The sequence below is a fragment of the Equus przewalskii genome, chromosome 12 (genome assembly GCF_037783145.1).
Source record: "Equus przewalskii isolate Varuska chromosome 12, EquPr2, whole genome shotgun sequence".
NCBI classification, from domain to species: Eukaryota; Metazoa; Chordata; class Mammalia; order Perissodactyla; family Equidae; genus Equus; species Equus przewalskii.
In genome coordinates, this window is record NC_091842.1 from 20,311,126 (window position 1) to 20,447,680 (window position 136,555).

General features: G+C 48.5%; 9 protein-coding genes and 1 pseudogene across 43 annotated transcripts; 6 read left to right on the forward strand and 4 right to left on the reverse strand.

Annotated features, from left to right (window-relative positions):
• Window positions 1–3,052: 3,052 nt before the first annotated feature.
• On the reverse strand, window positions 3,053–9,610 carry LOC103547260 (calcium-binding protein 39 pseudogene; annotated as a pseudogene).
• A 5,927-nt stretch (window positions 9,611–15,537) lies between these two features.
• Window positions 15,538–21,934, forward strand: CORO1A (coronin 1A). The gene is made up of 11 exons (XM_008514236.2): window positions 15,538–16,372; window positions 17,967–18,165; window positions 19,404–19,526; window positions 19,618–19,747; window positions 19,835–20,019; window positions 20,180–20,299; window positions 20,510–20,614; window positions 20,728–20,873; window positions 20,990–21,047; window positions 21,160–21,375; window positions 21,703–21,934. Exons 2-11 carry the CDS (start codon window positions 17,968–17,970, stop codon window positions 21,805–21,807), a joined length of 1,386 nt encoding a protein of 461 aa, XP_008512458.1. The 5' UTR covers window positions 15,538–16,372; window position 17,967; the 3' UTR covers window positions 21,808–21,934.
• A 2,105-nt stretch (window positions 21,935–24,039) lies between these two features.
• BOLA2B (bolA family member 2B) lies at window positions 24,040–24,811 on the reverse strand. Of its 2 annotated transcripts, none has more exons than XM_008514237.2 (3): window positions 24,672–24,811; window positions 24,485–24,582; window positions 24,040–24,182 (listed from the first exon to the last, which is right to left on the reverse strand). In XM_008514237.2, exons 1-3 carry the CDS (start codon window positions 24,732–24,734, stop codon window positions 24,083–24,085), a joined length of 261 nt encoding a protein of 86 aa, XP_008512459.2. In that variant the 5' UTR covers window positions 24,735–24,811; the 3' UTR covers window positions 24,040–24,082. The 2 variants fall into 2 exon arrangements, with proteins under 2 accessions (XP_008512459.2, XP_070424242.1); XM_070568141.1 differs by having other exon boundaries at window positions 24,485–24,544; window positions 24,672–24,734.
• Window positions 24,812–24,865: 54 nt separating this feature from the next.
• Window positions 24,866–29,653, forward strand: SLX1A (SLX1 homolog A, structure-specific endonuclease subunit). Of its 13 annotated transcripts, none has more exons than XR_011524781.1 (8): window positions 25,199–25,386; window positions 25,940–25,991; window positions 26,082–26,420; window positions 26,725–26,852; window positions 26,964–27,114; window positions 27,195–27,269; window positions 28,657–28,746; window positions 29,471–29,653. XR_011524781.1 is itself a non-coding variant. In XM_070568138.1 (7 exons), the coding sequence occupies exons 1-6, from the start codon at window positions 25,199–25,201 to the stop codon at window positions 27,222–27,224; spliced, it is 825 nt and encodes a 274-aa protein (XP_070424239.1). In that variant the 3' UTR covers window positions 27,225–27,269; window positions 27,696–28,354. The 13 variants fall into 13 exon arrangements, 4 of the variants coding, with proteins under 4 accessions (XP_070424238.1, XP_070424239.1, XP_070424237.1 ...); XR_011524778.1 differs by having other exon boundaries at window positions 27,027–27,114; XR_011524777.1 differs by having other exon boundaries at window positions 25,940–26,420; window positions 27,027–27,114.
• LOC103547177 (sulfotransferase 1A1) lies at window positions 29,599–32,011 on the forward strand. The gene is made up of 7 exons (XM_008514239.2): window positions 29,599–29,746; window positions 29,857–29,982; window positions 30,069–30,166; window positions 30,690–30,816; window positions 30,916–31,010; window positions 31,500–31,680; window positions 31,810–32,011. Exons 1-7 carry the CDS (start codon window positions 29,599–29,601, stop codon window positions 31,920–31,922), a joined length of 888 nt encoding a protein of 295 aa, XP_008512461.1. The 3' UTR covers window positions 31,923–32,011.
• A 148-nt stretch (window positions 32,012–32,159) lies between these two features.
• On the reverse strand, window positions 32,160–68,992 carry SGF29 (SAGA complex associated factor 29). 10 transcript variants are annotated; one of them, XM_070568131.1, is made up of 12 exons: window positions 68,757–68,901; window positions 68,275–68,380; window positions 45,564–45,761; window positions 44,643–44,732; window positions 42,315–42,390; window positions 41,544–41,616; window positions 34,853–34,917; window positions 33,913–34,042; window positions 33,695–33,841; window positions 33,418–33,453; window positions 33,150–33,312; window positions 32,160–32,365 (listed from the first exon to the last, which is right to left on the reverse strand). In XM_070568131.1, exons 4-12 carry the CDS (start codon window positions 44,715–44,717, stop codon window positions 32,249–32,251), a joined length of 882 nt encoding a protein of 293 aa, XP_070424232.1. In that variant the 5' UTR covers window positions 44,718–44,732; window positions 45,564–45,761; window positions 68,275–68,380; window positions 68,757–68,901; the 3' UTR covers window positions 32,160–32,248. The 10 variants fall into 10 exon arrangements, with proteins under 10 accessions (XP_070424232.1, XP_070424231.1, XP_070424233.1 ...); XM_070568130.1 differs by having other exon boundaries at window positions 45,564–45,788; window positions 68,757–68,894; XM_070568132.1 differs by lacking the exon at window positions 68,757–68,901 and adding an exon at window positions 68,474–68,570 and having other exon boundaries at window positions 45,564–45,788.
• NUPR1 (nuclear protein 1, transcriptional regulator) lies at window positions 68,567–81,537 on the forward strand. Of its 7 annotated transcripts, none has more exons than XM_070568142.1 (6): window positions 68,567–68,810; window positions 77,389–77,446; window positions 78,182–78,491; window positions 79,271–80,334; window positions 80,755–80,904; window positions 81,241–81,537. In XM_070568142.1, exons 4-5 carry the CDS (start codon window positions 80,223–80,225, stop codon window positions 80,889–80,891), a joined length of 249 nt encoding a protein of 82 aa, XP_070424243.1. In that variant the 5' UTR covers window positions 68,567–68,810; window positions 77,389–77,446; window positions 78,182–78,491; window positions 79,271–80,222; the 3' UTR covers window positions 80,892–80,904; window positions 81,241–81,537. The 7 variants fall into 7 exon arrangements, with proteins under 7 accessions (XP_070424243.1, XP_070424244.1, XP_070424245.1 ...); XM_070568143.1 differs by having other exon boundaries at window positions 78,182–78,280; XM_070568144.1 differs by having other exon boundaries at window positions 78,182–78,222.
• A 21,740-nt stretch (window positions 81,538–103,277) lies between these two features.
• IL27 (interleukin 27) lies at window positions 103,278–108,131 on the forward strand. Its single transcript, XM_008537890.2, has 5 exons — window positions 103,278–103,431; window positions 105,494–105,666; window positions 105,750–105,848; window positions 106,726–106,884; window positions 107,592–108,131. Exons 1-5 carry the CDS (start codon window positions 103,401–103,403, stop codon window positions 107,841–107,843), a joined length of 714 nt encoding a protein of 237 aa, XP_008536112.1. The 5' UTR covers window positions 103,278–103,400; the 3' UTR covers window positions 107,844–108,131.
• Window positions 108,008–112,678, reverse strand: APOBR (apolipoprotein B receptor). The gene is made up of 4 exons (XM_070568149.1): window positions 112,550–112,678; window positions 109,559–112,210; window positions 109,208–109,473; window positions 108,008–109,119 (listed from the first exon to the last, which is right to left on the reverse strand). Exons 1-4 carry the CDS (start codon window positions 112,604–112,606, stop codon window positions 109,050–109,052), a joined length of 3,045 nt encoding a protein of 1,014 aa, XP_070424250.1. The 5' UTR covers window positions 112,607–112,678; the 3' UTR covers window positions 108,008–109,049.
• CLN3 (CLN3 lysosomal/endosomal transmembrane protein, battenin) lies at window positions 111,826–124,455 on the forward strand. Of its 7 annotated transcripts, none has more exons than XM_070568152.1 (17): window positions 111,826–111,965; window positions 114,464–114,661; window positions 114,846–114,968; window positions 115,122–115,197; window positions 116,379–116,475; window positions 117,532–117,603; window positions 118,020–118,099; window positions 118,238–118,323; window positions 118,804–118,876; window positions 118,962–119,105; window positions 119,949–120,061; window positions 120,840–120,886; window positions 120,968–121,036; window positions 121,128–121,183; window positions 121,322–121,415; window positions 123,839–123,979; window positions 124,080–124,455. In XM_070568152.1, the coding sequence occupies exons 3-17, from the start codon at window positions 114,923–114,925 to the stop codon at window positions 124,197–124,199; spliced, it is 1,314 nt and encodes a 437-aa protein (XP_070424253.1). In that variant the 5' UTR covers window positions 111,826–111,965; window positions 114,464–114,661; window positions 114,846–114,922; the 3' UTR covers window positions 124,200–124,455. The 7 variants fall into 7 exon arrangements, with proteins under 7 accessions (XP_070424253.1, XP_008536111.2, XP_070424254.1 ...); XM_070568153.1 differs by lacking the exon at window positions 111,826–111,965 and adding an exon at window positions 113,234–113,496; XM_070568156.1 differs by lacking the exon at window positions 111,826–111,965 and adding an exon at window positions 115,364–115,425 and having other exon boundaries at window positions 114,613–114,661.
• Window positions 124,456–136,555: the final 12,100 nt, after the last annotated feature.

The following is a 136,555-nucleotide window of genomic DNA, read 5'->3' on the forward strand; positions in this document are numbered from 1 at the left end:
AGGAGGAGATCAGTGAGAGAAAGAATAGAAAACTAAATACTTAGTTCATGGTTTATCATTCTCAACAATTTATGGAAGCTAACGGTGAACATTTGCCTCTAAATATGTGTGTTATAATATTATAACATAATTTTAATTTCAAGTCAAAACACAACATTTTCTCTACTCTTCAACTTATAAACCTTTATAGGAAAAGTCAAGCTGTACCCGAGAAAAAGCAAGTACCAGCTCTGCTCGAACCAACAGATGGAATCAGTGGTTGTGTGTGATCATTTTAGCATTAGTCAGCGTCAGCATTATCCCTTCATCTTTGGTATGTTTCCTGGGTTTGTGCTTGGCTTCAAGGTGCTTTGCAAACATTGTTAACCCTGCCACACCTCATCAGTGTTAAAAGCACTGATTGTAAGTCATAAGAAAATGGTGAATGGTCATGCATATAATGGGATGATTTTTCCCAAGTAGAAATCCATTGTAGGGGCTGACCTGGTGGCACAGTGGTTAGGTTCCCTATGGTCCACTTTGGCGGCCCGGGGTTCACTGGTTGGAATCCTGGGTGCAGACATGGCACCGCTTGTCAAGCCATGCTATGGTAGGTGTCCCACATAAAATAGAGGAAGATGGGCACAGATGTTAGCTCAGGGCCAGTCTTCCTCAGCAAAAAGAGCAGGATTGGCAGCAGATGTTAGCTCAGGGCTGATCTTCCTTAAAAAAAAAAAAAAAGAAATCCATTCTGAAGAACAAAGATCTAATTATGTAACCTACAAAAATTGTGTCATTGACATTAATCATCAAGAGGAGAGGAAAAGTGATTGGCAAATGCCTCCAATGCCTGTTGGCTTGATACTAGTTAGGAAAACTTCCAGGCTAAGCTGGTGAACGCACTGTGTGGAAGCTTTAGTCACCCGGCTCTGGCAGTTTCACATGTCTAGGCCCTTCCGACATAGACAACATCCAAATGAGTAACCAGGTGGCGAGTGTGCACATGGTAGCTGCGAGGAGTTCCCATTGACACTGAGATATCCAGGAAGGAGGATTCTTTCTGCCACAGGCGTCAACAGCAGTGTTCTGTGAAACATTATCTACAAGGAGGGTAAGAGGAGCAGTGTGGAGTTTGAGGACTGACACACAGTCCTGTGTCATGGAAATATATCCAGGAAACTACTCCTTCCTTACTAATGAGTGCACATGTGAATGGCTCCTCAGGATCTAAGCTCTTCGTAGACTAATGAGCTTCTTCATTAGTTACAAAACCTTTTTCTTCCTAATGGGACATGTAAATAATATTTATTGAGTATCCACTGTGTATAGGGAACTAGGGAAGCAAAAATGAATAAGATTTGATCCTGCCCTGAAGGCAATTACAGCCTAAGCAGGGAATACATGCACATAATGGCTCATTGTACTACATTATAAGTGTAATTGTACACTATATTATTATTATATTGTGTTTTAATGATGGAACTATACAGAGGGTGCTATAGATCACAGACAGGAGAGCCTGTTGCCTGACTAAGTCCAAAAGAATGAAAAAGGCTTCCTAGGAGAGGGAGGGAGGTAAGAGCAGAGCGCATGCAGGCGGGGAAACAGCCTTTGGCTGATGAGTGAGTCAAGGGTGGGGTCATGGAAGGTCACACTGCTGCTTAGAGGAGTTTACACTCTGTTTGGTTTTAGGCAATAAAAAGTCGTTGAAAGGTTTGAGGTGGGGTCTGACATCAGATGCCTAGTATAGGTACTGTATTAATTTTCTATTGCTGCCCTAACAAGTTACTACAAACTTAGAGACTTCAAACAATGCAAATTTACTGCCTCACAGTTCTGTAGTTCGGAAGTCCAATTTGGCTCAACTGGTTTCTCTGCTCTGGAAGCCACCAGGCTGAAATCAAGGTGTCAGCTGACTCACTCTGACGCGGAGGCTCTGTGAAGAATCCACTTATTCAGGTTGTTGGTGGAACCTAGTTGCTTGTGGTCGTAGGTAAGACCAAGGCCCCACTTCCTTGCCGCTGTCAGCCGGAGGCCATGCTCAGCTCCCAGAGGCCTCACTCCTGTGCGTGCACACAGCCCCTACCTCCCAGAGCTAGCAAGGGCGGGGAGAATCTCTGACTTCTGCCACGTCGCTCTCGCTTCCAGCTGGAGAAAGTTCTCTGCTTTTAAAAGCTTATGTGATTAGACTGGGCTTACCTGAATAATCCAGGATAATCTCCCTCTTTTAAGGTCCGTAAACTTAATTAAATCTGCAAAGTCCTCTTATCTATGTAAGGTAACATATTCAGAGGTTCCAGAGACCAGGTGTGGACCTCCTTAAGGGGGCCTGTTCTGCCCACCACGGGTGTCTAGGAAGCTTCGACAGAGTCGAGTGTGCCCCTGGCACCTGATTTTCCTCCTATCTCCCTGGCTGTTTTTTTTTCTCTTTTAAATGATTTTATTGAGGTATAACTTACATTCACTCATTTTATGTGCACAATTTAATGACTTTTAGTAACTTTATGGAGTTACGCAACCATGACCGCAATCTGGTTTTAGAACATTTCCGTCACCCCAAAAAGATTTTTCTAGCCTGTTTGCAGTCCATTGGCTGTTCCTTTTTTTCTCCTTTTAAGGTTCATCTCCTTTTTCCCTTTTTTTTAAAAAAATTTTCAGTATTGATTCATTCACGTGTCAACTTTATCTGCCTTGGATACAGTTCCCCTCCCATTTCAAACCTTCCTTTAGTGAAGGCAGCAATCTCACCAAGGAACTTCGCTTAGATCCTCAGCAAAGATAAAGGCAAATATGTAGGTGTCTCTGGTAATACCGAGGTCCTCCTTCCCTAAACCGCTGCCACCTGTGCGTTTGCCTTCATGATCCCAGCCATGTTCAGAACTCCTACAGCTGACGGAGTCTTTGAATTCTGGAATGACGCTAAGATCAAGAGAAAGTCCACACGTGCAAGAAAGCAGCAGCTACGTTCTCCAACTTGGACCAAAAAAAACAAAAAAGGTAAAAATGAAAAACCATTCACTTAACAGCAGGTTAGCAGTAATGTTCCTCATGACTCGATAAGAGTGCCTGGTGCTGAATAGCTAACAGCAGGTGCTGAATTTGGATTTAATATTTTAGATGTTGACTAGAAATTAGGCTTCCTGCTGAGCTGGTCTCTTCGAATCCCTGATCTGTTGAACTAGATGGGTCTTCTCATCATTAAATTGTTCGTCCTCAGTTCTGTCATTCTGACACTTGCTGGGGAACTCTGAGTTTGGTCTGGTTCTAGAGGAGGATGTTGAGGATGGGCTGTGTCTTGTTAGGATTGGCTACAAACACCTTAAAAATGTGAAAGGCCTCAAATTGGATGTTACAACTTTTGTCTCGCAGAAGGTTCATCATTAATTTGAGGTTCTCAGGTTTACTGATGGATTTTGTCATAATCGTGAAGTTGTGTCTGTCTAATAGTAACTCACCGAGAAGCTTGGGTGACTGTCTTTTTGTCACCTAATTTTCTGAATGAAGTAACTTCTCATGTTCACTGAAGAATCTATCATAATGCTGTTCCAAAAATTCTGCACTGAGCAATTTATGTCTTGTAAGTAAATCCTTGAATGTGGCGAATGCATCTGAAGCTACGTCAAATATTGACATTTCGACACATCTGAAGAAATCATAAAATTGTTCTGACCAAAAATGATTTTTGCAAGTGGTTCGTGTCTGATGCATACTCTCAACATTATTCCACAATTTAGAGCTATTTCTGGAGATTCATACCCTTTCAATAACACGAACAAAATATTCTGTTGGGTGCAGATGTATTCAACAGTGGGAGTTCTTGTACCAATTTGTCTTCTGAGAATATTGTTGAAAATTTGAGCCACATCTTTTTTTGCCCTCAAAGTCAATGAGCTGTAAGTCAGCTACCAGGGTGCTAAGGAGCCCACTGTTACAGAGTTCTTGAGCGAGTTGGCCGCCGCTTCTGTCTGTGGTTCTTTTTCATTTGTACCATACGGAATTTCCTTCAAAGGCTCATCTCCTTTTAATGCTTATGTTACCCAGGACTTTTCTTTGGCTTTCTGGAAAATACCCACATTTAGGATATTCTTTACCAGGTGTGTAGGAATATACAAGTTGTTGACATTGGTTACCTCAGGGCAATGGGAATGGAGGGTTAGTGTGAAATTATCAACTTTTTCTTTATGTATCTTTCAGGATTTAATAAATGATGAACATGTATTACTTTTGAGATTAAAATTCTTAATTATGAAAACATTTAAAAAATCATTCTTGGGGCTGGCCTGGTGGCTGAGTGGTTAAGTTCGTGCATTCTGCTTCAGGGACCCAGGGTTTCGCCGGTTCAGATCCTGGGCATGGACATGGCCCCACTCATCAAGCCATGCTGAGGTGGCATCCCACATGCCACAACTAGAAGGACCCACATCTAAATATACACAACTATATACCAGGGGGCTTTGGGGAAAAAAAAGGAAAAATAAAATCTTTAAAATAAATAAGTAAATGTAAGGGACAACTGTAGGCCCTTAGTGTTAAAAAAAAAAAAAAGCCTTCATAAAAATTAAAAACTTTTATGCTTCAAAGGACACCATCAAGAAAGTGGAAAAACAACCCACAGAATAGGAGAAAATATTTGCAAATTGTATATCTTATGTAAGACTTATATCCGAAATATATAAAGAGCTCTTACAATTCAATATTAAAAAAGACAACCCAACTGAAAGTGGACAAAAGATCTGAATAGATGTTCCTTCAGAGAAAATATACCAATGGCCAATAAGCACGTGAAAAGATGCTCAACATCATTAGTCATTAGGGAGATGCAAATTAAAAGCACAATGAGATTTCATTTCATACCAACTAGGGTGGCTATAATAAAAGAGTTAAATAAGTTTTTGAAGGAAGTGATCACCAGTGTATCTTTTTTTATTTTATTGAGGTCGTAATAGTTTATAACATTGTAAAATTTCAGTTGTACACAGTGTATCTCTTTTTTTCTGCTTTTTCTCCCCAAATCCCCCCAGTACATAGTTGTATATTTTAGTTGTGGGCCCTTCTAGTTGTGGCATGTGGGATGCTGCCTCACTGTGGCCTGACGAGCAGTGCCATGTCCGCACCCGGGATCCGAACCAGCAAAACCCTGGGCCGCCGAAGCAGAGCTCATGAAGTTAACCACTCAGCCACGGGGCGGGCCCCAACACAGTGTATCTTTTTATGAGCAAGGAAAACTTTACATGAAGCACCCCCAATGACTTCTTTTGGCCTCATTGGCCAGTTTGAGGCAAACGACCATTCTTGAACCAATCACTGGCACCAGGAATAGGATTTCCATGATTGAGTTAGACTAGTCATTTGGAGTGAAATAGAGGTTAGGTAGGCAACTATCATATTACCGTACAGACTTCCAAAGTAAATTCTAGTCCCTATTACTAGAGTAGAGACTAGATGACAAGCAGGCAAAAACAAGAGATGTCTACTACAGCATCAGAAACAGCTGGAATGTGGTGAGAAAAATCATTAACTTGGATACTGGACTCTGCCACTAACTTACTGGTTGATTCTGGAGGTCGCTTCACTCATTAGCCCTCAGTTTCTTCAAATGAAATGGTTCCTTCCAGCTTTGAAATACTATGATTATACATATTGCCTTCCAGCAATGGAAAATGGCTCACATGCTTTTCTGTGTCTCAGATAAGAACATAAAAGAACTTTTGTATCTACCAATCGAAATCTTATCACCCTAATATTTATGCACCATAAGACTCCTATATCTTCAGAAACATAGATGATTCAGTGACAATAGCTGCCTAAATCATGCAATTTAGTTGGGTTTTTTGCCCGCCAACCACTATTCTTTCTTACACCCTGATTTTACTTTGTGGAACTGTAGTGGTCATGATATTTGCCTCCCAAAATTCATTCTATTTTAACTGACTGGTCTAAGCCCCTATTCTTAGTCCTAGTGGTTTGGACGTGGTTGACTCCACCCTCCCGACTTGAGGAGTGGGCACTTGAATGAGGCTTGGCCACTCTATCTATTCCATCCCTCTGGCCACAAGGCTTGGTTCAAAGATGGGCAAGTGACCCAAGCTGGTCCTATGAGAGTCAGCCTATGACTTTTGCTGGGAAAGAGAAGCTCTCTTTTTCTCGGGGTTGATCATCTGGTAGGCTGTAAGCTGGAGCTTCTGGTGGTCATCTTTGCCACCAATGGAGAGAGAGAATCTGCCTGAGAATTAAACACATAAGAAAGAAGAAAGAGAATCCTGATGATCTTGATATCATCATTTGAGCAACTGGCTCCAGTCTCTGGACTTATCAGTTATGTGATCCCTTAAATTCCTTTTGTTATTTTTTGCTTTAATTGATTTAAGCTGGGTTTCTGAAATTTGCAACTCAAAGAGACCTGACTAATAAAGATGAGTTCTTTCCTTATAGTTTGGATTAAATGCACTGATGCTGTGTAAATATGAGAGTACAAGCTGGATATGGATAAAAGAAAGATGGTTCAGAAACAGCCACGGAGAAAGTGAAAAAATATTTGTATTTATTTTACTCAAGTTACTGCATCCCCTTTTCTTTCCCTGTTTGGTTTTATTTTCCATAAGGAAGGAAGCGGGACACCTTATGCATCTTTGAAAACTCCTGAAGTCTTGGTGTCTGTTTTGTGTCTAAGCTGCAGTTGGGTGTGAAGAAGAGACAGGGATCTTGTCTCAAACTTGGTAATGTGGTTCCATGGGAGTTCAGACCCCAGATTTTGTTCAGACTCTGTGTAACTAACTGTGGTCTCTGGGTCTTGGTTTCACCGCGGGTAAAAAGAGGTAGCCATACTAAGATCCCTTCTGGTATTAATGTCTCAAGATCCTATTGCAGAGCTCCCAAGGGCGGCTAGAGGAGGGATTTGTGCTACTTGGAGAGACCCCAGCTGGGGCTGACAAGGCTTCGGGACAAAATTCTCCCTAGAGGTCACATGTGGTGAGCTTGGTTTGTCAGTTCCAAAGTGGAAGTTTATCAGTGGGGGATCTGGTTCTTAGAAAATGCAGCATGGTACAAGCTGGGGCCTTCTTTGCTGAATGTCCTTTGCTTTATGTGCATATCAATTCTACTTTTCATATCAGTCAAACCAGGCCCCTGAGACTAGCCGGTGGGCTGTTGATCTTACCTTGACTTTGAGAACTGGAAAAGCCTGGGAAGTACCCAGCTTCAAACAAAACTAGATCAAGGGGCTCAATAAGGTCATCATATCAATCTCTCTCTCCTCGCTCTCTCTCTCTTCTTCCCCACTCCTTACTCCTACTTGGTGTTTTGTTTTTTTTTTCCTGAGGAAGATTAGCCCTGAGCTAACTGCTGCCAATTCTCCTCTTTTCGCTGAGGAAGACTGGCCCTGAGCTAACATCAATTCCCATCTTCCTCTACTTTATGTGTGGGATGGCTACCACAGCATGGCATGCCAAGCAGTGCCATGTCCGCACCCAGGATCTGAACCCGTGAACCCTGGGCTGCCAAAGCAGAACGTGCACACTTAACCTCTGCACCACCCGGCTGGCCCTCCTACTTGGTTTTTGCCTGTTGGCTTCATTCTCAGGAAGGCTTTCCCCACATAGTGACAGAAATGGCAACCAGCAGTTCCAGAAAAAGACCCAAGGCTGACATTGATTGGCCCGGCTTCCACCCCTGTACCGGCCGTGCTGGACAGGCACAAAACCTGCATCTGCTAACCCGGTTCATGGAGTTTGGATTTTATTGTGAGGAATAAAGGAGGAATCTTAAAAATCTGAGTACATGATTGACATGGTCAGATCTGTGCGTTAGGGAGAAAGAGTCTGGCTGAGGGACAGGGATTGGGGGCAATGGAGCAGATGAGTTAGGGAGGCTTGTTGGCAGTTCTTGGAATCATTCTGGGAAAAGTGAGGAGGGGTTGAACTAGAGTAATTGCAGTAGGGATGGAGGATGGATTGGCCAGGAAAGAAAATAGTGAAAATAGAGTATACAAGAGTTGGTGGTTGATTAGCAGTGTTGGGAAAGAAGAAGAATTTATATTTATTGAATGCTGACCACGTGTTGGGCCCTGTGCTGGGCAAATAAAACTCAGTCTCGTGTAGGATCTGGACCTGTAAACAATTACTGTCTGACGTATTATCCAATTACCATGATAGAGTGATGCACCAGGGGACATTAGCACAGGGGAGAAAAGAAACCATTTGAGGAGTGGCTGTATCAGGGAAGGCTTCACAGAGAAGGAAATTTTGACCTGCGTCTTAAAGGATAAGTAGGGTACATAAAAGTTTGGCAGCAAACAAGGAGTAAGAGATTTCAGGCCTGTGCCAAAGGCAAAGGACAGAGTCCAAGAAATTGTTGGCCAGAAAAAGCACATCCAAACCAAAGATATATTTAGTTTTGCTCATATAACATTTTTAGAAATTTTTGAATTAGGTCCCAACATTGAAAGATCTGGAGGTTTCACATAAAAATCCATATTTCTAACTCATCTTGAAAAATCAGAAAGTTTAGCTACACATGGCCTGTGACAAAGGGCTGGCACAGCCACAGTCCATCCACTCCCTATTGTAATTCACCTGGCCCCCATCAATTAGTATTCATGTTACCTGCCCAGTCCTCTGCAGTGGACTAAAGATGGCTACAAATTCCCTGTAGCTCTCCACATCAAAAATTTCCCCTCCCCTGGAATCTGGGCTGGTCCTGTGACTGCTTAACCAACAGAATGTGGGAGAAGTGACCCTGTGCCAATTACAGGCCTATTATCTTGGAGCACTCTCTCTCTCGACACTCCCTATCAAAACCCAAAACTTATGAGAGATAAAGAAGTGGTTGTCATTTTGAGTCACAAAGTTTTGGAGTGATTTTCTCTGTAACAGCTAACCAAAACACGCACCTCCACTCCTTCCCGTAGAGGCGTCTGAAGGCTCAGCCTCTGGACCAGAGGAAGGAGGGAGCACATTGAGCTTGGGTAACGATGAGCAGCAAGGCCAGAAAGGTGGATGGGGGAAGATCACGAAGGGCTTTGTATGCCATGCTGAGGGACCTTCAGCTTTTCCCTAAAGGTGCTGAGGAGCTGACAGAGTTTTGTAAGGTAGGCATAGTATGACCAGGAAGGTGACTCTAGCAATGCTGTGAAAGATGAATCAGAGGAAGGAGATTAGTCCGGGAGCCAACACAATGGTCCAAGCAACACAACTCAGGCAGTGTTGGTGGGCATGGAGCAAAAGGGGGTGATTCAAGGTCAAGACTTCCTCCTCTGCGAGGTTTTCCCTGAGGTGCTAAGAGAACACACAGGTCAAGCCATATACAGATCTTCCTTGACTTAAGATGGGATTACAGCCTGGTAAACCCATCGTAAGTTGAAAATATTGTTAAGTCGAAAATCCATTTAATACACCTAACCTACTGAACATCATGGCTTAGCCTAGCGTCCTTTAAATGTGCTCAAACACTTCCATCAGCCTGCGGTTGGGCAAAATCATCTAACACAAAGCCTATTTTACAATAAAGTGTTGAATATCTCATGTAATTTATTGAATACTGTACTGAAAGTGAAAACAGAATGGCTGTCTGGGTGCAGAATGGTTGTAAGTGTATTTACCCTCGTGATCGTGGGGCTGATGGGGAGCTGCGGCATCACGAGAGAGTATGGCATATTGCTAGCCTGGAAAAAGATCAAAATTGAGAATTCAAAGTATGGCTTCTACTCAATGTGTATTGCTTTTGCACCACTGTAAAGTTGAAAAATCATTAAGTCGAACCATTCAAAGTCAGAGAAGTCTGCAGTTGGCAGTCAGAACTGGGGAGCGCGCGCAGGAGTAGGTTTGGGCTGCAGAGACAGATTGGGGGTTGTCAGAGTTTGTAGCTAAGCTGCAGATGTGCGTGAGATAGTGTGGGGAGTTTGGGTGCAACAGATGAGGCGGAGTCCTGGGCAGCAGCCTGCAGATAAGCAAAGGCAGAGGCACTCTGCAGGGGCTTGTAAGAGGAAGCTGCAGAGAAGGAAGAGAAGCAGGAGAGAGCAGGTCCCCCGGTGCCAAAGACAGGAAGAATTCCAGAGGGAGGGAGGAGCCCATAGCATCAGATGCTCACCAAGCTGTGCTTGTTTAAGCTAGAGATCAGAAGGTTATTGATGGCCTTGGAGAGGGCAGGTCCATGTGGAATGGTGGGAGCAGAAGCCAGACTCATGTGGATGGAAAGTAAGTAGGAAGCGAGGGAGTGGAGACACCGAGTGTGAGCAGCTCTTTCAAGAAACTTGACCGTGAATGGTAAGAGAGAGATAGGGAAGTGCTTTGAGGTCACCAAGTTGAGAACAGTTCCCCCAAAGACACAGGGGACTTAAGCTTGTTTTTATGTACTTAAGAGAGAGGGTCTGTGGAGAGGAGAACTTAGCAGAGCAGGAGAAAGAGAGTCAATGATGGAGTGAGGTCACTGAGGAAATGGGAAGAAATGTGTCCCAAGAGGGAGAAATCAGCCTTGGGCCCAAGGAGGACACCTGCTCTGTCATAACAGTCTGTGGCTGTTGATAGGAGCTGGGGATACTGTTGCTGGTGGAAGCAGGGGAGTTGAAAGAGTTCTCTCTCTTTTCTCCACAAAATAGTAGCATTAGTCATCTCATGAAGGTGAGGAAGGCAGCCTGAGCAGATGGCTAGTGAGAAGTGGCTGGCAAGCTTGACTTAGGCCTGAGCCTGTGGACATGGCATCCTTATATGCCTCCTGCTTAAGGCCAGGATTGGTTCTTGAATGTGGGTCAGGGCTGAGCCTGCAGGTGGGTGGAAGACCACAGCTGTGAGAAGACCTGGAATGAGACCCTGTCACTTCTCGGAGACTTGTGTGGGCTTCTCCTTGCCTATAAAAGCAAATTCCTTGAGAAGACACAGGTTGAGGACCCTCATGACCTGCCTCCTGCTGATCTTGCCAGCTTTACCGCTTTCCTCTTCATCCCAAGCACCTGAGGCTCCAGTCATGGGGAAGAGCTCACCCTTCCCCAAAATGTCATTGTCTTTTCCTTGCCTTTATCGGAATTGCTTTTCTCCCTCTCCGCTCCCTTCTCCGCTTGGCAAACTCTTATTCAAGACTCAGTTCAAACGTAATGTCATTCATCTATTCCACCAATATCTATGGAGTGTCTGCCATGCTTCATTCCGGGTGTGCCCTCCCAACTCCACTGCTCACCACCGCTTTGAGAGGCCACCTGGACAGTTTGAATGGACTCATGGGTTTTAGAGTCAGGCAGATTTGTATTTGGATCTCAGTTTGTGTGACCTTGGGTAGGTCATTTATCTCCTCTGAGCCTTGATTTCATCATCTGTAAAAGAGGGACAATAACATACCTCATAGGGCTCTTGAGATCCGTCAGTGATGGAATGGCAGTTCAGTGCTGAGGACCTGGCGCTGCTTGGAGCAGTCAGGACTCTTTTGGTTGTAAGTGACAGAACCTAATTTTAAACATCTCCTCTTACAGTTGATTTGTTTGAATCAGGATCCAAAGAAAGTCCACATATTACAGTTGGTTGATATATTTCTTTCTTTCTTTTTTTTTTTCAAGGAAAGATTTGCCCTGAGCTAATATCTGTTCCCAATCTTCCTCTTTTTTTTTCTCCCCAAAGCCCCGGTGTATGGTTGTATGTCTTAGTTGTAAGTCATTCTAGTTCTTCTGTGTGAGCTGCTGCCACAGCATGGCAACTGACAGATAGGTGGTGTGGTTCCAAGACCAGGAAGCGAACCCAGGCCACCAAAGGGGTGAGTGCTCAACTTTAACCACTAGGCCATCAGGGCTGGCTCAGTTGAGATAGATATATATATATATATATATATTTTTTTTTTATTTTTATTTTTTTGAGGAAGATTAGCCCTGAGCTAACATCTGCTGCCAATCCTCTTTTTGCTGAGGAAGCCTGGCCCTGAGCTAACATCCATGCCCATCTTCCTCTACTTTATATGTGGGACGCCTACGACAGCATGGCGTGCCAAGAGGTGCCATGTCTGTACCCGGGATCCGAACCGGCGAACGCTGGGCCGCTGAATCGGAACGTGCGCACTTAACTGTTGCGCCACTGGGCTGGCCCCTCAGTTGATAGTTTTCTTAAGACTGTTTTAATATATTTCCCCTCCTTTTCTTTTAATGCCATTTACTTATTGAAGCCAGGTCATTTGTCCTGCAGAATTTTCCACCTTCTAAATTTAGATGATTGCTTCCTCAAGGTGTTATTTACCCTGTTCTTCTACACCTTTACTTCCTATGAACTGGTAGTTAGATGTGGAGGCTTGATTAGAGTCAAGATGATGGGGATGATGATGATGGTGATGATGATGATGATGATGATGATGATTTTGGTAAGAACACTACATAGGTGCTGCTACATACTTACTGCATCATCTTCTAGGAGGCACACAATGTCTGGTTGTCCTGACTGCTGGGTTCTTTTTTAGGCAGTCATGGAAATTTGGTCACAACTTGGGTATTAGATGATGTTAAGAAATTATTGCTGAAATTTTTAGATGTAATTGTGTCTTATATAATGGTATTGTGCTTAGGTAAAATAAAAATCCTTATCTGAAATACAATAACATGGATGAATCCAAAAAAAAAATTATGCTGAATGAAGAAACTCAGACCCATACTGTATGATTTCATTTGGATGGAACATTCTAGAACAGGCAAAACTAATCTATGCTGACAAAACCCAGATCAGTGGTTGCCTGGGGCTGAGGGTAGGGATTGATTATAGAATGGCATGAGGGAACTTTTAGGGGGGATGGAAATATTTCATATCTTGGTAATGGTGGTGATTACATGGGGATATACATTTGTCAAAACTAATTGAGCCATGCACTTAAAATGAGTGTGTTTTACTTTACGGAAATAAAGGTGTATTTTATTGTATGTAAAGAAAGTTGATTTTAAAATAAAATAAAACAAGGTTACAACTAGAATAAAAAGAATCCATTCAAAATACCCACAGAACTGTAACATACCTGGGGAAAAAATATCTAATGATATACAAGACATTTACAGAGAAAATTGAAAATTATATGAAAGGACATAAAAGAAGACAAAATATATGGAGAAATACACTACATTCATGGATGGAAGTCTTAATATCCTTCCCAAATTGATCTATAAAGTGAATGCAATTGTATTAGAAACTCTAAGAGGTTTTAAAAAAGTTTTTACCTGTTAGAAGTAAATATGAAGTATTTAAGTTGAAAGCTATGATGTCTGGGATTTGTTTTATTAGATTCCAAGAAAATAATGTGAAAGAAGAAATAAATCCATATTGGCCACATCTTGATAATTGTTGAGGCTGGGTGGTGGGTGCACACTCTAGAAAGTGAGCAGTGCTGTGCACCTTTTACAGGTGAGGGAACATCGCTACAGCGGGGCAGCAGATGGTGAAGCTGCGGTTCTCCGGGCCTGTCTGACTCCAGCATGCTCTACAGCTCCACTCCTTAGGGTGGGACAGACCAGTGAAGTCTTGCTGGTCTTCTAAGGAGTTTGGACGTAATCCCTTGTTCAGCTGTTCAGTCCCTCTTTACTGAATGTATCTGGCACCTTGGAAGGGCCTCTGGTTCTGTCTCTCTTCATGGTGGGTGTTGCAGTCAGAACTCTTTCAGTTCTAAGTGCCAGAAATTCAACTCAAACTTACTGGCTTATGTAGAAAAAAGGCACTTATGCTTTATGTGACAGAGAGGTTAAAGGGTTCAGGCACAGCTTGATCCAGATACTCAAATGATGTCAAGAATATATCTGTCTTCATATCTTGCCTCTGCAGTCCTGTGTGTGCACTCATTCTGGCCAGCTTTTCCTGCATAGTGACAAGGTGGTCATTACTAGTGCTGGGCTTAGAACCTATCAGTCTACTAACTCCCAGTGGAAAGAGGGCTCTTTTTCCTAGCAGCTCCTTGGTGCTTCTGATCATAGACTTGAATAAGTGCCTGTCCCTGAACCAATCAAAAAAGGTTGCTTTGACTGGGGAAGGGTAGGCCACTTGCCTACCCTGGACCCCCCTCTTGAACCTCAGAGACTGCCAGTGAGAAAAGTTGGTTCCCCAAGGGAAAATCCAGATGTGGCCACCAGTAAAGAGGAGATGGTAAGATGCCGGGCCAGCAGCACCTCGCAGGAACCCCCTCCCAACACCCCTCTTAGGGAGGCCTCAGCCCCTTCTCAAACACATGAAGCGCCTCATGGCAGGGCCTTCACCACCCACCACTGAACTAATTCTCACTGTTTTTCTTTTTTTTTTTGAAAGATTGGCCCTGAACTAACATCTGTTGCCAATCTTTTTCTTCTTCTTCTTCTTCTTCTCTGTAGTTGTATATCCTAGTTGTAGATCCTTCTGGTTGTGCTGTGTGGGACGCTGCCTCAGCATGGTCTGATCAGCAGGGTCATGTCCGTGCTCAGGATCCAAACTGGCGAAAACCTAGGGCGCTAAAACAGAGCGCACGAACTTAACCGCTCAGCCACAGGGCCGGCCCCCTCTCACTCTTGTGTTCCACCACTGGCCTTGCATCCGTCCTCTGCAGCAGCCCCAGACCTGTCTGCTCCCATCCCGCACTGCAGACCAACTGGAATGTGGAAGCAGCGTCTGTGCTTCCCGACCTCTCCCTCTCAAGGCCTGTCAGCCTCTTGCCTTTGGGGGCGTGGTTTTCAGGTCCCTCATCAATGTGCCTGTCTTTTGATTGGAATGAGATGCTCCAGGGCTGAAGGCAATGTGTGCCTCAGTTTCTTCTCTGTAAAATGGAGGTAGTGTCTGCCACCCAGGAGTGTTGTGAGGATTAAACGAGTGTAGCATATTTATAGTGTTCAGAACAGTGCCCAGCACATAGTAGGCACTCCGGAGACGCCTCCCATCATTCTTACCACTTCAGCTGGAGACCGTACATCACAGTCCCTGCTCATCCTTGGCCAGGCCAGGCCAGCAGCAGGCGCTCAGCTACAGTGCAACCCACAGGTTTCTACAATTGAATAATGTGTAGAACATTTTGACATACCTTGTCTCATTTGAGCCTCATAACTTTGTGAGGAGAGCAGAACAAACCACATTTCCCCATTTACAGATGAAGAAACTGAAGCTCAGAGGAGTTAGACCTGTTGCCCAAGGTCACCCAGCCAATCTGTAGTGGAGCTAGGATTTGAACCAGTCCCTTGAAGGCCCACGTTACTCGGCCTTTGTTCAGGCTGCCCCTCAGCCTACAAGACCTCCTCCAGTCATGCCTGCAGGTGCTTTCTCATCCTTTCAGGTCCAGCTCAGATACTCTGTAACAGTAACAATAACAAGAACTAACATTTAGTAAGCACTTGCTACATTCCAGATGAGGCACAAAAGGCTATCCTTTCTCCATAACCTCATGAGGTAGGTGTGACTTTGTTATAGACGGAGAAACTGAGGCTGAGAGAGGTTAAGTAACCTGCCCAAGGTCACTCAGTAGGTGTGACAGCTAGGAGTCAAACTCAGAAGGAAGTCAGTTTCTAGAATAGGTCTTTCTCGCACTCTGCGTTGCTATGTCCATGACGTGGTCTATGAATCCAGGGATGAGAACAAACTCCTCCTTCCTCTTGAGTCTGAAGTGTAGGCTGCTGCCTCTGCTTAGCTCCCTGAAAGCTGTTATTCGCGCCCCTCCTTCCATTAGGCTGAGAGCTCCTTGGGGGCAGGAACCTGACTCCTTCACCTCTACAGACCAGGCACAAAGAGGCGCTCCGGAAGGCCAAATTATTTCATTTGTTCCTTGTGAGGAAGAAGGGCAGAGCTGCTCCTAGATGAAGACATGAGACCCAAGAGGTGAAGTGCCTCTCCCAAGGCCACCCATCTGTAGATGTAGGAGCCTGGACAAGTCCCCAGGTCTCCCGGGGGCAGGTCGGCGCAGGGCTCTCTCGCGGAGCCCCTTCCTGACCTCCATTCCCTGACTGTGGGGGGAGAAAGGGAACACAGCCTTAGCTGGGGTGGGCGTGGGGCCCGAAGAGCGGGCCTGATGGGCGCTTTTATGAACGCCAGGGAAAGGATGGTGAGTGGGCTGGGGATGGACTGAAGGAGGGAAGAAGGAACAGGGTATTTTTGCATTTTGACATTAAAAAAGGTGCAGATTAGATTGTCAGTGACTGGCCAGCAGCATCTGTTTTGATTCGGAATTGGCAGCGTAAGGCGCTGAGCTCCTCCGCGGAGGAAGGGGAAGGCAGGCAGCCGGCTTGGAGAGAGGCGGCGCTTTCGCGGAGGGAAAGGCCATCCCTCTCAAGAGCTCCGCCCAAAGGGGCGCTGCCACCCCTAAGGAGGCCGGCGGCTGCTGCTTCTCATTCATTGTCTTGACAAGAGCATCCTCAGCGGGCAGTCTCTGGCTCCTCCAGCTCCTTCCTTATCCTTCTGCTCTCCCTCCTCCATTTGGGGGTCACTCATCTCAGCAGCAGGTAAGCCTGGGGTGCCCGGAGAAGGGTCTAGGCATGGCTGCCCTGGGCCACCTGTGAGGCAGGCGTGAGCTTGGCTCTGGGGGCGGACAGATTGTCAGGTCGAGCTGGTTCTGAGATAGGGACAGAGCCCATCCACGCCCCGCGTGGAGAGGACTCGCCTGAGGGTGTGGGTGCGCGTCGGAGGGTCCATGTGTGTGTGGGAGAGCGCTGTGAAGAGGCGCGGGGGAGGGACCAGCGCAGCCAAGATGGAGGTGGGGGAGCCGGGGGTCAGGACATGAGCCGGCGGTGACTCTCCCCAGAATGGGACTCTTTGGTATGGGGGTTCGGGGCAGGCTGGGATGAGCCTAGCAGCTGCCCTGAGCTTGGAGACAGGAAGGGGTTGAGAGCAAAACAAGAAAAGACCAAGTTCCCCTTTCCGTGGTTTCCGGACCTAGTACCTGCGGTGGGGGAGGAGGCAGGGTGGGGCGATGACTTCCTGTCCCCCAACCTCCAGTTTGGGGCTCCCCTCTCCCCAGACCCAGGCTTCTCACCTGGGCCTGATGCCCTGCCCCAGACTGCTGTTTCTCACACATGCTCCTCGCTTGCTTCTGGGCGGGCAGACCCAGGAGCCTCCTGGAGAGTCACAGGGTGGGTGAGGGTGGCTGGAGCCCCCAGTGAGAAGGGCCAGGCCCAAAGACAGGGCAGATGGGTGAAGCTGGGGAGGTAGAGTAGAGGCCCTGGGGAGGTTGCCCTCCGAGAGGGAAGCAGAGGCCCCTACACTGGACAGAAGGCGATGCTGTTGGGTACTGAGATGGGGCCTGGAGCCTGGGGGACCAGAGGCAGTCCCCTTGGCTTTGCTTGCTCTCTGCCCAGCCACCGCAGGGGAAAACCATCCTAGCTGGACCTCAGAGAAGTCAGTGTCAGCTTCCCCCTTGCTGTGTATAGTTCCAGTGTGGGTGGAGATGGCACTTAGGGCACCTGCTTGAGCAGAGGCGAGATGCAGAGGAATGGGGAGGAGGATACTAGGACCCGAGCCATCCGCCTATTTCTGATGCCCAGAGACCTACTAGGGAGGCCATCCTGCCTCTGAGGACATGCCTCCTGGGCAGGCCACTTCCTTCTGTGTCTAGCCCTGTGCCAGGAGGCAAAGCCAGTGCTGCCCCTGCCTATAGAAGCTCCCCATGTGGGTATGAGGGATGTGAGGTCTGGATGCTGAGACTGAGAGAACGCACCCTCCAAGCTGTCTGTACTGAAGCCCCCGGAGTGTGAATCATCAGAAGGGAAGGGCTCTGTGTCCATCAGCCAGTCAGTTGACAGATCAGCACTAGGTGCTACCCCACCTGAGGCTCTGCTGTAGAGGCCAAGGGTACACAAGTGGGGCCTGGGGTGGGTGGAGAAGGTTAGATGGGTGTGGGGAGGCAGGCGGAAGGCAAGCATGAGGGTAGCAGGATGTCAGTTACAGAGGACAGGGGTAGGGAGCCCAGGGAGGTGATGCTGGGGAAATTAGCTGAGACCTTAAACTCTAAGCTGAGGGGTGTCCTGGAAGAAACGGGGACCACTGTAAGGTCAGAGTTGACCTGAAGGGGAAAAAGCTCTCAACCCATGTGCTCCCCAGGATGAGCCGACAAGTGGTCCGCTCCAGCAAGTTCCGCCATGTGTTTGGGCAGCCAGCCAAGGCCGACCAGTGTTATGAGGATGTGCGCGTCTCGCAGACCACCTGGGACAGTGGCTTCTGTGCTGTCAACCCCAAGTTCGTGGCCCTCATATGTGAGGCCAGCGGGGGAGGGGCCTTCCTGGTGCTGCCCCTGGGCAAGGTGAGCCCCAGGAGCCCTGGGATCAGCAGTCCTCCACCTAAGGGGGCCTCTGGCTGTCCCATGGCCCCCTGGAGGTCCTGATTAGGTGATTGTCACCAAGCTTTCCTGGGCTGCAGCACTGTCATCTGTAAAACTGAGCTAGGCCAGATGGGCCTTAAGCTTCCTCCAGTTCCTACATGCAGTAGTCATATGGAAACTGAAGCTCAGAGGGAGATGACACGAGAAGGGTCGTGCAGTGAGTTCTTCAGACCCAGGGCCAGGTCTTCCAAGTCTCAGCCTGGGGCTTTTTCCCCCTGGGAGCACAGAGAGGGCTGGGTTGGGGTCTGGGCAGGCCCAGCAGTGCTCTCAGGGTTGGGAGGGACGTCAGGTCTAGGCTTGTCTGAGCCCTTGGAAACCCAGCAAGCAGCGGCCCCCAGTTCACAGGCAGGGATGATGTAAGAGGCCCTCTCCCCTTCCCAGCCCTGCCCTCCCTCTAGTCCTGCTCCCTTTTCCCCCTACTGTCCGCTGACTCCACCCCCAGCACACTCCTGTGCTCTTGGGGGGTGAGACAGGAAGGGGAGACGGGCCCTAAGTTGTTACCTTAAAAGGGCCGATGGAAGCAAATAGAAGAGGAAGTGGTTGTCGGGGTGAGAGCTGGGCCCACGCCCCGCACTCCTCTTCACACAGGAAGCCCTGCTGCAGCAGCTGTCCCCAGAAGTGGCCATTTCCAAACCTCTGCCCCTGCCTGGGGGCCAGCTATGGCAGACTTCCCCACGTCCCTGCCCTTTTGGAAGGACCCAGCCCCACCATTCACACACTTCCCTGGGGAACCCCAACCCCAATACAACCTAGCCCCCCGCTACCTGTCCCAGGCCCAGGGCCTTTGCTTATCATCCCATGGAAGCTTCACTCAGGGAAGCTGGGGTGGGGGTGGGGGTGCCAGCCCTCAGGGCGTGGATGAGAAACTGAGATAAAGACAGGAACTTGGCCAGGGTCTGACAGTAAGCAGGACCAGGGCTCAGCATGGCCCCGGTGCTCAACCCTGCAGCCCATCCTGCACTACTTGTGCCCAGCCCTCCTGAGCTGCCCAGACAACTCTGGGACTGGGGCACAGGACAAACCCTCCCACCCTAGGCCTGCTCTGCCTTCCAGGGACCCCATAGCCTTCCTCTCTGTGCCTCTCTGAAGGGGTGTGGGGAGGTTAGATTGGGTTCAGAGGGCAAAAGCGCCTCCCTCAGAGGCTCTGCTGTGCCCTCTAGACTGGACGTGTGGACAAGAATGCGCCCACGGTCTGTGGCCACACAGCCCCTGTGCTGGACATCGCCTGGTGCCCGCACAATGATAACGTCATTGCCAGTGGCTCCGAGGATTGCACAGTCATGGTGAGTGGTGGGGGGACACGGGCTAGGAGGGGGTTCCAGCATTGGATCTGACATGTGGAATCCCTAAGACTCACTCACTCCTTCTCTCCAGGTGTGGGAGATCCCTGACGGGGGCCTGGTGCTGCCCCTGAGGGAAGCTGTCGTCACCCTGGAGGGCCACACCAAGCGCGTGGGCATCGTAGCCTGGCACCCCACAGCCCAGAATGTGCTGCTCAGTGCAGGTACCTGGGGAGAGAGGAGGGGTCGGCTGGTCACCTGGCAATGAAAGTGGGAGGCTCATGGCTTCTGACACTGGGGCCATCATCCAGGTTGTGACAACGTGATCCTGGTGTGGGATGTGGGCACTGGGGCCACCATGCTGATGCTGGGCACGGACGTGCACCCGGATACAATCTACAGTGTGGACTGGAGCCGAGACGGTGCCCTCATCTGCACCTCCTGCCGCGACAAGCGTGTGCGCATCATCGAGCCCCGCAAAGGCACTGTTGTAGCTGTGAGTTGCTATGAACCGTGACCCCTGACCGTGGGACCTTTACTCCTCCTACCCACCACCAACCAGGCCCCTAAATGCTGCCCTCTCTCGCCTCCAGCAGAGGTCTGGCCCTTAGAGTGTGTGTGTATGTGCCTGACTGACCACCTCCCTTTCCTTCCAGGAGAAGGACCGCCCCCACGAGGGGACCAGGCCTGTGCGCGCTGTGTTTGTATCAGATGGAAAGATCCTGACCACAGGCTTCAACCGAATGAGTGAGCGGCAGGTGGCGCTGTGGGACATGGTGAGTGCTTGGTGGGAGCAGAGTCAGAAGATAGGAGGCCTAGGCCTTGCCCTGCCACTTGCCTGGCTATAAGGCCACGAGCCTCAGTTTACCCACCATGAGATGGAGTTTCTGCCGGTTGGTCTTTCCTGGGTCACTGCTCAGTGAAGAGCACCATCCCTGGGGCCTGACACGGCCCAGCTCATTGTTGCCTCCCACCTGACTTTACAGAAGCACCTGGAGGAGCCACTGTCCCTGCAGGAGCTGGACACTAGCAGTGGCGTCTTACTGCCCTTCTTTGACCCCGACACCAACATTGTCTACCTCTGTGGCAAGGTGGCCCAGTTGGGAAGGGCATCAGGGGAGGGAGGTGGGCAGTGGGGCTTCGAAAGGACCACAGCTGGAGGCATCTGTCAGTATTGATCGTCCCTTGCACCCACCACCTGCAGGGTGACAGCTCTATCCGGTACTTCGAGATCACTTCTGAGGCCCCATTCCTGCACTATCTCTCCATGTTCAGTTCTAAGGAGTCCCAGCGTGGCATGGGCTACATGCCCAAACGTGGCCTGGAGGTGAACAAGTGTGAGATTGCCAGGTGATTCGCCCCTGACTCTGACCTGAGCATGCTCCTTGGGCAGTGCTGACCCCACGCTGACCTTCAGTCCCAGCCCAACCATGCTGTGGGCATTGCTCACCTTCCTGTTTCCACAGATTCTACAAGCTGCACGAGCGGAGGTGTGAGCCCATTGCCATGACAGTGCCTAGAAAGGTGATGTTCCCATGTCCCTCCCTGGGCTCTGGGTGGGGCACTGACCTCATGGAGTTGCAGGGTGGTGCTGTGGCTGAAGCACTCTCTTAACCAGCCTTGGCCTTGCCCACAGTCGGACCTGTTCCAGGAGGACCTGTACCCACCCACTGCAGGGCCGGATGCTGCCCTCACAGCTGAGGAGTGGCTGGGGGGTCGGAATGCCGGGCCCCTCCTCATTTCCCTCAAGGATGGCTACGTGCCCCCAAAGAGCCGGGAGCTGAGGGTCAACCGGGGCCTGGATACTGGGCGCAGGAAGACAGCACCAGAGGCCAGTGGCACTCCTAGCTCGGTGAGAGGTTGATGGGAACCTGGGAATCAAGATGGGAAGACAGGGTAGGGCAGGGGCTGCTACACTACTGATGTGGTCATTGACCCAGTGGAAAGAGGCTGGCATTTGGGGCATCCTAAACTCACAATGTTGGGGATCCCTTGGGGGCCGGGAGTGGGTAATCCTGAGGCCTCAGAAAACAGGTTTCAGGTTTATAGGCCTCCAGCTCTCTGGGCAGCAACTGGCTGAGAGAGGGAAGGGCTTGAGCCCTGGGGCTCTTGGGAGGGGGCTGAGGGGATGGCAGGGTAAGGGGAACCCAGGGAAGCTAATGCAGCACTGGACCCCCAGGATGCTGTATCCCGGCTGGAGGAAGAGATGAGGAAGCTCCAGGCCACTGTGCAGGAGCTACAGAAGCGCTTGGATAGGCTGGAGGAGACAGTCCAGGCCAAGTAGAGGACCCCAGGGCCTTCAGCTGGGACCCATGGCATCACCACCTTCCCTTCCATTCATACTCCCTACTCCTCAGGCCACAATGGCACATAAAAGAAAAATAATAATAAAATGGCTTTATTTTCTGATATCTCTCAGACTCTGATGCCTGGTCACCTAGATGCTGAGTCTGCTGAACTGACCTGCCCTTGAGCTTCCCTCTCGGTAGCCTTGATGGGACTGTTCCATGGCAGGGGCTGGGGGATGCCCTAGACCACAGGAAAAGGCCTTGGTGGGTGGGAGCCACTCCGTGCTGATGTGGGTTGGAAGCCTGCTCTGTTTCCCAGCTCCTTCTCAGAGATAGCAGGTCTGAGATACTCAGGGCCCTAGCCTGGAGTCTCAGTAACTCCTATGTTTACCCCAAACCTGTCCTTCCTAGTCAACCAAAACAGCAGGTTGCACGCAACTGTACCAACACTGTTGCTTATGGAGAAATGAAACAAGTAGCACTTACATGACATCTTTCAAACTACAGGCCCAAGGGATCAAAGTAAGGGGACCTTTTGTAAGGAAAAAGCTTAAAACCAAAGCAATGGCTCAACTCTAGTTTACAGGTGAGGAAACTGAGGCACAGAGCAGGAGAGGGGCTTGCCAAAGGGCAGATCCTGAGCCGTGACTTGAGTCTCCCCTTCTGGTTCAGAACCTTCCCCACAGTGCTGCTGCTTCTTGAGCCCTTACTGTGGCCTCCACCTGGCCTGGCCTTTGTGACAGGGACTTGAATAGATCTGTCAGGCGCTATCAGTACGGGGCTTGAAGTCGCTTTCTGATGCCCAACTTAGCAGGTGACCCCCTGAGCTGGGAGACATTAGGGATGGGTGTCCTGGCCACAGCAGGGTTGGTTCATCCACGCAGGGACCACAGCGAGGACTAAACGCCCCACTCTCAGCCCCCTCCCCCGTCTTCAGTGTGCTATAGGAACTACCTGGGTAGAGAGCTGCGCAAGGCAGCCATACAAACATCCCTGTCTGCCCATTTTGGTCTCAACCTCTATTCAAGCGACATACCCTGGGCAAGTCACTTCTCTCCAGGCCTCAGCTGCCCATCTACAAAACGGGGAGGGATACCACTACAGCTCTGTGAACACAGTGCGTGGATCCAATGAGGGACGTGGTAAAGACAGAATCAGAAGATCTGGAGCCTGGGCCTCTTAAAGAGGTGAGGTTTCTTATCTGAGCCTCTCTGGGCATAATGGGCCCTTCTGAGTAGATTCAGTCACTCCTCCTGGCCCAGGGAAACTGAAAAAAAAAGTTCAGAAACGATTCCTGGACCCAAAAGGAACCTGTCATCACCATGACTTCCAGCTTTACCAGCCCATTCTCCCTGATAGGAGCGAGAGGGAGGTAGGGGGTGGAGGTAACTTAGGGGCCAAGAAACTGGCCTTGAAAACAGGGGAACAGGGTGGGTGGGATGGTTGAAACCTGCCATTTCTCACTCCGCAAGAGCCCTGCCCCCAACTGGGTCACTTGCTATCCCTCCTGGGTCTTAGGGACCTCATCTGTACAAGGCCTTATCAACCCTGGCACCTGTGTTTAAGACTGATCATAGGGGCATCACCTGCCCCAATTCTGCGTCTCAGGTCAGCTTTATATTCCTTCTCTAACCCTATTCCCTGCCCACACCTCCATTCTTGCAAACCTCATGGTCTCCCCGGGGCAGCTGTGGCCACATCAAGCCCAGGGCTAACGGGTCACTGGGCCCTCTCCAGCGGGCCAGAAAACATCAGCATTCCAGGTGTTGGGGAGCTGCTGCTGGAGTACTACGTCCCTGAGGCTGTGAGGGGCTGGGGGAACTTGCGGGGGAAGTGTGGAAGTATCATGCCTCTGACACTGCAATGATGCTGGGGAGAGGGAGAGATTTGTTAAATTGGCCAGGGTCCTGAAACTCTAAGCACCTTCTCATCTGTGCATCTTGAATGCAGGCAGAGCAAGAATCTCCAGCAATGGTCAATGAATGGATGGGTAGGGTGGGTAGTGGCAGTACCCCTAAGGGTCTACCAGAAATTACAGAGAAGGCCTGTGAGGCCTGCCCTGGAAGGGACCTTAAGAATACAATGTGTTATAAGTGGGGACACAGGCCTACCTGTGGAGAGGGACTTGCCCATGGTAAAACCATGGACTGTGGCAGGGCAGGGAGAAGCTAGGCTCTAGACTCAGCACCCCTCTCACCCTCCCAAACACAACACACTGACACAGAAGCTGGCCCTGATTCATAATTTAATGGCTGTGCTGGTCCAGGTCCCTTATTTCTGCCGCTCACGGGCCCACTGCTCTGGGGTTAGGGTTTTCTGCTCAAAGGCATGGATGTGCGGGAGTTCTTCTGCTAAGCACGTGTTCACCAGCCTGGAGAGAGAGACGGCGTTAGGAAAATGCAGGCTGGGACCTGGGACACAGTCCCTGAAGGTAGGGTGACCAGGGAGGCTGGAGGTGTCTCCCAGGTCGTAGTCCCCGGGAGCTGGGAACAAGCTGGGAGAGGGCCAAAGTCACAATACTTGAAGCAGGAGCCACGAAGGCGGGATCCTTGGGGTCGTGGTCCACGGTGCTGGGCCGAGTTGGCCCGGGTGAGGGAGTTAAGCTGCAGGGAGTGGCCGGGGTATCGTCCCGGAGCTGGGACCGCGCTGAGCGAGGTGCTCCCAGGGCCTCACCGGTGTCTCTGAAGCAGCGGCTTCCCCTGAAACTTGGCCGACACCACCAGGACTCGGAAACTGGACGCGCAACGGTTGGGAGTCGTGTCCTCCACTTCCTATGGGGCAGAATGGTGTGGATGGTGCTAAACCCTGCCCCCAGCAGCCCTTTTCCCCTCGTCGGGCGAGTCCAGGCCGCTCAACTCACCACGTGCTCTGCCTCCAGGTCCCGCTGCAGCTTCTCCCGGAGGTATTCGGCGCTGAGCTCCATCGCGGCAGCCCAGCGAGGGCAGCAGCCCGGCGGGGACGCACGACCAGCTCAGACCCCGGCCACACTGCTTCCGCCCTTCCTGACGCCACTTCCGCCGAGGCCTCTACTTCCGCCCTTACTAAGGCGTCTGTAAACCAAGCACTTCCGCCCTCTCGCAAGCCCAGCTTTCCAACGGTCATGGGTGTCCGCGCTTACCATCAGTAAGCCAATCAGACTCTGCATAAGCACGGCCTCGGCCCGAGCGGACGCTAATTGGTGCCCGCCGCCTGCATAGCAGCCGGTTGTGTGGGCCGGTTTAAACAACCTAGCTCCAGCTAGGGTAGGGGCACGAACCTGCGTTACCGTGGTCTCTAAGGTAGCTCGGGATCGCCCCCAAGCGCTTTTTCCCAGACAAGCATCTTGCGGCCCAGGCCACGCAGCCCTCCCCGAGGCCATTGGCCACAGCAATCAACCCAGAAGTCTAGATGGGCCCTGCGGGGGGCACGGCGAGGCCCGGGTGCTTCTTCGGCGTCTACCTGCTCTACTGCCTCAACCCTCGGCACCCGGGTCGCGTCTACGTCGGGTTCACAGTCAACCCTGCTCGTCGGGTCCAGCAGCACAACGGGGGCCGCAAAAAAGGCGGGGCCTGGCGCACTAGCGGGCGCGGGCCTTGGTAAGAGGGGACGGATCATGGTCAACGGGAGGGCTTCAAGGAGGAGGAGGGCCCGGCGGAGGAGAGGCCTGCTGAGAGGGGCGGGGCCCCTGTGGGGCTGAGAAACAGGACCGCGGTGGGGAGGCTAGTGACGAGGGCCGGCCTACCACAGGGGAGGAGCCTGGTGGAGAGGCGGAGCCCTGTGAAACAGGGCAGTGGGACACAGAGGCGGGGGTTGGGTAGAAGGGGACTGATGATCCAGGCTTGGTCCAGCGACAGCGGGGCTGGTGAACAAGGCTGGGGCTGCAATAGAGAGAACCTGGAGGCAAGAGAAACTGAGGATAGCAACTGAGTACCTGTGCTGGAGGCAGGGCCTGAGGTTGGCAGGTGCGAGGGTATGTACCTTCCCGAAGGCGGCCGGGCCTCGTGGGCTGGGCTTGAAAACAGGTGTGAGGACTCCACTCTCGGGTAGGACTAGAGGCTAACCCTGCCGAGGGGATTCAGCTTGACTCGGGATGGGGTGGGGTAGGTGAGGTGGGGGGCTCACAGGTCGCGCCTTCGTTCTCTTCCCCAGGGAGATGGTGCTCATCGTGCACGGCTTCCCTTCCGCTGTGGCCGCCCTTCGGGTAAGGAAGGAGATGGGGATGCGGGGAGGACGGGCTGGGGCTTGGGCCCTTCCCCGGGCGGCCCTGAAGCCGGGTACTCCCTGCCTGCAGTTCGAGTGGGCCTGGCAGCACCCTCACGCCTCGCGCCGCCTGGCACACGTGGGTCCGCGCCTGCGCGGCGAGGCGGCCTTCGCGTTCCACCTGCGCGTGCTGGCGCACATGCTGCGCGCGCCGCCCTGGGCGCGCCTCCCGCTCACCGTGCGCTGGCTGCGCGCCGACTTCCGCCGTGATCTCTGCCCGCCGCCGCCGCCGCACGTGCCGCTGGCCTTCGGGCCTCCGCCGCCGCGGGCCCCTGCCCCTAGGCACCGCGCCGTTCCCTTTGCCGACTCCGAGCCCACGCAGGACCAGGACGCCAAGGCCCGCTGCACCCTGTGCACGCGTGCACTCCAGGTGAGAGGCGCTCCAGGGGAGACGCTTCACCTGGTCTCCAGGGATGGGCGGGTCTAGGGTTCAGACGACTGAGGACGGAACTGTTTATTGAGGGACCAGGCAGCTTACTGACACCCCTTGTCCGCTCTGCCCCTCTTCCTTCACACCGGTACCCTCTTGCTGAAAGGGCCTTTGCCGTTCACCTTTGACTGGAAAGTTTTATGTAAAGCCCCTGGAACAGGGTCTGGTCCACAGAACTTTTCATGACTATTAGCGACATCATTCTACCTTGTTTTTTCTCTCAACCTGCTGCCACTTCTGACAGGATGAAGAGCACCCTCTGTGTTGCCCCCACCCTGTCTGCCCCCTAAGGGCCCATGTGATCTGCCTTGCAGAGGAGTTCCTGCAGGAGGAGCCAGAGCAGCTTCTGCCCCTAGAGGGCCAGTGCCCTGCGTGAGTCCAGCACCCCTCCCCTAAACCCTACCCTGGTTTAGCTCTAGGAAGATGGTGCCCAGTTGTTCAGGTCCAGGCCCGAGGCAGCTGAATCCTCATCTTGGCACCCAGGGCCTAGCCTGGAAGCTTGTGATGCCTGACTCTGTGTCTTCTACCAACTGCCCGCCTTGGTAGCTGTAAGAACTCACTGCTGTGGGGAGATCTGATCTGGCTGGGTCGGATGGGCACCGAGGAGGAGGACGACGACTTGGAATCAGAAGAGGTGAGAAGTGCCTTTGGCCCCAGCCTCCTACCCTACTCCGTCCCCTAGGCTTCCTTTGACCAACCCTTTTGTCCCCACAGGAGCACTGGACAGACATGCTGGAGATCTGAAGCTCAGCATCCCCAACCCACTCCTTTTCTGTGCCATCCCTGCAGGTCTGGGCAGTTTTTACTTGAGTACAATAAAAAGTCTGAGTTAAGCGTACCTTCTAGTGTGTTTGCTGGGGGGTGGAGCTAGGAGCAGACACCCTGCCAGTCACTGGGGTCTGAGGAGAACAGAGGATGGGGGAGGGGCTGCTGGCCCCAGCGTGGACCAGCCTCTCCTCTGCCTGGAGGTTCCCCTGCCTCAGCTTTCCCCAGCAAGCTTTTTCTGAGGTCACACATTTTTTGAGGGCTTGGGAGACTTGGACCCTTGACTCAGATCCCATCCACTTACAGTACCCAGCTTGACTTTAGACTTTAAAACAAATAGTAAGGACGAAGGCTGAGGAGGGCAGGGGGGATGCTCCCCTCAGATGGGGACCTGTGGCTCTCTAAGTCCCAGCTCCTTGTCTCTGTCTGTGGACCCCTCTTCAAACCCAGGGAAAGAAAAGCACCTTCCAGGGACCACTGTTCTTCCAGCAACCATGAATCAGGCTCCAGGAGGTCCCATGGCAGCCGTGGAGCTGGACTCACTCTGAGGGTTGTTAGATTCCAGCGTTCTTGCTCTTTCCTATCTTATGCTGCCTCAGAAACAGCTTGCCCTACCTTGCTCTGCCCCTAGCCCCATCACCCTGCCTACCCACAGCACTCTGGACTGGCCTTGTGGTCAGAGCCAGCAGTTCCTGGAATACCAGGGCTGCCGGGGGCCTGTGGGCCACCCCCGGCCTGAATCCTTGGCGTCTTTAAGACTGGCCTGGAACCAGCAGCCTACCTTGACACTTCATGCCTACCTTGAAGTGTCCACTTTTCCTCTCCACTCCTCTGCCATCTCTAGACCGGGTCAATTAGAAAAAGCTGTCTGGGGGCTGGCCCCGTGGCCGAGTGGTTAAGTTCTCACGCTCCGGTGCAGGCGGCCCAGTGTTTCGTCAGTTCGAATCCTGGGCGCGGACATGGCACCGCTCATCAAACCACGCTGAGGCAGCGTCCCACATGCCACAACTAGAAGGACCCACAACTAAGAATATACAACTATGTACCAGGGGCTTTGGGGAGAAAAAGGAAAAAAAATAAAATCTTTAAAAAAAAGAAAAAAAGAAAAAGCTGTCTATTGGCCTACCCTGCAGGGGTGGAGTTTAGAGGGGAGCTCAGGAGCCAGGATTACACAAAAATCCAGAAAGAAAACTAGTGGGCCCTTTGTCTAGTTTCCGTCTTTTGTTTTCTACATGCTAAACCCACATCTTGGGTTTTCTAGCCAGTCTAAGCTTGGCCCCAGCTGGGGTGTTAAGGAGGGTAGCACAGAGGGTTCCTCCCATCCCAGACTCTGCCCTTTGCTTCCTGGAGGACAGCCAAGTCCCAGTGCTAACTCCAGATCCCTCCCACTTTGGCCCTATAAAACCTTCAGCCCAGTGACAAGTTCTGCATTCACCACACTGCACCCGCGCCAAGCCACAGCACAGCGAGCTGGTCACAAGGCCACAATCAGAGAGATCAGGTGAGTGCCAAGGTGGGGACCAGCTGGGTCAGATCTCCCTCACTCTGCACTGTTAGCTCCTATTCTATCACTTGATCACTCTGCCCCTGCCTCTAACGTCCCTGTCGTTTCCCCATGGACAGCCAACTCAGTCCGCCAGCTCCAGCCCCCACCTGGCCGCTTCCGCTGAGTTACCACAGTTTTGCTCATTCACATACCACACCCTCACTGTGTATAACTGCTCAACTGGCTGTGTTATCCCCAAGCCAAGATGGAGTGTGGCTGCGCACATGGGATCACAGACCGGGCTGGCCTTTGGGAGGTTTCCATACGTGAGGGGCCCGGGGGCTCTAGGAGGGGATGTCAGGGAGAGGAGCCTCTTGGGAGTAGGCCAGGAGCCATGGCAGGAAGGAGTAAGAGAGAAAACTGGCTGGCACGGAGTTAGGACTGGTAGGTCCTAGAGGAGTAGTTTTTTCTAGTGCACGTTGGAATCTCCTGGAGAGATTCCAAAAAAACTGATATCTGGGTCTCATACCCAGAGAGTGATTTAATTGGCTTGGGGTATGTCCCGGCAGGCACTGGGATTTTTCAAAACTCTGCTGGTAAGTCAAAGGTACAGCCAGCTGACCCATTGCACAAGCGTTAGAGCTGGCTTTAAATCCAGCTTCGCCCCTCACCAGCTTTGTGGGTATGGGCAAGTCACTCAGCCTCAGCCTCCCTCAGCCTCAATTTCCTCATCTTAAAGCAAGAATTCAACAGACGGTGCCTCAGCCTCAATTTCCTCATCTTAAAACAAAGCAAGAATTCAACAGACGGTGGTGTTGTAATATTGTTGAGGGAAGTAGGCCACATTCTGGTCCCTGACACGGCAGCATGGAGCTGATCCAGGACACCTCCCGCCCACCACTGAAGTATGTGAAAGGGGTCCCTCTCATCAAGTACTTTGCAGAGGCACTGGGGCCACTGCAGAGCTTCCAAGCCCGGCCTGATGACCTGCTCATCAGCACCTACCCCAAATCTGGTAGGTGATCCTCATTACCACCCACCCCTCTCCTGGGCTGCAGTCCCCACCTTGGGCCAGCAAGGGCATGCCCTCAGCCCTGCTCACTTCCTGTTTCCCTCCCTCTCCAGGCACCACGTGGGTGAGCGAGATCCTGGACATGATCTACCATGGTGGTGACCTTGAAAAGTGTCGCAGGGCCCCTATCTTCATCCGAGTGCCCTTCCTTGAGTTTAAGGCCCCAGAGATTCCCTCAGGTGTGTGGTGGGGTGCTGGGGGCAAGTGGAGCAGAGGGAGGTAAGATCAGGGCTCCAGCTCAGACCTTTCCCTACCCATGGCTTAGGTGTCGAGGTTCTGAAAGATACACCAGCCCCACGGCTCCTCAAGACACACTTGCCCCTGTCCCTGCTCCCCCAAACCTTGCTGGATCAGAAGGTCAAGGTGAGTGGCAAAGGAAGCCTGGGAAGGAGGCTGCTTGGGCCATTCTAGCTTTGCCCTTGTCTTCTGGAAAGGTCTCCTTACTGCCTCCACTGGTCTCACCTTAAGCAGGGGAGGCCATCTGCCTCACACTCTGGTGGGGTCACAACCAGTGAAAGTGAGCGCCCTCTGTGCAGAGCTGAGAAAAGCAGTCTGGGTGCCCACAGGCCCGTAGAGGAGGGGGCTGGTGGGCATCTGGCACGCCTTGCTCCAAATCTGGGTATGGTGGCATTGAGGGGATTAGATTAGTATAAAATATGGTTCCAGGGACCAGCTAGGACTTTGGCATCAGAGCAGGGTTCAAAGTATCAGCTCAGTTGCTCCCATACCACAGGAGCATGAGCAAGTCAGCCTCTAAGCCTGTTTCCCCCATGGCCAAACCAGGAGAGAACCTCCCTCACAGGGATGCCATGAAGGGTAGAACACCTAGTGCCCGGTGTGCTGTGTGGTAATGACATGGGGGATGGGGGGTCATCCACTCCTCCAGGTGGTGTACCTTGCCCGCAATGCAAAGGATGTGGCCGTCTCCTATTACCACTTCTACCGCATGGCCAAAGTGCACCCTGACCCTGGCACCTGGGACAGCTTCCTGGAGAAGTTCATGGCTGGGGAAGGTGGGCCTGACTCTGGAGGAAGGAGGGGGTGGAACTGAGGGACAGCCAGCTCAAACTAATACCAACCTCTGTGTCTGTGTCCCCTGCCCTTTTCCCCAGTGTCCTACGGGTCTTGGTACAAGCACGTGCAGGAGTGGTGGGAGCTGAGTCACACCCACCCCGTCCTCTATCTCTTCTATGAGGACATGAAAGAGGTGAGACCACTTGCTACCACTTCCCTCCACGTCACACATGGGGAGGCAGGAACCTCACGGGCACTGGCCAAAGCCCCCCAAATTCCCTTCCCTATGGCAGTCCCCACCCCGCCTTCCCTGCCCAGGACTCAGAGCTGCAGTGCCATCTTGGTGGCAGCACTTTGCACAGCTCTTAACCTCCTAGCGCCTGGGTCAGCAACACGTGCAACTCTCCATCAGCCGTTTACTGCCATTGCTTCTCCCTGGGGCCAGTCAGGAAAAGAGGACTGTCCTGCCCTCACCCCTAAGGAATCAGAGCTCATTCCAAGATCACAGGGCATAAGGCAATTAAATTTGCCCCAGGGAAAGAGGAGCAGACAGTCAAGGTGCTGGGTCTGAGAGGTCTCTAAGCAGCAGTAGGAGATCCCAGAGAGGTTAGAGAGGGGCCTCCCTTTTGTTTGCTCAATGAGCAATCCAAACCTCCACTGAAGAGCTCTTCTGCTGCTCCAGAACCCCAAAAAGGAGATTCAGAAGATCCTGGAGTTTGTGGGGCGTTCCCTGCCAGAGGAGACCTTAGATCGCATTGTCCAGCACACATCTTTCAAGGAGATGAAGAAGAACCCCATGGCTAACTACAGCACCATCCCCTGTGACATCATGGACCACAACATTTCTGCCTTCATGAGGAAAGGTGGGTGCCCGCCCAGGATGGGCATTTGGGGAGGCGAGGGTGGAGGCGGCAGCCAGAGCCAGCCCTGAACCACACAGGGCCTCCTCTGTGGCCGGGACCCCCAGCTTCCCTCCTTCCTTCCTTCCACAGGCATCGCGGGGGACTGGAAAAACACCTTCACCGTGGCCCAGAACGAGCACTTTGACACCGACTATGCTGAGAAGATGGCAGGCTGCAAACTCAGCTTCCGCTCAGAGGTGTGAGTGGTGTTCATCAGGCCTTCTCCAAAGGGAGTGGTGTGAAACAAGCCCGATCACAGCCTCAAGAATAAAATAAATTTGTGTCACACGGAGAGGCTCTGTTGGAAGCTAAGAGCAAACCTGAGCTAAAACAGTAAATGCCCACTGGGACCAAACGAAGCCATTTCCTCTATGGCCTCCAACTTGCCCTACACGGGGAGGGGAAGAAGGGTCTGGAAAAGTAAAACCAGGAGACATGGGCAAGGGGGAAGAATATTTATTTGATCACAAAATCTTTTGTTGCATTCCCCCTTGAAGGTGGCAGGAGATTGCGAATCTGCCACCCTGCTTCACTTTTTCTTGGGCTCCTTACAAGCCACCACGTACCTCTGGGCCACATTGAGGGGAGGGGAGTAACCATCTGCATAGGAGGTGTCTTCAAACAGGACCGAATAGTCATCCTGGGGCTGTGGCAGGGGGCAGACAGGAGGGGCTGGTCAGAGGCCACCAGGTGAGGCACCCCCAGGCCTTGACCAACAGGAACCTCTGGTGCATGGGCTCCCAGCCGCCTTTCCTCATCTTCACTCATGAAGTCTAGATGTTTGAACCCAGTCCCTGCCACTACAGAGCTCTTTTCTCAGCAACAGAAGGCCAAGGGCAGGGGATAAAGAGTGGGGAGAATGGAGACTACCTACATGGGCGGGTCATAACTGGAGGCTCTGGTGCTTTTTGGGGACTCTGCTTAAGGGGATCAAGGACAACCCAGAGGGTAGCAGCCAGGGATCCTGGAGAGAGGGGAGAACTGCCATTGGGTGATGGGTGACCAGGGTGCCAGCAATGTCACAGGAGCACAAGAGAGCCTCAGGCCAAGGAAGGGCAGTGGTGCAGGAGTCAAGGGTGGGAAGACAGGCCCTGGGCATGGCGCTTCCTGTTTCAGGGCTCAGGCTGCTCATCTCAGTGCAAAAGTGAGGTTAGCTCAGAGGCCACACCAGGTCCACTCCACTCAGGGCTGGCTAAGGCTCTGAAGGTTCAAAAGAGGTCAGCTGGTGCTGCCCTGGAGGACAGGGCAGGAGGGGAGTTACAGGGCAGAGTGTAAGCAGAAGAGGGAGGGCAACTCGCAGGACCCTCCCAGCCCAGAGAGGCCATAAGATGAGGACAACAGGGGAAGGCAGTGAGAAGATGATCCCATGACCCATCTGGTCAGCCCCGTCCTGGTGTCAAGCAGGGTCTCTCCCATGGGGGCTGCCTTACCCGTTGTGGGGGTGTGTGGATCAGAGCACGATAGAAGCAGGTGGTTTGGGGATACAGGGCCAGCACGAGCTGCTCCTTCTGGAATAAGGCTTCAGGGTCCGTCTCAGGGTTGGCTTTCCACTGGGGCAGTGGGATGATACGCCGCCGGCTCAGGGTGTGTCTCCTGGAGGGGGAGCTTAGGTCAACCCATAGCCAGGTGAGGGGCTCCTTCCCAGCAGCTCAGCTGTCCCCAAGGCTTCCGCGGCCCCTCCCTGGCCAGCACACTCACTCTTTGCCTTCTTCATCAATGTCATCTACCTCATACCTACGGGTGAACAAAAGGAAAATGGTGGATGCAGGGAGACGCAGAGTCCAAGTTGGGGAGCCGTGAGGAGGGGAAGGAGGAGGGCGGGGAAGAGAAGTAGCCCAAGGAGACGGCTGCCTCCCCTGCCATCTCCGTCCCTGCAGGCACCCTCGGGGAAGCTTTTCTCCCATCCTGCAGATGGGTGAAAGAGGGGCAAGTGTGATGACAGGAGAACAGCCCACAGGGCTGGGTGTCCACTCACTTGTTGGTGGCATGGCTGTAACTGACCACTTCGGCCAGGATCCACTGCTCATCCCCATCCACAGCCTTGACTCGGGCAGCCACCTTGTCTCCAGGTTTGGCCACGTAGTCCCCAGAGGCCGGAATGGCCCCACAGAGGGGTGGAGGCCTGAGGGTGGAATAAAGTGTTAGTCCCAGCCCCTCCCTTGCCAGCTCCCCCCACCATGGACCCGCCCTCACTTGTCACCAGGCTTCCCGATCCACAGGGGCAGGGTCATGGCTGACTGCTGCAGCAGGGTCATCAGCACCCCCCTGCGCATGGTCTTCCGAGGGGGCTCCGAGTCATTATACAGGCCCGCAATCTTGGCCGCTGTGGGAAGGAAGTGAGCCCCTGAGGCAACAGGGACAGGGTGCCTGTCCCCAGACCCACCCTAGCATGCCCGCACTGAGCTGTCAAAGGAGCTCAACCTGGAGCCCCACCTCCTGAGTTAGCACCGAGGGCTTAGATGTGATCCCTGCCCCTTCCACTAGATGCCCCGGTGAGGGAGACTGCCAGGCTACACTAACAGATGGTTGAGACGTCAGCTTAGTGGATTTGCTTGGGGGGAAGGAACTAGAAGCGGGTAAAAGGGGGGCTTCTGAGGTGCTGGTCATGTTCTGTCTCTTGATCTGGGTGCTGGTTACGTCCATTTGTTCAGTGAGCGACGCTGTCACTCAGCTGTACATACACTCACGTGCTTCAGCAAGAGAAGTGGGAAAGCCTCGACCATCTGGAAGGATTTGGACCACACCCTGGGTAAACTCCACCTGAAAGGCCGGCTTCAAGACACCCAGGATGTGGCTCTCAAAAAACAGTGAGGTTCTCACCACTGCGAGGAATGGAAGTCGGGGAAGGAGGAGGCTGACTGCGCCCGGCAGTAGAGGATGTGAGAGGAACATGAGGGCGCGGGGCACATCGTCCTGGTCTGCAGAGGGGGAACCGGGGAGGCCCTGCCTGAGCACTCGGCACCATCTCCATTCCCTTTCCAGCCCCAGGGCCCAGGTGCGCCTCTCGGTCAGAAGCCCATGGGATGATCACACCAGGCTGAGGTTACAGGCTCCCCTGCAGGGAGACATACTGCTGCTCTCAGGAACCCGCACTCCACCTGGTTAGGGAACGCCAAACTTGTCTCTAACTCACCAATCCGCCTCTCTTCCAACAGAGACTTGATTTCCGCAATCTTATCTAGGGCTTTCCGGAGGATGCTGAGGTTGGGGAGAAGGGAGAGAAGAGCGATGGATGAAGCACGAAGCATAGACTTCCTTTTCTGGTTACGGCAGGCTGGGTAACTCAGGCCAACCCTACTGCCAAAAACTGGAAACCCTACATCTGTTTTTTAATCTGAAAAGTATAAAAGAACTGATGAGACAGTAAAAAGTAGCAGGCCAAAACATCTAAGGATCCTAGAGACATAAGCAAAGCAGAGAGAGCTGCCATTGCCTGAGTTTGACAAATCCTGAAGAAGTGTTGCTGAGTGCCGGCAGCCTCGAACAAGCTCCCGAGATAGGGAGGACAGAAGTTCAAACTCGGGGTCTGCCCAAGGTGGGACATGTACTAGGAGACACTCCAGAGGACTATGGGGAGTTGTCTCGACTCAGAGCAGGGCCAGGTGGAGGGAACGTGTCCCTGAAAGGCTGCAGCCCCAGAAAAATCTCTGGAGTTAGTTTACAGGGGCTCAAGAGTGGCTGGGATCCAAGCAACCTGGCAGATGTGAACACAAATCCTTGCCAGAGGAAGGCTTCTTTATCCTAGACCTCGGGGAATGTCCCCCAAAGAATAGTTCAACAGCAGTTAGCAGCACAGACTCCACTTTGTGTCATTTACTCTCCAGTCCATTCCTCTAGCAAACGTTTAGTAAACGCCCCCATGGTTCTGAGGCCTTTGTTCATCAGGGGGGAGACACATAAGAACACAGCCCAATACAGTGTCACAGAAGGTGTCCCAGTGCACGTCCCAGAGGGCATGACTCGTGTGGAGCTCATCAGGCAGAGGCCAGAATAGGGGCAGCTTTGGCAGAGGGAACTGGGCAAATCAAAGCAGGGAGGGTGAACACTTTGCCCCATGTGCTCAGGTAGTCGCAGTTCACCATGGCTGGGGCAGGATGCATGGAGGGCTCAGCTAGTGCGCCCACAGGCTTGTGAGCCCTGGGACACAGGGCTGTCAGCATCCAGGACAGCAGAGACAGAGTAAAACCCAGGAGGCCAAAGGGGACTTTGGAAGTCTGGTCATTGCTGCTGGGCCTGCTTGGAGGACAGTTTTATGTAGCATGTCCTAAGCTGTATTCTGTGAGATATTAATGCAGTGGTTCTCAGCTCTAGCTGGACATCAGAATCCCCTGGAAAGTTTTAAAAAAATCCCAAATGTTTTAAGCAAGAATCATAAAGATACCAAATCTACTGGGTCTGATGTGAAATGGGACATTTACATAGTCTCAAAGTACCTCCCTTAAGACACTTACTAAGTATACAATGGAAAAGAGCAATAACTGGACATGGGAGAAACCAGGAAGAGAACGCCTTATTGCATGGGACAGTGTCTTGTGCCTTCTGATATGAGGCACCAAGGACAACATCATTCCTGTGCTATTACTGCCGAGAGTGTAAAACCTGAATCTAATCGTGAGGAACGTCAGACAAACCCAACTGAGGAGCAGTGTACAAGATCACTGGCCTATCATCTTCAAAATGTCAAGGTCATGAAAGGCAGAGACAGCCTGGGAACTGTTCCAGATTGAAGGAGACTAAAGAGACATGATAAATGCTGTGTTGATCTGTACTAGAAAGATGTTCTTTTCTTTTGCTATAAAGGACATGAGTGGACAGTGATAAAATCTGAATAAGATCTGTAAGTGAATAGTTTTATATCAGTGTTAATTTCCTGACTTTGAGAAATGTACCGTGGTTGTATACGAGTGTCATTGTTTTTAGGAAATACTGACTGATGTATTTGGAGGTCAAGGGGCATCATGTCTGCAACATAAACAATTCAGGAAAAAAAAACAGCGTGTGTATATATAGAGAATGATAAAGCAAATGTGGTAAAATATTACATTTATGTAAGTCTGAAATTACACAAAAATAAAAGGTTAAATCAGTATCAACGTCTGAGCTCCACCCCAATTAAATCAGAAGCTTGGGGCATTGCCAGACTTGAGAGCCAGTGTGTAAATGTATTCCAGGGCCAAGCAACTTGGTGAAATACTGAGTGAAAGAAATTGTTATTGCAGAGCTTGGCAGAGCCTTCAATGCCTTAATTTATGCTGTGAGTCTCTAGGAGAGGAATGCAATACTCCATTTCGTCAAGTTAGTGCCGTTCCACAGCAGAGATTCGAGGAAACAATGTTTTAAGATCACTTACTACATAAAAAGCAATTTTCTGGAACTGAAACTTCTCCATCTCAGAACCATAAAAGCTTCAGTTCATTGAGTATTACCTCCCAGGCAAAGTGTGGGACCCTCCCTTCTGACAGGCAGCCAGCCAGCCTGGCAGCAACCCTTGGGGATGAGGCTACCCCAAGAGTCCCACTTCACCTGGAACAACTGAGAAGGGCTTCTTTCTGGCTGACATTCCTTCGAATGCAACCAAGAGCCCAGAGCCCTAACCTCTCTCCCCCACCCCCAGCACCTCCTCCCTGACCGTTAGCAAGCAGCTAACACAGTGTGGGCCCTTCAAAATAATCCAATACTGCTGCATACAAATGCACAGCATAATCATTTGATTAGGGAAACATTTTAAAAAGAAAAAAGGTAGGGGCCGGCCCCGTGGCTGAGTGGTTGAGTTCGCGCGCTCTGCTGCAGTGGCCCAGGGTTTCGCCAGTTCGGATCCTGGGCGCGGACATGGCACTGCTCATCAGGCCATGCTGAGGCAGCATCCCACATGCCACAGCTAGAGGGACCCACACCTAAAAATATACAGCTATGTAGCGGGGGGCTTTAGGGGGAGAAAAGGGAAAAGTAAAATCTTTAAAAAAAAAATTAAAATTTTTTTTAAAAAAAGAAAAAAGGTAAAAAATATTTCCTTTTGGGCCTTCTCCCTGGCTGAGATAGTTGGAGGTGTGCTTGCAGAGTGTCTTAGAAGAAAAGCAGCTGATGACAGGGGCGCTGGACAGATGGAGCCCTCCTCGCTTCCTCCCACCGAAAGCAGAAGGAACCCGCGGCCACACTGCTGGCTTCTTAGCAGTCCTTGGCCCCAGACTGCAGTAGGGGAGGTGGCTGCAATAGGGGGATAAGGTAATAGGTGGTAGCTTCTCAGGCACATGGCTTTTTTGCCCACCTCTAAGTGGTCTCTGCTTGAGTGTGGTCCGTGTCACGGGTGAGGAGGGAGAAATATCTTCCCCTGGCCTCCGAGCTGACACATCCTGTGACATGTCTGGACTAGAGCATGACATCTGGTCAGCAACATGGAACAATATCCATGCCGCAGGTGCCCACCAGCAGACGGTCTGCTTCCAGGCCCCAGTGCCTGCCTCAGAAAGACAGTCCTGGCACTATGGCCTTCATTCTCTCCTCCAGGCCTGTGAGTCATTCAGGCCCTTGGAAAGCGAAGCTGTACCTCTGCTGGTACTAGCTTAGCTACTCCTAAAACTACCTTCCCTAGCTGGAACTCTGAGTGACTGAGGCTGTTCAAAGAGAGACGCCCATTGTCTGTGGCCAAAGTGTCACTGAGGACACCATCCCTTACGCTGTGCACTGCCCTTTTAGAGCTGCATCACTCGTTCCCACCCACGAATGGCTGCCTATCCTCCACTACAATATGGAGAGGGAGACCTTTGCCTTTGTTTCCCTTTGACCCCTGCTGCCAGTGTGCCACCTCAAGGCCTTTTAAAAAAAAAAGATGAGGGGCTGGCCCCGTGGCCGGGTGGTTAAGTTGGTGCGCTCCGCTGCAGGCAGCCCAGTGTTTCGTTGGTTCGAATCCTGGGGACGGACATGGCACTGCTCATCAAACCAGGCTGAGGCAGCGTCCCACATGCCACGACTAGAAGGACCCACAACTGAGAATATACAACTATGTACTGGGAGGCTTTGGGGAGAAAAAGGAAAAAGATAAAATCTTTAAAAAAAGAGATGATTGGGGGCCAACCCGGTGGCGCAGTGGTTAGGTTCACCCATTCCATTTTGGTGGCCCTGGGTTTGCCAGTTTGGATCCTGGCTGCGGACGTACGCACCACTTGGCAAGCCATGCTGTGGCAGCATCCCATATATAAAGTAGAAGAAAATGGGCATGGATGTTAGCTCAGGGCCAATCTTCCTCAGCAAAAAGAGGAGGATTGGCAGCAGATGTTAGCTCAGGGCTAATCTGCCTCAACAACAAAAAAAAGAGAGACAATTGTTAAATGAAGACACAGGGGCTACTTTCCAGTTAAAGGAAGACACAGGGGCTACTTTCTAGGTAAATGAAGACACAGGGACTACTTTCCAGTTCCTGCAAAACAGGAGGAAAACCAGCTGGGAGGCAGCTGTGGTGCACACAGTAGAAAGCACAGCAACACCTCAGAGGACTCGGGCTAGTTCCTGAAGTGGGCTCTTGGCGTCTCTTCAGTTTCCTGAGAGTTTTAATTAATCCCTTTAGAAAATGGGCTGATGCGTGTTACAGCACTTGGATCAGTGCTACAGGAACATACAGTAACAGGTATTTTTCCCCCCTAGACTCGGAGCTTGCTGTGGGCAGGGGGCGTCTTAGCCATCTCACCTGCTCTCCTGTTCCCAGCATGGCATTTGAAAGTGAGGAGGCCTCACTTAGGGTTTAGTGAATGAATGTTTAAGAGTCTGAAAAGTGAAATGGCAGCAGAATTGCAGGAAGCTGGGAGCTGCAGTTATGAAACAAGCTCATAAATGTTTAATTCTGGTTATGTCAATGCCAGAGAAAGCCCAGGCCAGACTGGTCTCAGAAGCAGTCTCCTTGCTTTGTCAGCAGATGAGCGGGGAAGGGACAGTGCTTTTTACTCTCAAGTGAGCCTGCGTCACTCTGACTTATGCAAGCCAAACTCCAGCCAGCTGAGTGGGAAAGGGCCCAACTATAGCCAGATGATAAACCTGCAAATCAGGGAGAACCTGGGGTGGGGAAGGGTGGGCTGGAGAGCCAAGAAGGCAACATGTCCAATCGGAATTCACCATCTTTTCCCCACCCCGAGTCAGCCCCACCCCTTTGTTCTGCTCTTCAACCTGGCAAAGCGAGCCCCATCAGATCCCTTTGTCCCAGCTAAAAACGTTGGAATCCTCAACTTGTCTATTCCCAACTGGTCCCCCAATTTGATCTCAGAAATTGTCCTTGAAGGCACCCTTGCTTCTCCATCCCCACTGCCACTGTCTCAGCTCAACTCCATTACCATCTCTTGTCTCCTGACTAGCCTTGCATCTTACCCAGTGTACTCTCCATGGTGCAGCCAGGGGTTTCTCTCCTGCTTTTACACCTTCATTGGCTCCTTGGGGCCTCCAGGATAAAGTCCAGGCCCCCACGTCCTGCCCTCTCCTTCCCCAGCCATACAGGACTACTTCTCACTCCCCAGATGCACTGCCCTGCAGGTACTCCTCCATGACTTTTGCACACTCTGTCCCCTCTGCCTGGGCTCTCTGTCTTGCTTACTGACCCCCAGCTTGAGTCTCTCCTCCTCCCTGAGGCTGTCCCAGATCCCTAGCCACAGTGAGCCCTATCTCTGCTAGCCCACCAACTACACTGTCCTATAACTGTTTTTTTTTTTTTTAGGGTATCTCTCCTTTCTGGACTGCTTGCCCTTAAAGGCAGGATCCTCACTATCCTTGTGGCTCTATAAGGAGAGTGCCTAGTGCCAGGTGCAGGGTAAGCACCAGCAAAGGTTTGCACAATGGCTGACAGCAGGCAAAGAAAATATGAGACTATGAGCACAGGACAGAGGCTGTGAAGAGCCAGATGCGAGGAAAAGAAGAGCCTTGGAGGCACCAGTAATGCTTAGGGTGTTCACTCTGGTGCATGGCTGTCACCGCCACCGGGCTCTGCATGTGCCATCACCTACGTGTGCAAGGCAATTATTTAAACTGCAGGCTGAGACTCATTAGTGAGGCATGAAATTAATTTCTTGAGTAACAACTGTCATTTAAAAAGTACAACGGAAATAGACTATACGTAGTAACAGTAAAAACTGTAATTCTTATTCCAATTCTGTGATATATAAACATATAAAATAAATGTGTATGCTGTGGGAAGCAAAAGAACATGGACTTCGAGTTTAAAATTGGGCTCCTCCACTGACTAGCTGCATGACTTTTGGCAGATTACGTATCCTCTCTGTGTCTCAGTGTCCTCATTTGATGGTAACCCCCATTTAGGGTTGCTCTGAGGATTCAATGAGGTAAATATATAAAGCACTTGGAATAGTACCTGGCACACAGTAAGGCCACATAGGAGTTTTTATTATTATTATTATTATTTATTATTATTGTTATGAGGCTCCTACATTGAGTTATGGTCAAAGGAATTTGAAAAACACTGGTATTAGGCACTTTATATGCATTATCCCATTTTATGTTGACAATTCTGTAGGTAATTATTATCCCTATTTTAATGACAGAGTAACTGAGTCACAGCTAAAGTGACAGCCCAAGGCCACAGGACTAGTAACTGGCAGCGCTGGGATTTCACCTCCACCTTGCTGCCATCTATACAACAGTAGGGCTAGAGATATGAGGGGGCCTAGAAGTGGGCTCTAGGGAAGGTGGGCCCCAAGGGAGAGGCTGGGGGCTAGGAATCTGCTAATTCATGGCAGGAAAGGTAGGCTGGGGCTCTGGTCTGTAGGCTCCTGCAGCCCAGCGCCCGGGCAAGGAAGGGGAAGTGCCGCAGGGCAGTGGGCGGTACTCACTTGCACTCAGCCTCCGCATCAGCCTTGGCAGTCGTGTAAAGACCACGCAGCTTTGTCCGGTAGTAGGGAGAGACTGCAGAGTAAAGACAGGGAGAAAGACATGGGTGAGGGGCAGCCGGCAGTAATGTGGCACTGCTTCTAGGACACCGGAATCAGACGTTGGGAGGCGCAGAGAGGCCATGGACCAAGATATGAGATTTAATGGCTCAGAAGTGCTCCCCAAGGCCGACACTCCAAGTTCAACAAGTTTATATTTACATAGGGTACAAATGCTCTTGCTGCATCTAGGAGAGGACTTTCTAACCTTTGCCACAGCATGACACATGCAGAAAATATTTCTCAGCATGGGAGAAAACAGAAAACAATTCTCAAAGTTTCTCACAGCTGGAAAGCACCAGCCCAGGAGCCTGACTGTCTGAGGGCCTAGGGACACATGCAGGGCACTCGGGAGGGAACACTCTCCAGAAAACACCAGCCACCTGGGACGCCCGTGCACCCCAAGAGAGTTCCTGGATGCCTCATAACATTTCATTGACTTTCCAGTCCCTTGAGTTGGGGGATTCTAAGGTCCCTTAGTACTAGGCAGTCTGTCATCTGTCTCCTGGGTCACCTTAGGTCACCCAGCCTAAAAGAAAACTGTCCCTCTGGCCTAAGGAGCAGTTCATTTTGGATTACGCAGATAAATGCAAAAGTCCCTTTTGGAAATGCCAGCCATCTTCCCAGGCCTGGCCCACTCCTTTAGCCCCTTCTGTCCTGAGCCCAGCTACTCACTCTTGTTCTCTGTCTGCATCCGCTCGTGGGTCTTCTGGATATTCACTAAGTTGTGTTCGCTCCGCGAACGCTCTTCCTGCAAGGACAAGGTCAAGAGGACATGAGGGAGGCCCTCCATCCTGCTGTGACACCCTGTATTCCAGGCCAGAGGTCCCATAAATATGGCCCTCATTTTCTAAATCCAAATGCAGGATAAGTTCAAAAGGATTTTGTTCCCTGAGTAATACAAAAGCATTACAGAAGGCATTAAAGTTAAATCATAAGTTACACATTTAATGACTCTCCTTTATCAAAAAGAGGCAAACTGATCTACAGTCTCTACCTAAATTACAGCTGAATTCTCTGCAGAAATTGACAAGCGCATCCTAAAATTCATACGGAAATCCAAGGGACCCAGAATAGCTAAAAGAATCCTGAAAAAGAAAAGCAATGTTGGAAGACTCACATTTCCCGATTTCAAAATTTACTACAAAGCTACAGTAATCAAATAGTGTGGTACTGGCATATAGATCAATGGAATAGAACTGAGAGTCTGGAACTTAACACACATACCTATGATCAATCCATCTTGGGAAGAGGGAATGGGGAAGGATGCTGGTCAATTGTTCCCCACAACAGAGGTCCTGGGACTAGGGCTGCAACTAAAGATGCCAGAGGCAGGAATGATTCCTAAGGAAGAAATTGTAACTATACCTTTTAACCTTTATATCAGAACTTCTAAGTGCCTGAGGGGACGGGTTGTGCCTTCACTCCATCTGGAAAAATGGGGTCAAGAGTGAACACAGCGGTACTGCCTAGTGGTCAAAAGAGCCCACCAGTTCTGCACCTGTGTGACCCAAGTCTACCTGACTGGGAGTGGACTTGCTAGACCAGCGTGGCCGCCAGCATCAGGACCAGCACGGTATGGCCAAACCTATCGTCCTTCCAAAGGGAGAAAAGTTGGGGTAAAAATCAATGACAAATAGAAGGAGAAATAGTAGCTGAGGGTAAAAGAATGAATAAATGGATTATGCGATGAGGGAAATTAAATATTAATTACTATCTCAAGAGAGGTCAGAGCAAGGGAATAATATTGGCTCTTGGCTCAGTTCTACCAGATGACCAAAAGGGTGAAGCCACACGTTTGCCAAGACCACTCCTGCTTTTGGAACCTGACAAAGTCAAACAGATGCCTACAAACCTGAGTGGCATCCCTCTGAGAGACATTTTAGTTATGGTATACTGATAAACTAGACTAATGGTTGATGACTGAATGGAATTCTAGTAATGTGCCAGTATCTTTTTTCTTTATCTTTTAAATTTCATTAATAAAATATTTTTAGAGCAGTTCTAAGTTTACAGAAAAACTGAGCAGATAATAGAGAGTTCCCATATACTGCACCTGCTTTCCCCTGCACAAGTTTCACCAAATGAGTATAAAAATATGAAGATCTACCCCTACCCCACACTGGCTCCTCCAAACGTTAAGCATATTCATACTGATCCACTTGCTGTATCTGTTATATAAATGCTACACTAAATGTAGATAATCAGACAAATATGATTGTTTTGCTGTAAGAGGGCCAAGGTCGAGGGCCAGGGACGTGGTCTGTGCAATAAAAGATTAACTCAGCAGGCTTGGGTTTTCAAACCCTGCACCTTCCAAAAAAAGATTTGGCCCTTGACCAGCTCCTGGGAGATAAGCTCTAAACCCTTGGAATAGCTCGCCTGATAAGAGTATCTTTGTTTATCTGGGCCGAGGAGGGGAGGAGAAGGGGAGTGAACTGCTATGGCATACCAGGCATTTTTGTGAGGTGATGAAAATGTTCCGAAACTGATGATGGTGATGGTTGCATAACTCTTGGAATATACTAAAAACCAGTGAATTGTACGTTTTAAATGGGTGAATTGTGGGTATGTGAATTATGCCTCAATATAGTTGTTATTAAACAAAAAGAATCATGAAATCCTACACAGGACAGAAAATCAAACAGGAATGGTAGTTCAGATTACATCATCTTGGTTCCTGCACGTCTAACCTCTCTGAACACAACACCCCCACCCCACCCCCTCTGCACTTCCGGGTCACAGCCCATGTTCCCCTCTAGGAGAGCAGGGCTGTGGCTTTTTTTTTGTTCCTTCTCCCCAAAGTCGCTCAGTACATAGTTGTATATTCCAGCTGTAGGTCCTTCTGGTTGTGCTATATGGGATGCCGCCTCAGCATGGCTTAATGAGCAGTGCCATGTCTGTGCCCAGGATCTGGACCGGTGAAACCCTGGGCCGTGGAAGCAGAGGGTGCGAACCCAGACACTTGGCCACAGGGCCAGCCCCAGGGCTGTGGCTTTTTACCTGGGTTTGCTTGATCAGCTGATGGAGCTCTGTGAGAAGTTCTGCAATTCGGGAATCAGCAGACACAAGGGCCATGGCATATGGGGTCACCTGGGGTGGAGGAGGAAGAGAAGAGAACTTCATTAGTGACTCTGGCAGGTTAAATTGTACCCTCCAGAAAGATACGTTGAAGTTCCAACCCCTGGTACCTGTGAATGTGCCCTTATTTGAAAAGAGGGTCTTTGCAGATGTAACAAAGATGTACGTTAAGATGAGGTCATACTGGAGTAGGGTGGGCCCTTAATCCAATATGACTGGGCTCCTTATGAGAAAAGGAGAAGAGACACAGAGACAGACACACAGAGAACACCAGGTGGAGAGACGGACACACACAGAGGGAGGTCAGCCATGTGACAGAGGCAGAATCAGAGTTACGCAGCTGCAAGCCTAGGAATGCCAAGGGTTGGAAGCAACCGCTGGAGGCTAGGAGAGGCATGCAACATTTTCTCCTTCTGAGCACCCAAGAAGGAACCCATCCTTGGGTTTGGAACCAAGTCGACCCCTCGGTTTTGGAATCCAGTCTCCAGAACTGAGAGAGAATATATTTCTGTTGTTTTAAGCTGCCCAGTTGGTGGTAATTTGTTACAGCGGCCCTAGAAAAACCAACGCAGTGGCAAGTTGTCCTGGAATTCTACCCCAATCCAAGGATGTCTGTATTTAATGTGTTCAACCAAGTCAAGGAGTACTTATGCAGTACCTTTCAAAAGCAGCATGCCCTAGGAGAAGGGGCAGAGCAAAATGGTGGGGTGAGCTGACCCGGGATTCTCTCCCCTCCAAAATACAACAAAGGATTGGAAAAACTGAATTTCAGAGACTAAATGTAATGCCAATACGTTAGAGACCTACAATACCAAGAAGGCGGAGATCATAAACCCTACTTACGGCCTCGGAGGCGCTGGAATGGTAGGAGAGAACGTTGCTCCCTCCCCTAGAGTCTGCGATCGCTGCGGCGCGGGTCGGGAAGGAGCGGGGGAGGGGCCGCGCGACCGGGGGATCCTCCAGGACTCCTGCCGCTGGTTCAGTGGAGACCCGCTGACGGGGGGAAAGCTTCCGTCCACGGGGACCCCATAAACCCAGGGCCTCGGGAGACCAGAGAACAGAACTGATCTGAACCCAGACTGGCGCGTGTGAGTAACAGCCCCCGCCCCCCCCCCCCCCCCCCCCCCCCCCCCCCCCCCCGGCAAAGCCAGTGGGCGCAGCCATCTTGCCCCAAGGCGGAGCGCTCATGACACGCCACTCTCGAACCCCATCTAGTGGCGACAGGCTGTAACTGCAACTGAATTCTACCACCATGCGAAAAAAACGCTCCTCTACCATCCAGCAATTTATAAAAGCCCCAGACCAGAAGGAAAACAATAAAAACACAGAATTAAGTCCTGAGGACTTGGAATTAGGTAAACTAAATGATAATGAGTTCAGAGCAGCTATAATCAAAAAACTCAATGACGTAGAGAGAAAGATAGAGAAACAAGCCGAGTTCTGGAGTTATTTCACAAAAGAGATTGAAATCATAAAGAAGAATCAAACAGAATTACTAGAGATGAAAAACACAATGGCCCAGACAAAAGAGAATATGGATTCCCTGAATGCCCGTGTAGACACCATAGAAGAGCAAATTAACATAATTGAAGATAGACAGGCTGAATGGCTCCAGACAGAGGAAGAAAGAGAACTAAGAATTAAAAAAAATGAGGAAAATCTCCGAGACATAGTGGATTCAATGAGGAGTAAGAACATAAGGATCATAGGAATTCCCGAGAACGTGGAAAAGGAAAATGGAGTAGAAAGTGTGCTTAACGAAATTACTGAAGAGAACTTCCCAAATCTAGGGATTGACAGAGAAATGCGTGTAGAGGAAGGTTTCAGATCTCCTAGATTTGTCAATGTAAAAGGACCTACTGCAAGGCACATAGTATTAAAATTGGCAAAAAGGAAAGATAAGGAAAGAATACTCAGGGAAGTAAGAAAAAAGAAGAGAATAACCTATAAAGGAGCCCCTATCAGACTGTCAGCGGATTTGTCTACAGAAACCTTACGGGCTAGGAGAGAATGGAGTGACATATTCAAAGCTTTAAAAGATAAAAATCTTCAGCCAAGAATACTCTATCCAGCAAGAATTTCCTTCAGATATGAGGGAGAAATTAAATCTTTTCCAGACAAACAAAAGTTAAGGGAATTTGTAACTAAAAGCCCTCCACTACAAGAAATCCTCAAGAAGGCTCTCATACCTGAAAAAAGAAAAAAGGGAGAAAGGGGTCACAGTCCACAGACTAGGGAGACCGATGGATAGAACCAGAACAGGATAGCAAATATTCAACTATAGCATTAGGGTAAAGGTAAGGAAACTACCAAAGCAAGGACGATCTTATCACTCTAACTACATATTCATAACATGAGTTGGAATAAGAAATGAAAATAATTATTTAGGAGGGGAAGAGCAAAGGGTCTAAATCAGTATTGGTCAAGTAAGTAAGAGACCACCAGAGAACAGACTATATTATACACGAGATTCTAAATACAAACTTCAAGGTAGACACTAAAATAAAGTAGAGAACAGAGTCACAAATCAAAAATAAGGAAAAATCTAAGAAAGCCAGCATAAGAAATTGCAGTATTAAATGGGTAGGCTAAAGCACACAGGAAAAGAAACACAGGAAAACAAGATAATGAGGGACAGATTGACAGCATTAAGTCCACATGCATCAATAATCACTCTCAATGTGAACGGATTGAACTCTCCAATAAAAAGACACAGAGTGGCAAAATGGATTAAAGAACAAGATCCAACAATTTGTTGCCTCCAGGAAACACACCTCAGCCCCAAGGACAAACACAGGCTCAGAGTGAAGGGGTGGAGGACAATACTTCAAGCTAATAGCAAGGGAAAAAAGGCAGGTGTTGCAATTCTTATATCAGACAAAGTGGATTTCAAAATAAGACAAGTAATGAGAGAGACAGAGGGACAATATATAATGATCAAAGGGACACTTCATCAAGAAGAAATAGCGCTTATAAATATCTATGCACCCAACACAGGAGCACCAAGATTCATAAAGCAACTATTAACAGACCTAAAGGAAGATGTTAAAAACAACACAATAATAGGAGGGGACCTCAACACCCCACTCACATCAATGGACAGATCATCCAGACAGAAAATCAACAAGGAAATAGTGGAGCTGAATGAAAAACTAAAACAATTGGACTTAATAGACATATATAGATCACTTCACCCTAAAAGAGCTGAATACACATTCTTCTCAAGTGCACATGGAACATTCTCAAGGATAGACCATATGTTGGGAAACAAGGCAAGCCTCTACAAATTTGAAAAAATTGAAATAATAACAAGCATCTTCTCCAATCATAGTGCCATAAGGCTAGAAATTAATTACAAGAAAAAAGCTGAGAAAGGCACAAAGATGTGGAGATTAAACAACACACTACTGAACAAGAAATGGATCATTGAAGAAATTAAAGAAGAAATCAAAAAATACCTGGAAACAAATGAAAATGATAGCATGCCATGCCAACTCATATGGGATACAGCAAAAGCTGTATTAAGAGGAAAGTTCATTGCAATACAGGCACATCTTAACAAACAAGAAAAATCCCAAATAAGCAACCTTAAAGTACACCTAACTGAACTAGAGAAAAAAGAACAAATAAAGCCCAAAGCCAGCAGAAGGAGAGAAATAATAAAAATCAGAGCAGAAATAAATACTATTGAAACAAAAAAGGCAGTAGAAAGGATCAATGAAACAAAGAGCTGGTTTTCTGAGAAAATAAATAAAATTGACAAACCTCTAGCCAGACTTACAAAGAAATAAAGGGAGAAAGCTCAAATAAACAAAATCAGAAATGAAAGAGGAGAAATAACAACAGACTCTGCAGAAATACAAGGGATTATGAGAGAATACTACAAAAAACTATATGCCAACAGAATGGATAATCTAGAGGAAATGGATAAATTCTTGGACTCCTACAATCTCCCAAAGCTCACTCAAGAAGAGGCAGACAATTTGAACAGACCAATCACAAGGAAAGAGATTGAAACAGCAATCAAAAACATCCCAAAGAATAAAACCCCAGGACCAGATGGCTTTCCTGGGGAATTCTACCAAACTTTCAGAGAGGATTTAAGACCTATCCTTTTCAAGCTATTCCAAAAAATTAGGGAAGATGGAACACTTCCTAACACATTCTATGAGGCCAACATCACGCTGATACCAAAACCAGACAAGGACACCACGAAAAAAGAGAACTAAAGGCCAATATCACTGATGAACATAGATGTAAAAATTCTCAACAAAATTTTGGCAACCAGAATTCAGCAATTCATCAAAAGGATCATACATCATGATCAGGTGGGATTCACACCAGGGACACAGGGATGGTTCAACATCTGCAAATCAATCAACGTGATACACCACATCAACAAACTGAGGAATAAAAACCACATGATCATCTCAATAGATGCAGAGAAAGCATTTGATAAGATCCAACAGCCATTTATGATAAAAACTCTGAACAAAATGGGCATAGAAGGAAACTACCTCAACATCATAAAGGCCATATATGACAGACCCATAGCCAACATCATACTCAATGGGCAAAAACTGAGCGCCATCCCCCTGAGAATAGGAACGAGACAAGGAAGCCCTCTATCACCACTCTTATTCAACATAGTACTGGAGGTCCTGGCCAGAGCAATCAGGCAAGAAAAAGGAATGAAAGGAATCCAAATAGGGAGGGAAGAAGTGAAACTCTCGCTGTTTGCAGACAGCATGATCTTATATATAGAAAACCCCAAAGAATCCATTGGAAAACTCTTAGAAGTAATCAACAACTACAGCAAAGTTGCAGGGTATAAAATCAATTTGCATAAATCAGTAGCATTTCTATACTCCAATAATGAACTAACAGAAAAAGAACTCAAGAACACAATACCATTCACAATTGCAACAAAAAGAATAAAATACCTTGGGGTAAATTTAACCAAGGAAGTGAAGGACCTATATAATGAAAATTACAAGGCCTGTCTGAGAGAATTGGATGACGACATAAGGAGATGGAAAGACATTCCATGTACATGGATTGGAAGAATAAACATAGTTAAAATGTCCGTTCTACCTAAAGCAATCTACAGATTCAACCCCATCCCAATCAGAATCCCAATGACATTCTTTACAGAATTAGAACAAAGAATCCTAAAATTCATATGGGGCAACAAAAGACCCCGAATTGCTAAAGCAATCCTGAGAAAAAAGAACAAAACGGGAGGCATCACAATCCCTGACTTCAAAACATACTACAAAGCTACAGTAATCAAAACAGCATGGTACTGGTACAAAAACAGGTGCACAGATCAATGGAACAGAATTGAAAGCCCAGAAATAAAACCACACATCTATGGACAGCTTATCTTTGACAAAGGAGCTGAGGGCATACAATGGAGAAAAGAAAGTCTCTTCAACAAATGGTGCTGGGAAAACTGGAAAGCCATATGTAAAAGAATGAAAATTGACCATTCTTTTTCACCATTCACCAAAATAAACTCAAAATGGATCAAAGACCTAAAGCTGAGACCTGAAACCATAAGGCTTCTGGAAGAAAACGTAGGCAGTACACTCTTTGACATCAGTATTAAAAGGATCTTTTCGGACACCATGCCTTCTCAGAGAAGGGAAACAATAGAAAGAATAAACAAATGGGACTTCATCAGACTAAAGAGCTTCTTCAAGGCAAATGAAAACAGGATTGAAACAAAAAAACAACCCACTAACTGGGAAAAAATATTTGCAAGTCATATAGCTGACAAAGGCTTAATATCCATAATATATAAAGAACTCTCGCAACTCAACAATAAAACATCAAACAACCCAATCAAAAAATGGGCTGGAGACATGAACAGACATTTCTCCAAAGAAGATATACTGATGGCCAATAGGCACATGAAAAGATGCTCATCATCGCTGATCATCAGGGAAATGCAAATCAAAACTACACTAAGATATCACCTTACACCCGTTAGAATGACAAAAATATCTAAAACAGCAACAAATGTTGGAGAGGTTGTGGAGAAAAAGGAACCCTCATATACTGCTGGTGGGAATGCAAACTGGTGCAGCCACTATGGAAAACAGTATGGAGAGTCCTCAAAAAACTAAAAATAGAACTACCATACGATCCAGCCATCCCACTACTGGGTATTTATCCAAAGAGCTTGAAGTCAGCAATCCCAAAAGTCCTATGCACCCCAATGTTTACTGCAGCACTGTTTACAATAGCCAAGACGTGGAAGAAACCTAAGTGCCCATCAACAGACGAATGGATAAAGAAGATGTGGTACATATATACAATGGAATACTACTCAGCTGCAAAACAGAACAAAATCATTCCATTTGCAATAACATGGATGGACCTTGAGAGAATTATGTTAAGTGAAATAAGCCAGCGAGAGAAGGATAATCTGTGTATGACTCCACTCATGCGAGGAATTTAAAATTATGGACTAAGAACAGTTTAGTGGATACCAGGGGAAAGGTGGGGTGTGGGGTGGGCACAAAGGGTGAAGTGGTGCACCTACAACACGACTGACAAACATTAATGTACAACTGAAATTTCACAAGATTGTAACCTATCATTAACTCAATAAAAAAAAAAAAAAAAAAAAGCAGCATGCTCTGGCCCCAGCTCTGCTGCTACTATCCTGACCAATGATTCAAGCATTCTGGTCTCCATTTTTTTTTTCTTGAGAATTAACCCTAAGCTAACATCCACTGCCAATCCTCCTCTTTTTGCTGAGGAAGACTAGCCCTGAGCTAACATCTGTGCCCATCTTCCTCTACTTTATATGTGGGACACCTGCCACAGCATGGCTTGACAAGCGGTGTGTAGGTCCACATCCAGGATCCAAAATAGCGAACCGCAGGCCACCAAAGCAGAGCATGTGAACTTACCCACTGCGCCACCAGGCCGGCCCCTGGTCCCCATTTTTTTTAACCAGCAAAATGGGGACTCAAAAGACAATTTCCTAGTGATAAAACTGTAGCCACCCCTGACGCAGGAAGGGTTAATAATCACTGGAAAAGGCTTGCCAACAAACTGTGACCCGGAGGTGAGAAGGCCGGTTAGCCAATGACGGGTAAGACCTCCAGGAGGAGGCAACCTAAGCCAGGCATCGGTTGCCCGGGGGCACAGGTGGAGACACAATATCGATATCGGGAGCAGGAGGAGCTGTTGCCTAGGAGGCCTTGCCTGCTCCGAGATAAAAATATACGAGCACAGCAAAAACATGATAATATCAAACAGAGGCCGAGGGACGGCTCCTTGAGAAATCACTAAGAATTCTTGGCATTCGCTAATTACTTCATCCAGAACACCTGTGTACGTTTAACAGATGTAAGCTATGTATATATTGAAACGCTGGTTATAATAAACTCAGAGTGGCCATCAGCCCTCTCCGCATCTATCCTGATGTGTACATTGGACTGCGACACCGACAAAAACAGTTACTTTCTTACCGTAAATGGGAGAATTATTGACTACTAAAAAATATCTGACTTCAGGTAAGATGAATGTATACTGATGAAAATAAAATACAACAAAAAGTAATTAGAAAAAGAATAAATGACAATAAAAGGTAATAAAAGGAGGAGTTATCCTTGCCTAGTTATTTTAACTAGGTAAAAATGGACATATGCCTAAAGATAAAGGTAGATTAGAAAAAAAACAAGAGGAAACTTTTTAGGGTGCTGAAATTTTCCATGATACCCTGCCTTTTTAGAAAGATTGTTCAATTAATACATATCTCTATACCTACACAGATCAGATTCACACTGAACAGAATAAACTCTTCCCCCACTAATAAATTGTGAACTCCATGTATTTAAATATTCATATTTTCTTAAATTCTATGCTTCTGTTTATCAAAAAAGTAATATACAACCTAGGAATAGTGGAGGAGCTTCCTCAACCTGATAAAGGGCATCTATGAAAATCCACAGCCAACATCATACTTACTGGTTAAAGACTGAAAGCTTTCCTTCCTAAGGTCAGGAACAAGTCAACAGTGTTCTGGAGGTTCCAGTGAGGGCAAGTCGGCAATGAAAATGAAATAAAAGAAGCCAAATTGGAGAGAAAGAAGGAAAACTATCTCTATTTGCAGTTGACATGACCTGTATACAGAAAATCCTGAAGAATTCACTAAACAACTATTAGAACTAATAAAAAGGTTACAACTAGTTGCAAGGTCACAGGACACAAGATCAACAGACAAAAGTCAATTGTGGGGCTGACCCCGTGGCCAAGCGGTTAAGTTCGTGCGCTCTGCTTTGGCTGCCCAGGGTTTCACTGGTTCAGATCCTGGGCGCGGACATGGCACCACTCGTCAGGCCATGCTGAAGCAGCATCCCACATGCCACAGCTAGAAGGACCCACAATTAAAAAAATACACAACTATGTGCTAGGGGGATTTGGGGAGAAAAAGCAGGGGAAAAAAAAGAAGATTGGCAACAGCTGTTAGCTCAGGTGCCAATCTTTAAAAAAAAAAGTCAACTGTATTTCTATACAGCTGTGAACAACAATCCACAAATGAAATTAGGGACCAGCCCCATGGCCGAGTGGTTAAGTTTGTGCGCTCCGCTTCGGTGTCCCAGCGTTTTGCCGGTTCGCATCCTGGGTGCGGACATGGCACCGCTCATAAAGCCATACTGAGGTGGCATCCCACATGCCACAACTAGAAGGACCCACAACTAAAAATACACAACTGTGTACCGGGGGGACTTTGGGAAGAAAAAGGAAAAATAAAAAAATCTTAAAAAAAAAGAAATTAAGAAAACAATTCCATTTACAATAGCATCAAAAAATAAAATACTCAGGAATAAATTTAACCAGAGAGGTGCAAAATTTTCACTCTGAAAACTACAAAACACTGTTAAAAAAATTAACAAGACCTAAATAAATGGAAAGTTATCTCACGTTCATGGATCAGAAGACTTAACAATGTTAAGATACCAATACTCCTCAAACTGATCTATAGTTTCAATGCAATCCCTAGCAAAATCCCAGCTGGCTTCTTCGCAGAAATTAATAAGCTCATCTGAAAATTCATATGGAAATTCAAGGGATCCAGAACAGTGAAAACAATCTTAAATGAAAAACAGTTTTCCCAATTACAAAGTGTACTACAAAGGTACAGTAATCAAGACGGTGTGGCACTGGCATAAGGATGAACATAAAGATCAACGGAGCAGAACTGAGAGACCAGAAATAAACCCTTACATCTACAGACAATTGATTTTCAACAAGAGTGCCAAGACAACTTCATGGAGAAAGAACAGGTTTTTTTTGATAAATAGTGCTAAGACAATTGCATATCCCCATGTAAAAGAATGAATTTGGACCCCTACCTCAAACCATACACAAAAATGATCTAAAGATTTCTTTTTTTCCTCCCCAAAGCCCCCTGGTACATAGTTGTATATTTTTAGATGTAGGTCCTTCTAGTTGTGGCACGTGGGATGCTACCTCAGCATGGCTTGATGAGCAGTGCCATGTCTGCACCCAGGATCCGAACCGGCGAAACCCTAGACCGCTAAAGCGGAGCGTGCGAACTTAACCACCTGGCCACCGGGCTGGCCCCCAGGCAAAAATGATCTAAATAGACACTTCTCTAAAGAAGTTATACAAGTGGCCAATAAGCACATGAAAAGATGCTCAATATCATTAGCCATCAACAAAATGCAAATCAAAACTATGAGGAGTTATCATTTCACACTCACTAGGACGGCTATAATCAAAGAGGCATAATTAGTTTTGGCAAGGATGTGGAAAAATTGTACGAATGGATAAGGTATGGTATTATCTATACAATGGAGTATATTACTTGACAATAAAAAGATATGAAGTACTGATACATGCTACAACACGGATGAACCTTGAAAACATTACGCTCAGTGAAAGAAGCCAGACACAACGGACCACACTGTATGATCCCATCTATACCAAATAGCCGCAACAGGCAAATCACAGAAATGGGACAGGGAGGACGTTGAGGGAGAAAGGAGAGTGACTGTTAATGAGTAGGGGCCCTTCTGGCCAGGTGATGAAAATGTTCTGAAATTGATTGTATGGATGGCTGCACAACTGTAAATATACGAAAAACCACTGAATTGTACATTTTAAATAGATGTAAATCCCCAGCACCCCCAGCCCTGGGCAAACACTAATCTACTTCCTACCTCTATAGATTTGCCTATTCTGCACTTCATTTCTTTTTATTGCTGAATAATATTCCATTGTTTGGATAGACCACATTTTGTACATCAATTAATCAACTGATAGACATTTGGGTTGTGTTCACTTTTTGGCTATTATGAATAATGCTGCTACGAATACTTGTGTACAAGTCTTTGTGGACATATTTTCATCCTCTGGGTATATACCTAGGACGGGAATTACTGGATCACATGGTCACTTTATGTTTAATCTTTTGAGGAACTGTCAAACTGTTTCCAAGGTGGGTGTGCCATTTTTACATTCCCATCAGCAATATATGAGGGTTCCGATATCTCTGCATCTGCACCAACATGTATTATTGTCTATCTTTTTGATTACAGCCATCCTAGTAGGTGTGAAATGGTAACCAGTAGTTTTGATTCCCATTTCCCTGATGGTTAATGATAATGAACATCTTTTCATGTGTTTATGGGCCATTTGTGTATCTTCTTTGGAGAACCGCCCTTTTTCCCATTTTATTGGGTTATCTTTTTTGAATTGTGTCTTATGAAGCATGTTTCTAATTTTATGAAGCCAAATTTATCTATTTTTTGATTGCTTGTGAAATTGATCTGTTTTTTTCTCACATGTGCATCACTATTTTTATACCACAGCTTTATAGAATGCATTTTAATATAGAGAAGAATGTGTCCCTTAAAAAAAAAAAAGTCTAGGGGCCCCGTGGCTGAGTGGTTAAGTTCGCACTCTGCTTTGGCAGCTGGGGGTTTGCCAGTTCAGATCCTGGGCACCGAGCTACACACCACTGGTCAGGCCATGCTGTGGCAGCAACCCCACAGAAGAACTAGAATATACAACTATGGATATACAACTATGTGCTGGGGCTTTGGGGAGGAAAAAAAGAGGAAGATTGGCAACAGATGTTAGCTCAGGGCCAATCTAAAAAAAAAAAGTCTAGTTGCATTAACTAGAACCACACAAAATAATGGATCTGGAGTTTAGAGATTGGAAGTGGATAAATTTGAGAATGATCAGCAGACAGGTCATTACTAAAGTCTTGGGAACTGATGACGCTAGGGATTGTCTGCTGAGTGAGAAAAGAGGGAGGCGGAAAGAGCCCCACTGAGCTACAAAGGTGAAGGCGGGGACCGAAGATGAGAGTTCAGGGAAAGGTCCTGGGAAGGAATGAATTAGTATGGAAAAGGGTTGTTCTCTCCGCTAAATAAAGCAGGAATCCCGGTCAGAACCACCTGCCTTCTCCATGCCCACACCTGTGCATGTTAAAATTGGGGGCGGTCCCACAACTGGGCAGCTGGGTTTTACTTTATCCTGCACCATCACAACACAGACAGCAGGCACTCCCACTGTGCTGCGGGCGATCCAGTTACCCTTCCCTGATGATTCTGTCTGACATTTCAAACCTTCTCTCTCCTCGCTACCTTTGCTCCTGCCCTTGGATCTGGGTCTGGGGCCCCTTACCTGATGTCTGAGGTTCCTACTTTACTCAGAAGAGAAGCCAAGAGACTTGATTCCCATTATCAAAATGAGGAGCTACTATGAAAAGGAGCAGCACCTGTCAGCTGTGCCTTGCCCTGCAGAGGGAAAAACTGTCTATGTACTTACTGAAGACCAGCCCCTCCTCTGTGCTCTTGGACTATCTGATACTCCTTCCCTAAGCTTTAGGAACAAACAAGCATACTTCAGGAGAGCCCATCTTCAAAAAGAAGAGGAACTTCTGAAGCCCACACTCACCTCCAGCTCCCCACCCATCTCTGTTCTTCTTCAGGGCAAAACTTCTTGTCCAAGCATATGCCTCTACATCCTCGCCCCCATTTTACTTTTCAACCCACTTCAATTTAGCTCATGTCCTCATCAGTCCAGTGAAAATTCTCTCAAGGGAAGGAATAACCCCCTACAGATCAAGGCATTAGATCCTTTCCCGCTTTATCTGACCTGACCTGTTAGCATCTTGACACAGGTGCCCACTGCCTCCTCCTCGGACTTCAGGGCCTCCCTCCTGAGGGGTTTGCCCCCACCTCCCCTGCGCTCCTCCTCAGTCTCCTGGGCTGGCCTCTCTCCTGCCTGTCCTCCAAATGCTGGCACTCCTCAGGGCTCGAGGTTGGCCACCATCCCACGCACTCCTAGGTCTCTCCAGCCACCGCCTTCCCACCCCCGATCTGTGTGATTACATCTCCACCAAAGCAGGACAGTGTACACGAGGGGATGATTAACAATACCAAATGCCACAGAAAAGGGCTCAGAGCTGTCTCCTGAACCTGACAGGACGTTACTGAGGACCTCAGGGAAAACACTTTCAGTGGGAGACAGAAGCCACCATGCAGGAGGGGTGTGGTGCGAGGAGCAAATGTAGATGCTACCTCCTGTTAGCAGGGCTGTGACACCAGAGAGAGGTGGGGGAGGCTTGAGGCGGAGACACAGTGGCTGGAGGGGTTTACAGGTGGAGGAAATATGAGTGTGTTGGCTGAGGGGCGGGAGCACGCCAAGTCCAAGGGAGAGGAGGCTGAGGGATGGGACCTAGCCCTGAGACACATCCAGTGTCATCTCTCATTTGCTACATTCCTTCTGGCCTGTCTTACCTACATACAAACACAGATGTCCTGTCCCACGCCATCCCACTCTTCAAAGAGGCTGAATGGCATGCCCCTTCTCCTCCTTGCCAAGGATACAAACGTTACACTTTTTTCAAGGACCAGTTTAAGACTGGTCTTGCCTGAGTAAGCCTAACTAAGCCAATTTTTCTCTCGTTTGACTCTTCCTGGAATGTACCTCAACTTTCCAACCTACCTTTATAAACTGGCTTTCTAGCCAGTTGATGTAGGTAGATCTTTTCTTGTCCAACCAGAGTGGAAGCTCCTCAGGCAAGAACAGCCATCTCTGCTTTCATCAGCAATCCCCCTTCTTCAATAAGCCCACTGATAAGTAGTGTCAGGCACTTGGTAAGAACTTCATCATTTTTTCTACTTCACACACCACCTCTCTCCTGCCCTGACCACCAGCCCGGAAGTTAGCTCCATTCTGAATTTCCTGTATCACCTAATCCAAACTTCTTTTTCCAGTGTAGGCTTTTTCCTTGGCTCCTGCAAGCTACCGCATTATCAACAATGAACCACAGGGTACTGACTCCTGAATCTATCCAGACGGCTTCCCCAAGATTCAGAATCTTACATTCTCATGCCAGCTGGACATCTTGACCAGAGAAGACCCCAAATCACTATTGCCAACAGACATTCCTGACACGAGTCTCTCTACTTCTGTATGCCAGAAATTTTCTATAATAAAAAAAGTTTTTAAATTAATGCTCCAGAAAATATTCTAAAATTAGATTATGGCAATGGTTGTACAATTCTGTGAATGTACTAAAAAAAAGCCACCCCAATGAATTATACACTTTGAATGGGTGAACTGTCTGGTATGTGAATTGTATCTCAATAAAACTGTTAAAAATCAGCATGTCCAAAACCAAACTCATCATCTCCCTACCCACCCCACCCTCAAAACTCCTATGTGGAGCCTGCTCCTTCTCTGCTGATGTTACCATAACCCATTCAGCCACCTATGCTGGAAACTGAGTTATTTTCAAATCCCCCTTCTCCCTCAATCCCCATGTCCAATCATCACCACTCCTGTCAGTTTATTGCCCCAATAAATCTGCCCACTTTTTTTTGTTTTGGAGGAAGATTAGCCTGAGCTAACATCTGCTGCCAATCCTCCTCTTTTTTGCTGAGGAAGACTGGCCCTGAGCTAACATCCATGTCCATCTTCCTCTATTTTATGGGAGACGCCTGTCAGAGCATAGCTTAACAAGCAGTGCGTGTGTCCGCACCCAGGATCCGAACCGGTGAACCCCAGGCTGCCGAAGCAGAGATGCAAACTTAACTGCTGCGCCACCAGACCAGCCCCAATCTGTCTGCTTTTTATCCTTCACTCATTGTTTCAGGCCATATTAGGTTGGTCTCCCTGTAGCCTATGCAGCAGTGGTCCTAACCGGTCTTCCTTCCAGCATTCGCATCTCCATCACATCCACCCTCTACACAGCCCCAGAACCATGCATCTATAAGACTAGTGTGGTCATATTCCCCGACCAAAGCTTTCAACCCCCTGCCTCCAGGATAAGCCAAGCCCTTGACACAGGACACAGGACTCCACAGAGAGGCTTCCATCTCCACCTCCTCCCAACTTATTACTGTCTGCCTCACATTTTGTGTTCCAGCAATACTGACATGTTCCACTTTTGACCAAACACCAGGTAATTTCTTATCCCCATGCTCTATGTTTATGTTGTTCCCTCTATCTGGGATGTCCTCCCTGTAACCAGATCACCCCCAATCCTCTGCCTGATTATTCTCTAAGACCTGGCTTACTACCAAGTCAGCTCCTCCACTAATCACAGACAGAACCCCCAGTCTCCTAGGCGAGTTAAGTTACCTTTCTCTGTGTTCCCATTGTACCCTGTGCATCTCTCTACCACTGTGCCTACCAATCACATCCAAATTCTCTTTGCATTTGTCTCCTCCCCTAGCTTGTCCAATCTCTTGAGGGTGGGCATCACTTTATCCTCTGCACCTAGCACAGAGCTGGCACACAGTACTCACCATCCTCACTTCTACTCCCATCCACTCCTCAACCCACTGAAGTCTGGCTCTCCCCGAGTCCCCAAAGAGCTTCTGGACCTTTCTGCTGTACTGAACACCTGACCACACGCTGCTTCTCAAGGCTCTGCTTCAGGCCTCCAATCTCCCCTATTTCTCTAACCGCCTCACATGGTCTTTCTGCTGCCCTCCTCCTCCACCCCAGTGGAAGATCACCTCAGGATCATCTTCTCATTCTTTACGCCCTTCCTGAGCCTTCTCATTGGCTGCAAGGCCCCATATTCTGAAACTTCCAAATCGGTATCAGCCCTGACCTCTCTCCAAGACTCCCAACTCAGACTTCTAGCTGCCACTTGAATAACTCAAACAAGATGCCCCTGAGACACCTCACATTTTCTGTCCTGCAAGGCTCTGCCTTCCAGATGTTGGTTAATGGAGTCTGTCACTGTCCAGCCAGCTTCCCAAGCTGGAAATCCTATAGTCATCAATTCCTCCTTTTTGCTCATCTCCAATCCCCCACCTCCTGGATCAACCTTCATGTCAGATTCCATTGATTTTGCCTCAGAAATTTCTCTCAAATCCGCCCCCCTCTTTTCCACCACACCTGTTACTGTTTTAGCTTAGGCCCCCATCACATTCCACAACATCACCCCATCTCTGTCTCATTATGGTTAGACACAAAGCCTGTTTCTATTGAGGAGAAAAAACCTAACTTTGAGTAGATAATATATGCACACAGTAAAAGAATTCAAATGATTCAAGAAGTACAATGAGGGGCTGGCCCCGTGGCCGAGTGGTTAAGTTCTCGAGCTCCGCTTCAGTGGCCCAGGGTTTCGCTGGTTCGGATCCTGGGCACAGACATGGCACCACTCATCAAGCCATGCTGAGGCGGCATCCCACATGCCACAACTAGAAGGACCCACAACTAAAAATATATACAACTATGTACCAGGGGGCTTTGGGGAGAAAAAGCAAAAATAAAATCTTTAAAAAAAAAAAAGAAGTACAACGAAATCTCCCACCCCCAGAAGCAGCCACTATTGTTTCTTGGGTATTTCTCCAGAGACATCCCATGATTATACAAGAAAAAAAGTTATGTATCTCATAAAAACTTTTGCGAATGGCAGATGCAGAGACAGACAGACACACACACACACGAGATGGAGGTTGAGACTTTCAGCAAACCCAAGTGAAAAAGCTGACCCACGTGGTCTGGAGGGGAAGGAGTAGGTCAAATACCAAACAGGGAGGGCCTCCTCCTGCCACCAGCAGGCAGCAACGGGAGAGGAGGGCCCCGTTTTTGAAGAGAGACCTGTTGAAGGCCTCCGACACTCGGCCCCTACACCACTTATCAGAATCCCCTCACATACAAACGGTGACTTGTGATTTTTAAAAAGCTTTTGTCTCACTTCATTTTTATCTAGTGTGAAATAATTTTGAAGTGCTGAGATGACTGACAGGATTCTGGAGGATCACTGTGCCTGCTGGGTAATGCCCTGCCTAGAACAACCTCATTTTATGATTTGACAACACACTCCTGCCATCTCCAGATCCTGTCAGCGGTCAACTCTCAAAGTGACCAGCAAGCTGTTTCCACTACTCTGATGACCCTTCTGCCGGGACCTAACCAACAAACGGCAGCACAGTCTCACTACTCAAACGCCCTCTCCTCTCTGGGGCACCCACCCAGGCAGTCAGCGGCTCCCCAGAGCACTCTAGCCACCCCGCTTTTTCCAATATTTCCTAATTTAGGTGGAAAAAATAGTACAACATTAAAGAACATCTTAAAGCAAATCTCAGCAATCTAAAATGATTTTCATTTCGGATGCCACCTTCTGTATATGCAGTATAATTGCAATCACAGTGTATGCGCTCTGTTAAGACTGCTTTCTCATTGTGTTGGAGTCCACTTCTCAGACTTCTAGCCCCTTAAGTACACGTCTTAATCATCTTTCTATCTTAGCACCCAAAATAGAGCCTGAAACATAGGAAGGTTTTGGGAACCATTTATCAGAACCTACTCTGGTGAACAGAGAAAGAGGCAGACCGCATGCCCAGCGGCGACAGAGGCATAAAGTCACTTAAAGAAGTGACGTATGCCACCTACACTAAAGCCATCAGGGAAATGAACTCATGTGTATTTTAAGAGTGTTCCAAGGAGGGGAATGGGGACGGAACAGCTGTAAGGTTCTCAGAAAGCCATGTGCTCACCCTGCGGGAGTTCTTTAACCTTTCTGAGTCTCAATAAAAACCAGAGCTCTCACCCGCAGATCAGCTACGTAAGGTCGGTCCCAGGCAGTTCCTGGCACAGCGCACACTTAGTGAATACAAGCTGCTGAGATGGGGATCAGGGGACTGCCAGGAAAGAAGACAGGGACTGCAGTGAGTTGAGCAAAGCAGTCAAAAGCACAAGCAAAAGAAAACACTGATGCATCCCAAGCCAGGGGAGCACCCTGAGATGCTGGACTGTCTCAAGACCACGCCATTTAAGGGGGCTCTCCTGTTTGAGCTTTGCCTCCTGGGTAGCGCCCTGCCTAGGAGAACTCCCTCCTTTTATGATTTCATAACAAACTACTGCTATCTCTGGATCCAGTCATGAACCGGAATTTACTCAGAAAATACCCCCAACAGAAGCAAAGGTTTCTGCGGCTCTCCACTCTGAGAACGCCACGCCTGCTGGTGCAAAGCAAGTGGCAGCGAGGCACTGGGGACTGGAGCCATATCTGACCCAAAGGCCAGGCAGCTCCCAGGTTGGGGAAAACAGCTTCCAGCCCAAGCTGCCCGTCAGCAGAGTCCAAGGGTCCCAGCTGATCTCAGCACTATTCTCAAACCACGGAATTAGGTTAGGAATTAAGCAATTCCTGCAAAGTTTCAGGCATTCTTATGAATTTTGAGGCAAGGTCCAGGACTCTAAACTCTTTTGGGTCCCAACACTCTCTTCCTTCCACTGACGCAGAAGGCCACACCCTCTATTTCTACCCACAGAGAGAACTACTGTTCTGGTATTTTCCACCGTAGATTAGTTATGCCCGTTCTAGAACTCCACAGAAATGTAATCATGCCATCCACATTCTTTAATGTTTGCATTCTTTCCCTTAACGTGTTTTTGAGATTCTCCAGTGTTGCTGTGTAGCAGGAGTTTGTTCCTTTCTACTGCAGAATAGCATTCTGCTATAGGAACAAACCAGTTCTATTGTGATGGCACGTGGGCTATTTCCAGGTTTTGGCCATTATGAATAAAACTGCTCTGAGCAGTCATATCTCTTTTTTTAGACATATGTTCATTTCTTTTGAATAAATACTCAGGTCTGAGGTGGATATTTTATAGGAAACTGCCAGACCAGACCCTTTTCCTGAGTAGCTGTCCCAGTTTCCACTCCTACCAATAATGTATGGACGTTCCAGTTGCTCTATATCCTTGCCAACATACAGTGTTGTCATTTTTACTTTAAAAATTTTAGTCATGCTAGGGACTGGCCCGGCGGCGCAGTGGTTAAGTGCGCACGTTCCGCTTCTCGGTGGCCAGGGGTTCGCCGCTTCGGATCCTGGGTGCAGACATGATACTGCTTGGCATGCCATGCTGTGGTCGGCGTCCCACATATAAAGTGGAGGAAGACGGGCACGGATGTTAGCTCAGGGCCAGGCTTCCTTGGCGAAAAAAAAAGAGGAGGACTGGCAGCAGTTAGCTCAGGGCTAATCTTCCTCAAAAAAAAAAAAAAAAACTTTAGTCATCCTAGCCAGTGTGAAGTGCTATTTCACAGTGGTTTTAATTTATACCTCTCTGGTGACTAATGACATTGAGAACCTTCTCAAGTGCTTATTTGACTTCCTTTATTTTCAATTCAGTGGCTTTTTAGTGTACTGACAAAGTTGTGCAACTATCACCACTATGTAATTTTAGAATCTTTTCATCACCCCAAAAAGAAACCTTGTGCCCATCAGCAGTCACTCCCCATTCCCTCCTCGGCTCAGCCACTGGTAACTATTATTCTACTTCCTGTTTCTACGGATTTGCCTATTCTGAACATGTCATATAAACAGAAACATACAATATGTGGCCTTCTGTGACTGGCTTCTATCACTTAGCATAATGTTTTCAAGGTTCCTCCATGTGGTAGCACGTATCAGTACTTCATTCCTTTTATGGCTGAATAATATCCCACTGCATAGATAATATCACATTCTGTTTTTCCATTCATCAGTTGATGGACATTTGGGTAAAATAATTTTTTTTTTAAAGATTTTATTTTTCCTTTTTCTCCCAAAGCCCCCCGGTACATAATTGTGCATTTTTAGTCGTGGGTCCTTCTAGTTGTGGCATGTGGGACGCTGCCTCAGCATGGCCTGATGCGCGGTGCCATTTCCATGCCCAGGATTCGAACTGGTGAAACCCTGGGCTGCCGCAGCAGAGCGCACAAACTTAACCACTCGGCCACGGGGCTGGCCCAATAAAATAACTTTTATATAAAGAATTTGGAACTCCTTCTCTGTGGTTATCTTCTTTCCAAGATGGGCCTTTATCATGTGACAAGGCATTAAAAAAAACGACAAACAAATGAGAGACTTGCCAGTGCCAATCCCTTCTTCTGGGTGTCAACTCCTCTGCAGTTAGTTACTGCCTGCTTTCGCTTGCTCTCCAGTACCTTCAGATAGCAAGCAGTCTTTTATATTTTGTGCAGAGTTTATAATCATTATTTACATAAAGGTTGGCCTGATATGAGCTACTCCACCATTACCGGAAGCAACCTCTGAGTACACTGCCCAGCACCTTTTCTCCATTTTGGTAACAGTACTCCAACTTCCCTTTGGGAAACGATCCCCCACTTTCGTTCTAAGGATGGGTCTATGACCTGGGCCCATGAAAATATTACATTCTCCCTGACCACAACGACTGGTTCAGGCAGAGACAAGTGACCCAGGTCTGGCCAAAATCAATTTCAGATCTTTTGCTGGAGCTATCTGCAAAGGATACCCTCTTTCAGTTGGTTGTTAAGAGAGTAGCATAGAAGCCTGGAACTTATGGAGGCTTTTGCCTGCTAGAGAGTGAAACCAACATGGAGGAGAGCACAGCTGAAAGACAGAAAATACTGGTGACGTAATTTAGGATTCTGGATATAACCATGCCTGAAGCTGGTATACCCAGGACTCCAGTTAAGAGTCAGTAGACACTCCTTTTCTGCTTAGGTTAGTTTGGGTTAGTTTTTTGTTATCTGCAACTGAGAAGTCTGACTAATAGATAATTCTTAGGGATCCAGGTTGCAAGATGGAAGCACATATTGATTGCTAAACATTCAGCCTAAAACTGTTCTCTGGCCCCTCTACTAGCAGCCGAGGCCTCATACAAGCAAATTCAAACATCCTATATTTATGCCACTCTAAGATTAATCCCTCGGGGCTTAAGACAATAAGGGCTTTGTTCTGAGTCAAAGGGAAGCAAGGCATCTAAGACTCTCCACTCAGATTCCATACCTTCAATGCAGTTACCATAAATAAGAATCTACAATTGTCAACTGGTTTAAAAAAAAATTAAGGAGAAGCGATGACTTCTTTTTTTTCTCCTAGTATCTACCATGCTTCTGTACTGAAGCTTACACAAGTGATTCTCGTGGAAACCTTACAGCAATCCGAAAAGGACACCCTCCTCACAGCTGGCGAAACTGAAGTTCAGACAGGTTAAGTTACACCAGGGAACCCAGGAAATACAAGTAGCTGAGCTGGGGCTGCAAGACTGCAAACTCTAAAATCTACAGTCTTCCTCCAACTTCCAAATTTTGTCACAACTGCGGCATATTCAATAGCAAAAGAGATCATGGAAGTAGAAGCATTTTGTCTACTGTAAACTGCCAATCAACTGTTAGGTTATTATGATTACCCTGAAAGTGTCACCAGTAAGATGGTGTCTCACTATGGCATCTGAAAAAAAGAGCAGGAAAATAAAGGTAATAATGACAGCTATTCCTTACAGAGTACCTACCTCGTGCTGAGCAGTTTTATGTAGATTATCCTATTTAACAGTCCTAACAATCCTGCAAAGTAAGTACTATTCATTTAGCACTGTGTAAACTTGAATCTTGGAGAAATAAACAACTTCACCAAGGTTACAAAAGGAACAGCGGCAAAGGTGGGCTTCAAATCCAGATACATCTGACTGCACAACCTAAGCTTTAAGGGCTCAGAAAGCCCTTAGTATCATCAACATCCAACTCCCATTAGTTCAGTGTCCACCAAACTACCATCCACACCACTGATATAGTGACCACATATCCTGAAGTGACATAAATTGGGTATTTTTTCCAATGCAGATGATTCATCCAAAGCCTAAATGAGATTGATTTTTAAAACCTTTGTAAGAATCTTTCTATTAAAATTTAGAATTCAGAAAAAAAGGCCTGCAACTTACCGCATGTCCCAACTTCCAGCTCCACAAAGTCGGTGGCTAAAACTATGGACCCTAATGGATCTACCAACTGAGAACAGAGGGCCTCATGCTTGGGCCAGGTATTTCTAAAATGGACACTCTGGTTTACGAAACACTTTCAAGGCACTGCTTCAGATCCTGGACAGCGCCTCTCAAACAGCCCTCTCCTACGGACCCTACCCTCCAATAAGACCGGCGAACAATTCCAGTGCCCCAACTCAAACAGGTAAACTTTCATCCTTCTGTCGTGCCTGCCCAAGCTGCTATGCCTGCCTGGAATGCCCTTTCATCCTTCCTCCACTTCCCCCCAGAGTCTCTCAAATTTACTCATCATCCAGGGTCCAAACCAAACGGCAGCAAAGTTGATGCTTTTACAGCAGTACTCGCCAACCTTTCTCACACCACGGCACACAGAGAACATGGTAATATCTGTATGGCATGCTGCGGTAAAAGGGAAAAGTTGCTCACAGCCATAAAAGCCTGGCAGGGTGATCCAGCTGCCCCAGGCTCCTCTCATCTGCCCTGATGCCAAGGGCAATCAAAACTTCCAAAGCAGGGGGCCGGCCCCATGGCCGAATGGTTAAGTTCGTGTGCTCTGCTTCAGCGGCCCAGGGTTTCACCTGTTCGAGTCCTGGGCGGGGACATGGCACCGCTCATCAAGCCATGCTGAGGCGGCGTCCCACGTGCCACAGCTAGAAGTGATCCACAACTAAAATAAAAATACACAACTACGTACTAGGGGGCTTTGGGGAGAAAAAGGAAAAATAGAAAAATCTTTAAAAAAAAAAGTCCAAAACACTGTACAGAAACTTCCATTCTTGCACTTGTCATACATACACCGAGACACTAATTGTTTCATTTACTTGTCTCTCCTGCCAGACCACAACTTCTCAGAAGACAGGGATACAGTTTTATGCATTTTATATTCTCAGAAACTAGCACAGGGCCTGGCACCTACTTAAAGTTCTCAGAACAGACTGCTGAACTGAGCTGAATCCTGGAAACCTCTTAAAACAGTCTTTTGTCTTAGAAACACTGCAACAATTCTGAAGCTGGACCATTCGATATCTTCTCCTCCCCGATCACAGAAAAAAAAAATTGGCTGCTATCAACACGTTCTAAGAGGGATTGTCTACCTCCCATCTATGGAGAAGAGGTACTTCCCCTTTATAAATTCACTCATTCAATAATATTTATCAAGTACCTACTCTGTGACAGGCATGATGGATATACAGCAGTGAATGAGACAGTCTCTGCCTTGCTATAGTCCAGAAAGGAACAAAGATATTAAACAAATAGTTCCATACACTTTTTTGTGGGTGAAATAACACTCTAATAGAGACACAGAACAGATAAATGGATAAATCTAAAGAAATAATGACAGAGAACACCAAAAACTGAAAACAAATTTTCAGGCAGAATGGACCCACCAAGTGCCAGAGAGAATACTTACAATTAGACACCCAGCAGTGAAACTTCAAAGCCTCAAGGATAAATACGTGCTAACAGAAGGATAGAGAAGGAAGGGGGGGAAGCAAAAGATGCCAAGAATAACTCAAGCGTCTGGCTTAAGCAACTGAAAGAATGGGAGGACTGGGGAAGGTGTGTGGCGGGTAAAACTCAAAATTTCAGTTTTGGACATGTTTGAGATGCTGATTAAACATTAAGAGGAGATGTCATGCAAGAACAGAATATAAGAGACTTGCCCCTGGCCGAGTGGTTAAGTTCATGCACTCTGCTTCGGCGGCCCAGGGTTTCGACGGTTTTGGATCCTGGGTGCGGACATGGCACCACTGATCAAGCCATGCTGAGGCGGCATCTCACATGCCACAACTAGAAGGACCCACAACTAAAAAAATATATACAACTATGTACCGGGGGTGCTTTGGGGAGAAAAAGGCGGCGGGTGGGGGGGGTGGGGGTAAGAGCTGAATATAAGACTGTGGAGTTCAAGGCAGAGCATTGGTTGAAGATGGAAATTCGAGAGTTAGCACAATACATGGTATTAATATTTAAAGCCTTGAAATGGATAACTCCCAGCAAGTGAACACAGAGAACGGATCCAGGATGAGGCCTTGGGGCAGTGCCACCATTAATGATAAGGAAGAGGAGCAAGAATCAGCAGAGAGGCCAGAGAAGAGCTGACGCTAAAGACGAGAATGTTCTGCAAGCCCAGTGAAGAACACGTTTCAAGAAGGAGCAGTGATAAACTGCATCAGACACTGCTGTGGGACTAAGAACTAAATACCGAATCTGGCGACCTAGAGATCATTGGTGACTTTGACAAAGAGCTGTTGCAGCAGCGTGGTGGGGACCAATGCCTTACTGGAGTGGGTTCAGAACAGACTCGGAGGAGAAAAGGTGCCAGTGAGTAGAGACTGAAGCTTTGGCTGCAAACCGAGCGAGAGAGACGAGAAGGCACCTGCAGGAATCTGGAGGGAGAATGAGGTTATTTTGTTAAAATGGGCACATCTCGAGCATATAATAAAAAACGCCAGTGTTCGAGGCTCATCCTCAGCCCTCACCTTCTCGCGCTACAGCTGGGTAGCCCGTCCCTGCCCGCCTCTGCGCCAAGCTCGGCCAGCCGCCGCTTCCCACCCTAGCAGGGCCGGCGGCGCAGGCGCAGATCTCAAAGCCCGGCGCGGGCCTTCCCTCCCCGAGCCCCGCCTCGCCCGGCCAAGGGCGCGTGCGCATCGCCCCTCCAGAGCCGCCTCAGCGAGGCCGGGAAGTGGGGACGCAGTGGGGGTCTCAGGTCCTCCGCTCCCGCCATTCTCTGGGGATCCCAGACCACGACCCATCCCTACCCACCGAGCCACGGGCGGAACAGGCACCTCACGCTGGAAACTGCGGCGGTGAGAGCAGGTGCGTCCCTCGAATGCTTTTCAAAGTCCGCGGACAATACCGCGCTCGCGTTCAAAGATTCGTGGCACGTTGAGAACCGCATAGGCTTTTTCCCTTTTATGAGTCGCGTCCTGGAGGACCACTCTGCGCATGTGCGGTCCTTCCTCTGTGACGTGCCGCGTTGCCCTTTGGGAAATGGAGTCTTTCCTTTGACACACTGTTCGGGTTCTTCAGCTGAATCTTGTTTTTTAACAAACTAGGGTTCCTGTGTGTTTTCAGTCTCTTCTCCCATTACCCAAAGCCGCTTCAAAATAATAATAAAATAATAATAACTTTTTTAAAACCTAAAAAAGAGTAGCTTGTTGATCGAGGGGGGAGCAGTGGGTATATGAGCAGTCTATACTTTCTGCCCCAATTTTGCTGTGAGCCTAAAGCCGTTCCAAAAAATAAACTGTTTTTAAAAATTTTTAAATAAATAAAAACAACAGATTTGTAGACGCAGAAATCGTGCTTTTAGGGAATCTTTCCAGGAACGTATTAAGGATGTGAGCAAATATTTAGCTACAATGGTTTACATCCTAGTGTCTTATTATTTCTTACATACCCCCTACCAAAGTTTATAATTACATATTTATTTGTCTGATTATTTGGTACATTTCCCAGCTCCATGAGGTCAGGATCATCTTTTTTGTTCACCTGTATATTCCCAGTACATAGCACAGTGTCTGCCACGTAATAGGCCCTCAGTATTTTTGTATTCTTTAGAAGAATCTCAGACTTCAACACAAACTGTTTCAGTCCAAAACTTAACGCATCATTTTCTTCCATCAAACTTGCTTTTCTTTCTGTGGTCTCTACCTCAGTGAAGAGCATGACCACCCACCCAGTCTCAGCTCTATCCTGCGTTTTAGGAGGCTTATGCCAGCAAGGATACAAATTTTGCATTTGCAAAGGTCTTAGGAGCTAGTTCTCATGAATGTCAAATATCAACCTTACTTATTCCACAAGAGAAAACTGGAGCTCGCTATGGTTTGTTTGAATTTTCTTTAATTTCTGATGTTTCTACAATAAACATGTATTACTTGATTAATTTTTTTTTTAAGATTTTATTTTTTTCCTTTTTCTCCCCAAAGCCCCCCAGTACATAGTTGTATATTCTTCGTTGTGGGTCCTTCTAGTTGTGGCATGTGGGACGCTGCCTCAGCGTGGTTTGATGAGCAGTGCCATGTCCGCGCCCAGGATTCGAACCAACAAAACACTGGGCCGCCTGCAGCGGAGCACGCAAACTTAACCACTCGGCCACGGGGCCAGCCCCCCGCTTGATTAATTTTTTAAAAGTGTTTTCAAGAGTTGCCCATGTGTAAGGGATAGCTCTTTCTTCCCCTTCATATCTAAATTCCTCAAAAGAATCATCTGTCCTCTCATTTCATTTTCTCACCTCCCTGTCTGCAACAAGGGAGCCCCTGGGAGTTATCCTTGACATCACCTTTTCCCTCCCCTCCCGTTTTCAGTCCATCCCTAAGTATTTGCAGTATAAACATAAGAACAGCTCACATTTGGTGCGCACTTAGTATGTATTAGGCACCATTGAAATGCTTTACATGGGTTCTTTCATATAAGAGAGTCCATCTACTCTTCATCTCCACTCTTCATGCTAGTCCAAGCTGCCTCTGCTCTTGCCTAAACAGCTACAAAAGCATTTTATTGTTTTCAATCCTGGATGCAGAGGTTGCGTTACTCATTTCTCACTTTACAGCACACTGTCCTCATGGGGCTCTGCATGGCCTCTCTCTTGTTTTATGTATTTATGGCCTTCTGTCTCTCTTCTTCATTCCTCCTGTCTTCCCCAATGGTGTGTGGGAGTCTTTGTAAAACATTTGCGTTGTTTAGTGTGCCTGTATCTTTAATTCAGCTAAATGGTATTGTCCTATAAACCTCATTCTCTTTCTTACAGTTTCCACTCAGCAGCATGCTTTGAAGACCCGTCCTTGTTGTGTGTACGCCTAGCCTGTTACTTAGAATAACCATGCAGTATTTCATAGTGGGCACCCAAATTTTAGTTATGCGGACCCACATGGTGGGCCTCTAAATTGCCTCCAACTACTGGCTACCACAAACAATGCCACAGTGAACAGACTCATGCATGTCCCCTTGTGGCCTATGTGAAGATTTTTCTGGGATGTATATCCACTAGTGGCAGTAAACAAAGCTTCTTAAATTGTCTCCCCTAACCTGCTCTGGCCAGAATGATCTTCTTAAAATTCAAGTGTGTATGGGTCCGGCCTGGTGGCTCATCGGTTAAGTTCACATGTCCTGCTTCGGCGGCCCGGGGTTCACCAGTTCGAATCCTGGATGCGGACATGGCACCACTTGGCAAGCCATGCTGTGGTGGGCGTCCCACATATAAAGTAGAGGAAGATAGGCATAGATTTTAGCTCAGGGCCAGGCTTCCTCAGTAAAAAGAGGAAGATTGGCAGCAGATGTTATCTCAGGGCTAATCTTCCTCAAAAAAGGAAACAAAATCCAAGTGTGTTCATGTCCTCGCACCCCTGGTCTCCTGCCCCACTGCCTCCTCTCCCAAACCACTCTACCTTCCTCTCCACTTCAGCCTGCCCAGTCTTCAGATCTTTCAGACCTGTCCTGTCTCCTCTCCCACAGGACCTCTGCAAAGGCTGCCTAGAGCACATTCCCTCCCCTCTTTCCCTCCTTATCTCCTGCTCATCTTCACATCTCCCTGACTGAGCCAGATCCCTCTCTTATAATCTCTCAAAGCAAGTGTAGACCTGATGTAATTGTGATAGTAACACAAATGTCACAATTTTCTATTTGTTTGTAACCTATCTGTCCTACTCCTCACCCTTTAGATTATAGACTCCATGAAGTCTGGGTTCATATCCATTTATGCTCATCACTGTATTTTTAGCACTTAGCCTTGTACCTGGCACATAATATAAATATTTCTTAGATAAAAGAGAAAATGAAATGCCCAGGGAGAGCCATTGAGGGGGCAGCATTTTGGTGGGATGACTGTGATAGATTTTGGTGCTCAGTTCTGCAGCACCAGAAAGTCCATTTTGTCAGCAACCTCTCAGGATAGACTCACTCTGACACAACTCACAAGAGACTGAGGTATAAACCAGGCATTCACTGAGTCATGTGGGGAGATTTAGAATGGTGGAACTGACCAGAACACTCCCTTTGCCTGAGCAGCATGGTCCCTTCCTGTGAGAAAACCACAGCATGGCAAAGAAATCTAGGCCTTTCTGGTCTATCATTTAGTTTCATCGCTTCAGAGCATCACATCTGAAATCCTTTCCAAAGAACCTTCAAAAATCACAGGGACTGCGGCTAGCCCGGTGGCGCAGTGGTTAAGTTCGCACGTTCCACTTCGTGGTGGCCCAGGGTTCGTGGGTTCGGATCCCGGGTGCGGACATGGCACCACTTGGCAAAAGCCATGCTGTGTTAGGCATCCCACGTATAAAGCAGAGGAAGATGGGCATGGATGTTAGCTCAGGGCCGTTCCTCCTCAGTGAAAAGAGGAGGGTTGGCAGCAGATGTTAGCTCAGGGCTAATCTTTCTCCAAAAAGAAAAAAAAAAATCACAGGGATCTTTACTGAAGGTCTCTTGAGGCCATGAGGCGGGAGTGACATAGTATGCCTCCCCCTCAATCCCTTTACAGTCCCCCCCTTCACACGGAGTTCCACGGCTGAGGACAGTGCTCATGTCTCTCCCTCCTCTTTGCTTTCTCCCCCATCAGAACAGGCTTTTTGCGTGGGGATTTCAGGCACCTGCTGTGTAGAGCCAGTTGCCTGTCCCTGGGCTTGTCCCTCTTCATGCCCACCCATCCCCCTCCTGAGCAAAACAAAAGAGGCTCCCACCTCCCGAGGCAGGCAGGTGAGGGAAATTGTAACTATTCACATTTGATGGGTTTTGTCCCCAACACATGCAGAAGCAGCCACCTCACTGCCAGAAGGTGGCATAGTATGCAGGGAGCTCAATGGAGGAAGAGGATGAGACAAATTAACTCTTAAAAGTTATTTTTTTCTCCTCTTTGTAAAATAGGTATACACTGAAAAGTCAAACATCGCAGAGGTCTAGAATCTATAATGGAGAAAGGAAAAGTTCTCCGTAACCAGGTCTAGGATTTAACCACTCTGGAGAGTTTGGGACACATCCCGTTGCCCCTCCACTTTTTTTTCAATCATTAAAATAATTTTTTGTACAGAAATAGGATTGAAGCCGCGCAGCAACCCCTTGGGCTCAGGCTCCTTGTGGGGGTGGAGGCGGCGGGCGGAGGACTCCCCGGGACAGTGGTGGGCAGGGCGCTAGGTTCTGCCCCCACAGAGTAGGGGGCTCCACAGCCTGGTCCCGCTCTCCCACCACCCCCTCAACTTGCAAGCCACTGGTCATCCCCAGCAAGAGATTATTTGAACAGATTTTCCTCTTGACAAATAGAAATGGCAAGCAATAGGATATATGAGAGTCTATGAGGAAGCCATTTAGTGTAAACCTAATTCGGCCTGACTTTGTTTTTCCAAAAGGGCCTGACATGGCCATTGAGCACGCATGGTATATCTGCTTTAAACATTTACTATGGGAAGAACAAATGGCCTTAAATAAACGTGCAGCTTCCCCTCACACTGGCATTTCCTTAAGGATAAGCATCTCTCCCTAGGCTAGGAACTGATTCCTGCACCCACCCTGTGACCACCCAGCTCGAGACAACAAACCTGCCACCCCACTGTGTCCACCGAGACAGCAGACCTACTACCTGCCGTGTTCATCAATTGCTGTGCCGACAGAGCAGTCTCGTGACTGTTGTAAAAGGGACATTTCAATCCTACGTAAAACATGCTCTTTGAGGGTATATAACCACTCTGTACACCCCACATTTTTGGTGTCCTTCCTTCCTTGGGGAAGGAAGGCCCTGGGCTATGGCCCTCACATTTTGGCTCAGAATAAACTCACCCAAATTTTCATTTATAGATTGGTTATGGATTATTTTCATCAACACTCTGTAAGGATGGAGTTATGTTCCAGATGGAACAAGCCACCAAGCAACACTCAAAGATCACCCTTACCGACCCGCGGGATCCCCTTGACATTCCTCAGAACAACACCTTGAAGACCCTCACACCACACGGGGCCCCAGGGGCACATCCCATCCAGGAGTGGTCCATCAGCTAGCCTGTATGAAACCTGGATTGGCATTTACACAGTCAAGGATTGTTAATCTGTCCAGGAAACCACCAAAAATTACACTGTGATATTGTCCACCCAGTTTTTCAACATACAGCTGGACAGTAAAGACCTCTTGGCGTTTACTCCACCGAGCACGTGCCAGACTGCCCAGTAGAGAGGGTGAGTGAGGACTGCTCTGGATGAGCCTGTGAACACAGAAGTGACAGCATTGGACATCAGACGCCAGTAGCCCCAGCTAGAAATGGAGTTGAGACTTAAAGAGATGAGACTCTTCATTGGAGCTAACTATCATAATTTTAGGAAGATAAACATTGTTCTGAGTTTTTTGTCTTTATGTATTTTTGACTACTCAAGCTATGTTTACAAAATGAAGTTGAATGGAGAATATATGGTAATAGCGGAATAGATGGCTAATATGGGTACTTCAGGTATTTCTAAAATCTGTTTGGTTCTGTTCTTTATTTGTGTGCAGGTGTATACTAAGTGTCTTACTGTACTAAGGGGCGAGGTGTCTGTAGGAGCAGGGAAAGCATATTTTGTTGCTGACATTGAGAATTGATGGTGATAATAGAAAGCAGGTGATTTCGGTCAGTTGACAGACAATGACCCTTTCTTGCCTGCACCGGAGTATCAGACTGCGCCCAGTCCCTCTCCTGCCACTGTCAAAATAACCCCTTAAAATTCCTTCCTGGGGCTGGCCCCGTGGCCGAGTGGTTAAGTTCGCTCGCTCCGCTGCAGGCGGCCCAGTGTTTCGTTGGTTCGAATCCTGGGCGCGGACATGGCACTGCTCGTCAGACCATGCTGAGGCAGCGTCCCACATGCCACAACTAGAAGAACCCACAACGAAGAATACACAACTATGTACCGGGGGGCTTTGGGGAGAAAAAGGAAAAAAATAAAATCTTAAAAAAAAAAAAAAAAAATTTCCTTCCAGATTTAAGAGCTCTATGGCATGACCCAATGGATAGAAAAATTTTAGCTTAAATGGAAGTCTATACTATGAAGTGATTATTCCTCTAGAGAGACATTTTAAGCAACAGGGTTTGGAAAATCTTAATGTCTACAGCTGGGTAAGCATGAGCCATGCATTGTATGCTGCTTTTTTTCTATGCCATGATTGATACATGTGCTGAATCATCACATATTTGTCATTAGACCTAGAGAGACAGGTCATTTTAAAAACAGCACTGAACTGGGAGACAGGAGACTAGTGTCTCCTAAACCCAGGATTAGAATTGCCTTGTACTCCAGCTCCTTTGGTTAACTAAATGAGCTCTGCTTTCCCCTACTTTGGCCTTTCTGGGACACTGTCCATGACCTCCTGGTCTATCTGACTTCTGCTCATCCTTCCCAGGGCAGCTCACACATGACCTTCTCTGGGAGTTGCTCACAAGCCTGAATTAGGTGCACCTTGCAGCTTGAATGTGCTTTTCTCACATGTTACACTGTGTGATAAACATCCTACATATTGGGTGTCATCATCCAACAGCCTCTCGATGACCCACACCTTGAGTGTGGTACTGCGTTCTGCTTACTTTCATATCCAGCACCAAGCAAGTGCCTGGTATGTGGTTAGTGCCCTCAACATTCGTAGAGGGGAGAATGCTACTCTCTCTCGTCCTTATTTCCTCATCTATTAAATGGGGTTGGATTTGCTGATCTCTCGGGAGACTTTCAGTAATAGAATTTATCATTCTAGATCCTTCTACTGTTGTTTTATCTGGCCATCTATCTTCTTTAGTTACCAGGAGAAATATGTGACACCTATATTATGCTGAAAAAAACGTACTACAGTTATCTATATTATTTCAATAAGTTTAATGCAAAAATTAGGATTATAGTATACCTAGTGTTCTGCAAGCTGCTTTTCATTCAACTATATGTTATGGACAACTTTCTCTTCAGAGCTAGAGACATAGCTTATTCTTTCTAATGGCCACAGGCTATTTCACAGAAGGGTGTTACTTCATCTACTGAAGGACACTTGGGTCGTTTCTGTTTTTCACTGCTACAAACAAAACTGAGAGCATTTCTGGAGGAGATGCTTGTAAGTAGAACCGCAACATCGGGGGATGTGCATTTAACATTCTTAGCAATTTTCCCAAATCCCTCATGGAAAGATTGCATCCATTTATATTCACGGGGATGATGTCACACAGCCAAGAACTGCAAGCACAGATGCCAGGTTTGAGGGTTTCTCTGTCCTGGGGTAGAAGGTCATACACATACGTCTTGGTTCACCTCATTTAGGCTTCTTGAGTCTCCTTGGTAAGCAGCGATGTCACCAGCCACCTTGATTACATATCCTGCCTCTGGTCTGGGAAGCTCCTGATCCTTCCATCCAAAGACTCCTGCACATCCCTCAGTCTGTCCAGGCTTCCCTGAGCTGGATGGTTTAAGTCCTGGAGTTGGGCATGTCTTGCTGTCTTCCTCACAGTCATTCTTGTTCAGGCTTTACTACCCCCAGGAAGTCTGCCCTGGTCCTCTGCCCGACCCAACCCCCACTGGCCCCATGCTGGATTAGGCGCCCTCCTGAGACCTCCTCCAGCCCGTGTTTACTCCAGGCTGATCACACTGGGTTGTAATAGGTGTGCCTGGCAATCTAGAATGTCACGAAGGTATAGTCATAAGCAGCAAGAAAATTAGCTTCCTGGGGCAGGCCCGGTGGCGCAGCGCTTAGGTTCGCACATTCTGCTTCTTGGCGGCCTGGGGTTTGCTGGTTCGGATCCCGGGTGTGGACATGGCACCACTTGGCAAAAGCCATGCTGTGGTAGGTGTTCCACGTATAGGGTGGAGGAAGATGGGCATGGATGTTAGTTCAGGGCCAGTCTTCCTCAGCAAAAGGAGGATTGGCAGTAGTTAGCTCAGGGCTAATCTTCCTCAAAAGAAAGAAAGAAAGAAAGAAAATTAACTTCCTTGTAGCTGATTATACACGCACCCGGAGGCTAGAGGATGGGAAAACACACCTTGACTTTTCCCATTGGGTCATTTTTGGGGCCCTACAGGTCCAAGCCAGTGGGCTCCCAAAAGTCCCTTCTCTCTTGGCCACCCTCCCTCTGCCCACTCCTCCCCGAAAGGTCTAGGCTTTGTTCTTCCAGCACCCACACAATCAAGGCCAAGGAGACCCTCCCTAGCTCCATGGAGGGTGGCCACAGTGTCTTCACAGTCCTTTGTGGGACTAAGATTGGCTCCCTCACTTCCCTTAGAGCAGAGCATCTGGAAGCTGAGAAAGCAGTATGATCTTAGCATAGCTTCATGTTTTCAACTAGTCATTTACCGAGTGCCCATTGTGTGCCAGCAGCGGGGCTACAACAATGATCAGATACACAGGATTCCCGCCCTCATGAATAATGATAATAATAATAGCTAACATTTATGGAAACTTACTCCATTCTAGGCACTGTGCTGAGCCTTTACAAGAATTGGCCTTTTAATCCTCACAACAATCCCACTAGGTAGGTACTATTATTAATCCAATTTTACAAATGAGGAAACTGAGACGCAGCGAGATTAAATAACTTGTCTCAGGGCACGCAGCTAACAAGCAGTAGAAGCAAGCTTCGGACCCAGGAAGTCCGGCGGCAGAGCCTACTCCTTTAACCACGAACTGAACTTAACCAACGATGGCCTTCTAGTGGGGACAAATCATGGAGAAGCAAACAAAAAAGATAGTTTGATTAGCAATAACTAACTGCTGTGGAGAAAGTAAAGTGAGGGTGATGGGGTGAAGAGTAACTGGGGTGCGTGTGTATTTTGGGGCGGGAGGTGCACTAATCTGCTCTTGACCCGCCTCCTGCATCACACAGAGCATCCAGAGGTGCCACCAGGTGTGGTTCTGTGTGTCCTCAGTGCTTAGCCTGGTCTGACGCAGGCACTCACTGGGAGGCAGGGAGGAGGGGACAGGGAGTCAGGGAGAGAGGGAGGAATCTCTGGCAGGTGCCTCCACACACGCAGCTACCCAGCCTTTGCCAGTGTTTGGCCAGCTGGGCAGACTTAGCACCAGCCCTGGAGCTGGGGTCAGGTAGACTGTGGGAGGAATCCTCCTCACCCCATCTGTGTGACCTTGAGCAAGTGGCTCTCTGAGCCTCAGTTTTCCTTGTTGGAAGAATGGGGGAAATAGTACGCCATGTGCCCGGCTGTAGCCAAAACCCTTTCACACATCGGGTGCTGTCTCTGTCTTCCCTTTACAGTTGAACAGATGGAAACTCAGAAGTGAGCCCAAGATCTCGCGGCGAGTAACCCGTGGTCCTGGTGGCAGACGTGATGAGTGAAAGTCCGCCCCCTAGGGGGTAGCTCGGGAATCTGTGAGGGCGTTCTTGGTGGTCACAATGACAGGGAGGCGGAGCCAGACAGTTGCACACGGAATTGTCCCATGTCCTGCATGACGTTTGACTGTCCTGCTAGACATTCATGAAGCTAAAAAAACTTATTTACGATGATCTGAGCCTACTCCTTACCCCCTCCCATCTCATGATAGAGGGAATTATTTTGCTACTACAGGTAGTGATAAAGCCCACCACTTTGCAAGAACATCCTATTTCCTGATTGTCTCCACCTTAATGTGCCGTGGTGTGTTATCTTTGTTTAAGTTAAGGTGACTTTCGTCTTTCTCTTCTCATCTGGTCTGTCATTATTATCCCAATTCTGTTTTTATTCAAGTGTCCTCCTGTCTTCACTTTCATTTCCTGGGTATTAAAGAACTCGCAAATCAACCAAATCTAGAAAACAAAAGCTAAATTGAATTCTGGCTCAGGCTAGGGAAGGACACAAGCAGAAGTGTTGCTTCTTGTTCAACAGAGGACAAGACTGGGTTATTCTAGGGTTTGGGGAAGGATGGAGTTTAGGTAACATTGAGTTGGAACGTGTTTCACTAGCCTCACAGCAAAGTGGGAGTGTGAGCAGAGAATAACACCAAGCGTGTCCTGCAGCGCTGGAACCAGAGTTTAAAAAAAAAGGTAGACTGTTGTGTCTGCCCCCTTGCCTGCCCTGGACAGCAGGGCTGGGAGCTGGTGCACAACAAGCCTGAGCTAAAGCAGGAGTGGGCACCCAAGGGTGTGGCCTCTCTGGGTCAACTCGACCCACATGGTCAGATCCTTGGGCAAGAGTGGAAAATTCCAGTTTCACATGTTTGTTATCTAAACCTCTTCCTTTAATTCACATTAAATAGGTACAAACACCTGTTTACTTCATAATGTCTTCTACCTCAGTATGTCCATGTTTTGAAATATGTATTATTTTATTATAAATTAATTTCCTTCTGTGTCTTCTTTACATTGCAGTGAGGGCATCATACGGAGTGTTTGGGAACTGTGTGACTAACTCTTAGATAGTGCAGCTTACGCTGGACCGGGCATGGATTACCTCCTTTGATCCTCTCACCAACTCTATGCAGTGGATACAATTATTATCATCCTCATTTTTACAGAGGAGAAAACTGAGGCACAGAGAGGGAAAGTGACTTGCCCAGGGTCACACAGGCAGTAGTAGATCGGGGGTTTGAACCTAGGGCATCTGGCTCCAGAATCTGCACTCTTAACCACACTGCTAGCCTTCCTCTCAGGTGAGGAAATTACCTAGGGAGCCCAGTTCAGGATATTAAGGGGCTTTCCAGATGTTTCTTATAAAAAAGGGGGATTGGGTGTGACAGGGCTAAGAACTACTGACCTAGCACAGTGTGTTGATATCCTCTCCCCCCTCCTTTTTCACTCCGTGTTCTGCCACCACAGTCCTGAATCTGAGCCAGAATTGGGGTGGGGGGCCGTGAGATGTGTGGCCCTCACCCCAAGCCCAAGAGGGGCGTGTGGCAGAGGGCAGGAGATAGACAGGAAGGAGTTGGCCAGGTGAGGCCTTCAGTTCCCTGCTGGCCGTGGTCCCGGGGACTGTTTATGCCCAGACCCTGCCTCTTTCCTCCTCCTCCCTGAGGGGCGGGGATCTCCTCTGTGGAAAAACACCCAGCTGGGCGAGCCCCGAGCCCCAGTGCGAGGGAGGAGGCGAGGGGGGCTGGGACTCACGGAGGACTCTTCCCCTCTCGTGACTGGTGTTTAGTGGGCTGGGTTCTGGGAAAGGGCCTGATTGCATCAGACAGGGCCTGAGGGGCTGGAGCCAGACTGCGGGCTGAGGAGGAGACGTGGCCTTATAAATTGGGGCCAGTGAACTGAGAGGTGTCAGGAAACTAGACACAAACAAAGCTTTAGAAGACGAGAGAGAGACAGCGAGAGTGAGCCAGACATCATGGCCACCTTCCCACGAGCAGCCAACCCGTCCCAGCAGCCCTCGGACCCAGAGGACGAAGACCTGAGTCTGGATGAGTACGACCTTTACGGCCTGGCTCATTCTTACCAGGGTAAGACCTGGCCCTGCCTCCCTCCTGGTCCTTCCCCTTCCAATCCCCACCCCTACCCCCAAACTAGGCTCCCTCCTTGGACTTCTCCCCACACTTCACCCTTATCCAGCCAAGGTGTTCTTTATCCCTCGAGTCACCCCCTTCTAACCCCACTTCCACTGAGTGCTGTCCTACTTGGCCCTGGGGCCTCACACACTCCTAGAATACTGGAGGCAACAACAGATCATTCTGGAGGTCCCTCCTTCCTCAGATGGGGAACAGGGATTATGACTGCCCCAAAGCTATGTGCTGACGACCCCCCCAGTCTCCCTACTCCAACCCAGGCTCTTCCCCCGACCCCTACACTCCCGACTCCCTGCCTCTCCTTTGAGGCATCATGCCTCTGCCCACCTCACCTTGGCCTCTTGCCTGGGTTCCCAGGAGTGGGAGGCCGGAAAGGTCGCACCAAGAGAGAAGCTGCTGCCAACACCAACCACCCCAGCCCTGGTGGGCATGAGAGGAAGCTGGTGACCAAGCTCCAGAATACCGAGCGGAAAAAGCGAGGGGCACGGCCCTGAAACAGAGCTGGAGGTGAGGAGTCGGGGGGCGCCCAGAGCACCAGTGGAGGTCCCTCTACCTTGAAAGGGCAGGCCTGAATGTGCTGACTGGGTGGGGAGGAGGGATCAAAGGACTTGTTTCAACATAGAATAAAATGAGGCATACGTTTGACTTTGAGCTTCTTAGTGACCAGAGCAAAGGGGGAAACATAGAAGCTTTCCAGTTGGAGGGAAATTTGGTTTACAGAGAGGAAAACTGAGACCCAGAGAGGGTAGGATCCTTCTCTGGAGTCACACAGCAAGTGAGTAGGAGAGGCAGAATCAGAACCCAGGCCTCTGTCCCTTTGGTCACGTGCTTTCCTTCCTCCAGATGAGGCCAAAGCACAGACACTACACAGCAATGGAGACAGAACCATGGAAGAATCAGCACCTGGACCGGATCCAGGCCTGCTTGCCCTCCGCCCCACCCCCAGGACTTACCCCACCTGACTGAGGCTCCCAGGGGCCACTAAGGAAGCGCCCCAAGCCCCAGAAAAAGGACACGATGGGGAGCAAGAGGCAGGGAATAGAAAGGCAGAGTCATGAAGTTACTCCCCAAAAGAAAGACGCTGAAGACCTGGGAGCTCCCCAGGGTGGCAGTGACAATAAACAAAATTCAGCAGCTGCAGCCTGTGTGAGTTTTCGTCCTCTCTCTGTTCCTGCCTGCGTGTGTCTGTATTTGCATGAGCCAGTGAGAGCCTTTCTTGTTAGTGTTGTGTCTGGCTATGTGCCTGGGAGGATGTGCTCCTGACTTTGTAGGGGCGTGCAGAGCTAAGTATGCATTTTTTTGTATGGATGTGCTTTGGTGCGTACATTTCTGTGGTCTCTTTTGGGGTGCAGGGGGATTTCCTGTTTCTTGGTAATGCTGCCCATGAAACAAGCCCCCTCCCCAGCTGCTCTTCATTTTCGGAATAACAATCTTGTTGATCATGTCATATTCGTATAACGTCACCTTTTGAAGTGAAGGTTATTTCTTGGTGCCATCTGCAAAATGGAGAAAACTCAGATTTAAAACGTTGAGGGACTTGCCCCAAGTTACTCAAATTAAAGGATTCTTGGTGTCCTCAAGTGTCAGGTGGGTCCCTCTGCCCAGGGGGCTACCAGGACAGCATTCTGGGAGGTCAGCAGGAGGAGGAAGTTCTTACCTAGCGTTATCAGTCTGGGGCCACACTTGGAGAAGAGCACAGGGCAAATAAGAGGTGAGATTGAAGCTAAGAGGATATATTGATTGAGATGCAGATTTGGGCTGCTGTAATGAAGAGCCAGACAAAACAGGATAGAAAGTCCTCTCTCTGTCACATAACAGCTCCAAGGGTAAGCACTCCTGGGCCTAAAATGGCAACTCCATTGTGTCAGGGATTCCAGCTCATTCTAGCTCATTGTTCTGCCACTCTCAGAACATGGCTTCGACTTTGAGGTTCAAGCTAGCTGGTCCAGTACCTGCCATCGCATCTGTATCTCAGCCTGTGGAAAGAGAGCGGGACAGGAACCAGGGGAGCCCACACCAATTCATTTCTAAGGCCATAACCTAAAAGTAGAACATACTACATCTGCTCAAAATTTAGTCACGTGGCCACACCCAACTACAGGAGAGATTGGGAAATGTAGTATTTCACTGCTTAGCCATGTGCTAGCCCAAACTTGGGGAAGGGCAGGGTTTTGTTATTAAACAGAGAGAATGAACACTCAAAAAAACTAGCAAGAAATATTTTCCACAGACTCAACATCAGTGGCGGGGCGAGGCGCGGGGGGGGGGGGGCGGTGGTGGTGGGGGAACCCTTGGGTCTAGCCCTAGGCAGAGCCTTTTTCCTCTTCTGTCCCTTCCGTTTAAGTCCTAGGCTGGAGAACATGGAGCCAATTGTTCTTAGGGACCCAGGAATATGGACAGAAGGCATAAGGCACCTGTTGAAGCAGTAAGAGCTGCACGGCCGACTAAGACTAGCTTGAACCTTAAGGCACCCCTGTGCATCGGCCTCCCCTGAGTCCAGCCTGATAACAGTCACAGAATCGCTGCCTGGGAAGAACGTTAAAAGTCCAACCCACCCCACTCCATACTGGGATCACGTCTGCCTGCTTGCATAGGGACAGCGAACTTGCTGCCTTTGAGTTGCCTGATTCCTTCTCAGGGCAACTCATCAACGGGGCTTGAAAACTGACTCTCCCACCTGCCCCTTGAACAGACTTGTTTTTCTGGTCGTTTCTGTGTGAGGTGTCTTTAATCTGACCCATCCTGTAAGTTGCAGCTCAAATGCCTCCTTCTCTTCAAAGTCTTCCCCGTCTTGCCCTCCACCACCTGTCTCCTCACCTCCACCCCAGAGAGACACCTCCTCTGGGATCGCATGCACAGCAGGCCTGTGCCCAGAATCTCAGTCATCTTGGCATACAGCTCCTTCACATTTCCCTTTGAATCCCTCTTTCCATGCCAAATTATTTATTCATTCAGCTAATGTTTATTGGATGCCTACTGTATTAGCAGAGCCTGGTTGAAGACATGGACTGCAAGAGGACCAAATGGGAACTAGGTATGATTAGAACCACACCTTAGGGCCACTGCCAGCTCTTGAACTCAGGAGGCAAATGGCAGGAGCAGCACTGGGCAGTGAGCTCTCAGCCCAGGACAAACTTGGTGTGTCAGCTTCAGAAAATCATAGCAACAGCTGCTATGTATTGGGCTACTACTCTGTGACAGGTGTTGTTTTTATAAGCATTGTCCCATTTAATCCTTATAGTAACCCAATAGGCATACTATTATTAATACCATTTTACAGACCAGAAAACTGCAGTTCAGAGAAGTTAAGTAATTTGCCCAAAGTCACACCGCCACAACCTGCAGGAGCTGGGATTTTGAACTCAGGTCGGTCTGGTGTTCGAAGCCTGGGTTTCTCTCTTTTTCACTACATGCCTGAGAAGAACCATGTACTGACACTGAGGAATCCTAGATGGTAGTTGATTTCTGGTCAATTGCTCCTTCTGAACCTCAGTTTCCTCACCTGTCAAATGGTGAGACTACCCTCTTGTTTGTCAACTTCAAAGGAGAAAACAGGCTGGGGAGTGTTGTGTCCCTAGTTGGACGTGGCCACTCCCTGGCTGCTGGGTCCTTTGACACTTGCCAGGAGGCCCCACACACTACCCCTCACTCCTGGCCTCTGATTGGCCTTTTCTGGCCTCGCCCTTCCCTGGCACAGCATCTGCCTGGGAGGCCTTTAACTGGCTGTTCCACGAACCAGACAATTCCTGGAATTACAGAATGTCCAGCCCTGAAAGGATCCTGGGGGATTAGAGCCCCACTCTTTCTCCTTTGCAGAAGGGGATATCAAGGCCTGGCGGCGGGGTGAGCAGGGGTCAGGGACTGACTTAAACTCCCGTGAGGCCTAGGGATCCAGTCAGGACAAGAACTCCCTCTTGACTCAAGCCTTCCAGAACCTGTCTCTTCTGTTCCACCCTCTCTTTTCCTACCCTCTTTCTTTTTCATCCCCTGGTTGCATTTAATATCTGTTTCTTCAATTTCTCGGGGTCCTCCCGAGAACTGGAGTGATGACGAACCTCTCTTTCCCCTTAGAGGCTTGGGGAAATTTCCCCATCAGGTTGCCAGGATTCAAAGGATTCCCAGCTCCTTGCAGAGAATGGGGGAAACTCACTATGGGGTTCTTTTTCTTAAAAAGATTTTATTTTCTTTTTTTAATTTTTCCTTCTTCTCCCCAAATCCCCTCAGTACATAGTTGTATATTTCAGTTGTGGGTCCTTCTAGTTGTGGCATGTGGGATGCTGCCTCAGCATGGCCTGATGAGCAGTGCCAGGTCCGCACCCAGGATTCGAACCAGTGAAACCCAGGGCCGCCGAGGCAGAGCCCTGGAACTTAACCACTCCGCCACGGCCACGGGGGCTGGCCCCTCACTGTGGGGTTCTTAATTTGCTTCACAAACATCTGGTCCTCTTCGGCTCACTCCTTTCTCAAATGCCAGCTCTCAGATGTTTGTCTTTTAAAATTTCTGAATCACCCAAAGTTGACTTTCAATTAACACTCCCTAAAGGTAATGCTAATGATAGTAATAGTCACAGCTCCATGATTAATTATTTGCCTCAGGGTTTCCCAGCCTCCTCTTTCACGTAATACTATACCATTATTTAGTTAGCACCTTAAAAATTACCTCCTTACCTTTTTTACTCAAATGTATTTAAAAAGGAAACTACATAACCACCAAAATGAAAAACCACAATCATTTGTCATAACTAGAAGATAACTGTAAAAAGAAACACCTTTCCATAACTTGAAGTCTACCTGCGCACTACCTCAGATGACGGTGTAGGAAGAGTCGTAGGTGCTCCCACCTGGAGAAACAGCAGTTGTTCACGAGCCAGACACTTCCCGGTGCTTTGCATACACGAGCAAAGTTCTCACTGTAATCACCCAGGGGTTAAACATGCTGATGCCTAGCTTCCGTGCCCAGAGATTCTGATTTCATCAGCCAAGGGAGTCCCCTGGGCATTGGGACTTTGGAAAGGGTTTCTAATGTGCAGTGAAGTTTGAGGACCACTGATGCAGTGGGCTGTCATCTCCGATTGCATTTACCATCTCATATGTTCTCCTTATGATGTGGCCTTGACGCCCTCCCACCAAATGGGTGGCACAGGACTGTTCCCCTTCCTTTTGCACGTGGGAGGGCCTTTATGATTGCTTTGACTGGATAGAATACGGCAGAAGTGGTGCTTTCATAAAATGCCATGCTCTTCCACGTCACTCTCTGGAGTTCTTGGACTATACCCACCCTGCTGTGAGGAAGCCCAAAATCACACACACGGAGAGACAACACGGAAAGGCCACGTGTTGTTGTCACTCTGGCCTTTAGCCCAGATGTAGTCCCAGCTGAAAGCCATCCTCAACCTACAGATGTGTGAGTGATGGGAGCCTGGAGACGGCTCCAGCCCCAGCTGTCAAGTCACCTCCAGCAACTGAGTCTTCCCAGATGAAGCCAGAGACATTGTGAAGCGGAGAGAAGCCATCTCCAATTCCTGACCCGTAGACTCCAGAAGCATAATAAAATAGTCTTTTCACAGCACTACATTTGCGGATGGCTTTGATACTGAACCTCTTAATTTCAAGTTCATGTGCTCGGTGCACAGCAAGCCAAATACTGAGACATTGGTGCTTGGAGATGGAGAAAGGCCCCATTCGAGTTGGCCAAGATGAAAAGGTGGGAGCGTGGGTTTGCGCAAATCCACCTTCCCGGGAGCAGAAAGCAGATGGGTTTTAGAGAGCTAAGGGGCTTGGCAGGAGTGATGAGGATTAAGGCTGCCCCAGGGAGAGAAGCCCAAGGCATTCTGCCCTACCTGAAAATCTATACCACCCTCCTGGAAGCAGAGAATGTCCTGAACTGATTCCACCTGATTCGTATCCAAAGTTACAGGACCTCCCAATAACCAGGCCCCACCTGCACTGATAGCATTTCAACAACTTTTTTACATGATCTTTCCTTTGTCTTGTAAAGAAATAACTCACATACGTATGCCTTATAAATTTAGCCCTAACTCTCAACCCATTGCAGCTCTTCACTGCCCCTGGGTCCTGTCCCCATGCTACTCCATGCTAGTCTCTGAATAAAGGAGCACTACTACCAGATCTTGAGAGCCTAAGAAATCTTTCTTTCAACTCCTCGGCTCACCGAGCCTGCATCAGGATGAGCTTCTGAGAAAGAAAGGAGTCATTCCCAATAAGGCCCTGGGGGCCGACCATCTGGTGATCACAACCTCCCCGAAAGCATTATCTTTCTTCTGCAAAGCAAACTCATAAATCCTCAAGACCGGAGTCATCCCTCAAATTAAACAAGACAGCAGCAAATTGTCAAGATTCATCCACGTCTGTGTCAGGAACAAGGTCAAAAGCCAGTTGTGTTCTTATACATGTTATGCAGCAAAAGTGACTGGAACAGTGTTAGAGCCCCCCAGGCCTACGTCCAGGCCCTGTCTGCAAACTTGGCTGTGAGCTGTAACACGTTATAATTACCTTGCGTCTTAATTTCCACATCTGTAAACAGGAGATGAAGCATATACTCACCTCCTGGAATGGTTTTGAGAATGCAAGTGTAAGGGATCAGAATTGGTCACCCAAAATGTGTCTCTTTGGCATGAGGATTATTTTGGGCTGGTTACTTTTAAAAACTGCAGACATGAAAGAAGCTCTGAAAAGCAGAATTTACTTACCCTTTGTAAGAGACATTTACCTCTGTAGGGAAATCTCCATCTGTGAAGGTGTCTTCCTCTCTGCACCAGGAAGAGGGGGATGACCTTATCTCTAGAAACTCTTATCAATGGGAAGGCAGGACTTAAATCTGCATAATAACCTTACTCTTGTTTACTGTGCTTTTCTGGTAATCTCCTGTAATTGACTCTTCCCACCCCCACCCCTAACGTCCTCCTTTGCCTTTAGCTGAAGGTGGTATTTAAGATGAGAACCTCTGCCATTCTGGCGACTTGTTAAGTTTTCCTGGGTCTCTCCCATGTACACATGTTATAAAGCTTTGTTTGATTTTCTCCTCTTATTCTGTCTCATGTGAATTTATTTCATAGCCCAGTCAGAAGGACCTAGAGTATAGAGGAAATGTGCTTCCTCCCCTACACAAGGAAATTGTGTTTTTCAAGCACTTAGCAGGGTACCTCACCCAGAAAAAGAACTGAAGGAGCTAGCAGAGTAGCTGCTGACAGCACGGGCTCTGGACCCAGACTCTGTGGGTTCAAGTCCTAGCTCTCTTACTTACTATCTGTGTGACCTTAGGCCAGTTACCTGACCTTTCCAGCCTGTTTCCCCAGGTGTAAAAATAGGAAAGCCAATAACATTCAACATAGAGTTACTGCTGTGACTGAGTTCATATTGTAAACTTAGCAGTAAGTACCACGTAAGTGCTTGATTAAAACAATGATACATAAACATAGCTCAGATATGCAAGAAATGTGGCTTGTCCAGCGTTTAACTAAATTGATAATTCCTCCTCCTTTTCTGCTGGTGGCAGGTGTCTGATGGAATCAGTTTGCAGTTTTTCTCTCCTTTCCCCTTGGGAGTAGAGTTGGGAAGGGGCATGTATCCTCCCGGCCTCAACATGCCCTTGGTACAATGGCATCTGCCAAAATGTTCTCCTTTCCCTCTTCCTGGCCTTTTGATACCAGCTCAACACAAGGTTGACAAAAGGGAAGCCATATTGCAGAGGAGAAACTATATTGTAACTTTGAATGACCTCTGATTAACTAGCCCAGACATGCTCTGTAGATTTTGTGGCCCCTCCTAGCTGCTTTAAGATGATAACTTTGTTCTTTTGAGTTCCTTAGGAATGTGATGACCCCTGGGCAGAGAGCCTATGCTGATAGCCATCATCAATGACAACTGAAAGATCAGGGTAGAGGGCAGTTGCTGCATTCTCTGATGCATATCCAGTAAAACAAAGGACTATCAGATTAGTGGCTACCAGGGGAAAGGGGGTGTGGGGGATGGGCACAAAGGGTGAAGGGTTGCACTTGCAACACGACTGACAAGCAATAATGTACGACTGAAATTTCACAAGATTGTAACCTATCATTAACTCAATAAAAAGTTAAAAAACAAAAAACAAAGGACTATCAGGAACTGGCACCAAATGTCTGGGCCCACTCAGAGATCAGATGGAGACCCCACTGGAGACCAGCTACCTCCCCCCCCCCCCCCGGAGACCAGCCTGGTATATAACTGGCCTGTAGTCTTTGTTCTGTAAGATGGTTCTTTTGCACATGAGTTGGCCATCTTCTCTCTTGCTAACAAGCTGTAATAAAAACCCTTTCTCTCCTACCACTTGCCTCTTGACTGTTGGCATGTCTTGTGGTGAGCAGACGACTCCCCTTGGGCAGTAACTTTCTGTCTGCTCTTTGCTGTCCACCCACACAGCCCCTGCGCTTAGTCTGTCTGCTCTGGGCCACCGCCCATAGCCCTGGTGTCACACTGGGGTGCAGGGGCACAGCTGGGGTCTGTCCACCTGAAAATGGGGTATAGTCCACTTGGTCCTCAGAACTCACCAAACTATTCAGAACGAGCTGCGCACCGGACCACGTTCTCAGGGACACATCACTTCTAAGTTCTCTTTGTTTCCTTTCCAGATTGCCCCCTCCCTTCCCTGACTTGGGGAGTATTTTAGTTTCCCCCACCCGCTACCCCCATCCACCTTGCTCTTACGTCATCATAGTTCTCTGTGCATCGAGTCCCCTAAGGCTGTTGAACTAAAAATGAAACCGCAATGACATCTCTTCACTTTAGCAATGAAAGCCACATGGCCCTCACTGATTAAACCGGAAGGGGATGAATGTAAAAGGGAATGCGGGGGAAACTCCACCTTGGTTTGTAGAGTGAGTGCTCCAGTCCTCCGTATCCACGGGTTCTACACCCCCAGATTCAACCAACCGTGGACAGAAAAGCCTATAATGGTTGCCTCTACACTGAACATGCACAGACTTTTTCTTCTTGTCCTTATTCCCTAAACAATACAGTATAGCAACTGTTTATATAGCATTTACATTGTATTAGGTGTTACAAGTAATCTAGAGATGATTTAAAGTGTTTGGGAGGATGTATAAATACTACCACCATTTTATATAAGGGATTGAGCAACCCTGGATTTTGATGGGAGTCGGGTAGGGTTTGGGGAGTAGAGGTTGTCCCGAATCAATGCCCTGCAGATACCACGGGATGACTGTATATGAAAATATTATCCAGCCACCATGATTACTGCTATCACGTTGAATATTTACTGAAGCCGTTGGGAAGGGAAAAGACTGGGTCATGGGTTTACTATCAGTCACACACACAGCCAGGAGTAAACCAGGTGTGCTAACACCCATGCCCAAGCCTTCTAGAGAGCTCTGGGGCCTTTAGCAAATGAAGAAGGGAGAGCACCCTGGCCGCCAAGTTCCCGTGCAAGCCGCCAGCCTTGACAGAGAAGACCTCTCCCCGGGGGTGGGCCCAGACCCAGGTCTCGGTCAACCAGAAGCACTTCCTTTTCTTTGTAAAACAAGGTTTTCTTTGCTTTTCTGATTACAAAAGCAGTTAATGGTGGAATCAGAAGATGGCCCCCAACCTCTGGTTCAGTATTCCTGACTAAACTCACCCTCTTTCCTACTTTTGCAAAATGCTTAAGTTGTAAAGTTCGAGTTCATTTATACTCACTCCGTGGAATGCCCACACTAGCTCTGGGTAACCTTGTCCTGTTCTCTGTTTTCTGGAGAACCGGTTTGGAGAGGTTATTTTCTCTGTTTGAGGAAATAATCACTTAATCATTCAACAAACGTTTATTGAGCCAGAGGCTATTCTAAAAGCTATGGCTACAGTGTAAACTAGTTCTTTCCTCACGGAGCTTACATTCTAGTGGGGGTAGACAAACACAAGTGGACAAACAAAAACAAGAATTTCAGGGGCCAGACCGGTGGCACAGCAGTTAAGTTTGCACGTTCTGCTTCAGTGGCCCAGGGTTTGCAGGTCCGGATCCCGGGTGTGGACCTAGGCACTGCTTGGCAAGCCATGCTGTGGCAGGCGTCCCACATACAAGGTAGAAGAGGATGGGCACGAATGTTAGCTCAGGGCAGTCTTCCTCAGCAAAAAGAGGAGGATTGGTGGCAGATGTTAGCTCAGGGCTAATCTTCTTCAAAATAAATAAATAAATAAAATAAAATAATATTTAAAAAATTAAAAATAAGAATTTCAGCATGGCTTGCACAATTTAAAATGTCTTGTTTTGGGGGCCGGCCCAGTGGTGCAGTTGTTGTTTGCACTTTCCAATTCGGCGGCCTGGGGTTCGCCAGTTTGGATCCCAGGTGTGGACATGGCACCGCTCGGCAAGCCATGCTATGGCAGGCGTCCCACATATAAAGTAGAGGAAGATGGGCACGGATGTTAGCTCAGGGCCAGTCTTCCTCAGCAAAAAGAGGAGGATTGGCAGCAGATGTTAGCTCAGAGCTAATCTTCCTCAAAAAAAATAAATTAAAAAAAAAAACTACGATGAGATATCATACCTCACTCCCATCAGAATGGCTATAATTAACAAGACAGGAAACAAGTGTTGGAGAGGATGTGGAGAGGAAGGAACCCTTGTACACTGCTGGTAGGAGTGCAAACTGGTGCAGCCACTATGGAAAACAGTATGGCGATTCCTCAAAAAATTAAGAATAGAACTACCATACAACCCAGCTATCCCACTACTGGGTATTTATCCAAAGAACATGAAAACATGATTGCGTGAAGATACATGCACCCCTATGTTCATTGCAGCATTATTCACACTAGCCAAGACTTGGAAGCAACCTAGGTGCCCATCAAGGGACGAATGGATAAAGAAGATGTGGTTTATATACACAAAGGAATACTACTCAGCCATAAGAAATTATGAAATCTGGCCATTTGTGACAACATGGATTAACCTTGAGGGTATTATGGTAAGTGACATAAGTCAGAGGGAGAAAATCAAATACCGTATGATCTCACTCATAAGTAGAAGATAGAAACAACAACAAACAGTCACATAGAAACAGAGATTGGGTTGGTGGTTACCAGAGGGGAAGGGGGGGGTGGAGAACAGGGTGATTAGGTACACGTGTGTGGGGATGGAGTGTAATTAGTCTTTGGGTGGTGAACATGATGTAATCTACACAGGAATCGAAATATAATGATGTACACCTGAAATTTATATAGTGTTAGAAACCAATGTTACTGCAATATAAAAAAAAATAAAATGCCTTGGTTAAGGACGGCATCCCCAAGAAGGCAGCATTTATACGAAGACCAGAAGGAAATTAGGGAGTAATTCCTGCTTATTTCCTGCAGAGCACATACTACCATCTGACATACTATATATTTTGCTTATTCACTTATTGTCTGGGGTCAGGAGAGGTGACCACTGGCTGCTGAGAAACCCAAGGCAATGAGAAGGGCTGGGGGCTGAGTGACCATAGGTGGACAGCAGGGGTTGGGTTGGGCCAAGGGGGCCAGGCGGGGAGGCCTAAGTTCCCTCTCTTCTGCTTGGGCCCAACCTCGCCATCTCCTTCAGCCAGGTGCTGCCGCCCCTCTCCACGGAGGAGATGTGCTATCTCCAGGAGTCTCCTGAAGTTGTTCTGTGGGAAGCCCTCTCTGTCACCTTCCTTCTTCTTTTTTTTTTTTTTGAGGAAGACTAGCCCTGAGCTAACATCTGCCAATCCTCCTCTTTTTGCTAAGGAAGACTGGTCCTGAGCTAACATCCGTGCCCATCTTCCTCTACTTTATATGTGGGACGCCTACCACAGCATGGCTTGCCAAGCAGTGCCATGTCTGCACCCAGGATCCGAACCGGCGAACCCCGGGCCACCAAAGCAGAATGTGCACACTTAACCTCTGTGCCACCGGGCCAGCCCCTCGCCATCCTTCTTTTTTTTTTTTTTTTAAAGATTCCATTTTTTTCCTTTTTCTCCCCAAAGCCCCCCAGTACATAGCTGTATACTCTTCGTTGTGGGTCCCTCCAGTCGTGGCATGTGGGACGCTGCCTCAGCGTGGCCCGATGAGCAGTGCCATATCCGCACCCAGGATTCGAACCAACGAAACACTGGGCCGCCTGCAGCGGAGTGCGCGAACCCAACCACTCTGCCACGGGGCCAGCCCCTCGCCATCCTTCTTAACACGGTTCCCCATTGCTCGTTTGACACAGTCTGTACTCTTGAGTGTGACATTCCAGGACCTCAACCCCTCACATGTTAGTCTGGGTGCCTTCCAGTTCCTCTTCTTCAGGGCTGGTGCCTGACTCTGAGCAGGTGTGCAATCAATACTCATGCGTGAATGTGTCAGAAACAGTCTTGCTTCACATTGTCCTTTTTCCTAGGGACACTTCTTCTCTCATTCCGACCTGTCAGAATTCCAATGATTCTCCATAATGATCCTCTATGTTAGTGCTGCCTTTCCCCTGGCAAAGTTTCCCCTATCCAGTCATCCAACAGATTTGGCCCTCCCAATAACCTCATCAGGCAAATATGGTCATCATCTCCCTTTTACAGATAGGGAAACTGAGGCTCAAAAGGAAAATGACTTGCTAGGAGCCATACACCTGTTTTGAGGCAAAGGTGGAACTGGAGCTGGTCTGGGTCAGAGACTCTCTTTTACAGGAAGCTTCCTCAGATTCCTCATAGGACTGGCTCTCCTCACACTGAGCCCTACACCCTAGGCACCTCTTGCTGCAGTCCAGCTTATTTTAGGGCTGTCTGTGTCAACATCTCTTTCCCTTGGAATGAAAACAAAGTTAGATGGGGGAGTAAATATAACTTTGCTGCTTCTGTTTGACTTGGCTGGGGCTGCTCTAGTCTCCTCGTCCAGTACCAGGTGGACACTTGTATTCTGTGGCCCAGACCAGCAAGGACAACAGCAAGGGCCTTGAGGTCCTGACCAACCAGCTCTGTGAGGGGGTCCTGGTAAATGGGGCCAGTTACCCACAAAATCTATTGTTAGCACCGCGTAAATAACTAAGATAAATACAGCCAACCGTTAACATAGGCTAGCATTAGGGAAGCCATCTTATAAAGGGGAACCATGTTAGGACTATGTATGACCCTGATCCATAAGACACTCCGCTTTCCTTGTCAGGAATGCTTTAATTTGCATGTAGCCTAGATAAGTACACACCTGCTTGTGAGAAATATGCATATGCGTGCTCTGCTATTTTCGTAGCCTTGGCTTATAGGTAAACCTCCCCATTCTGATAAGGTGATAAATTTGTTCTCCAAGTTTTCCGAGGGATGTAACGACCTTGGGGAAAAAGCCCTCTGCTGGTGTCCGTCACCTGTGACAGGAGAAGGGACACTCTGGAGTCTCAAGGACGACAGCACCAGATGGTCAACATTCTGAGAGACCCTTCCCCCCACACACACTTTTCAGCACATTTGCTCTATATAACTGCTTCAAAATTTTGTAATTTTAAGATGGTTCTTGGGGCCAGCCCTATGGCCAAGGGATTAAGTTCGCACACTCCGCTTTAGTGGCCAGGGCTTAGCCGGTTTGGATCCTGGGCTCGGACCTAGCACTGCTCATCAAGCCATGCTGAGGCGGTGTCCCACATAGCACAACCAGAAGGACCTACAACTAGAATATACAACTATGTGCTGGGGGGCTTTGGGGAGAAGAAGAGAAAAAGAGAAGATTGGCAACAGATGTTAGCTCAGGTGCCAATCTTTAAAAAAAAAAGTTCTGTAAAAAAAAAAAAGAAGCTGGTTCTTTAGGACATTAGTCCGCCATGTTCCCCCTTGCTGGCAAGCTGTAATAAAAAAGACCCTTTCTCTCCTAACACCTTGCCTCTTGACTGTTGGCTTATCTTGCGGTGAGTAGAGGACCCCTTTTGGCGGTTACACTATCATCTGCAGAGGTGAGTGTGAGCCAAGATGGAGGTCGAGGAGGTGAAGCCGGGGAGCCTGACATAGCTTTGACTTCTGACCTTCACCCAGCTCCCTCTCTGGCATCCAGATGCCTGCCTTCATCCACCTCTTTGCTCCTGAAGACTTCCTGGCATTTACTGAGAAAGCTTGGAATGTATATTCTTATTCCAGGACAGGCGAGCAATTCTGAAATTTGGGTAAATAGCTTTGAGATTCCTGGTAGGGGAAGATCTGGAGCCCCTGGGGCCTGGGAGACTTCTGGGTTCCTCTCTGTCTGATTTGCCCCCTGCTCCTCTCCTCTGCCCTCTCATTGTGTCTCCTCCCTGCATTCTTCTAACCTCTACTGCTCACCGTAGTCATCACAGCAAGACCCACGGTGCTGGGGAACACAGAGATCCAGCTGTTGGCCGGTGGGGCTGGTAGCAGGGCAAGTGGGGCTCATACTCTCACTGAATGCAGGAAGGATCGTCTCTTTATCAAGACCAAACCCTGGCACCATTTGGACATGGGGCCTCAGGACTGTCCTTCACTTCTGGGCCTGGTTTCTGCCTTCTGGCCCCCCTTCATTCCTTTGCTCACTCATTAGAAACAGTATGGGCTAGTGGTTAAGAGTGCAGACTGTGGGGCCAGCCCAGTGGTGCAGCAGTTAAGTTCTCATGTTCTGCTTTGGTGGTCTGGGGTTTGCCAGTTTGGATCCCAGGTATGGACCTACACACCGCTTATCAAGCCATGCTTTGGCAGGTGTCCCACATATAAAGTAGAGGAAGATGGGCACAGATGTGAGCTCAGGGCCAGTCTTCCTCAGCAAAAAGAGGAGGATTGGCAGCAGATGTTAGCTCAGGGCTAATCTTCCTCAAAAAAAAAAAAGTACGGACTCTTGTGACTATAGTGGATAACAACGTATTGTGTAATTGAAATTGGCTGAGAGAGCAGAATTTAAATGTTTCTATTAAAAGAAAAAAGATAAGTATGTGAGGTGATGGATGCATTGATTAACTTGATGGAGGGCGGAATCCTTTCCCAATGTATATGTATATCCAATGCCACTATGTACACTTTAAATATCTTACAATTTTCTTTGTCAATTATACCTCGATCAAGCTGGGGGGGCGGGGAAATGCGGATTCTCGAGCCACACTGTTTTGGTTCAAATTTCAGTTCTGTACCTATGGTTTAACCTCAGTTTTCTCATCTGCAAAATGGATTGTTTTGAGGATCGCATGAGTTTATGCATATAGAGCCACCAGAACAGTGCCTGGCATAGAGAGAAGTCTCAGTAAATACTAACTGCTATACCAGGCGGTATGGTATAGTGGTTAAGAAAGCCAGATGTCCTGGGTTCAAATCCCAGAGCTGCCACTTACTGGCTCTGTGACCTTGGGCACGAAGCCTTAACCTCTCTAGGCTTCAATTCCCTCTTCTATATAAAATGAGCATGAATAATAATCCTACAACATAGGGTTATTGTGAGGATTAAATGAGCCAATAGTTGAAGAGTGCCTGGCACATATAAGCATTTGATTAAATTTTAGCTATAATTTTAATTTTATTCCATTCAGTAGGAGCTCTGTGAAGGCAGAGCTCTCTGTCAGCTCCAGTCACTGCTGTATCTTTAATGCCTAAAATGATTCCTGGGCAATCCTGAGTTGGTGCTCAGTACATACTGACTGGGCATCTACTCTGTTCTCACACTGTTCTTTCTATCTGAAATGCTCTCCCGCTGGCTTCTGACACTGTACTCTTTCTACTATATTTGACTTTTATATATTTGACTACTATTGGACATTGTCATGACTTTTTAAAATCTAGTCTGTGACTTTTGACATGGGAAATCAATTGCGAAGGCAGATCAAAGAAGGGGAGGGGACATGTGCTGCAAGTAGTAGAAAGACAACTCAAACCAGCTTCAGCAAAAAAGAAGATTGGCTTGTGAAACTGAACATTTCAAAATTAATTACTTCAGGAATAGTGGGATCCAGGAGCTCAAAGTAAATGACAATCAAGATTCTGGTCTACCTCTCAGGCTCTTGGCTGCACTTCGCCATGCACTGGCTCTAGTCTGAGGCAGAGTCTCCCCTCATTGCAGCCTCTAGCAGGTTCGGGGTCACCTCTTACCAGTTTAGCAATCCGCACAGAGAGACCCTCTCCTCACAGCAAGTCCAGAGAGTGACTCTCAGTGTGTCGTGTACCCATCCTTGAACCATTCACTGTAGAAAGGGGCATGGGGCACCCTGACTGGCTCAGCCTGTGTCATGTGCCCACCCTGGGTGGTGTCAGCCTCTGAGAAAAAGGATGGATAATTCACCAAAGGAAAAATCCAGATGTTTTATTATTTTTTATTTAAAAAGGAAGAATGGGTGGGCAGGCGGAAATGACAGACGTCAACTTTATCCCAAGCAACGTCCCTCTCTCCTCATCCTCTCATCCACTGAACAGTTAATTGACAACCTTTGCTTTGTGGGCTCTCAATATTAATAGCGCTTTCCAGTTTCCAGAGCACACGTTCATGTGCTCTCTCTTTCTCTGTGGGGAAGATGTTGCTATGCTCGTTCTCTCAGCAAAGAAATGAAAGCCAGAAAGTGGTTTGCCAGGGTCACCCAGTAACTTACAAATGGGCCTGCTTCGTCTTGTTCTCTCTCATTGCACGTGTTTGTCCAGTTTCTCAGCTAGGCGGCCCCCTCTGTGGACAAGGACCGTGGTTCCCACACCTCGGTACTCAACCCCTAATTCTGTCTTCCCCTTTCCAACCCAGGGGCACCATTTCACTTCAGAAACAGGAAAGGACTGGAAGTTGTTCATATTGCTAACAGGACCCAGATGTCTGGTGAGGTAGGTGGAGGCTCGAGGTCTGGAGAAGACCCCAGAGATTTGGGTCTACAACCTAGAATGTGTAGAAAAATTGAAAAGCTAAGAGACTAACATCTAGATCTTAAGGTTGTACACAAGGTCTTAGTGTAGGTGGGAAGGGATGGGACAGTCCTCAGAGCCATAGAAGGAAGAAGGTATTTATGAAAAAATGAGACCTGAAGGAGGAAAAAGGAGCCAGTTATTTGAAGAGCTGAGGGAAGAGTGTCCTAGACAGAGGGAAGAGCAGGTGCAAAGGCCCTGAGGTAGGAGTGTGCCTGGTATGTTTGCAGGGCAGCCAGGAGGCCAAGGAGAGAATAGGAGAGGAAGTCAATGGAAGGCATCATGAGGACCTTGCAAGCCATGAGAAGGATTTTTGGTTTTAGTCAGAGTGAAACGAGCCATGGGAATCAATGAATCAGTCATGCAGATAGCCTGCTGGGACCCAGGACCAAACTGAGGCAGGAGGAAGAAAATTGGGTGGGCAGAAACACATGCGGTATCTATTCTTCATATGAATCAGATAGTACATAAAAATGTAAGTGGCAGGTGTGTCCTTCTCCTGGGGAGTGAAATGTCCACTCACCTGGGGGTTCCACATGCAGTGGGCAGGACAAGAGATGACCATCGTGGCCTGGGGTGGCTGAGACCTCCTGGAGGCTGTCAAGTGAGAGCCCCGGGTTGGGTGTGGGGCCCAGCCTCAGCCTGGGAGCTTGGGGACGTGGTGTCTGCCCAGGGCCTGCCAGCCTCTCTGACACCTGGCAGGGCTCAGCCCAGGGTCTGTCTCCATTCCAAGTCCTCTTCATAGGAAGGCTGGATGGAGCCTCACCTGGTGGTCCTCAGACCTGAGGCTGTCCACACCCTGGCCCAGGGCCCGCTTGGCTGCCTCCCTGAGATTTCTGCTCCTGGCCTGAATTCTCTGATGCACATCTCTAGCCATGAGGCCCCCTCTGCTTGTGGCCTCCCCACCTGCACACACCCTTCCCCCTCAGGCTCTCATTGCAGCCTCTTCTATTCCTCACCTTCTTCCTCCAACTCTCCTTTGGCCTTTCTTTGCCCACTGATGACAGCCATCCCTTTCTTTTATTAATGACAACTAACACTTCTTGAGAGCTTCCTCGTGGGTCAGGCCTTACCCTACCAAGACTAGCTAAAACCCCAGTCTTACCACACGCCAGCCCCTGTTCTAAGCACTTTACAAACAATAGCTCATTGAATCCCCTGGAGTCTTAGGAGTTTATATTATTTTCCTCATGTTATAGATGATGAAACTGAAGCACAGAGAGGTTAAGTAACTTGCCTAAGATCATACAGCTACTCAGAGGCAATGCTAACCGTTTATGTGGATAATCATCACGGCTGTCATAATTATCCGGTTGGTATGAGTAGTGTCCTCACCTGGTAGATGAGCCAAACAAGGCAGGTTTCATGCATTGACCGAGGTCACACTGGGAAGTGTGGGAGTTGTGAAAGGAGTGTAGGTCTGTCTGGCTCCTGAGTGGGGCCCTGACCCATGATGTCCTGTGTCCTCCCAAGTTTCCCTTCATGTCGGGGCTGAGAGGTGGGCCGGGCTGGGATGGTGGGCCTCCTTTTACAGACGGAGGAACCGAAGCAGAGAGTGTTTGAACATCTTGCTCACGTCGGGGAAAGGGCAGAGCAGGGCCGGGACTTGAACCGGGACTTTTCATCCCCAGGCGGGTGCTTTTCCTCTGCAGCCCTGCCTCCTGGGCTTCGAACTCTTCCTTCCCAGCACCCAACAGGCCTGGCCTCTCAACTTCTTCTCGAACTCTTTCTTCCCAGCACTCAACAGGCCTGGCCTCCCAGCCTCTCCTCACACCCTGCTAGCTCAGTCTTCTCACCACTGCATTTGTGTGTCATTTACGTAGAACCCCCAGCGATGAACATCTCGTCCATGGGAAGCCCCCACTCTCTCTCAGCCCTCCCCAGGTGTCTGCCATGGCTGTGAGAGGGACCCTTTATTTCCTTTATAGGGAAAAAAGAGGTGGGGGTGAGGGAGAAAGGCTCCCCCTCCCAGGGTCGGTAGTGCCATAAGAGATACCACATTTAAGGGCAGCCCCTAAGGTAGGTGGGAGAGGGCGGGGCTCCCAAGCCCCCTTACTCCTGCCGTGAGTGCATACTGTGGAATAAATCCTGGTAGACCCTACATTTGCTGTGGGGTGGGGTGCAAGCGCACAAAGGGAAAGAGGTCCAGCCATCAGGGCTGGGACCGCAGGCCTTGTCCACCTCTCTCCTCCGCTCTCCAGGGAGGGGGTGGGTGCTATGCCTAGCCTCAGGATTCGCCACCTGTGTTTGGGAGACTCAGAGGGGTGGCCCCAGCTCCAGCCAGGCCTCATCTCCCCCTAGGCTTCCTGTCCTCACCAAAGACCATCTTGGTTTCAGCAAGGGGTTAGTTCCAAGCCTTGGAGCTGATATCAAAGGGCTCAGGGATTCCCCTCGCCAGCCCAAGCTGAAAATGGAGGACTTGAGTTCCAGTCTTCATGTTGTCACTGATCCACTATATGACCTTGAGCAAGATTTCCCCTCCCTGATTCCATCCTGATGTCACATCTGAAGCTTCTAACTTCTGCTTCCTGAGCTCAGGATCCCCATGCAACCCCATGGAGTGCCCCACAGGGTCAGAGCTGTAACAGGGCTTGGAAAATAATCAGAAGGCTGGTGGATGGTTCTTTTCTCTTTTTTTTAAATCATCTAGGTTTTTTTTTCCCCCTTAAAGATTAGCACCTGAGTAACAACTGTTGCCAATCTTTCCTTTTTTTTCTTCTTCTTCTCCCCAAAGCCCCCCGGTACATAGTCGTATATTCTAGTTGGGAGTGCCTCTGGTTGTGCTATGTGGGACACCGCCTCAGCGTGGCCTGACGAGCGGTGCCATGTCCGCGCCCAGGATCCGAACCCACGAAACCCTGGGCCGCCGAAGGGGAGTGCACGAACTTAACCACTTGGCCACGGGGCCAGCCCCTAAATCATCTAGGTTTTAATTTCTCTACGTAATAATAGTGGCAACATTTGAAAATTGCTATCGCTTTTCAATGAGGACACTGAGGTCCAGAGTAGGCTAGTGACACACCTGATGTCACCATAAGGATTAACTATACACTGGAATCTACAACCCGGGGTTCTCGGCTTTCTTTCCAGCAGTTCTCACCCCTCACCACATCATTTCCGTTTCTTGCCAGCCTTAGCCCAAGCCTCAGCCCACAAGCCAAGATCTACTTGTGGAAACTGAGGGCTAAGTAGGCAGATAGTCCTAAGCCCATCCTCTAAGGATACGGACAGAGGCTGGTGCTGCCCTTACTGGCCCTCTTGCTTCTTGCCAGGGATCTGCTAAGATCATCAGCCCAGGGCCATGCTCAGCATCCCAGGTGCCCCCTTCACCTCCCTCAGCCCTTGGCTGGGGCCTTGGCCTGAGTAGGAGAAGGCTGACGGTGAGACCTCAGGGCTCAGGCTGGTCCCAGACCTGCTGCTCCATCCAGACAACTTACAGATCACTAGCCATGAACAGAATGTGGATTAGCAGGAGTGTGGCAGAAGACAGATTTGTTTGACGATTTATTAAGAACCTGCTATTGTTAGCTACTGGGATACTGTCAGTACACAAAACAGGCAAAAATTCTCACCCTTGTGGAACCCACATTCTACTGCATAGAGACAGACAAAAACGATAAATAAGAAAATGTTAGGGCCCAGCCCCCTGGCCAAGCAGTTAGGTTCACGCGCTCCACTTTGGCGGCCTAGGGTTTCACTGGTTTGGATTGCGGGCGCGGACATGGCACCGCTCATCAGGCAATGCTGAGGTGGCATCCCACGTGCCACAACCAGAAGGACCTACAGCTAAAATACACAACTATGTACTGGGGGGCTTTGGGAAGAAGAAGAAAAAAAAATTGGCAACAGTTGCTAGCTTAGGTGTCAATCTTTAATAAAAAAAAAAGGAAATGTTAGAATGTTAGATATCTAACATGCTGTGTAGACAAGGCAGGGAAGGGGATACAGAATGCCAGGGGCAGGGTTGCATTTTTTTAGTAGGGCAGTCAGTGAAGACTCCATTTCAGACAGTGACATTTGAGCAGAGATCGTAGGAGAGAGTGAGCTTTGCAAATATCTGGAAGAAGAGTGTCCCAAGAGGAAGGAACAGTAAGTGCAAAGGCCCTGAGGCAGGAGCAAGCCCGGCACGTTCTAGGAGCAATGAAGAGGCCAGTATGGCTGAAGTGGTATGAGCCAGGACAGAGCGAGAAAGATAAACAAACATGAAATGTCCATTGGAGATGAGATTTACAGCAGGAAGGGACGAGCCATTCAGGGCAGAGAGCCCATGACACAAGGGGTCTGGGTTCCGAGAAGGTTCAGGGGAAGGAACTCCAGAGAAGGCTCTGAGGGCATTCTAGGCATAGAGAACAGCCTGTCCAAAGGAAAGGACATATGAAGTGGCTCATCATGTTCAAGCATGAAGCTCCAGTTGCTGGAGCTGAAATAGGGTGGGAGTGAGGGGTGAGGCTGGAGGAGTCAGCTGCAGCCAAACTGAGAAGGGCAAAGAAGCAGCAAGGGACAGGAGGTCTCAGGGAACCCCAAGAGTAGGTTGGGAGGGCCAGGAGGTTGTGGTCACGGATTGGGAGATGGAGTACAACGCTTGAGAGATACAGCAGTTCTGTGTGATGGCCAAGGGTCAGGGAGTGGCTGTGGTCAGCAGGTGAGTGGAGTAGCCGGCCTCCAGGATGACAGCATCCTGGGGATGTGAGGAAGACCAGCCAGGGCCTCTGTCTGTCCTCACCATCAATCTCGGGATGTATGGGACCCCCCTCTTGGGAAGCCCTAGTGGCATGGGATGTGGTGGAATGAGCTGCCACCACTGGGGGGCACTGCAAGGGAAAGGAGCCCAGGCTAGGCAACCACGCCTCCTTTTCCTTCTCCTCCAGCAGCCCTCTGGGATTGCTCCCCAAAGGTACTGGTACTTCCGTGGAAGTTGGTCCCAGGCAGCCTTGGTAAGCAGTGCCCAGGCAGGGCTCAGGAGGAAGAGTGTAGGAAGGGGAAGCCCCCTTGGTTTCTGTCTCACAGCAGGGACCTAGCAGGGAAAGCCCACAGGTCCCAAAAGGAAAGTGGCAGCAGTAGTCCTCGGGGAAGACCAAGAAACCCCCATCTTCTCCCTGAAGATGGGAAATCCAGAGTGGGGCTAAGGGCAGGGCCGTGCTGGAAGGGGGGTCTGTGGTTGCTGCAGCACAGCCCTGACATCTGCCTACAGAGCAGAAACACCAGGATTATTCTGAGTCTCGATCCTGACCTCATACAATTCCAACCTGGCCACAGGCTGAGTCCTGACCCTGATTGTTGACTGAGCTCTTATCCCAGCCTAAGCCTGAGCCCTGACCTGAATCACAGGCTCAGTCAGAACCTCGGCCGCAGACCGAGCTCTGTGCCGGATTTGGACTAATCTCTAAGTGCAACCCTGACTGGTCCCAAGCAGAGCCCCCAGGTCATTGATAGCTCTGATCCCAAACACATGCAGAGCTGGGACGTTGGTCCTGCATGAAGCTCTAAGTCCAGCCTTAGACCAAGTCCTGATCCTGGTTATAGACTGAATGCTAATCCTGGATCTGACTATCCAAAGACTGAGCTCTTGGCCTTCAACAAACCTGTTCTCTTCCAGCCCTGACCCTGGTATAGATTGAGCCCTGACTCTGTGCAGATTGAGACCCCACGGCCCCACACAAAGCCCCATCCCAGCCACCACTGAGCCCCGATTCCCCTGGCACTCCCTTCTTCAGCCACCTGGTAAACCAGAAGATAGCAAGGATGACTCAAAACCCAAGTGCCCTCTGATGGGCAGCCCCTTACCTGGCCATCCATCTTTTGAAGGACAGAAGGCTGGTGACGGCTCTAGGATGATAATGACAGAGCAGAGAAACAGGAGGGGGTTTGAGTCTCTGGGACCTACCAGCAAATAGAGTGGGTGGCTCACCTAAGAGCGGGGAAGTGAAGGGAGGCTGGACCCGGGAGCTCAGCAGGGGGTCAGGAGCTGGGATTGACCGAAACTCCAGCTTCCCGCCAACCCCACCGCACCTCCCACCCACTCTGGGAAGGGAAATTACATTTCCCCATTTCAGCAAGGGGTGGTGAGGAGGGAAGACTGAGTGAATGCAAAGCTGAAAGTACAAGCAGGACGGAAAGTGAAACCGGGCACAGCCCCCAGTATAAGACTCCCCCTACCCGGGAGATGGCTGGCCAAAGAGGCTGGGCCCCGCCATGGGCCAGACGGCAGGCGACCTTGGCTGGCGTGAGTTTGAGGCCAGGGCTGGGGCCAGAGGGGTGGGAGGCTTGGTTGAGACTGGGCAGAGGATGGGAGAGCTTGACCGTGTGGATGGAGCCAAGGGCTGAGGGGCAACAACTTGGCCAAGACTATACAGGATACAGCTGATTGGAGGATGGGAACGAAGTTGGCACGAATGGGGAAGAGGGGTTAGGGGAGAGGGGTGGTGGTTTGGCGAGGGCGGGGTAGAGGATAGGACAGTTTGGCTGGCATGAATGGGGGAGAGAGGTGGAGGCGTGGTGGTTTGGTGAGGGCTGGGAAGAGGTATGAATGGGGAGAGTTGGGCAGGTGGTTTGACCAGGACCGGGACTAGGTGGATAAATGAAGAGTTTGGCTGGAGTGAATGAGCAGGCTCCAGACAGCCTGGCTGAGAACTAGAGCTGGCTAGAGGAAGAACAGCAGGAGGGGTTGGCACGAGTGGGAGGCTGGGGGCACAGAGTCAGCAGCCTATCTGGGTCAAGCGTTATAGTTTGAAGCTTGGAAGGAGGTTCAATCTGTAGTTGGTGACTGAAAGACTCAGAGGCTAGAACCAGGGCTATAGGCAGAGGAGCAGATGGTAGGGCCAGAGTAGGGACCAAGGGCTGGAGGATGAGCACAGAACCCTGAAAGGTGGGGGCCAAGGGCCCAGGATTGCTGCAGAGGGTGAGGAGAAGCCAAGGGAAGTGTCTGGGAGCTCCAGAACTCCGGCAGGAAGTGGAGGGTCTGTAGGAAATGGCACAGCTCAATTCTGGGTGGACGATATCCACCAGGGCCTTGGGGCACCTATTCTCCCTCAACATAGAGCTAGGAAGAACCCCACTCTGCCTTAAGTCTCTAGAATGCCAGAGTGGCCCCCAAGCCAGGGAGCCTGAACGCTAGACATGGCAGGCACTGCCCGCCACCTCTGGAAGTCCATGGGGGAAGTGGAAGGACCCACTTAGTCTTCACTGAGAGGACATTTCAAGGGGCAGAGCCCAGGGGTTGGAGGTCAAGAATGGATAGGGAAGAGGCATGGAGAGGAGGGCGTGCAGGAGCGGACGTAGACCTAGGGGCCAGTTTTGGTTTGCGTTTTGAGGAGAATTGTGTAACGACAGTGATTGCTAGATTTCCTCTCCCTGAGGGAGAAACTGCTGAACACCGCCCTCTTCCCAGAGCACCCGCCCCACTGCCCCTCTTCCTTCTGTCCGGGAAGCACAGGGCAGGAAGCTTTCCAGAAATCAGCTGGTCTGACTCTCCCATTTTACAAACGGGAGCCTGAGGCACAGAGATAATAAGCGACTTATCAAGGGAAGAATCTAGATGAGAAAGAGAGGTTCTGCCTCCCATTCCAGGCCCTCCTCCCCCTCTTTGTACCCCCTGCTCCTCCCACAGTGCAGAGTGACTCACCTCCCTTGGTGGAGGCTGGACCAATCTGTCCTTCTAACTCCGTGGGATAGAGCCTCCAGCATTGCCAGCCCACACCTAGGGCCCTAGGTCAGGCCATCAGAGCTGCCTGGCTAAGCCCAAGGAATCCTTGGCAGAACAGGATGTGCTCACTCCAGGGGAGGTGGCTGTCTCCTCTGAGTTCCTTGGGGGAAGCACACAGGTTCTGCATTTGGGCGGATCTGCAATCCAATCCCGGTTCCCTCACTCTCTGGCTGTGACCTCAAGCAAGTCAACCTCACTGAGTCTCACTTTCCTCATCTGCAAAATGGGGAGAATAACAGCACTCAGGCTGCCACACACAGTTATGCAGTTTGTTCACTAAAAAAGACGCTTGGCCAAGGGAGTTAGTGGGGGTCAAAATCCAGCCTGAGGTCTGCTTGCAAGGGTGGGTACTCTGTGCAGGGTTGTGTCTACCTGGGGGAAGGGGCACTTTCCTTTCATTCATACAGAGATGCCATATGGTGTCCTCAATAGCTTCCATCTCATTAGTGGTTTTAAAGGGTCTGTGAGAAGATGCACCGTGCTTGCCCAGAGGGCAGGCTCAGAAAAGGCACGTTCCTTTCCTTCTCCCAAGTTCTTCTTAAACCCTCCCTTCATCTTGCCCACCCTCTCCCCATCTCTCCAGGGCTCAGTCTTTTGCTGCTCTCCTTGCTCCTGGCTCGAGCTGGTGTATGGGGATTCCCAAGACCCCCAGGGAGGTCCCCCCTGAGCCTGCAGGAGTTGCAGAGGGAGTTCAAGGTCAGCCTGCACCTCGCCAGGAAGCTGCTCTCCGAGGTTCGGGCCCAGGCCCATCGCTTTGTGAGTCTCCCTAATGCAACTGGCTCTGGGGATGGGCAGATCCTCAACGCCCTCTGGCCCCACTAACAGACTTTGCCCCACAGGCTGAATCTCATCTGCCAGGAGTGAGCCTGGACCTCCTGCCTCTGGGAGACCAGCTCCCCAACGTTTCTATGACCTTCCAGGCCTGGCGTAGCCTCTCCGTGAGTTGGGGCAGGGCTGGTGGGGTGGGGCAGGTGAGCTGGCAATTAGGCTCAGCTGGGTGAATGGAGATGAAATTGGGGATTGAATTGAAGATGGATGTGGGCATGAATTGAGGGATAGAATCTGGATGAGGTTGAGCATGTCGTTGGATACAAAGATGAAGCCGGAACAAAGAAATGCAGTTAAGAAGAAGGTAAGAGTGAAGCTGGGCATGGAAAGAGGTGGGGACAGGAATAGAATGGGATTGGGGAGAGAGATTATTATGGAGGAGGGATGGAGTTGGTGTAGAGATGTGAATGGGGATAGGTTAGGGTTGGGAAGAAACCTGGGGATGAGAGTGAAAATGAAGTGGAGGATGGAGAAAGGACAGGGATTGCTAGTGAGGATGCGAGTAGAATGAGGTTGGGATAGAGTTGGAGATGGGATGAAGAGAGAGTGAAAATGAGCCTGGACATATGGAGGAGGGATGGAATTGGGATTAGGAATAAGGAGAGGAAAAGAGTTTGGAGACAGGATGAAAACAAGTGAGGAGATGGAGATGGGATGGTAGAGAAGGGAACAGAATGGGGTTGTGGATAGAGAGTGATAGGACAATGGAGATGGGGTTAGAGTCAGAGCTAAGTTTGGGCATCGGACTGAAAATGAGTTTGGTAAAGGAGATAAGACAGAGGTCAAAGATGGTGGAGATGGGAATGGTGGTGAGCATAGGAAGGGAGCGGAGATGGAGACGGGGTTGAGGATGAAAATAGATACGGAGATGGAATGGAGATTGGATTTGGGGATGTGAATGGGACCCAAAGAGAGATGGAGTTGGGTTTGAAGTGGGTCATCCTTGGCCTGTGAACCATTCCTGACTCCCTCCCTCTCCTTCCACAGGACCCAGAACGACTCTGTTTCCTCTCCATGACACTTCGGCCATTCCATGCCCTTTTGGGAGGGCTGGGGAGCCAGGGGGGCTGGACCAGCTCAGAGAGGATGCAGCTGTGGGCCATGAGGTTGGATCTCCGGGATTTGCAGCGGCATCTCCACTTCCAGGTAGAGTGCCCACCCACCCTCCTCAACCCCAGAGACCAACACATGAAATTGAGGCTCATTGCTAACATCCCCTGGCCACAGGTGGGATAAGTCGGGAGGAAGATACTCCAGATCCTCTGAGTATGTGTGTGTGTGTAGCTGCACCGTGCCCTGGCTCTGACCCCTCAACCTCTGCCTTCTTTCAGGGTCTTAGCCTTAAATGAGAGAATAGCTCTGAAGCACCCGAGACAGCATGTGGCCTCAGCAGGCCCTACAGCAAAGTTGCTTCCCTTCCCCCTCATTCTCTGACATCACCAGATCCTCCTGAACATTTCAAAGGAAAATAGAAATTTTACCGTTAATAAAAGGAGAATAGAAAATGCAAGCAGCATAAAAACTAACTATATCACCTTTATGCTCATTTCTGATCCTAGGACGACCCTTAAGAGAGGAAATTCCGGAGCCCAATGCCCAGGGCAATCTTGGATGAGTGAGCTATTGCTCTGTGAGCATCATTTTGCTCTATGACTTTCATTTCCTTGAACGAAAAACTCAGGCAAGACACATAAGGTGATGACAGAAAGGAAGATCTAAAGTAGGGGTTGTCAGGGGAAATCACGATCTTGTGGTGTCTGATGTCATTCTGTACCACCCGGCACACAAAGGAATGACGATTCACTCAGGGTCTCAGCCTGGCCATTCTCTGACCTGTGGGCTTCTCCTCACAGGTGCTGGCTGCAGGATTCAACCTCCCTGAGGAAGAGGAGAATGAGAAGGGGAAGGAGCTGCTCACAGGAGCTCCAGGCAGCCCCTCACAGACGTCAGTCCAGGTGTCCTGGCCCCAGCTCCTCTACACCTACCAGTTGCTGCACTCCTTGGAGCTTGTCTTGTCTCGGGCCGTGCGGGACTTGCTGCTGCTCTCCCAGGCTGGGAACCCAGCCCAGGCCTTGGGGTGCCCCACACCCAGCTCCCAGCCCTGATGGAGTGAAGCCATCCATCCCCCTTCACTCTTTAGGACTTTAGGACTGGAGTCCGGGCCAACAGGACAGCCTCCAGCTCATTTGCCTTAGACAAGGCAGGACTCCACCGGCCTCCCATCCCAGACCCTACCCAATAATTTAAGGCCCCTCCAGTCCTTGCCAGATATTTATTTCTTGGATATTTATTTATTGTTTAGGGAAATGATGGTTTATTTATTGTTTCAGAGCTTGCTAGTCATCCTTGGGTAGGCTGCCATGCAGGGTGCCTAATAAAGCACTGTCACCCTCTCTCTGCCTCGGCTTCTTTTCAGAGAAGGGGTGGCCTGACACCCAAAGGGGGCCTGGAATGGAGTCTGCAGCCTCGGGACCTCAGACCCCTCTCTGCTCCTAAATTTTGCAGATTCCTGGCCCACTTTCCTCAACTCTGGCTTGCTCAGCTGGTGGTTGCCACAGTAACTAGCAGAGCTCTGAAGCCGAGCTCCCATTTTGGAAGCTCAAGGTGGCTGGTCTGCTTCCCAGCAAAGTGATGGCAAATGGAGCTCTGTAGGCCCTCCTGACCCATTTCCTCTGGGCTGGCTTCAAGCCCCGAGGTTTGTGTTACTCCTACACAGCTCTCTGAGGCCTCGGGGAGCAGGCTTGGAGGTGGGCGGGCGCGGGGGCAGTCAGAGAGGGAAGGCTACGGGGTGGACTGTCTCAGTCACCTCAGTCCTCCAGATAGGCGAGACAGGTTGGGGAGGTAGTCAGGACGGGCCATGAGACGGGGTCCCGGTGGGGCAGGTGGTCCGTCAGCTGCCCTGGAGACTCAGACTCTTTAAGTTCATAGTTCTCACAGACATCTGGTTCTGTCTGCTCCGTGAATGACACACCAAGAAACTAAGGCCTAGAGAGTGGAAGAGGTGCATCTAAAGTGGCAGGGGGGGCCAGCCTGGTGGTATAGTGAAGTTCACGTGCTCAGCTTCGGCAGCCCAGGATTCGTAGGTTTGGATCCCAGGCATAGACCTCCACACCACTCATCGAGCCAGGCTGTGGCGGCATCCCACATACAAAATAGAGGAAGACTGGCACAGATGTTAGCTTAGGGACAATCTTCCTCACCAAAAAAAGCAAAAAACAAACCAAAGTGGCAGAGGGAGTCAGGCTGAGCAGGGTTCAGCTGAGCCTTCTGACCCTCACTCAGGACCTGGCTCCCAGGGTCTCGGGTCCCATTCACTGGGGCTTTGGCTGGCCCATTCTGGCTTGCAGTTCCTGCATCATGCCGAAGTGTGCAAGGCCAAACCTGTAGATGGAAGACAGGCCATGGGAGCTGGTCTCCGGGTGTCCGCAGCCTCCTTCCCAGCCCTGCTGTCACCTCACCCTGTGCTTACCCGTGTCCCAGGGGCCTTCTCCTGGTCGGCACTGGGGTCCCTTCAGGCCTTGGGGGGCTGGGCTCTGGAGGTTCCTCTGGCTGGAGAAGTCTCTGCTCAGGGGCTGACAGCTCTTCTTTGAGTGGTGGGCTAGGAGGCTCCTCCTGCTGCTCAGGGGCAAGAGTCCGTCGGAAAGAGGGCCGGCAGCGACGCTGTGAGGAGCTACGAGAGAGGAGTACACGGCTCCTCGGGACAGAGACATCCAGGAGCGACCCGGGGAGCAGGGCCTATAGGGAAGAGGGCACAGAGTACTAAGGGGCCAGCTTCGAGATTCTGCTCTATCTGGCCGTGGACCCCACCTGGAGCCCTCACCTCATTCCAGCTGCCGTGGGCATCCCCTCCAGTACTTTCTGCAGACTTGGCAGGTGGCCCAGGCTCAGCCTCTGTGTGGTCCTGGTTTGTTGACTGGCCCTCCTGGCCCTGGACATCCACCAGGTTTTCTGGATCAATCTCCTCGGCCTCTGCCCTCTGGTCTCCAGTCACCTCAGCATCCTCCACAGCAAGGAGCCTTCGTGCCTCTGCCTCAGGGTGGTGGTCCCCACACTGCCCTTCTCTGCCTTGCCCCTGCTCCCTTACTTGCCACCCCCCAGCCTCTTTTTCCAACAGGGTCTGCCCTCCTGGGAGCCCCTTGGCCTCCACTATGGCCATGGTCCCCTCTGCTCCTGCTGCCTGGGAGCCTGAGGTAAAGCCATCCATCCCACAGCTTCCTTCTGCCATGGTAGGTTCCCCAACCTCTGCCTGACCTCCCCAGGGCTCACCCTCCCTGGCCTCAAAATCCTCTGCTTGGCCACTTCTGCCGGTCACCTCCTCCTCTGCTGAGCCCTCCAGGCCAGACTCCCGCTCACCTCTGTTCTCTCCCTCTGCAGCCTCCACCAGCTCCACACCTCCCCCACCTTCTCCCCCTTCTGAACCCCAGCCTCTCCCAAATGTTTCCCCAGTCTCTCTTTTGGGCCCTTCCCCAGCCCTGGCAGTCCTTCCACAAAGAGCTGCCTTATCATTCACAACCTCAGCAGCCAAAGAACTGTCCCACGTGTCCTCGCTGTCCTGGAGGCTCAGAGCTGCCTCCTCCAGCCTCCAGCCTGTCTCGGATGTTTGGTTGGCCCCCGAGGGCACTGCAGCCTCCAGCTCCTCATCCTTGGTTTCTCTGGCATCTGACTCTCCCAGTGGCTGGCCTCTCCCTGCTTCTGTCCCATGCCTTCCACCCGGTTCCTGGCTCTCTGCTCCAGCGGCCTCTCCCTCCTCTGCTCCACACTCTGCTTCTGGTAGTGTAGACTCTTGGCCTCCTTCAGCCTCAGCCTTCAGTGCCTGGCCTTCTGCAGCCTCCACCTCTACCTCTTCAGCATCTGCTTTTTCCTCCTGAGAGTGTCCTCTCTCCACATCCCTCCTCCTCCTCTGGTTTTCCCAGACTTCTGCCTCAGAGGTATCAGGCTTCACATACCCCATGTCACTAGGATATTCCTCCAGGCTCCCTTCTGTCTCCTCTTTGCTCAGGGCTGGAATGCTCCAGAGCTCTTCCTTACACGCCTGTCCTTCCTCAGGTTGCTCTGTTGGGGTCTTGGGACCTCCTGTCAGCTCAGGCTCCTGGCCTTCACTGATTACGTGCTCAAGGCCACCCCACTCCACTCCTGATGCTTCTCGATCCATCTGAGCCTCCTCCTCACTCCTCTCCCCCATGAACTCCTTCTCAGGCCTGGCCTCTGGGGTTGCCTCCAAGTCAGTATCACCTTCAGCCTCATTTGCAGCTTTGTCCTGGGGAAGCTCAGCCTCTGCGGCCTGGCAACTCTGTCTCTCTTCCTTGGCCTCCTCTGCCTGCACCATCTCCTTCAGACTGGCTTGAGCAGCCCTGATCTCTGAGTCTTGCCTTCCCTCAGCCTCTTTCCCACCCTGATCTGCCTGGATCTCAAAGCCCTCCCCAACTTCCCCCTCTGACTCCTGGTCTTCTGCAGCCTCTCTTCCCGCTGTCTGGTCCTTAGCCACTTCTTTCACTCCCTCAGTTTCCAGGGCTTGGGTCTGTTTGGGGAACAGGCTCACCTCATCCTCTCTATTCTCATCTCCCTCCTCCTGGTCTCCCTCGTAAGCCTCCTCTAGGGCCCAGACTCTCCCAGTACCCTCTGGGATCCTTTTTCCTAGGACTGCCCCATATTCTCCCTCTCCAGCTCCTAGGAAGTCAGCCTCCTCCCTGCCTGAGGCTGCCCCATCCTCAGATTCTTCCCCTGTTTCCTGTGTCCCCTGCGCCCTTGTAGTTTGGCCATCCCCCACCACTACCACCACCTCATCTTCCCTCCCAGCCCCTTTAGCCCCAGGACCCTGGATCTCCTCTGCACCTGCCTCCTTGAGTACCTGCTCTGTCTCCCTGGCATCCCCTGCCACCTTTTGCCTATCAGCACCGGCCTTCTCCTCACACTCCCTGTGCCAGGTCCACTCTGACTCCGCCCCTCCAGCCACCCCTGGCTCTCTTGCCCTGACCTCTTCCTCCTCCTCCTCCTGTTCCCAGATTCTCAGTGTCTCCCTTTTGTTCACTTCCTGCTCTTCAGGTTCGTGGCTCTCCTGGGCTTGGCTACTCCTGTCTTGACCAGCCTCAGACCCTGTCTTGGACTTTTTCCTGGCCTCCAAGGGAGCACTTGGCTCCTGGCACCTGGTGGCCTTGGCTGCCTCCCAGGCTCCAGCGTGCTGCCTATCTGCTTGAGACCCATGGGAGCTGCCTTCTCCCCAACCCCAGGTCTGTTCTGTAGTTGAGCTTCCCTCCTGGTCTCTTCCAGCCTCTCCTGGCCTTCTCACCCCTCCATCCCCCTTGCTTTGGCTGCTGCCAAGGTCCCCCAGGGCCTCCTGGGCTTCCTCTTCCACAGGCCTCCCCCGCCTGTCTGCAGCCACCTCCCCCAGTTCCTCAGCTGCCCCCGCCTCCCTCTTCTCCACAGTGGGGACCTCATCTCCCATAAGGTAGGAGACAAAGGCACTGAAGGAATCCTAGAAGAAAAGGGGGAGGGGGCAAAGGCATTAAGGGGAGGCCCAGCCCTCTCTCTGGGGGCCCTGTACCAGAGAAGCTCAGGATAAGGAAGAGGGCTTCTGGGATCTGGAAAGAGAAGGAGAGCAGGATCTGCAGAAGAAATAGGAAAGGGCCTAGATTAGGGGTATGTGGATGTGTTTGTGGAAGTGAGGGGACTGAAATACAGAAAAGAATGGGCTAGGAGGCTACCTGATGCTGGGGAAGGAATCTCGAGTCTGAGGAGAAGCTCAAAGGGAGGAGGGAAGGAGAGGCCCCAGGGAACAGGGTGAAAGTCTCTGGCATCCCTTTGCCCTTCTCACCAGTGCCCCCCTCAAGGCCTGATGCAGCCCAGGGAGATGTAGCCGGAGGAAATCCATTCTTTCTGTTCTGTCTATGTGTCCAGAAGGCTGATAATGACTGTCCCCACCCACCAAGACAAGCCAGTCTTCCCCAGGACCTAAGACACTTCCTCTTCCCCTGCCTCTCCCTGACACATCCCCACCCAGGCCCTGCCCACCCTTTGCAATGCCCTCAGCAGCTTCCAGACTAGGCTGGGAAAAGGGTGTGTATCACCCAGGGAACTCAGGTGCACCTTTAGAGCTAAAGGGCAAAGGAGGAGGCCAGGAAGAAGAAAGTGGGAGCAGGAGAGCTCAGAATGGGGGAGAGAGAGAGGGTGCATTGCATGTGGCAATTGCAGCTCAGCTGACTCAGGTCTTGTATTCACACCTCAGCCATTTCCGTCTCCCCCCAAGCCGCAGCCACTCTGTGAGAGGAAGCTGGGGTTTGTGGTTCCTGTTTTGCCTGCGGACAAGGAGTAGGAGTGAGGAGGGGGCTGGTGAGAGCCCTGGCTTCTCATTTCAGCATCATTAGTGCTTCCCCGAGAGGAAGAAGGGACTGGATTGGTGGCTCCAACGCCTGTTCCCTCGTCTGTGGTCATTCTTGTGAAACAAAACTTGGCTAAGCTTTGTATTGTGGTTATTTGTATCTACCTCCCACCCTCCTGTGAGTTCCTTGAGGGCAAAGGCCCTGTATGACATGTTGCTGAATTTCTAGATCCCTGCATGGGTAGTAGGACCCTAATTTTCATTGGTTGAGTGACCTGGGAAGCAGACCAAAGGGGGCACATTTCAAACAGCAGTCTGAATGCCTGGTGGTGAGAAACAGCTGGTAGAGTTGGGCACTAGTTGTTGGAAGTCCAAAGGAGAGATTAGCAGGGGAAGGATGTGATGAAGAAAATTCAGGATGCTGCTTTACCACCTAGGAGAAGGTAAGAGAATCAACTCCTTATTTCGGACCACGTGAAGTGACACCTTGATGTGCACCTGTTCCCCTCGTCCCATCTCAAGCCCCACTTTCCTAATTTCTTTTCTTTTCTTTTTTTGAGGAAAATTAGCCCTGAGCTAACATCTGCCACCAATCCTCCTCTTTTTGCTGAGGAAGATTGGCCCTGAGCTAACATCTGTGCCCATCTTCCTCTATTTTATATGTGGGATGCGGGCCACAGCATGGCTTGATGAGTGGTACCTAGGTCCATGCCTGGGATCTGGGCCAGCAAAGCCCAGGCAGCTGAAGCAGGGAGTGAACTTAACCACTGTGCCACCAGGCCGGCCCCTCCTAATTTCTAACTAGGGGAACTAGATGAGATCACAGAATCAGAATCTCGGGCCTTAGAATCAACTGGTCTGAGCACCCTTGACGCAGGCATGAATCCTGAAGCAGCCTTAATGGCTCCTTGCCTCTGGTGCTCTATTTCTTAATGCTAAAAGGGCCTCTGAGGTGACCTTCACGTCTCGCATTGTATGATCATCAGTTAAGTTTCCTTTTTTGCACCTCAGTTTTCCCATTTGTAAAACCGGGGCTTGGACGACTACTGTGATATTCTTTGGTTCTAGGATAATTTGGGAGAAGGGATCACTGAACTCCTTGGATACTGCCAATAGATAGTTCATGAAATCCTCCTAAGTGGGTGTTATTTTTATTTTTGGTTTCTAAACCAATCTAAGGGCAACAGATAGGAATAAGTATGACCTGAAGCTGGCCCCCTTTGTTCCCAGCCAGAAACAGGCCTGTCTGAAACGAGTAGCCAGGTGACCATATTTGTTTCTGGCAAGAGAGGGCCTAGAGAGGAGCTGAAGCTGCTAACAGCCATGATTAGTGCTGGCACGATACGGTCAAGGTCTCGGGCGCTGCTAATCTAACGTCACCGCTCTTCTTGCCGATATCACTTGCTCCAGTTTTAAACCAGCTCTTCGAGGGTCCCCCTAGTATGTCCCTGCTCCATGCCCCGAAGCTGGGAAGTCCTGAAACGAAGACATAGAGAAGACCCGGAAGTGGTGAGGACCTCCAAGCACGTGATGGGAGACCCGCCTGTGCTGTCACATGACCCATCAACCTGGTGTTCCCGGGACAGGAATGTTCAGAAACTCTTAAAGGTACAAGCTGCCCGGCCCCCTGCTTTAGAGGGGGCGGGGGCAGAGTCCCACGGGTGGGGCGTGGTGGGGCGTTCCAGGGGGCGAGATGGAGCGCGGAGCGTGATGGATCGGCGGGCGCGAGTGCAGCAGGGAAGACGGCGCCGGAACTGGCCAATGAGGCGTTGATCCTTCTCACCTGTCGCAGACCCTCATCCACCCTATCGGAACCAACTCTGAAATCTCGCTGACGTTGGACCCTTCGGGAGACCAGAACTTGATGCCATGGGAGGCTGTGCGGGCTCGCGGCGGCGTCTTTCGCATTCCGAAGGTGAGTATTCCCGCCCATCCTCAGCAGATAGACTGCCTCGGCCTGCGATCTTCCTGACAGGCTCGAGAACTGGCTCGGCCCCTGGAGAACACCTCTGGGGCCATCGTGCACCTGAGAGTGGGGTGGGGTCATGCCCACTTCTCGCCCTCGCAGAGGAGACCGCCCCGGAACCTCGGCCCCCTCTGCTGGACCGTAAGGGCGTCGATTGGAAGAACGCGGTGGGCTTCTGGTGAGTGGCCTGAAGAGTTCAGCAGAAGTAAAAATGGGATGGGAAAAGGGAGTTGAGCTGCGAAAAAGGAGCTGAAGCCACAAATATTTACTGAACCAGTTTGCCCTGCAGCCTGTAAGTTTCCCTAACTTCACTCATTTACTTAGCACCCTCACGTTTTGGCCAGATCCCCATACCACCTGGAGGATTACTTACTTCATGTTTTTACTTCAACCAGCCTTTCAATTTGTAAGTACATAGATTTTTTAAAAGAAAACTTTAAATCACTACTCGAGACGGAAAGCCAACATTTCCCTAATACATGTTTAAATAAATACATCGCTTCTTTTTGAAAGATCATTCATCTACCTCCTAAATCATTCAGATACTGAGCCTTGGAAAATACTTCTCGCACTAACCTAAACATCCAGGTCTTGCATGGCAGATTGGGCTGGAGGTGACTTCCCATGGGACTCTGGAAGAGTCATATAATCCTCTAAGCCTCGGTTTCTCAGCAGTAAAATGAGAAAAGCAGTAGTAGCACTTCCTAGGATTGTGAAAAGGACACATGAGATCTCTGGTGCTGGAGCCGCTTTCCTTCCCATCACTGAGCACAGCACTGGGAGATGAGAGTAAGTGAACAAGATCCTTCATGGATCGTGAAGGACTTCGGTATGACCTTGTTTTGATCCCTACAGCACTCTGTGAGGTAGTCAGGAGAGAAATTTGTATCCCCATTTTACACATGAGTAGGCTGAGGCTGCTCAAGTAGGAAGTGGCAGACTTGGGACCTGAACATAGTCCTTTGGGTTTCAAGCCCCAGGATGTTTCTACTGTACTGTAGGGCATCAGAGACGCTGGAGCAGTGGATGAGGAATGCCCCAGGAACTGAATCATGGTGGGAGCTTGGAGGAAAGAGTCGTCAGGGATGACTTCCTTCTCTTCATGGGGGAGGTCTCAGAGATTAGATGTAAACCCAAGTCTGTAATCCCACAGACCGTATTTCTAACCCTAACACTGAATGAAGATGGGGTCTAATGATAGAGAAAAAAGAGGGAGCTGATTGAAGGCACAGGTAAAGGGGAGGTTTTGTGCTAGGACTGTGGATAGATTCTAGGCCTGAAAGGAAGTTAAGATCTGTTCTTATATGTCAATTATATCTCAATAAAACCGGAGGAAAAAATCTGTCTTGCTCACTCCAGGCTCCTGGGCCTTTGCAACAACTTCTCATACGTGGTGATGCTCAGTGCTGCCCATGACATACTTAGCCACCAGAGGGCACCCGGGAACCAGAGCCACGTAAGTGACGCTCTCTCCTACCACCATCATATTTAGTCCCTAGGTGAAGATGAGGGAGTCACCCTGGGGCAGAGGCCCCCTTGAAAAAGTCATGGAGGTGCTGGTCCGGTGGCACAGGGGTTAAGTTCGCAGGTTCCGCTTTGGTGGCCTGGAGTTCACCGGTTCAGATCCCGGGTGTGGACATGGCACTGCTTGGCAAGCCATACTGTGGTAGGCGTCCCACATATAAAGTAGAGGAAGATGGGCACGAATGTTAGCTCAGGGCTAATCTTCCTCACAAAATTAATTAATTAATTTAAAAAAAGAAAAGAAAAAGTCATGGAATGGGGTGGCCAGGGGGTGGGGCAAGGGGGCTAAAATTCCCAGTCTCCCAGACCTCAGAGCAGGAAGGGTCTTTAAGAATCATTGGGTGCCAGGTGTACAAACTCAGTTGTTGGCTGGGTAGGACCATGGTCTATGGCAGAGTTTTTTAATCTCAGCACTGTTGACATGTCAGGCTGGATAATTCTTTGTTGTGGGGCTTTCCTGTGCACTGTATGTTTAGCAACATACCTAGCTTCTATCCATTGGATGCCAATAGCATACCACACCCTACCCCCTCCAACTTGTGACAACCAGGAATGTCTCTAGACATTGGCAAATGTTCCCTGGGGAGTAGAATCACCTTCAGTTGAGAACCTTCTGTCTATGATGAGCTGGAAGGCACATGGCCAAGGGGAGCAGCTGCCATTTTGCAGATCCAGCAGGGAATTTGGCTTAGGCTTAGGGTTAGGGGATCAGATTTTCTGGAAACTCAAATTTCTTAATGAAAGCTTTTGAATGTGTTACCCAAATAAAGTCCATTTACAGGGCCATCTTTGGCCTGTGGGTCATTAGCTTGAGGTTTCTATGGAAACCTCCCTGTCCCCATTGTGCACATACAGAAACTGAAGTCCCAACAGGCCAGTGTTGACCCAAGGTCATGCTTCACGTTAGAGCAGTGCTGGGACTGGAGCCAGGCCCTGTTTGTCTGTACTCCTGCCTCCTTGGGTGAAGGACTTTCTTCTCTCCCATCAGGTGGACCCAGGCCCAACGCCCACCCCCCACAATAGCTCATCTCGATTTGACTGCAACCCTGTCTCCACGGCTGTGAGTACCCATCTGGTCCTCCCCTTATCCAGGCCCTGTGGGTCTACACACCACCTCTACCCACTCAGCACCTAGCTGGGACTGCCCTGAGTGTAATAATTAAGACTGCCATTTACTGAGCCCTTTCTGTGTGTAGTATATGGTGTGGTCATTTAATCCACACAATAGTACTGTGAGCTAGGCACTATAATCATCCCCATTTTTCAGATGGGGAAACTAAAGCTCAGAGAATGTGAATGCCTTGACACACAGCTAAGGAGCGGCAGAGCGGGGATTTGAACCCAGATCTGTCTCACTTCAGATAGCAGATAGTTTGTAGCAGGTCTAATTGGCCGGTCCCTTTCTTTCCTTGGCCACTTGGTTGGGAGGTTTGTCCCTGGGAAGTTCTGGGGTTTCACTCTGTTCTCTTGTCCTAGGCAGTGCTCCTGGCAGACATCCTCCCTACCCTTGTCATCAAATTACTGGCTCCTCTTGGCCTTCATCTGCTGCCCTACAGGTCTGGTAGGGGTGGCAGGAGGAAGGGCAGGTGGAATCTGAGAGTGGGGAGGCTGGGAGGGTAAAGGAGGTGGGGGGAGGCCTGGGGAGCTGAGAGCAGAAGCTGACTTTTCCCTTCCCTCCCCTGTCTCCCCCTCAGCCCCCGGGTTTTTGTCAGTGGGGTTTGTGCTGCTGGAAGCTTCATCCTGGTTGCCTTTTCTCATTCAGTGGGGACCAGCCTGTGTGGTAAGCGTGAGGTGTTGTGTCAGGTGAGGGGCCCAGAGAAACCACAACAGGGCATTTGTGGGAGTGGTCTCCCCAGCTTCCCAGAGGAAAGGGATTATTTTTGTAACCCTCAGAAACCTGCTAGGACTGTGAAATGAGGTCAATTTGGAGGGGCAGTTGGTGGGGAAGATGGAAGGAAGTGGATGGATTAGATGGAGATTGAGATGAGCAGAGTCACCAAGACTCTATGAAGAGGGCGGAGGAGGTGTCAAGGATGAGTTCTTGCTCCTGGTTTGACCACTGGGTGGATGTAGGTCTCATTCCCTATGAGAGGATGGGCAGAAGACGGGGTTGGTTCATCTTCAGAGCTGGAGCCCAGCCTGACCAAGGGATCTGTTTTTAGCCCCTCTGAGCTCATGCAGAGGTGGCCATGGCCAGACATCTCAGGGGACTGGGGCTGTCAGGGAAAGGCTAGCTATGCTGTGCCTGTCCTCTCCCCAGGTGTGGTCTTGGCTAGCATCTCATCAGGTCTGGGGGAGATCACCTTCCTCTCACTCACCGCCTTCTACCCCAGGTAAGCAGGCAGAGCAAGGATGAGGGAGAGGAAGTCCCCCTGCTGACTTTGGTCCTTCTTAGTGCTCCTGTGTTCTCCTTCTCAGGGCTGTGATCGCCTGGTGGTCTTCAGGTACTGGAGGAGCAGGGCTGCTGGGGGCATTGTCTTACTTGGGCCTCACCCAGGCTGGCCTCTCCCCCCAGCACACCCTACTGTCCATGCTGGGTATCCCTGCCCTGATGCTGGCCAGGTAAGCAGCCCTGGGCTGGGAGGAAGGGGGGTTCACAGAGAGAGAACTTGATCATGATCCCAACCTTCAGATCCCTACAGCCTTGTTAGGAGGTGATGTGGGTTCTGGACTCTGACAGGCCCAGGTTTGAGTTCTGGAGCCATGACTTGTTAGCTGTGTAGAGTAGGACGAGTTGCTTCACCTCGCTGACCCTCTATTTCCCCATATGTCACCTGGTGGTAGTTCTCCTTGCTTCCCCATGAGGTGACTTTCGTGAAGCGTCCAATATATTATGGTTCCCAAGATGATTTGAGGGGGACAAGGATGGACTTTATTTTGCTAGTTTTGTGTGTATTTCCATGTGTATTAGGAAAAATATTTTATCTAGTGAATCAAACCTGTGATTTCACAGATCATTGCGTAGGACAAGGCCATGTAGAAAAAGTGAATCAATTTAGAGGAAAATATTAAGTAAAAAAGATTGTATACAGGAGGAACGTGGATATGGTGAATATCGTGAAGACAAAACATGAGTGACTGAAATTTGGGACATTCTTGCCCAGCACAGAAGGAGCACATAGTAAATGGTAGCTAGAGCAATCATTAGAATAGTAATGACGTGGAAACAGAGCTGACTCGCGTGGTGTGAGTCAGGAGTCAGAATGAGGGCCCATGGGTAGAAGCAACAAGGAGACAAATTTCAGCCCAAGAGAAGGAAGCCTTTTTCCACATTTGGAGCTCTCTGGCCGAGGATCGCATGCTTTGGGGGAGTGTAGAAGTGAGGGGGTGGCTGCCCTGGGAGGGAGTGGCCTTTCCAGCCCTGCAGAGGCTCTTTGATTTCATCTCCATTCTGCCCACTCCTAGCTATTTCTTTTTGCTCACATCTCCTGGGCCCCAGGACCCTGGAGGGGAAGAAGAGGCAGAGACAGCAGCTCGGCAGCCGCTGATAAGCAGTGAGGCCCCCGAGTTGAAGCCAGGTAGGAGACACAGTTGTTCAGAGGGGTCACTTTCTCTCTCTGAGTTTTAGTCTCTTCCTGTCTACAGTGGACGCAGTCAGGAGGGGAAGGGGACGGGCGTGCTGGGTATGGTAAGAGCCAGTCACATCTAGTTAAGAAATACTCATTGAGTTCCTCCTATGTGCCAGGCCTGCCATTCACTGGGGGTGCAGTAGCGACTAAGACAAGGAAATGAGATGGATTCGTAAACAAATAACAGAGTCAGAAACATGTTATTTTCACATATTGCTTAAGTGCTGGAAGAACATAACACAGTTTTGTGCTAGAAAATGACAACTAGGGGGCAATGGAGAGGGGCCTTAGAGAAGGTGGTGGTCCATGAAGGCCTTTTTGAGGATGTGTCTCTGGGCTCAAATATGAATGACAAGGAGTCAGCCCTGTGGACATTAGGGTGAACAGGTTCAAGGCAGAGGGAACAGCAAGTGCTAAGGCCCTGCAGTAGGAATGAGCTTGGTGTTCAAAAAACAGAAGGGGCCGATGTGCCTGGGATGGAGATATACAGCCCTTGAGCTGTACAGGAGCCATCCAGAGGTCTCACCTGGTTAGTTCATTTTTTTTTTAATTGTGGTAAAATATATGTAACATGAAGTTCACCATTTAACCATTTCTGATTGTACAATCCAATGGCATTAAGTGCATTCACACTGTTGTGTCAGCTGGGTGATTCTTACACACCAGCACCCCTTCGCTGAGTCAATGTGCCCATCTCACCTGCCCTTCTCTCCCTGCTCCCCTGCAGACTACAGCCCAAACCTCTCCCTTCAAGAAAGATGGACCGTGTTCAAGGTATGGCTGGTGGCTGTGGCGTGTGCCCTGTGGCCAGCGCCTGTCTCCCAGCCTTCTTCTCATGTCTTCTGACTCTTCCAGGGCCTGCTGTGGCACATCATCCCCTTGGTCGTGGTTTACTTTGCTGAGTATTTCATCAATCAGGGACTTGTGAGTGAGGGCTCCTGGGAGGGGTGTGGAAGCAGTGATAGAGGGGGACCCACATATCCCCGTCCTGTTCCCTGTGTGTTCTTTACTGCAGTTTGAGCTCCTCTTCTTTCGGAACACATCCCTGAGTCACGCTCAGCAGTACCGCTGGTGAGAAGAGTGAGGGTGGGTGGCAGGACTGGCAGTGGGCTGAAAGGGCCCCTTGATGATAAGGATGGGGGTTTGGAGGGGCTGCCCTGCCGATTAGGCTGCGGAGGGGCCTCCTCCTACTCCCTGCCCCTATCTAAGGTATCAGATGCTGTACCAGGCTGGCGTCTTTGCCTCCCGCTCTTCTCTCCGCTGCTGTCGCATCCGCTTCACATGGGCCCTGGCCCTGCTGCAGGTACCAAGACCCTCGCCCTCACTCCCTACCCACCTTGGCTCCCAGTTTCCCTGGGCCCCGAGGCTTCCCTCCCTCAGCAGGAAGTATTTATTGCACATTGTCATGCCCTAAGCACGAGGAACAGAGGCCAGTAAGGCCCTGTGTAAAATGTGTGACCTCAGGAGCCAGACAAACCTGGATGCAAATCCCAGCTTCTGTACCCAGTAGCTGTGTGACTTAGGGCAGGTCTCTGAACCAGTCTGAGCCTGGGTTTCCTCATCTATAAATCGGGTGTGGCCAACATCTACTTCTCAGGGTAGTTGTAGGAAATGGAGATGAGAAGAATGAAAGAACAAGATTTTGTATTGTGTTTAATCAGCTAGAAGCACTTAATGATTATTTGCACAAGCTCATGCCGAGACACAGGCTTTCAAATAATGTTGTAACAATAAGAAAATGTACAGGGGCTGGCCCGGTGGTGCAGCAGTTAAGTTCGCACGTTCTGCTTCTTGCCAGTTCGGATCCCAGGTGCGGACATGGCACCGCTTGGCAAAAGCCATGCTGTGGTAGGTGTCCCAAGTATAAAGTAGAGGAAGATGGGCATGGATGTTAGCTCAGGGCCAGTCTTCCTCAGCAAAAAAGAGGAGGATTGGCAGTAGTTAGCCAGGGCTAATCTTCCTCAAAAAAAAAGAAAAAGAAAGAAAATGTTCACTCTGTTCTGGATGGTTAATGATAATAGAAGCAGTGACGTTGTAGTCAATGGGTTATTTATCTCAAGATTGGTGAGCAAATTGAACCACACACAGCGAAAGTAGTCTAAAGCTTTAAGTAAACAGACACCATTCCCTACAACAGTCTAATAAAAGTAGTTTCACAGAACCAGCATCCACTGTTTCTAGGTCGCATGTCTACAGCCCTTAAGGTCACTTAAAATAAACCTTCAATGATTACGGGAGAGTCCTTTGTTGTTTTTAGTAAACTTAATTCAATTCTATGATAACAAGATAAGAATAAGTATAAATTACACTTTAATGTTATGGCAATAGCAGGTAAATGTTCTCTTTCTTCCTTTTTATCTTAAGCAGGACTGCCAGCTTAGGGCTTTGTACCCCCGAAGTCCCAAGTTGTTGTGTCAACACTTGTTTTTTTTTTTAAAGATTGGCACCTGACCTGACATCTGTTGCCAGTCTTCTTTTTTTCTTCTCCTTCTTCTTTTTCCCAAAGTCCCCCGGTACATAGTTGTATATTCTAGTTGTGAGTGCCTCTGGTTGGGCTATGCGAGATACTGCCTCAGCGTGGCCTGACGAGAGGTGCCATGTCTGCGCCCAGGATCCGAACCCATGAAACCCTGGGCCACCAAAGCGGAGCGCACGAACTTAACCACTCGGCCATAGGGCTGGCCCCTGCGTCAACACTTCTTAACTCAGGCTTCTTCATGAGATTCAACTAAAATGTGTAGCTTATGATTTTAGCTATAATTTTAACCAAGGCTGCTTCGTAGAAATAGGGACTTATAATCATTTAATTCCATTACAGAAAGCGCCTAGCTAATGCCACAGATGAAAGTGTTTGGAGTGTTTCACCCATCACATTAGTATTACCAGGGCATGCTTTAAATGCAGATCACCTCGGACTGAATGAATTAGAACCTCTGAGGGCGAGGCCTTGTGGGTACCAAGATCCCTAGGTGATCCTCATGTGCATCAAGCGTGTGAACCACCGTGGTGACCTACACACTGGGAAGGCAACCCTGTGGGCTCAGGGCTGGGATAGCGGGATCCCCTGAGGGGCTGGGGCACAGAGGAGGGACCTACACCCTCTCAACCTCAGCACTACTGACATTTGGGGCCGTATCCTTCTTTGTTGTACGGCTGTAGGATGTTGAGCGGCATCTAGTGGCCTCTATCCACTAGATGTTGGTAGCAAACCACCCCCCTCCGCCCCGCCCCGGGCAATTCTGACAACCAAGAACATTTCCAGACGTTGTCAGATGTCCCCTGGGCAGCAAAATCACCTCCGATTGAGAAACATTGATTTAACCATAGCCTCAGGATGGTAAAATGGGGGGAACTCTTGGGAGAAGGAAATGAGATCATGGGAGTGAGAGTGATCCTGATTCCAGCTGAGGCTGTGAGTGGTGGTGACTAGGAGATGCCAAGTGAGGGAGGGTGGATAGCATTCCCAGCGGTAGGAGTGACATGAGCACAGGGCGGGAGGGGGAAGAGAGCTACAAGGCCTAGGGGGCTGGGAATGAGGTAGGGAGAAGGCTTCACCCAGATCCCAGAGTCTGGGATGCCAGCTGGGTGTTGGGGTTGATCTAGGCCTGTCAGCTCTCTCCCTCATCAGCGTCTCCCAGACCCAGGGGCCACTGGACAGGGTGGCAGCCTCCCTTCCTGTCTGCCTCTGGTCCCAGACTCAGCCCTCCCCTCTGCCTGCACCCACAGTGCCTCAACCTGGCCTTCCTGCTGGTGGACGTGTGGTTTAGCTTCCTGCCAAGCATCTACCTTGTCTTCCTGATCATTCTGTATGAGGGGCTCCTGGGGGGTGCAGCCTATGTGAACACCTTCCACAACATTGCCTTGGAGGTCAGCACCAGCTGGGCGAGGGCAGTGGGTGGCCTCTCTGGGAAAGCCCAGGGCAGAAGTGTCTAGGACAAGCCTCACCCGTGCACCCCACCCTCCCCAGACCAGTGATGAGCACCGGGAATTTGCCATGGCAGCCGCCTGTATCTCCGACACTTTGGGGATCTCCCTGTCAGGGCTCCTGGCCCTGCCTCTGCATGACTTCCTCTGCCACCTCTCCTGACGTTCCGGCTTCTTGGGACACAGAACACACTGACCTGGGCCTGCACTGATGGGCAGTCAGGTCAGACACCTGGGCCCACAGCCCAGCGCCCATCCATGAGCTCTGACCCTGGACTTCCCCGCACAGCTGGGCTGCAGAAAAGTGCTGATTCCCCTTTGAGCGAGGGGCAGCAACCTTCTCCTTGCTCCCATGCTGGTCTCCAGGAGTTTGTTCCTAACATTATGGCTTCGGAATAAATGCCTGTTTTGTCAATTGACTCTTGTGCCATTTTTCTCCTTGAAAAAATTTTTCTTTTATTATAAAAGTAATACAAGCCCACTTTGGAATGTATACAGGAGAGTGTAAAGAAAGCATTTCAGCAGATTTCTACCTAGTCTTTGAGGCTTTACTTATTTATTAATTCATTTATTTATTCATTGATTCATTCACTGTATGAGGCAATCTATACACATTTTTTCCCAACATATAAGTTTTCAAACAAAGAAGTTGAAAGAATTGGGACTCAAGTCTGCACCACCTGAGTTCTGCAATGAACATTTCACTATAGAGGTTTTCTTAAGTACCCAACTTTCTGTCCAAATCAGTCCATTCGTCAGTCCATCTTATTGTTGTGATGCATTTCAGAGTCAGAGGCTGGTTTCAATGCACTTCCCTCTAAACACTTCAGCATGCAGATTATTAACTAGAGTCAAGTATTTTTGCAGGGTCCTTTTTTGGGTACAATTTATACACAGTAAAATGCACAAATCTTGGGGCCGGCCCCGTGGCTGAGTGGTTAAGTTTGTGCGCTCTGCTTTGCAGGCCCACGGTTTCACTGGTTCGGATCCTGGGCCTGGATCTAGCGCCGCTCATAAAGCCGTGCTGAGGCAGCATCCCACATAGCACAAGTGGAAGGACCCACATTGTCTTGTTAACATACAGATTGCTGGGCCCACCCCCAGGGGCTCTGACTGAGGAAGTCTGGGGTGGAGGCCAAGAATACGCATTTCTGTCATAGACCTAGGTGCCGCCGATGCTGCTGTGCTCGGCACCACGCTTTGAGGACCACTGAATTATACTTTTCCTTTAAAAAAATTCTTTATAAGCCTTTTTTTTTCTTTCCACTTCAAAAAACTTAAAAGTCTGCTATTCAGGCCAGGAACTGTTTTGTAGGCTATATAAAAATAGGTTTCATTTTGATGAGTGCATAATATTTCATCACAATGGATCTTTACAACTGAGTCATTCTATTAATGTTGGCTGTTTAGCTTGTTTCCATTTATTGTTATTATTAAAAGTAATCCTTTGTGCATTAGCTATTTTTTTATACATGGAGTATTTCTTTAGGATAGATTCTCAAAAGTGAAGTTGGTAGGAAGGAGTATCTTTAGGTTGTTGCTATGTCACTACATTGTTTTGTGAAAGGTTTTTTGTTTGTTTTGCCAGTTTACATGCACCAGTTGTGTGTGTGTGCTTCACAGCACTGGGTATAATGATTTTTAATTCTTTGCTAAGTAGATGAGTGAAAACACATTCAATCTTGATTATTTTAAAAAACTTTAACAGCTTTATTTTGTTTTTTTATTTTTGTAGGTTTTTTTCTGCTTTTTTACTCCCCAGATCCCCCAGTATATAGTTGTATATGTTAGTTGTGGGTCCTTCTAGTTGTGGCATGTGGGACGCTGCCTCACCGTGACCTGATGAGCGGTGCCATGTCCGTGCCCAGGATCCAAACCGGCGAAACCCTGGGCTGCCGAAGCAGAGAGTACGAACTTAACCACTCAGCCACAGGGCCGGCCCCTTAACAGCTTTGTTGAGATATGCTTCACATAGCATAGAATTAGTTTTCAGTATAATCAAACATATGTGTGACCATCACCACAATCAACTTTGGAATGCCTTTATCACATCAGAAAGAAAGCCTGTACCCTTAAGCTATCACCTTTCATCTACCCATAGCCGTAAGAAACCACCAGTCTGCTCTCTGTCTCTATGGATTTCCCTATGCTGGGCATTTCATATGAAAGGGAGTCATATAATATGTAGTCTTTTGTGACTGGCTTCTGTCATTTAGCATGATATTTTCAAGGTTCATCCTTGTCGTAGCATGTGTCAGTACTTTATTCCTTTTTATGGCTGAATATTATTCCATTGTATGGATATGCAACATTTTGTTTATCCATTCATCAGTTGATAGACTTTTGGGTTGTTTCCATTTTTTTTGGCTATGATGAACAATGTTGCTATAAACATTTATGTAAAGGTTTTGTGTGGACATATGTTTTCATTTCTCTTGAGTAATACCTAGGAGTAGAATTGCTGGGTCATGTGGTAACTCTATGTTTAATCCTTTGAGGAACTGCCAGGATGTTTTCCAAAGTGGCTGCACCATTTTACATTCTACCAGCAGCGTATGAGGGTTCTAATTCTCCACCTCCTCACTAGTATTCGCTATGTTCCATTTTTGTTTGGTTTTGTGCTTTGTTTTATTATAGCCATCTAGTGGGTGTGAAGTGGTACCTCATTGTGGTTTTGATTTGCATTTCCCTGACGGCTAATGATTTTGAGCATCTTTTCACGTGCCTATTGGCTGTTTGTGTACCTTCTTTGGAGAAAAATGTCTGGTCAGATCCTTTGCCCATTTTTTAATTGGATTATTTGCCTTTTTATTTCTGAGTTGTAAGAGTTCTTTATATATTCTAGATACAAGTCCCTTATTACATACGTGATTTGCAAATATTTTCTCCCACTGTTTGTTGTCTTCTTGCTTGATGGTGTCATTTAATGCAAAACATTTTTTAATTTTGTTGAAGTCCAATTTATCCATCTTTTCTTTGGTTGCTTATGCTTTTGGCGACGTATCTAAGAAACTATTGCCAAATCCAACGTCATGAACAATTACCCCTATGTTTTCTTCTGAGAGTTTTATAGTTTTAGCTCTTACATTTAGGTCTTTGATCCATTTTGAGATGGGGTGTTTTTTTTTTTGCTTTTGGGTTTTTGGATTTTCTTTTGCATGTGGTGTGACGTAAGGGTCTGTGCAGAAAAGAGTTAACATAGCGAGCCTAAACTAATAAGCTTGTAAAAGCCTCCTTGCAAGGTTGGCCCCTTGGGTGGAGTTTGGGAACTTAGATTTCAGGAGGATTCCCACCATTAACTGCTAAGAGTGGCTCATACTGACTAACCTGTTTGTACAAACAATATGGGTTTTTTTGGTGTGGGTTTTTTTTTTTTTTTTGAGGACGATTAGCCCTGAGCTAACATCTGCTGCCAATCCTCCTCTTTCTGCTGAGGAAGACGGGCCCTGAGCTAACATCCGTGCCCATCTGCCTCTACTTTATATATGGGACGCCTGCCACAGCATGGCTTGCCACGTGGTGCATAGATCTGTGTCTGGGATATCCAGGATATGAACCTGCGAACCTCAGGCCACCAAAGCAGAACGTGCAAACATAACCGCTGCACCACTGGGCCAGAGCCCAAACAATATGGTTTTGTCAACCTTAAAAATAAAGCAGCCAGTTATTTTACCAGCAAAACAAATTTATACGGGATAGCCAAAGAATTTCAATTTGGTATTTGCATGCAATGGCAGACCATAGGCAAATCCAACAAATAAGGGAGAGGAATGTTATTTTATAGAGAAAAAGGAGGAAATTGGGAGGAGTTGTTTTAAAACAAAAGTCCATTGGAGAAAAGCAAGAATTCAGGGTGGTGACAGTTTCTCATTGCCTGACTTGCTGGGATAGTCGATTTCTGTTTGGGATGTACTGGTACATTTCTTCCTGTAATTAACGATTTTTTGCTGTTGATGACTTCTGTTAGGGTCTGTAATTGATGATTCTTTCTATGGAGGACTTCCTTCTTTTGGGGTCTGTAATTGACTATCTTTCCTGTAATTGACCTTCAGTAGCACTGCGTGGGAGCTGCCCTTCCAGCCTCCTAACACCACTTTAGATGAGGTTTTCCTTTATTAATGTTCACAGTTTATACTGAACATCTACTTTTCTTCTGGGAGTCTGGAATTTTGGTATGTGCAGTGCCTATGTGACCAACCCCCAATGAGCACCCTGGCACTGAGTCTCCAATGAGCTTCCCTAGTTGCCAACATTTCACATACATCTCAACTCTTTGCTGGGGGAACTGAGTATAGCCTATGTGACTCCACTGGGAGAGGACCCTTGGAGGTTTCCATCTGGTTTCCCTCAGACTCTACCCCATGTGCCTGCCTTTTCTCTTTGCTGATTTTGCTTTCTTTCCTTTTGCTGTAATAAATCATAGCCAAGAGTATGACTATATGCTGGGTTTTGTGAGTCTTCCTAGTGAATCATCAAAGCTGAGGGTGGTCTTGGAGACCTCCAACATGGGATCCAACTTCATTCTTTTGCATGTGGATATCCAGTTGTCCCAGCACCATTTGTTGAAAAGACTTTCCCTGTTGATTTGTTTTGGCACCTTGTTGAAAATCACTTGACTGTAAATATGGGGGCCTTTTTCTGGACTCTCAATTTGATTCCACTGAATATATGTTTATTCCTATGCCAGTAAAATAATGTCTCAATTACTGTAGTTTTGTAATGAGTTTTTGAAATTGGGAAGTGTGAATCTCTTACCGAACCTGAAGTGAGTTCGCTCACCCGTTGCGCAACAAGCCAATCTCTGACACCGGGTGTGGTGGAAGAAAGTAGGAATTTTATTTTTGCACAGCGCTTAGCAAGGAGAGAGGGCAGCTAACGCTGAAATCCCAAACTCCCCGAAAAGCTAAAAGGAAGGGTTTTTATTTGGGGTTTTAGGTAGGGGAGGGAGAGCATATGGCCTTGCTGGTCGGAGCTTTCCCACCAGCCTCTCTTTGGCCTTGAGACTACTTGATGAGAGGAGGGAGCCCGTGACCTTGCTGGTCAGGAACTTTCCCACCAGCCTGTATCTCTTTGTGGGAGGAGATAGTCCAGGTGCTTGCCCTTGACGGTGTCTGTCTCCAGGGAGGATAGAGGATTCTGGAGCCAGGAAGCCAGAGAATAAGCAGGGAATGAGTGTTTTGGTTTTAACCCCATATATGCTGGGTTTAATGTGGGGAAACTGATATCAGGGTCGGTATCAAATCCTCCAACTTTGTTCTTCTCTTTCAAAATTGTTTTATGAATTTTAGGGCAAGTTTGTCAATCTCTGCAAAGAAGGTAGCTGTGATTTTAATAGGAATTACATTAAATCTGTAGATCATTTGGGAATTACTGCCATCTTAACAATATTAACTCTTTGTCTTTTTTTTAAAGATTGGCACCTGAGCTAACAACTGTTGCCAATCTTTTTTTTCCTGCTTTTTCTTCTCAAATCCCCCCAGTACATAGTTGCATATTTGTTTTTAGTTGTAAGTCCTTCTAGTTGTGGGATGTGGGATGCCACCTCAGCATGGCCTAACGAGTGGTGCCATGTCCGCGCCCAGGATCCAAACCGGTGAAACTCTGGGCCACCAAAGCGGAGCGCACAAACTGAACCACTCGGCCACCAGGCCAGCACCATATTAACTCTTCTGATCCATGAACATGCAATGTCTTTCTACTTATTTAGTTCTTTATTTTCTTTCAGCAATGCTTTGTAGTTTTCAGAGTATACATTTTGCACTTCTTTTGTTAAATTTATTCCTAAGTATGTTATTCTTTTTAGTGCTTTTGTAAATGGAATTTTCTTTTTTTTTTAAGGTTTTTTTTATTTTTTCCTTTTTCTCCCCAAAGCCCCCCAGTACATAGTTGTATATTCTTTGTTATGGGTCCTTCTAGTTGTGGCATGTGGGATGCTGCCTCAGTGTGGTTTGATGAGCAGTGCCATGTCCGCGCCCAGGATTCGAACCAATGAAACACTGGGCCGCCTGCAGCGGAGCACGCGAACTTAACCACTTGGCCACGGGGCCAGCCCCGGAATTGTTTTCTTAATTTCACTTTTGGATTGTTCATTACAATTGATTTTTGTCTATTGATTTTTTACCCTTCAACGTTGCTGAACTCATTATTAGTTCTAGGTTTCTGGTAGATTCCTCAGGATTTTCTATATACAAGACAATGTCCCCTGCAAGCCTTTCTAATCTAGATGCCTTTTATTTCACTTTATTGCCTAATTGCCCTGGCTAGAACCTCTGGTACAACATTGAATAGAAGTAGCAAGAGTGGACATCCTCGTCTTCTTCCCAATCTTAGGGGAAAAGCTTTAAGTCTTTCATCATTAAGTATGATGTTAGCTATGGGGTTTTTGTAGATGCCCTTTAACATACAGAGGAAGCTCCCTTCTGTTCCTAGTGTGTTAAGTGTTTTATCACGAGGGGTTTTATTTTTGTTTTGTTTGTTTTGTTTTTGAGGAAGATTAGCCCTGAGCTAACATCTGCTGCCAATCCTCCTCTTTTTTGCTGAGGAAGACTGGCCCTGAGCTAACATCCATGCCCATTTTCCTCTACTTTATATGTGGGATGCCTGCCACAGCATGGCTTGACAAGTGGTGTGTAGGTCCACACCCAGGATCTGAACCGGTGAACCCCAGGCTGCCAAAGAGGAACATGTGCACTTAACCGCTGTGCCACCGGGCTGGCCCCATGAAGAGGTTTTGAATGTTGTCAAGTGCTTTTTTTTTTTTGCGTCTATTGAGACCATCATGCAGTTTATGCCCTTTACTCTATTGATATAGTATATTACATTAATTCATGTCATATGCTAAACCAACTTTGCATTCCTGATAAATCCCATTTGGTCATAGTCTATGTATTAGATTTTCTAGTAGTTTGTTGAAGATTTTTGTGTCTATATTCATAAGAGATATTGGTCTGTAATTTTCTTCTCTTGTGTCATTTATGTCTTGTTTTGGTATTGGGGTAATACTGGCCTCGTAGAATGAGTTGGGAAGTGTTCCCTCGTCTTCTGTTTTTGGAAGAATTTGTGAAGAACTGGTGTTAATTCTTCTTTAAATATTTATAGAATTAACCTGTGAAACCATCGGGATCTAGGCTTTTGTCTGTGAATAGTTTTTGCTGTGTGTGGTATTTAAGCGCTTGAAATGTGGCTAGTATAACTGAGAAACTGAACTTTTAATTTTATGTAATATTAATTAAGTTAAATATAATAAGCCATAGATGGCCATTGTTTACTATATTGGACAGAACAGGTCTTGAACAGTGATTCTCAGTGGGGTGGTACTGTCTCCTATGGGCATTTTGGAAGTTTGTGAGGGGTTTGAATCTCACTGTGAATGGGGGCATTGCCCTTAGAGAGGGAGGGCCAAGCCATCCTGCCATGAGCAGTGTGATCCAGTATGATGAGTAATTTTCCTACACTCAGTGGCTTTTCAGTGTCCCCCCAGACATCTAACAATATGCGCCAAGAATCTAACTTCATTTCACATTGGAACCTAAAGTGTGTCTCGCTTGGTTTTAACGTACACTGAATTTTCCAGGAATTCAACTATCATCTACATTGAAGGAAGATTGTATTTTGTTTTGTTTGGATCTTTACCAAGAGCAATTCGCTATATTTGGAAAATCCCCTCACTGAAGGCAAAATCACTCATAGTAAAACTCATAGTAAAATCTGTTTTTTCTGGCTGCATTCTAGCTGCTTTATTCACTATGATTCTAAGTATATATAAAAATGCTAAGTATATACAGGCTTATTTCAAAATGTCAAATATAAAGAAAAAAGTGCAACATTTGTTCCTATTATAATTGTCTTCTCATAAATCCAAACTGTTTTTACAAGTAGATGCAAATTTCTGATTACTTCTTTATATTTTCTAGGGAAATCATGTCTCAGCACCTACATATTTAAATATATATTTTTAATAAAAAATATTTGCCTTTTTCTTCTTAATAAATACATTTAGAGCATGGTCGTATTTACTAAAGCTAAATATACACTTACTCTGTGACCCAGCTATCTCACCTAAGAGGATAAGTATTTATGACCACAAAAAGAGTTGTACAAAAATGTTGATAAAAGCTTTATTCATAATACCCCAGATTGAAAACAACCCACATAAACAGGAGAACTGATACATTTTGGCATAGTCACACAATTGAAGGTTATTCAGCAATCAAAAAAGAAGGAACTACTGGTACATGTAACAACATGGATGAATCTCATAGGCATTATGTTTGGTGAAAGAAGCCGGACACAAAAGAGGACATACCTCATAATTCTATTTATATGACGCTCAAGAACAGGCAAAACTAATAGATGATAGTAGAAGTCAATACAGTGGGGCACTTAGCCATATGTATGTTGTATATCAATAATAACAAGAACAAGAACACGTTATTGCATATGTTCTATGTGAAATACATTGAGAGGGATACTAAGACATAAAGTATGCTGCGATTTGTGTAAGAAAAAGGGTGAGGGGGCCGGGCCGGTGGTGCAGCGGTTAAGTTCGCACGTTCCAGTTCTCGGTGGCTCGGGGTTCGTGGGTTTGGATCCCGGGTGCGGACATGGCACCACTTGGCAAAATCCATCCTGTGGTAGGCGTCCCACATATAAAGTAGAGGAAGATGGGCACGGATGTTAGCTCAGGGCCAGTCTTCCTCAGCAAAGAGAGGAGGATTGGCAGTAGTTAGCTCAGGGCTAATATTCCTCAAAGAAAAGAAAAAGAAAAAGAAAAAGAAAAACAACAACAAAAAGAAAAAGGGTGGGGATATATATATATTTTATCTCTATAGCTAGCTAGATAAATAGATAGATATTGGTAGATTTATCAATCTGTCTTTCTACATGTATAAACATAGATACATAAAAGGATATAGATACGTGTGTGTATGTTTATATAAGGATTATATAGATAAAGATATACAGACAGATATCTAGTCAGCTAGCTAGCTATTGGATATTTATATATACAGTATCTGATATCAGGTATCTATCTATATATATGTCCTTATCTATATAGTCCTTATCTATACACATACACACATGTATCTATATCCTTTTATGTATCTATATCTACGTAGAGAGAGACATCTGGAATATTATACTGTAAACTGATAATTGTGTTTGTCTCTGGAGAGAGAAGCTGAGAAACTGGAGGTCAGGGGTGGGAAGGAGATTTTTTTCCCGTGTATATATATATATGTTTTTTTCCAAGGAAGATTAGCCCTGAGCTAACTACTGCCAATCCTCCTCTTTTTGCTGAGGAAGACTGGCCCTGAGCTAACATCCGTACCCATCTTCCTCTACTTTATACGTGGGACTCCTACCACAACGTGGCTTTTTGCCAAGTGGTGCCATGTCCGCACCTGGGATCTGAACTGGTGAACCTGGGCTGCTGAGGCAGAACATGCGCACTTAACTGCTGCGCCCCCAGGCCAGCCCCTCCTGTGTATATTCTTTTGAATCATTTACGTTTTGTAATCATGTACACGTATTATTTTAAAATAAAGAGAGCTCATCATGTGAAAAGGCCTGGCACGTGCTAGGTGCTTTAAAGATACTTGTAGATGTACAGTGAACCTTGTTCATTAAGACCTCCATTTACCTAGGAAGACCCAAGTGTATTTGTAATTTTTCTTAAAAAAAAAAAAAAAGCGCCAAAGCTAATGTGGCATGTGGTATCATATTAAGTTTTGACAATGCTGGGTGGATTGTGGGTACATAGATGTTAATTAGAATAGTCTTTATTCTCGTCCCTGTTTGAAATATTTCAGGATTTAAGAGCCTGCTGGGTAGTGATTGGAGGGGGAGATGAGAAGGGAGCTTGGGGGGATGGTCTGGTCATGTTCTGTTTCTTGATGTGGGCACTGCTGGCTTTGTGAAAACTCATCAAGCTGTGCACTTATGATCTGACACCCATCTGAATCTATGCTACACTTCAATAAAAGTTTACTTAAAAAGCCCCCTCCTTGAATATCAGCAGTACACTCTTTGACATCAGCTTCAAAAGAATCTTTTCGGACGCCATAACCCCACACATGAGGGAAAAAATAGAAAGAATAAACAAATGGGACTTCATCAGACTAAAGAGCTTCTTCAAGGCAAGGGAAAACAGGATTGAAACAAAAAAACAGCCCACTAACTGGGAAAAAATATTCAGAAGTTATTTATCTGACAAAGGGTTAATCTCCATAATATACAAAGAACTCACACAACTCAACAATAAAAAATCAAACAACCCAATTACAAAATGGGCAGGGGACATGAACAGACATTTCTCCAAAGAAGATATACGGATGGCCAATAGACACATGAAAAGATGCTCATCATCACTAATCATCAGGGAAATGCAAATCAAAACTACACTAAGATATCACCTTACACCTGTTAGAATGGCAAAAATATCCAAAACCAAGAGTGACAAATGTTGGAGAGGCTGTGGAGAAAAGGGAACCCTCATACACTGTTGGTGGGAATGCAAACTGGTGCAACCACTATGGAAAACAGTATGGAGATTCCTCAAAAAGTTAAGAATAGAAATACCTTATGACCCAGACATCCCACTACTGGGTATCTATCCTAAGAACCTGAAATCAGCAATTCCAAAAGTTCCATGCACCCCTATGTTCATCGCAGCATTATTCACAATAGCCAAGTCATGGAACCAACCTAAGTGCCCAGCAACTGATGATTGGATAAGGAAGATGTGGTATATATATACAATGGAATACTACTCAGCCATAAAAAAGGACAAAGTCGTCCCATTCACAACAACATGGATAGACCTTGAGAGTATTATGTTGAGTGAAATAAGCCAGACAGAGAAAGACGAACTCTGTATGACTCCACTCATAGGTGGTAGTTAACATATGGACAAAGAGAACTGATCGGTGGTTGCCAGGGGAAAGGGGGGTGGGGGGAGGGCACTAGGGGTGAAATGGTGTACCTACAACATGACTAATAATGATGTACAACTGTAATTTCACAAGGATGTTAACTTTCATAACCTTAATAAAAAAAAAAGCCCCCTCCTTGTTAAATTGAAAATTTTCATAATGACTTAGTAAAGGATTAGTGAAAAATAGAGTTTGTTATGATTTTCCTTTGCAAATGATGAGGGTCTTGGGAGTAGCGGGAAACCACTCTAAAATCAGTAGCTTTACTTTAGTGTGAATTTGCATTTCATCTGCAGTGACATTGATCTTCCTCTTACTCAGCCTCCTTTACCCTTTACCTCAGGCTCTGCTGGCAATTTCAGTGCATTCCATTTCTGTTTGGGGCGGTTAAGAGGTTGATGTCAGAATCGAGTGGATCTGTGGGGAGAGAAGAAGGGAGAGAGCAAAGGAGAGAGAGAGACAGAGAGGAGAAGCGGGGAGGGAGGAAGGAGAACAGAGGTGACAGGCCAGGATGTGTGGAGAGGCACTACTACAGTCCAACCTCAATATACCAGCCACTGAAAGTGCTCTGAGTTTTTCTCTCTCCAGGATTTTGTTCGTACTGTTTCCTCTACCTAAAGTGGCCTTCTTTTTTCCCCTTAATCTGCTAATTCCCAGTTTTCTTTCCAGGGAGCATTGTGCCTCCAAATGCTAAACAAGGCCAGACATGCAGCAAATGTTGAATGAATGAAACCACTTTTAAAAACGTAAAACAGTCCCTGTGCTACTAAAATCCTTGCTGAATGCTTCTCCAACCTACCTGGATTTAAATCCACAGAAGTACAGGGGCCTACATGAATCTAGTATTGCCTACTTCTAAACTATTAATGCCTTACTTTGCTACTAGCACAATCGCCTCTTTATTCCTAGAACCTGGCCAACCTCATTTCTGCCTGAAGGCCTTTTCACTTGCTGCCCCCTTCCCCTAGAAGACATGAGAATATTCTTTCCCTAGATGACCTTCTCTGTATGGCTCCCTCCTTCTGTCATTTGGATCTCAGCTCAAATGTCACCTCTTCAGAGAGGCCCTGACCTTCCTATCCAAAATGATCTTCCTGTCTAACCATTCACATTAATTTTTTTATTTATTGAGAAAGATTAGCCCTGAGCTAACTACTGCCAGTCCTCCTCTTTTTTTTTGCTGAGGAAGCCTGGCCCTGAGCTAACATCCGTGCCCATCTTTCTCTACTTTATATGTGGGACACCTTCCACAACATGGTTTGCCAAGCAGTGCCATGTCTGCACCCAGGATCCGAACCGGTGAACCCCGGGCCGCCGAGAAGTGGAATGTGCGAACTTAACCGCTGCACCACCTGGCTGGCCCCTACATTAATATTTTTTATGGTGCTTATTACTATCTGGAATGATCTTTCTTTTTTTTTTTTTTTAAGATTTTCTTTTCCCTTTTTCTCCCAAAGCCCCCCAGTACATAGTTGTGTATTTTTAGTTGTGGGTCCTTCTAGTTGTGGCATGTGGGATGCCACCTCAGCATGGCTTGATGAGCAGTGCCATGTCCACACCCAGGATCCAAACTGGGAAAACCCTG

What these genes read in the sequence shown, in the direction of transcription:
- CORO1A (XM_008514236.2), top strand. Translation starts at nt 17,968, where the DNA reads ATGAGCCGACAAGTGGTCCGCTCCAGCAAGTTCCGCCATGTGTTTGGG. An exon ending in AGGTGGCGCTGTGGGACATG is followed by an intron (nt 20,300 to 20,509) that starts GTGAGTGCTTGG and finishes CTGACTTTACAG; the next exon opens with AAGCACCTGGAGGAGCCACT. An exon ending in TTGTCTACCTCTGTGGCAAG is followed by an intron (nt 20,615 to 20,727) that starts GTGGCCCAGTTG and finishes CACCACCTGCAG; the next exon opens with GGTGACAGCTCTATCCGGTA.
- BOLA2B (XM_008514237.2), bottom strand. Translation starts at nt 24,734, where the DNA reads ATGGAGCTCAGCGCCGAATACCTCCGGGAGAAGCTGCAGCGGGACCTG. An exon ending in ACCTGGAGGCAGAGCACGTG is followed by an intron (nt 24,583 to 24,671) that starts GTGAGTTGAGCG and finishes TCTGCCCCATAG; the next exon opens with GAAGTGGAGGACACGACTCC. An exon ending in CCGCTGCTTCAGAGACACCG is followed by an intron (nt 24,183 to 24,484) that starts GTGAGGCCCTGG and finishes CTCTCTCTCCAG; the next exon opens with GCTGGTGAACACGTGCTTAG.
- SLX1A (XM_070568136.1), top strand. Translation starts at nt 25,199, where the DNA reads ATGGGCCCTGCGGGGGGCACGGCGAGGCCCGGGTGCTTCTTCGGCGTC. An exon ending in TGTGCACGCGTGCACTCCAG is followed by an intron (nt 26,421 to 26,724) that starts GTGAGAGGCGCT and finishes CACTTCTGACAG; the next exon opens with GATGAAGAGCACCCTCTGTG. An exon ending in CTAGAGGGCCAGTGCCCTGC is followed by an intron (nt 26,853 to 27,026) that starts GTGAGTCCAGCA and finishes CCGCCTTGGTAG; the next exon opens with CTGTAAGAACTCACTGCTGT.
- LOC103547177 (XM_008514239.2), top strand. Translation starts at nt 29,599, where the DNA reads ATGGAGCTGATCCAGGACACCTCCCGCCCACCACTGAAGTATGTGAAA. An exon ending in TGCTGGATCAGAAGGTCAAG is followed by an intron (nt 30,167 to 30,689) that starts GTGAGTGGCAAA and finishes CCACTCCTCCAG; the next exon opens with GTGGTGTACCTTGCCCGCAA. An exon ending in TTCTGCCTTCATGAGGAAAG is followed by an intron (nt 31,681 to 31,809) that starts GTGGGTGCCCGC and finishes TTCCTTCCACAG; the next exon opens with GCATCGCGGGGGACTGGAAA.
- SGF29 (XM_070568125.1), bottom strand. Translation starts at nt 68,220, where the DNA reads ATGATCTCTAGGTCGCCAGATTCG. An exon ending in GATGCAGACAGAGAACAAGA is followed by an intron (nt 41,617 to 42,314) that starts GTGAGTAGCTGG and finishes TTTACTCTGCAG; the next exon opens with TCTCTCCCTACTACCGGACA. An exon ending in GATGCGGAGGCTGAGTGCAA is followed by an intron (nt 34,918 to 41,543) that starts GTGAGTACCGCC and finishes CCCCAACCTCAG; the next exon opens with CATCCTCCGGAAAGCCCTAG.
- NUPR1 (XM_070568142.1), top strand. Translation starts at nt 80,223, where the DNA reads ATGGCCACCTTCCCACGAGCAGCCAACCCGTCCCAGCAGCCCTCGGAC. An exon ending in CCTGGCTCATTCTTACCAGG is followed by an intron (nt 80,335 to 80,754) that starts GTAAGACCTGGC and finishes CTGGGTTCCCAG; the next exon opens with GAGTGGGAGGCCGGAAAGGT.
- IL27 (XM_008537890.2), top strand. Translation starts at nt 103,401, where the DNA reads ATGGGCCAGACGGCAGGCGACCTTGGCTGGC. An exon ending in GGGCCCAGGCCCATCGCTTT is followed by an intron (nt 105,667 to 105,749) that starts GTGAGTCTCCCT and finishes TTTGCCCCACAG; the next exon opens with GCTGAATCTCATCTGCCAGG. An exon ending in AGGCCTGGCGTAGCCTCTCC is followed by an intron (nt 105,849 to 106,725) that starts GTGAGTTGGGGC and finishes CTCCTTCCACAG; the next exon opens with GACCCAGAACGACTCTGTTT.
- APOBR (XM_070568149.1), bottom strand. Translation starts at nt 112,606, where the DNA reads ATGGATTTCCTCCGGCTACATCTCCCTGGGCTGCATCAGGCCTTGAGG. An exon ending in AGGCCTTGAGGGGGGCACTG is followed by an intron (nt 112,211 to 112,549) that starts GTGAGAAGGGCA and finishes CTTTTCTTCTAG; the next exon opens with GATTCCTTCAGTGCCTTTGT. An exon ending in CCCACGGCAGCTGGAATGAG is followed by an intron (nt 109,474 to 109,558) that starts GTGAGGGCTCCA and finishes TCTTCCCTATAG; the next exon opens with GCCCTGCTCCCCGGGTCGCT.
- CLN3 (XM_070568152.1), top strand. Translation starts at nt 114,923, where the DNA reads ATGGGAGGCTGTGCGGGCTCGCGGCGGCGTCTTTCGCATTCCGAAG. An exon ending in AAGAACGCGGTGGGCTTCTG is followed by an intron (nt 115,198 to 116,378) that starts GTGAGTGGCCTG and finishes TGCTCACTCCAG; the next exon opens with GCTCCTGGGCCTTTGCAACA. An exon ending in TCCACAACATTGCCTTGGAG is followed by an intron (nt 123,980 to 124,079) that starts GTCAGCACCAGC and finishes CACCCTCCCCAG; the next exon opens with ACCAGTGATGAGCACCGGGA.